This window comes from Nylanderia fulva, unplaced genomic scaffold (genome assembly GCF_048542155.1).
Source record: "Nylanderia fulva isolate GAGA-0341 unplaced genomic scaffold, ASM4854215v1 Scaffold393, whole genome shotgun sequence".
Lineage (NCBI taxonomy): Eukaryota > Metazoa > Arthropoda > Insecta > Hymenoptera > Formicidae > Nylanderia > Nylanderia fulva.
Genome location: NW_028190470.1, coordinates 1 through 100999, shown reverse-complemented (window position 1 = coordinate 100999; position 100999 = coordinate 1). Strand labels below are relative to the sequence as shown.

The following is a 100999-nucleotide window of genomic DNA, read 5'->3' as shown; positions in this document are numbered from 1 at the left end:
TGCCTAAAATTTCTATTAAATATTATAGACGCGCAAAAACCTGTTCAGATAATTCAATAAATTTAATTAAATCTAATGATTTTGCTCAATATTTAAATAAAAATAATGATATTAATAAAAAATTAATTACAACACCATGCATCGATGGTCACATTGAATTGGATAATGATTTCAATATTGAGATTCATAACATAGATAATAATATAGATAGCAATATAGCAGATAACAATATAGATAATATAGATATCAATAGAGATAATGTATAATAGATGATATAGAAAATTTTGACTCAGATAATGATGAATCTGATAACAACAATGATTCAAGTAACGAAAATACTTTGAATAACGATGAATTAATAAGTAATTATAAAAATTTCAATTATACAGCTAATGAATCTTCGTTAGCATCTCAACTTGCTACTTGGGCTCTAAAAAATAAAATTACACATATTGCTTTGAATGAATTATTAGATATTTTAAAGTCTAAACATAATGATTTGCCTTCGGATGCTCGCGTATTAATGACAACTCCTAGGAAAAAAGCTTTAAAAATTGTTGAACCAGGACATTATTTTCATTTCGGTTTAAGTAGCTGCATTCAGAAACTTTTTTCTTTATAACTCTAAAAAATTTACAACAAGTAGAAGTTTATATAAATATTGATGGGTTACCTCTTTTTAAAAGTTCAAATCAACAGTTGTGGCCAATATTATGCAGTTTAGTTGAAAATCGTAGTAAAGTAGGTATTGTAGGCATATATCACGGAAAAACAAAACCAAATGATGCAAATGTATTTCTAAAAGATTTTATCAATGAAGCTATTGATTTATCAACGCATGGTGTTACAATAAATGAAACTAACTATCCCTTTAAAATTAAAAATTTTATATGTGATACGCCTGCTAAGGCATTTATTGAATTTACTAAAGGTCATACTGGTTTTTATTCATGTTCAAAATGTCATATTGAGGGGGATTATATTAATGGTAGAGTTTGTTTTTCAAGTTTAAGAAAATTTCGCAATAGAACCGATTTTGAATTTAGATCAAAAGCTAAAGAAGAACATCATGTAAATTCAAAAACTTCAGATCTTGAATTAATTACAAATTTAAATATGATTAGTGATTTCCCTGTAGAGCCAATGCATTTAATTGATCTGAGCGTTACAAGAACTTTAGTACATTTGTGGTGTTTTGGTAAACCACCAACAAAATGTTCTCAAACACAAATCTCACAAATTTTTTATTTATTAATAAAACAAGTTAAAAATATTCCATTAGAATTTAACCGTAAACCGAGATCATTACAAGAAAGTAGAAGGTGGAAGGCAACAGAATTTAGGCAATTTTTACTATACACAGGGCCTGTTGTTTTAAAATCTATTCTTAGTCATGACTATTATCTCAATTTTATGTGTTTGAATGTTGCTGTAACTATTTTATCATTTTCTCATATTAATAAATATTTAGATTACGCTGATTCTCTTCTTAATTATTTTGTAAAATCTTTTATTATTTTGTATGGTAAACACAATTGTATAATTAATATACATAATTTGTTACATGTGTGACGACCCGTTTTGGTCGTCACTAGAAGCCGCGCAAGCGCGAGGCCGACCGTCCGCCCGCGCTCATATAAACGGCCCCTGTCGGGGCCACCACACGTCGAACACGTGGGAATTTGCCTTTTCGCCCCACCCGACCGAACCGCCCCACTCCAAGCTAGTTGGAGGGGGCTGACCGACGGGTATATAAAGCGGCGCAGCCGAGACTTCGGGACCAGTCCCGTCCTGGTCTCTTGAGCGTACTCAAGGACCACTCCTCACCTCCTAACCATCCCGGGCGACGAGCGTTCTCGTCGGGCAGGCCGAGCGTCCTCGGTCACCGGATCCTCTCCGAACATCACCCCGGTCGACGAGCGTTCTCGTCGGGCAGGCCGAGCATTCTCGGTCTCCGGATCCTCTCCGAACATCACCCCGGTCGACGAGCGTTCTCGTCGGGTAGGCCGAGCATTCTCGGTCTCCGGATCCTCTCCGAACATCACCCCGGTCGACGAGCGTTCTCGTCGGGAAGGCCGAGTTTCCTCGGTCACCGGATCCTCCGAGAGCCACCGACATCTTGCGGAGCTCGCCCTTCTCAGGGCGCCCGAATCCAAGGCGGTTTACGGAGCTCGCCCTTTTCAGGGCGCTCGTATCCACGCCGCGTTGGGTAAATTTCGTCCGCCGCGCTACTATCTTAGTTATAAGTCGTGTCCGCGTCCGTATGATTTGGTCGCGTTTCACCCGTCGCGTTATTATTTGTAAACCTTGGTTATAAGTCGTGCCCGCGTCCGTATGATTTGGTCGCGTTTTCGCCCGTTGCGTTATTATTTGTAAACCTTGGTTATAAGTCGTGTCCGCGTCCGTATGATTTGGTCGCGTTTCACCCGTCGCGTTATTATTTGTAAACCTTGGTTATAAGTCGTGCCCGCGTCCGTAGGATTTGGTCGCGTTTTCGTCCGTCGCGTTATTATTTGTAAACCTTAGTTATAAGTCGTGTCCATGTCCGTATGATTTGGTCACGCTTCGTCCGTTGCATTACTTGTATTCCTTAGTTATAAATCGCGTCCGCGTCCGTATAAGTTGGTCGCGGTCCGCACTTCCTGCGATTCCCCTCTGTACGCGTAGACTAGATAATAAGCCAACTCTTGAAGGGCGGCTTCAATAAACTCTGTTTTTACCAGAACGATTGGCGTGGTTATTGCGAACCTGAGTCTCCCCCTCTTCCCGAATCCTGGCACCGACGAGCCGATCCGTGGCGTCGGGAAAGGAGCCCCGTTACATGGCGCCCGAACAGGGACCTGACTCGACCGTCTGAGACTCCGGTTCGCAATCCATATGCTTGGATGGATTTACCACCTAGACAAAGAGAAAGCCGCCCGTTATCTCGCCGACCGCGACCTCGACCCGGAAGGGAGATTAGTCGACCTCCGCCGCCGCATCAGAAACCACGTGATGGCTACCCACGCCGACACCGGAGCGTCCGTAACACTCCAAGTACCCAGCCGCGAAGACCGTTACCGGAGTGCACGAGGAACCCCCGAACCACCCGAAGCCGACCCGGCGAAGGCCCTTAACCAGATACGCAAGTGGGGCTGCCATTTCGAGGGTAAAGACCCCCTCGCGTTCCTCGAGCATCTAGAGGAACTCAGTGTGGCCTATGGTCTGGAAGACCACCATCTCTTAATCGGGCTAGCCGAGCTGCTAAAAGGCGAGGCCCTCCTGTGGTGGAGGAACACCAGAGAACAGTGGTCCACCTGGACCGAATTCCGAAAAGATTTCCTCGCCCAATACCTGTCGCCCGGGTATAAGCGACAATTGCGGCGAGAAATACAAGGCCGGCGACAAAAGCCAGGGGAGGCTTTTACTCGATACGCCACCGCCGTGCAAACCATGATGCGTCGGGCCGGCGGTTACACCCGCAGGGACCAGCTCGAACAGCTGTACGAAAACGTTGACCCAGAGCTCCAGCTATACATTCGGCTAGACGAGCTGCACACCGTCTCCGAACTATGTAGCCGCGCCGCTGAGTGGGAGGAGATCCACCGGCGCCGTCAGGAACAACGTCGCGAGGTCTCCAGATCTACCGAGGCAAATCTCGCTGCAGCCACATATGACCGCTCGAACTGCTGCTGGCGGTGCAAGCAGCGAGGACACACCCGACTCGATTGCCGCCGCCCAGCACGAAAGTTCTGTTCACAGTGCGGGAAGTATGGCGTTCTAACACGGGACTGCCATCCTCCGGCGGGAAACGGCCAGCGGGTCGGAACCGAGGAGGCCACCGCCCGACCCGCGTCCAGTTAGAGTACACACCACGGCCGCACCTATTAGTCCGGATCCGCCGACTCACCGCCTGGGCGCTTCTCGATTCCGGATCGGAGGTGTCCTTCATAAACGCCACCATGGCCGACCGCCTGTCCGAACACGGCCTCCAGATCCAGCCATCCGAAGAACCGGTCAACCTGGCCGACGGCTCCAGGGCATCCACCTCCGGCTCAGTCCGACTCGCCCTCCGGATCGGCCCTCGCTCTGTCCGCCACCGTTTCCAGGTCTTGGATAACCTTAGCAGCGAGGTCCTCATCGGGGTCGACCTGTGGGCTCGATTACGCCTCACCCTGCCACCTCCGCCACCCGATCGGCCGAAAGAGACGGCCCCAATCTATTTGGCAACTATCCACGGCCGATTATCAGCCGGGATCTCTCCACGTTCGCCCGAAGAGGACCAGCGCTTCCGGCAGTTTCTGGACACCGAGCTTCGGTTATTCGAATCCGTGCGGGGACCCACCGACCGCGCCGAACACCGGATCAGACTACGACCCGGGGCCCCGATAAAACAGCGGTACCGACCGCGTAATCCAGCCATGCAAGCCGTCATCGATAGCGAGGTTAACAAGATGCTAGACGCCGGGGTGATCGAGCCCTCCGGCAGTGCCTGGAGTTCCCCCGTGGTCCTCGTAAAAAAGAAAGATGGGGGCCACCGGTTCTGCGTTGATTACGGGCAAGGCTTGGGCTCTAGCTCTAAATGTTCTGGGGGGGAGGATGAGACAATTATTCGATTGCTGCCTTAGGACGGGCCAGTTTCCAAAGATCTGGAAAAAAGCGAGGCTGGTCCTCCTAAGGAAAGAGGGGCGACCCACAGAATCACCCGCGGCGTACCGCCCCATATGTTTATTAGACGAGGCGGGCAAGCTATTCGAAAGAATAGTAGCTGCCCGCCTCAGGGACCACCTGTCGCTGGTGGGACCCGACCTGGCGGACAGCCAGTACGGATTCCGAGAGGGCAGATCGACAATAGACGCAATTATGCGCGTCAAGGCCCTCTCGGATGACGCAGTGGAGAAGGGCGGCGTGTTGTTCGCGACGAGTCTCGATATCTCGAACGCGTTCAACACGCTGCCTTGGCAGATCGTCCGCGAGGCACTCCAACACCATGGAGTGCCTCAATATCTACAAGACTTGGTCGGGGACTACCTGAGCGACAGGTGGATATCTTACACGGGGCAGTACCAAAGGCCGCATCGACAAAGAATGAGCAGGGGGGTTCCACAGGGGTCGGTCTTAGGACCACTCCTGTGGAACCTAGGATACGATCGGGTTTTGCGGGGCGCGCTTCTCTCGGGCATGCACCTTGTGTGTTACGCCGATGACACACTGGTGCTTGCCCGGGGGAATGATTGGGGGGATGCAAGGAACTTGTCTTCGGTGGGTGTGGCATTCGTCGTCGGTAGAATCTGCGCATTGGGTCTGGGTGTGGCCCTCCAAAAGACCGAAGTAATACACTTCAACGGTCCAAGGAGGAAGCCACCTCAGATCCAAATAGAGGTAGAAGGAGTCCAGATTGACGTGAAGCCCCATATGAAGTACTTGGGGCTCACACTCGACAGCTGGTGGAGCTGGCGGGAACATTTCCGTCGCTTGGCCCCCAGGATTAGGGCGGCGGTAAACAGCATTGGCTGTTTGCTGCCGAACATCGGGGGGCCCAAGGTGTGACCGAACCTGTGTGGGTAATCCCTCCGTCGGACTTACCGATCAACAGACGCCCCGCTTTCACCGAGATGGTCGCCAGTTCCTTTGACCTTTCCAAGGAACAAGGAATTGATGTACGCACTGCTTTCTTTGTCGCCGCTCGCCCTTTGTGACGTGCCGCGCCGCCTTTGAAGATGGCCGCCGCTGCGTCAGACGATGTCGCGTCAGATGATGCAATCTCAACACGAGACGGGTAAGACTAATGCGCAATCACTTTCTCTATTATTTTCAGGTTCTACGCGGGATTGTTAATTACTACACGAAGGCTGAAAGATAAAGAGAGGAACGCCGTGGGATGTGACACTAAGGGTAAGTAACGCACTCGCTATGTTTGCTCGGCACAAAGTTTTATTGTGTTAATCCAAATAGGAACACGCACTTAGTTTATCCGCGAAGTGTACACAGTTTTTTCCCTACGCGTATATCTCAATCGATACGATTGGTTTTAACGACACCGTACTTGCGGGTTTACGCCTTGCGAATCGGGTAACCGATCGCCTATGAATGCGCACGATGCCGGACCGTCAGTAATTACGTTATCCACGGGACAGGACCGGGTTACGGTTAAACCCCGCTTCAGACCGCAATCTCTTACGAGAATTGGCCGCGTTTCTTGCCACGGATCACAACACGAAGGAACGTAGGTTTGACTCGTCGTAAAGCGAGATCACTAGGTTTCTCGGTATAGTTTCACCTACGATTACTAATCAAACGGACGTAGTTTCGCGTTGAGAAAATTCCCGACTGACTGTGTCGATGAGCGTTCCGCGCCGTCTTATATAGGAAAGCTGCCGGGAGTCGCCCCACCAGAGAGCCGCGAGCCAATCAGCGCTCAGCGCCCCGCCACTGGATCTCCGGCCAATCTCTGCGCTACCGCGTAGACTCGACTCGGCACGAGTTCCACTTTTCTATAGTTTCGCGCTTCATGCTCGACTCATAAAGAGTTCCTATTTAATATAAAATTACGATTATTGTTTTAAATGCTACTTCGCCGCATTCTGGCTATGTTAGATGCTCAGTGAGCATGATTACATATAAAATAAACATTTTAATACGTTAAATAAAATTATCTGGCAGAATTGCCGATAGGAACTTTTTATGATGTCCGATTAATATGAAAGTTTCAGGATCGACTCGGAAGCTTGACTAAGTTATTAATCGAATCGATAAAAATAGATTCGTGTAGAACTGGATCTACATGATCGATCCGCATTAAATGAACATAAAATGTTTTTATCCGGGAGGATAAAATACGTTTAAACAAACATTACGCGAATCTATTTTTTCACACAACTAAAATGTATTGAAATCATTTAGATTCGTATCAAACATAAAATAATACTAAAAATAACTGTGAGACGACCCAACTGGCTTAAATTAATTCTTATTATTATTAGTTTGATGGCATATACAAGAAAAGACAACGTTTCGACCTTAGGTTTAGGTCCTTATCAAGTCTAAAATTAACATTAAAAAATACAATAGATGTACATACAAGAATTTCGATTTTTAAGAAAGCAAAAGCGCAAACCAAGATTGTAATAACAAATTAAAACGTACCTTACAAATTCTTTAGTGCAATATATACTTAATTTTTTTATTTTACATATTTCAATATAAATACTGTGTTACGTAAACGTTCAGTATGGATGGTAAAGACAACAAACTAAGTTAAACAGCTTTGATTATTCTATCATAGATCGGATTCAAATTCTCTGTGTCTTTCTGTAGGTTGATCGTGTTATTGAATTTTTTTATAAAAAACATTTCAGCAATCTCTCTTTTTCTAGTGTTTGTTTCTCGATGTAAGATATTTAAGTTTGTCCATTTAAAGTCATGCGAAAAATCATTTCTATGTTTACTTATAACATTTTGGTTGCTGACATGCATTTTTATATTATTCATGTGTTCTTTAATCCGAGTATTAAGGTGTCTTTTAGTTTGTCCAATGTATGTGGCGTCACAGTCGTTGCAGTCAACTTTATAAACTATCTCGGTCATATCGGCTTTAGGTAATTTGTCTTTTCGGGGTTTAATAAATGTATCTAGTTTTTTTGGAATCGTATAAATAACGCTTAAGCCTGTTTTCTTAATAGATCTCTCAATAGTCTCACTTAGGTTCTTTACATACGGCATTAAAATACAAACCAAAATATCAAAGTCAACTACGTTATGTGAATTTTCTAAAAAACATGTTCTTTTATACATATATCGCTCAATGATCGTCCTAGGGAAACAATTATTCAACAAGATTTTTTTAACTATCTGTAAGTTCTCATTATGAAATCGTTTATCCGATAACAAAATAGCGTGGTCGACTAAGTTATTAATGGTGTTAACTTTGTATTTAAACGGATGGTTAGAATGGTAGTTTAAATATCTACCAGAGAAGGTGGGTTTTTGGTACCAACTAGTCAATAGTTTACCATTGTTTCTAAAAACCAATGTATCCAGAAAGTTAATCTTGTTATTTATCTCTGTTTCATGCGTAAATTGCAAACGGTGATGGTATTTGTTAAACGTAGTCAAAATGTTATCAATTTTATTGCGTGGTACTATTGCAAAAATATCATCAACGTACCTATAATAAACTGAAATGTTAAATTGTAAAGAGCTTAAACATTCTGTCTCAAGATCAGCCATAACTAGGTCTGCTAAAAATAGTCGCCTGAACAAGTTTTTTTTAAAACCCCAGTCCAGTGTATGGTTATCAAGATTTTAATGTTAAATCAAAAAATTTATGCTTCCTTTACTTTCGTTTTTTAAACCAAAAGGGTGGTTTTGTGGAACTATTGAACTGTTAATAAATCATTTATTCTTTGGTGCCACCATAATAATGTCATCTACATATCTATGATACATTCCGATATCAAAATCCAACGTGTTAATTATCGATTCTTCTAGATTCTAGATCTTGCATAACAATATTAGCAATTATTGACGATAACGGGAAACCCATAGGCGTGCCATAAACTTGCTTGTAAACAATGTCATTAAATGTGAAATATGTTGACGACAATATAAATTTAACCATAGAAATGAATTCATTTTTTGGAATTAATGTATGTGTATTAATATCATTCCATCTATTGCTCACACTTTCAATTGCAAGATCTATCGGAATGTTAGTGAAGAGTGAAACTACGTCTAACGATATTAGAATATCTTCCGTACTAATTTTTTTACCCGATAGATACATATATACCCAGCTAGCCAAGAGTGATAAAATCACGTTTCGTTAAAGCTTTTCGGCAAAGTTTGCTTTAATTTTAATAACAATTTTCTGGCAAACATTTGCCTTGCTTCGTCTTGTCTAAATATTTCGAACAAATTAACGGCAAAACTTTTCGTTATATGATGCTGCAATTAACAGAGAAAAGTTTGTTCGTAAATTTTACTTATAGAAGAGAGCAAATGATGGTATCATGGTGAAATACAAACTATACGTCAATAATAGCAAATCTTGTGATACACGATATAAAGCAAATTTGTGACAAAAACAGAGCAAATCTTGCCATGCACGGTATAACAAACAATTTACGAAAAAAATAGAGCAAAGTTAACTCTGATACGATAAGACGCAATATTCATGCAAATAACAGAGCAAACCTTGCTGTGCATGGCGTGATAGCAAATTTGTGGCAAAAATAGAGCAAAGATTTGTTCTGGCATGATGAGACGCAAAATTTACGCAAATAACAGAGCAAACCTTGCCGTGCATGGCGTAGTCATGTGTCACATACGTTTGCGCGCTTTTAATGCGCGCTACTACGTTTGCGCGAATTTTTGTCCTGTAATTTCCAGCACTGTTCCCGCGTTCTTCTAAATTCAACCACCGTGAGTGCTACCATACGTGCCGCAAGGTTATCACAGAGGTTATAATTCTAGAAGCTTCCCACATTTTTGAGACGAGCTTCCAAGTTCTAAGTGCCGCAAGGTATCGCAGAGGATTAGAAGATTTTTCAGGCAAGTATGAAATCAGTTAAATATTCTGTTTCGCGTAAATCTTTCCACCGGTTGTCTGCGAGACAACGAAGGCGAATTACTTTGGAAATTAAAAATACTTTACATTCAAATGTTTCACAAGATCCTGTTACGCACAAACAGTTGGATAATGCTGCTTCCTTTAACGTTGCTGATTCTTTTCGGACAGACAATAAAGTTTCTTTTACGGACAATATAGTATTAGATATATTCGTACTATTGTATATATTGTATATTTCAGGTGTTGCTGTTATTATTAGTTGAGAACTCCCAAGACGAAATTAATGGTGTTCAACTTGGCTCAGCGTCCAATAACATCGTCAAGAAATAAAAATCGTTTCCGTTATTCAATAATTAGATATATCACCGTTAAGGCCTGAAAAACTCAATCAATCAGATGTCGCAGATGAACTGACAGAACATCTTTTTTTTCGCTATTAGACAATAATGCGTTACTTCACGCGTATTTAGGCGGCGGGAAAATTGATACTATTTATTGCAGAATTATAATGGCTTTAATATAATTAACATATATAGTTAATTTAAAATCTTGATACTACAGTCATTTGTCATGTTTAAATTTTTAATCTCTTTTCAAATATAATAATTATAGACAAATATATATCTACAGACAGTATATTTATATTTATATAGATAATATATTTATATTTGTCTATAATTATTATATTTGAAAAGAGATTAAAAATCTAAACATGTTACGAATAATTCTAAGGCTCAAGATTTTAAATTAACTATGTTGATTATATTAAGGTGCGTACAGACTTGCAACAGAACATCGTAACGTAACGCCGTTGCGTGACATCGACGCAATGTATGGACAGTACCTCGCACCAAACATTTAAGCGTTACGGGGTATTGTCCATGCATTTCGTCGGTGTTACGCGACGGTGTTACGTTACGATGTTCTGTTGTAAGTCTGTACGCACCTTTAAGGTCATTATATAATTCTGCAATAGATGGTGTCAATCTTCCCGCCGTCTAAATACGCGTGAAGCAAAGCACAATTGTCTAAGACCGATATTACATTCATACTACAAAATGATGGTGGTCGGACGTAACGATTGAATATTAGATAGAAACTTTAGAAATTCTCTATTCGTTAACCAATTGCTACGTTCGACAAACTCGTCGTACGATATATGTAATATCATTATAATAGCGAAAGAAAAGGTAGCTTCGGTCAGTTCCTTTCGTGACGCCGATTGATCGAGTTTTTCAGGATTGAGCAGTGATATATATATACTAATTAAATAGCGGTCTATATATACATATAAAACGCTTATGTCTTTATATATATGATTATAAATTATAGATATCCGATTTTTTAAAAATAAAAATTTGAAGATAAATATATGGAAATAAATATAAAACATTTTTGATAATAGAAACTTTAAAAAAATTGCTTAAGTATTATCCCTCTATTTAGAGAGATTAATATATAGTATTAATTAAATTTGATATAATCAAATATATAAGCAAATTTGTAGCAAGAACAGAGCAAAGGTTTTAACAGTGCGGATTGTAATTAATAATAAAATAATGAGCTCATTAGAAGGACTTTAATAGCATTAATTAAATTTTATATAAATAAATAAATATAAAAATAATTAAAATTCTATATATTTTTTATTAATATTAATAATAATAATAAAATATAAAGAAAATTTAATTATTTTTATCTATTTATATAAAATTTAATATACTATTAATTAAAATCTTTTTAATGAGCTCATTAATTCATTAAATTATTATATTAATTACAATCCGCACTGTTACGACAACCTTTGCTTTGTTCTTGCTATAATTTGCTATTAAAGTCATGCACAGCAAGGTTTGCTTTGTTATTTGCGTGAATTTTGCGTCTCATTGTGTCAGAACAAACTTTGCCCTGTTCTTGCCACAAATTTGCTATCACATCGTGCACGGCAAGGTTTGCTTTGTTATTTGCGTGAATTTTGCGTCTTATAGTGCCAGATCAAACCTTGCCCTATTCTTGCCACAAATTTGCTATCATGACGCGCACGGCAAAGCTTGCTCTGTTATTTACGTGAATTTTGCGTCACGCTGTTGTGACAAACCTTGCCAGCAAAAGCTCAGCTTAATGCGGACACACCTTGTTGCAATTTTGCTACAAAGGCCTGCTCGAGTTTGCCGCAATCTTTGTGCAAAGTTTGTATCATTTTGCTAGCTGGGATATATATATATATATATATATATATATATATCAGCCAGATAGCACAGTGAATTCAAAAAGAATTCATTTGTATGTCACCAATTTTGAATCCTTTTTCAACTACATATAGAATTCATTTTATAAAATATGACAGCTATGTTGCATGTCTCGGAAAAAGAACTTCAATCTTTGTCAAGGTCCGTAAATGAACGGCGAGAGGGGAAGTAAGATCATTGCATTCATATTTTTCATTTATGGGCCTCAAAATACCCATACAGCACACAAGTTTGCAGCAATATTGCAATGTTATTGCAATATTGCAACAACAACATTGCAATATTGCAATGTTGTTGCAATATTGCTGCAAACTTGTGTGCTGTATGGGTAACGCCGCCAATCCAGTCACCGGACGCTGTTCAACTACATTTTTTTTCACTAACACTTCTGTACGACACATAGACATACAACACACATAACTTTATGGCCCCAAAATGGCGGCTCATGCGCGGACCTTTCTTGACCTCTTATCAGTTCATCTACGGATTTTAATCTTTGCCGCTTCAAGTGGCATAACATTGTAGCAGGGACGTAACAAATATATATATATATATATATATATATATATAAATATATATATATAAATATATATATATATAAATATATATATATATATATATATTTGGTGATATTTTATAAAATTCATTCAAATTATGTCACATAAAAGTACAAAGTATCTTAATGATTGTGCGGAATTTTGCCGGTTAACTTTCGCTCATGAATTGAGCGCGAAGCGAGCTTAGATATACACTTGCGGAAAGGAGAAAAATGATTACTCTTATTAAAGGTCCACGTCACTATAATTGTATTTTCTCTTTTTCTTTTTTTAAAGCTGCCCGCTGGTTTTACAATAATACTGCTTCAAGTCGTTCCGTTGGATAAATCCGGTACTTCCCCGACACTGATTATGACCGTCGTTACTGCTCAACGATTAGAGCGATTCTGACTCGTCGCAAGTTTCGCAAAGTAGGCAGGATTCGAGCGATCACGTATATTGTCCTTAGGAATGCGCTCCCCCTTTCTTTTGTTTAGACTCGTCACTCCCCAGATAGCACAAGACGTCCTATGGACGTTCATTTTATATCCATTTTACGTATGTACGTTCATGGACATAAAATGAACGTTCATTGTACATCCGATTTCGGACATCCATCAGTGACTAATATTTGGACGTCCACAGGATGTCCATCAAATTCTCTTACAGCACGAAATATTGCTAAAATATTGCATAAATATTTTATTTCATTGTATCATAATAAATATTGAAGCAACATTGTGCAAATATTATAAATTTAATATTTCATTGGAGACATTGCAAAATATACTATGCAATATTATCTTGTAATAGTTCCTTCATTTGCCGCTATGCGACGCAAGATTCGCTGTCCATCTCGCTATTAAATTTAGTTAAAAGAATTATAAAGCGCATGCAAAAAGTGGCTATTACAGTTAAATATGTTATAATTATTTTGTTCAGTTTAACCTTTCTGATACTATCCCAACACAAAAAATTTAGATATTGAATTAATTGAAGAAATTGGACAAAGAAAAATTCAGATAAATAAAATGCGAAAATAAGAAATATTCTGCAATATTTTATGATTAGTATAAAAATGAATTAATTTTGCATGTCAAATTTATTATTGCTTATAAATTTCTTCTTTATGAATTTTAAATGTCATTTTCAACGATATACATGTATAATAAAGAACCAAAATATGTTTATTAAATATTTAAAATTTATTCATAAAAGATCCAAAATTCGTCCGTTAGATACATAATTTATCCATTTAAAATGCATAAATGACCAATAATGGACGATTTATGGACGTCCAGACCAGTTGCAAACGGACGTACAATGGACGTCCCTTGTACGTCCGCTGCAGGTAATCTGGACATCCGATGGATGTACACAATGTCCGACCGGACATCCGTTGTACGTACATAGGATGTACTTGTGCTTATTGGGTCGCTACCGTGTTGATCATGTGCGCGGGACGTGCGACGCGCTCCGAGACGAGTGATCATCGAATGATTCCATCGTTGTGCAAATTCTGCCGATACATCGCTCGACAGGGTGTCTAGCAACCGGGAATTTCGGGAATTCCGGGAAAAAAGCGGGAATTTGATTTGCTCGGGAAATTCCGGGAAATAAGCGGGAATTTTTCAATATTTCCGGGAATTTGTTTAAATCAGTTAGAAATTATATATTTAAGATTAAAAATGTAGGCATGAATCTCCAATAGGTTTGCAATCTTAGAATCTAAACTTTAAATCTTAGAAATTATTTCCCGCAAACCATTTGGTTGTTTTTCGGTGGATATTTTTTCTATGTTTAAAATGTTTTCTTGGAATCGCGCGGCCGGCAATGCCGCTATGCCGCTTAAACCCCCACCATCGCGCCGAGTATCATATAACGCAACGGCAACTCGCGATTCCTGGCTCGCGACTCGCGGTTCCGCTCTTCCCCTTCTCTTTCGGCATCGCGTGTTTTCGACAAGTATTGACAAGTACAGTCACGATTGTTTCTCTCATACTGAAATTATTATAATTATATTACGTGAAATAAAGTGTGTGAAAAAGGTTTTATATATCACTTCAGGTGAGTGTATTTATGTAATATTCATTTAGAGTAACTACATAAAGGGAGCATTTTTAAAAATATAATTTTAAATCAATTAATTCTTTCATTTTTGTTATATGTTATTAATATGTTATTATTTGTATAAATAGTAAAATAGTAAACTTGTGAACTTGTAAAAGATTATGAGATCTCTCGCTCTTCTCGGCATTCTTTATTTTCGTATTCTTCTCTCCTTTTTTATTCGCTTTTTCTCTTGAATTTGAAAACGATATTTTGTTATTTTTATCAAATAAAAAGACCGAGAGATGGCAAAATTTGTCTTTTTAAAACTAACAATTCTTGTAACTAATTTTGGTCAGTAGTGTGTTTTACTATATATTAAAATTGGTTTTATAATATTTAATTAATATTTAGTAATATATATTTGAATAATAGACTATGTTAATACTTGTTTAGCACTATGTTTTAAAATTTATTATTTTAATGATCGTATAGTTTGTTTGCCATGGGTCCATCTAAAACGCAGTTTCAAATACAATGGATATCTGACTTCCCATGGGTTTCGAAAGGAAAGAACCAATATGAAGCTTTCTGCAAACTTTGCAATAAATATTTTTCTTATGAGTCGATGGGTCGTACTGCCCTCGTAAGCCATTCCAAAGGAAAAAAACACAAAGATGCTGCTAAGACTAATGAGAAGACAGCTCCTGTCCATTCTTTCTTTTCTTCTCAAACATTACGCCAAACTATTTCATTATGTTCAGACGCAAATAAAGAAATGTTCATCAGTACATCTTCATCTGCATGCCCGTTAGTTGCATCAACCAAGCAATTATCATCAACTACGGTGACAGAATTAAATAATCGGCTCCCTCTTCAACAATTGAATCCTTCAACTTCTATCTTAACTTTTGATAAATATAAGATAAAAAATAGTGTGACTGAAGCGGAAATACTTTGGTGCTTGCACACCGTCATTAGGCACAATTCTTTGCGTGATGCCGAAAGTAGCGTACTACTTTTCTCTAGAATGTTTCCAGATAGCGCCATAGCCAAGGATATAAAATTGCACAAAGACAAAATTTGTTACAGCATCGTTTATGGGCTATGTCCATATTATCAAAAAATTCTGAAAAGTTCCGTGCAGGAATGTCGATATTTTGTTGTTGGATTCGACGAAAGTTTCAATAAGATAGCTGAGAAGTCGCAGATGGATTTAAGTATTCGATTTTGGAATGAAAACACTAATGAAGTCAAAGCACAATATTATAATTCAGCATTTTTGGAACATACAACAGCGACAGACCTGTACGAAGGATTCAAATATGGGTTGCATGGATTAGATTTTCGGAATGTTTTGCAAATTTCGATGGATAGACCTAATGTTAATTGGGCATTTTTGCGCCTTTTTTTGCAAGACGAGAGAGATACGCCTGATTCTCCACAATTACTGCAAATAGGATCATGCGGTTTACATGTTGTGCATGGTACATTTAAAACGGGCATGCAGAAAACCAAATGGGAAATAATTTCTTTTTTACGCGCATTGTTTAATTTATTTAAGCAGACACCAGCCCGCCGTGGAGATTTTACTACAATTACAGGTTCGTCTCAATTTCCTCTGAACTTCTGCCACGTTCGTTGGATAGAGAATGCTAAAGTCGCAGAGAGAGCTAAGAACATTTTACTTTTTATACAGATGTATGTGGAAAAAGTGAAGAACACAAAACAGGAACCTACTTGCAATAGTTTCAAGATAGTAGCAAAAGCATTACAAGATAAGCTTCTTTACGCAAAATTAACATTTTTTCAATCCCTCGCAGAAGAGTGTGAACCATTTCTTACTGAATTTCAGTCTGACGCACCATTAGCACCATTCTTGCACGGCGCGTTGATGCTTCTTTTAAAAAACTGCATGACTCGGTTTGTAAAAGACGATGTAATGGCAGCTGAAAAATTGCACACTATTGACGTCTATAAGAAAATTGATAATAAATACGTAAACCTTAAAAATGCCAAAGATGTCGATATTGGCTACGCTACTCGAGCTGCATTAAGAAAATGTAAAGGAGTTAATGATAAAGAAGTATTGTTTCTTCGCCAAGACATTAGAACATGCCTTCAATTTTTTGTTGGAAAACTCCTTGATAGAAGCCCTTTAAAATTTCCATTGACAGAAGCTTTAACATTTTTAAATCCAAGAAGTCTGTCTACTGGTGAGAAAACGGCATTTAAAAATTTGTCGGCAGCTTTGGACATCGCTGTAAAAGAAAATGTGCTCTCTGCATCGGTGGCTCAGAACGCGGAAAGAGAGTTTAAAACATTAGTGTCTGAAGAGTATGTCCTCGAGCAAATGAAGACATATTCTCGACAAAATTTAAGATTGGATCATTTCTGGATGGACATTCTTTCCAAGACTGATGCAGATGCAAATCAAAACCTGCGGACAGTAATTAAAATGTTTTTAATCTTGTCACATGGGAATGCATCCTTGGAAAGGGGATTTTCTATAAATAAAGACATTCTTGTAGAAAATTTGAAACATGAATCACTTATTGCTCAGCGTGTTATTTATGATGCTGTGACTGATGCTGGTGGACTAATTCCGACGTTCAATATTTCCAAATCGATGGTGCAGTCAATGAGAAGTGCCTACTCTAGATATAAGGAAGCTCTTGATGAGCAAAAGAAGAAAATTTCCGACCGAGACAAAGTTGTGGCTGAAAAAAAGAAAGCCAAAATTATGACTCAAGAACTGGAGGCGAAAAAGCGACGAATTCTAATTCAAACCTCTGAAGAGATAGCCGCCATAGATGAGGAAATGAAGAAATGGCAAAAATAAATTAATAATTATTACTCTTTAACGTTTATAATACTTTGTGATACTAAAACTGCTATAAAAAAGTTGAGTTTATTTAATTTACTTATTAGAGTAACTATATCTCAGTAATATAATATACATTTTGTTTAATAAATATAAGATATTTTTCAAATTATATTTTTATGTATTATATTTTTCTTCTTTTTTATCTCCGAATCAAATACAATTATCATACTGAGCGAGCCTATACCTTCCCAGAAAATCCGGGAATTCTTACCAAAACTCCGGGAAAATTCCGGGAAAAAGCCGGGAATTTTGCCGAGACAAATTGCTAGACACCCTGCTCGAATCCCGTACAATGATGTTATAAAAATTAATATTAATCATGCAGATAAATATTTTAAAAATTCAAGTTTTTAATAATAGCAAATTAAAATATAGAATATATGATTTAACCACAAAATACAGAAAAATTTTATCAAATAAAAGACAATCTGACTCTCAATACTGTGCAAACTTATTGAAAGGATGTAATCTGTTTATGCGTATAAGGAATAGAAATCTTATACTCGTTTCAAGTTATAAAGCCTTTAATCAAATTTTTGTTGTCTCTCTTGTCTTGAGGACGTACAATGAAAAACTGAGAAAGAAAAAAAAGAAACTGCTTTAGCTCTCTCTTGTTCGCTGCCAGCGCACTTTTCATAACGCCATCTATTTCCGTGTGCGCGCATTACGATCAGCCCGAGATCACAGATTAATAGACAGATCGCCAAAGGACTGTCTAAAGACACAGATTAATAGACAGATCGCCAAAGGACTGTCTAAAGACACAGATTAATAGACAGATCGCCAAAGGTCTGTCTAAAGAGGAGACCGTTATTTTTGCCCCTTACCGACACACTTTGCCCCTGGTTCGAGTCCAGGCTAATAAAATTCTTTAATTTTACCAACCACGTTTTTAAGTAAAACGTGCGATAAAGTTGAAATGTCTGTAGTTCGTAAAAAATACGTATACTCCTTTTCACACCACCGCGGGGGTAGAGTATTATATTTAGCTTTTAGTTTCTCTGTAGATACTTATAAAATCTTTTTCGGCAACAAAATATTTCTAATATAATTTTTCTGCACCTCTTACAATTAGTCACATATAATACTATAAGTGTGCACATTTTCTCTTTCAAACTTAATTCGCTCTATATCTTTGAAATGGTTAATTCCACGAAAAAAAGTATAATAATCCTTTTTTTAGGGAATTTTATGAGCTATAATTTTGATAATAACTATTTTTCTCTAAAAATTGATAGTTTTCGAGATAATGGCAAAAAAACTAAAATTTACCTCCATTTACCCCCCATAAAAAAAACGCCCTGGATAAAATTAAGGATACTTTTCAGGATTTTATTAGAATATCGAAATAAAGGTCTCCACAAAAATTCAGCTTGGTCATAATTTTTATGAAGTCAAAGTCTAATTTTCTGGACTAGAGATTATTGAAACGGTAGCGAACATCGGCAATTGCTCATTTTCGATGAAAATTGCACGGGATATTGGCCTGGCCGTCTTGGAGGGTATGGAAGACCTTGGGATCCTGGAAGGCAGGGCATTAAGAAAGGCCGTGGCATTCTGTGCATTGACATCGGTTCATCCATTCTATACATCGATTCAGGCATTCTGTAAGTCGACATCAATTCAGGCATTTTGTACATTGGTCTAGGTGTTCTGTACGGTATAGATTCAGGAAAACGCTGGAATAAATATTATTTTATATAAGCTTCGTGCTCTAAAGGGGCAATTTCACGTGCCGCTAAAACAAGTGATTGAAGCGACAGATTTATCGCTCGTAATCTAGCATCAACAATTTTGTATTATAGTTTGAATCAGTTCAATTACAAAGCATTTACTGCTTAAATGATCAACTTTCTATTCTGTCACGCTGCTATTTTTTTCATGGACAAAAATTATCGCTGTTTAATTCAGCGACAAAAGTTGGTACGTGATCATTTTGTCGCTCAAATCGGTTTCAGCAGCTCGTGAAAAGGCACCTAAAAGCATCTGAATTTGCTCAATATTATTCGAAGAATCAATTTTGATTTTTTTAACTCTGTAATTCTTTTTAATTTTAAGCGACATTTTAATCAATTTGTATATATTATCACCCATGTAGCAAACTGATATCATTAAACGTCCAAATGTCATTATTAGATGTCAAAATGACGTTAGTTATTCGATGTCAAAATGATGTACGCTTGCTACCTGGGCAGTTGTCTCAATATTAGCTAAACTTACCATGCAAGTATTATTGTAAGACCTATATGAAGGATACCAGTTTGCGCCTAATTCTGAACACGATGATGATACTTGAATATCTGATTCACATGATTGAGTTCTTCTAGATGAAAATGTATCTTCATCATAGTCTTGTTTTTCTTCTTTCAATTCTTTTCTTTCAATAGTTGACGGCAGATTATTGCTTTTCATAAAATAGAAAAAAAATTTATTCCTATTATATATCCAATAAAAATGTGTTTTAAAAAATACGTAAGTTATAATTTTATTATAATAGAACCAAAAAAATTCTGCTTAAAATAGCAGAAAAGTATAACAATAATTTTTAAAAAAAGTAAAACTCTTCTCTCGACCGTACTGGCAAATATTATTTATTAAATCACAACGTTTCGACCCTTCTTTCGGATTTAATGTTGTTCATAATATTCCTAAAAAACCAAATCATTTAATTACACTCGGCAAGGATAGACTGCCTACATATAAAAAGACTGAAGTAGTTTACAAAATTAATTGTAATGATTGCAACGTGTCATACATCGGACAAACAAAGAGACATCTATGTACACATGTAAAGGAACATTTCAGCAACATCAAAATGCATTCGAGTAATTTATCAGTTATCAACAAACATAAAATTGAATTCGATCACGATTTTGACTGGACTTCGCCGGTTATTTTGCACAGTGAAAAACACGTAAGAAAAAGAGAAATCGCTGAAATGTTTTTTATTAAGAAAAATAATAACGCTATTAACTTACAAAAGGATACCGACAATTTAAGTAATATCTACGACAAAATAATAAAGGTCGTTTAGTCTCTCATAACTCGTCTAAGAGTCTTGACGTGTTGTCAAACCGACACTATATTCGTTCTTGACATCTTAAAATTATAATTTTATTTTTATTTTCACAAGTATGTTTCGCTTCTTTTTATTGTTTTGTAATATTGTTAAGTGAAGTAATTTTTTTTTAATTGTATTAATCTCTGTACTGTATTTCTTCTCTATGTATATCTAAATCACTTGATAAGGACTCAAAGAAAGGTCGACACGTTGTCATTTAATAAATAATATTTGCCAGTACGTTCGAGAAAAGAGTTTTACTTTTTTAAATTCTGTCTGGCGATTCTCAAATATCTACGTTTTTAATAATTTTTTAGTTACACACAATTTTTAAATCAAATTAAAGATATGCTGGATGAGTGACGGCCAAATTCCGATAAGTTAGCACCACACATAACCGCACATATATGCACGTATACACATATACACACGCATATATACACACATATATGTAAAAATTTATTAACATATAACTTTTTTGTTAGACTTACAATCTTACTTGGAATTGTTCACTAATATATTTCTTATTCATGTTATCCCGATCGCGTGAGCTATATATCTTATACACAGACAAACTGCAGAGTTTTTTTATTAAATAATATTGTTACGAACTAATACAAGAAGCCGATAACAAAATTGTGATTTTTGATTTTTTATATGATTTATATATATAAAGTTATAGCTAACACAATCCGTTTTTAAGTATTTTAATCGTGGAAAAGGAATATTTATTGATTTGTATAGTCAATAAAAAGATAACTTTATAATTGACAATTACTTAATATTCGCATTCGGTCGTAAGCATATGCTTTAACAAATAAGAAATATATTAATAATAAAAAATAAAATATATAATAATAAATATATATATAATAATAAAAAGCATATAATAATGTTTGTGTATATACGAATAATTAATATTATTAACAAATTATTCTAGCCTGTGCGAATAACTGCGCGCCGCATATTTGTTGGTCTTGAAATACAGTTCTTACATGTGTTAATTAATTTAATTAACCATTTGTGTGTTAATTAAAAACTTATTCGTTCCAAATATAAATCAAATTAGAAACTCAGGTTGGTTAGATACTTATTATTAAATATTAATATAATTCATATATGTATGCGCCTAAACAAGTTAAATTTGATAGTAAGAACATATTTATAAAAATTTTGATGTATATTCAGAGCATATATGAATTTAATTATTTTTAAATTTGACATTTGGTTTTTATTTGAATTTAATTTAGTTCATATAAATAAGCAATCAAAACTATATTTAAATCATATTTAATTGTTTTTCGCAGGTTATTACTCTAGATTCAATATCTATAGATTCGAATAAATACCTGTATTGAACTTCTTGATTCATTGTGTCCAAAGGTATATTTTTCTTTGTGTCCGTGTTTTTTTCGTCTAGCAATTGTTCTTCTGGAATCGCTAATATAATCCAAATATATATTATTTTTAACATATTTGTAAAATGTTATCATATTTAATTATTCATATTCCATATTGTAATTTTTAAACATAAAACTTATAATTTGAAATATAATAAAATATATAAAATAAAAATATATATACATATATATATATATATATATATATATATATATATATATATACAATGTATATATTATATATATTGTATAACATATATTAAAATATTATATATTATAGTATCATAAAAAAGATATGATACAATAATACTTTACCTTTTTTTCTTGGAAAAATTACATTATTCGCATTATCAATATCTCGTCCAATTTCTTTTTTTATGTTTTCACTCGTCCGATATCTTTCATTAGAAATACGTACCTTTTCTTTACGCAGTTCTTTTTCATCAATGGTTGTATTTTTGTTTAAATTAGACACTTCTATTTTCAATCTAAAAGTATTTTAAAAATATTATATAAATTTCTTTTCAAGATATTCTTTAGAAAAATATAAGAAATTTTAAAAATTCAGCTCATATATATATCAGTTACATTTTTTATATAAAAAGTTTATATCTTATACTTTTATAGTATAAACTATACATTTATATTTGAAAATCGTAAGAAATATATTTTTATAAGAGAAAATAAATTGTTATATCAAATTTAATGTTGTCTGTTATTAATTCTAATATTAAATATTTAATTTATAACTAAATAATATTTTATATAGAGCAGGACCATTTTAATCAATGCACGCAAATATCTTATAAAGTAAGCAAAATAGAAAAATATGCATGTTTTATACAAAAGTTACAGGGTTCAGAGGGGGACACCTGACGGTGATTTTGGCTTTGACCTTAATGGCAAATTTGAAGGTTATTTGAAGGTAACTTGATTTTCTTAAATGAAACAACCAATTTTTCATATCATATATTCTGGTAGCTGATGTCGAGACCTTTCTAAAACACTATAATAAAACATTTTTCTATTAAGTACTTTTTGAGTTATAAAGGTTTAAAATTAACAATTTTTTGACATAAAATGTATGACATCAGCTACAAGAATATAATATGAAAAATTGGTGGTTTTATTTAAAACAAGTCTACCTTCAAATGACCTTTAAATTTGACATCAAGGTCAAAGTCAAGGTCACCATCAGGTGTCTTCCTCTAAACCCTGCAACTTTTGTATAAAACATATTTTTCTATTTTGCTTACTTTATAAGATATTTGCGTGGATTGATTAAAATGGTCCACCCTGTATATATTACTTTTCAAGGTCTTTCCGTAAGTTATCTGCAGTTCTTGACTGTGGGCTGTGACTTTTGCTTCGTGGAGATCTTTGCTTATTTTTTAATTGAACTAGTATTATGCTTATATTCAACACTTTTATATGTAACTCTTCCAGCTGTAACTTCATAGCTTCAAGCACTTCAAGCACTTTCTTAAACTCTGGTTGGATGTCCGATTTTTCTTTTGTTAATTCTTTTTTTTCCATTACTAATGTTAACTTATTCTCTTCTTCGTACGAATTGATTGGTAACGCTATGTAAAAAAAAAGCAAAATCTTATATTTATATATAATAATATAATTTTGATTACAGAAAAATAAATAGAATTTAAATAATTAATATAATACATTTTTTATAGATGCATTAATGTATTTCCTGCTACAATTGTCCATTTTTAAAAATAAACATGTGTAATTATTTTACATGATTTATTTTCTTCATTATCCTACACATACATACATGCACATACACATATACACACGCACATATACACACACACTCACACATCTCTCTTTCACTCATATATTTATATGTATGTATTTATAAACAACAATTATAATAATGTTTTTCTTTTTCTTATCATATCTATTAATTCTCTCTTTATTGTTAAATATGTCTTGTTCAAACTATTTAATCATATATATTCATTCGAGCGTTGTTTTGAATTTATTTTACATTATTATATTTTATATTACACTCGTCAAAAAAATTATCGCAACATCTATTTAATATCAAAATTTTGCGTAAATTCAAATAAGCGTATATCCATGACAAATTATCGTATTTGAAAATTCTTTTGTTTTAAAGGGTGAAGTTTCGTTCGATTTTTGATTTTGCATCCTCTCCTCTTCTCCCCCTTCCTTTAAAAAGTAAGGTGTTTTTTTTTAAATTGCAAAATTTGACGAACTCTACGGAGTGAAATACATTTTTTTTGCAAATCTTATCTAAATTTTCGTAAAATATGGACTTTTTCCTACAAATTAAAAAAAAAGCAAAGTTTATACGATTTTTTTTGCAGAGTTACGGCATATCAAAGTTATATCTATGTATTTTTGTGCATTTACCATCAACATTAGCGATACCTGAGTACTTATTACGGTTCTTTGGGTGAGTTTGCTCATGAGGTGATGAACGTGGTTTAAGATCGCAAGTTTTTCGACATTTTTCTCTCCAAGTATGGATTATACATTTTTTCCATACATTAGTGAAAATATTAAACTCGCGATCTTAAACTACGTTCGCATAAACTTTTTCTAATTGTTTGATCATTGATTCTGTGAGAGAGATCTTCCTAGCAATTTATCGTGTAATCATCGTTGGTGCGCGTCAGGTGTCGCTAATGCTGGTGGTAAATGGAAAAATGTATGAGTAACTTTCATATGTAATAACTGCGGGAAAAAAATTGTATGAACTTCGCCTTTTTTTTTAATTTGTAGGAAAAAGTTCATATTTTACGAAAATTTGGATAAGATTTGCGAAAAGAATTTATTGCATCCCATAGAATATTATATTGTTATTAACATTTTTTCATATGTGCACGAAAATGTATATAGGATTAGTTATTCTCGTTTACTAGGCTTCCAAATTGATATCTAAACATTCACTTATATTCCTTTATCTAATGCCAGATCTGGCCTGGTCTTATTTTGTATGTACAAGCTGCCAATAAAAAGAATAACTTATTTATACTTTATCTAACCACACATTTTGTCGATAAAACAGGAAAAACAACAAACTCACTCCGGCATCCCCTTAAACAATATTTCCTTTTGTTTTATTGTGTTTGATTGCGCACACGAGTGTAATAGAAGATTTGTTATATTTTTTCTTTACGAACAGTGAACATTGAACTTTATTTTAAATCTATACTATTATTCCAATTCTACACATCTTACTTTTTAAAGGAGGGAAGAGAAAGAGAGAGGATGAAATCAAAATTAAACGAAAGTTTCTTAAAGTACAGACTTCACCCTTTAAAATAATAGTATATTAGCTAACAAGCGCGGGGGATCATAAATCGGCCGAGAGTGCGGAAGTGTGGCGCACGAAGCGAAACCGAGTGTGACAATCTCGGCTTCGCCTTGTGCGCCAAATTTCGCATTCTCGGCCGATTTATGACCCGCACATGTTGGCTACGATATTTTGCGTGGAAAGGGAGCCCTTTCTAAAATTCTAGCATGTGCGGAAAGAGCGATTTTTCGCGCGCCGGTTGCACAAAAAATGTTTTTCAAATACGATAATTTTTCACGGAGATACGCTTATTTGAATTTACACGAAATTTTGATATTAATTGCGTGTTGCGATAATTTTTTTGACCAATGTATATATTGTTTTATCATATATAGGTTTTATTAAAAAAAATTATATATATATGTTTTTTTAATTTTTTTACATCCACTTATCAATTTTTTAGACAAAATTTTAAATTCTATTACTTATCATGTGCTTTCCTTACTTACACATTGTTGGATCTATCATTCTCTTCCAAATTTCCTTTTTATTTATTAAATTACCCTGTTATTCTTATTTTTCTTTTTTCTTGGATTAATTGGCAGATAGATATAACTTACACGGCCACAAAAATGAATTGATCAAATGCTATTTTTCTTCTTTAAATTAAATACGACTTTTGAACATGCGTTCATTCCCGAACGATATAACGAACTATAATAGCTCCTGCCCACAGGATACGAAACATGCAAGAAGACTAGAGACCAGGAGACCGAACTCCTTAAAATTTCAGTAGTGGGGGTAAGTCAAAATACGGTCTCATTTCATGGGCGCTGTTCGCAGTAAAATCGCCGGCCAATTCATGAACTATGGCGTGTTGGACTTCGAAGTTTCATGCAATATAATCAAGAACATAAGCTTGGCATCTTGGCAGAATGTAAATTTTGATGTCGTAAGTATTAATAAATAATATATGATACTTGGGAATGACGAAGTTCACATAGGAAACCTTTTTTTGATAAAACAAGCAAAGTCTAACACGTCGTAGTTCATGAATTGGCCGACGACCATACTGCAAACAGCGCCCAGGAAATGAGACCATATTTTGACCCACCCTGACCACTGGAGTTCAGTCTCATGGGTATCGATTCTGTAACTTTTTCTAAAGTGAAAATGTGAAAAGTGAAAAATTTCCGCCAATCACGCATTGATTTTAAAATGAAATTGATGTGCAATTGGCGGAAATTTTTTACTTTTCACGTTTTCACTTTAAAAAAAGTTACAGAATCGATACTCTGGGTACCTATTACGGTTATTTGACTGAGTTTGCTCACGAGATGAAAATCACAAAAATGAGAGATTCACTAGATTTTGACCAATAGAAGCATAGACAACCTAGTGAATCTCTCACTTTTGTGATTTTTACGTGGGTATCTATTACGGTTATTTGGGTGAGTTTGCTCACGAGATGAAAATCACAAAAATGAGAGATTCACTAGATTTTGACCAATAGAAGCGTAGACAACCTAGTGAATCTCTCACTTTTGTGATTTTCACCTCGTGAGCAAACTCACCCAAAGAACCGTAATAAGTACCCTCGTGAGCAAACTCACCCAAAGAACCGTAATAAGTACCCTGGAGGTCGATTGTGTATCTTGGGTGAGTTTGCTCACGAGATGAAAATTACAAAAGTGAAAAGATTTACTAGATATCGACAAATGAAACCGTGGGTACTCTAGTAAATTTCCTCACTTTTGTAATTTTCACCTCGTGAGCAACTCACCCAAGATACACAATCTACTCTCTGGGTACTTATTACGGTTCTTTGGGTGAGTTTGCTCACGAGGTGAAAATCACAAAAGTGAGAGATTCACTAGGTTGTCTACGCTTCTATTGATCAAGATCTAGTCAATCTCTCACTTTTGGGATTTTCATCTCGTGAGCAAACTCACCCAAATAACCGTAATAGGTACCCTGGTTTCTAGTCTTCTTGGAAACATGCTTGCCGCGTGACAAGTGCTATGTGCAGAAACACTGACGAAGTACTGTTAGGCCCGTATTCATAGTCCGATCTAAAGCCGGGTCTACATTGGTCGTAGAATCGTAGATCGTAAGAAAATTGATCCAATCATAGTTAAATGTGATGTAACATCCCGTCATTTTTCAAAACCGTATTTTTGTGCGCTACAAATCCTTCTAAATAATTACTTAAGGGTCGACAGGTCGGCCGGCCAAACTCCTATTGATGTTGGAGACCTCGCGCGGTGACAACGCGAAACTTCGATTTCAGTGTTGCCAACGCCGAGAAACCAATTCTCGGGTTTTATGTAGTGGTGCATGTCTGTACACGTACATACACCATTGCATTGCTCACGCGGACGCACGGTAGAGAGACAAGGACCGATAATCACGTGTTCTCCTTGTTCCTCTACCGTGCCGGTATACGCGAGATGCCGCCTGAAAATGCTTTCTGGCCTTCCGTAGCAGAAGGCAGTAGCGTAGCAAGGCTAATAAGTACCTACTTTTTGTAAATTTTATATATGCTTATGCACATATGTGCGTATATATATATATATATATATATATATATATATATTATATAAGGGATATGTTGATTATTCTTGATTTCTTTTTGATTATTGATGCTATTGTATCATTTTCTCCAAATACATTATAACGTGAAAGAACGTTGAGTAATGTATAATCAATGCAAGAATGTTCAGTATATCATCCAGTAAATTAGCGTTCAAACATATCAATATCAATTTTTTTATTATATATATATATATATATATGTATATATATATATATACATATATATTGGAATATAGAAAAATGATAAAAAAATATATTTCGGCGATTTAAAAATTTTTTAATATATTGAAAATATTTTTACTACATACACTATATATAAGTGTAAAATAATTCAGAAAATAAATTTAAAAATAAATTTAATAAAAATCTACATACCAGCTGTGTGCATGTGTGCAATTGATTCATTACTTGAAATTTATTTACGGAATTATTTTACATTTATATATTTATAGTGTGTGTAGTTGTAAAATGATTAAAATATTTTCAATATTAAAATTTTTAAGTTTATCGCCTATATAAAAAATATATTTCTATGATTTTCTATATTCCAGTATATTATAAAAAAATTGATATTGATATATTTGAACTCAAGTTTTTTTACGTAATTAAATATTCTTGCATTGAGCCATCATACGTTACTCGTAAATTCTTTCACGTCATAAGTATTTATGTAGCAGAGAGAAAGAAATGAGAGTTATATAATGTAACATCAATAATCGGAAAAAATCAAGATAACGGTTGTCATATCTGTATATATATATATATATATATATATATATATATATAAACTTATATATTATATATATATAATATTTCATTTATTTATAAAATACATTTTATAAATAAGTGAAATATTATACAATGTACAAGATGTTCAGTTTGTGCCATAACAAGCTTCAATCAATAATTATTACTCCAATGAGTATAATTCACAATAATTTTTATATAATATAATAAGTATTTGAATATATAAAAATATTTTTAAAAATTTGTTTTAAAAATTAATTAAAAAAAAATATTTAAAATATTTTTTTATAGACTAATATGTTATTGCTCCGACCTTGCGATACTGAAAAAAATTATTACATTAATTTTTTTTATGAATATAATAAATTATTTATTATATATATTTTTATTTAATTATTTATATAATAATTATATTTTAATATACAGGGTGTCCGGTAACTAACAGACCAATGATTAAGGGCGGATTCTCTGGCCAATTTGGAGACGATTTTTCCTTAGCAAAAAAGTTGAGAAGTCAATAATTTTCGAGTTATAAGCGATTGAAAAAATGGGTTTTTTGAAAATTAAACGTTTTGGAGTTAAAAGTCTAACATAATTACATTTTTCAGTTAATTTCAGGTAGAGTTTACTACAATAAAATTTTAATTTGAGACTTAGTTATAAAGATACATAATGACAAATATTGGAAAGTTGTAAAAAATGATGATCTTTTTCAACATTTTCGCTGAGGAAAAATCATTCCCAAATTGACCAAAGAATCCATTTGTAATCGTTGGTCCGTTAGTTATTAGACACCCTGTATATTACGCACACGGATAAGAAATATTTTACATTTGCTCATCATATATAAAAATATAAAAGTAATGGAAATTAAATTTTACATTAATTTATAATAGTATTATGATGTAGTTAATACATAAAAATCATATAAGATGAATGCTGTACATCGATTAGCATAATATGATTACAAGTCAATAAATGATTTTGCTAATATATTATTTTGAATAAAAATTAAAAAAATATAAAAACAAAAAAAATGAAATTAATAAATTTTCTTCATTCTTTGTTTTCTTCTTCTATTAATTATTTTTTCTATTATTTGAATAAAAGATGTATCGTGTGTAATAGATTAAATAGATAGATAATTTATATAAATTTATAATTACTGAAATTTATATATATATATACCCATACAGCACCGATAGATTGCAAAGACATTACAACAATCTTTCACCGCAATATTGCAATATTGCAAATTCACTGCAAAATGTTGCTACATCATTGCTGTTGAATTGCAGCAATGTTAAAATGTCCGCTTTTTGGAAGATTGCAACAAAATATTACAACAATATTGCAATATGTTATGAGTTTGCAATAATGCTTGTTATTGCAACCATAAACTAATGTTGCATATACAGGTATGTAAATGTAAATAAATCATTAATGAAAATACGTTGTAGTTCATTTATATATATTACAATATATAAATTATAGAATTTGGATTACATGCAATATTTCCGAAATATTAATGTCATGTTGCTACAAGTGTGCTGGAATTTTGTGCACTTATATCTCTGCAATGTCTTTATAATGTTGCATTGCAACTTGCAACATTGCAACGTTGCTGCAATATAATTGCAATAATCTGTGCTGTATGGGTATATATATATATATATATATATATATGTATATATATATATATTAATTTCAATATATACATATATATATATATATAAATTATTATTTATCTATTACATACGATACGCCTTTTATTCAAATAATAGAAAAAAACAAAGAATGAATAAAATTTATTCATTTCATTTTTATTTGTTTTTATAAAATTTTTATTCAAAATAATATATTAGCAAAATCATTTATTGCGACTTCTAATCATAATATTACGCTAATTGATGTACAGCATTCATCTTATAAGATTTCCATGTGTTACTATCTCACAATACTATTATAAATAAATGTGAAATTTAATTTGCATTACTTTTATATTTTCATATATAATGAACAGATGTAAAATATTTCTCATTCGTGTGCGTAATATATTGGTTTTTGTATTTACACATATCAAATGCAAGAGAGACAAAGATAGAATGATACTCTCTCCTTGTCAAGCTGTCAGTATGTTACCACGAAAATTTCCCCATGAGTATAGATCTAATGAGATTTGTTCATCCCAAATATTACATAAAAAGAAGTTACGTAGCTTCGTGAAATATTTTTTAATATATTCTTTATATAATAAAGCAAGGAGACAAAGAGTCGAATTTTGCATTATTGCTCTTAAAAATTTATAATAAATTAAATACGATCTCGTGGCTAACCCAACCTTACCCGCTGCTAGCTGCGCATCTCCCCAAGTTATATTATAAATTTTATATTCATCTTTTTTCCAAAAAATCAATCTTTGTCTCCCTGCGGGCAATCCTACTGATTAAGAATATCGTAAATTTAATAAGATTCATTAAGTATTTTAGCTAATATCTGGGATAAACGAATCCGTAATTCCCAGCTGGCCGATAGACGTCTCCACCATGTCGCCTGTCGACCCTTAATCCAATCATAATTGAATGTAAGGAAAATAATCAACTTAGCTTTAGATCGTCTTAAGTCCGAGCTTAAGGGTCGGCAGTACACCCAGGCAAACTCCGAATTGATATTGGAGACCTCGTGCGGTGACAACGCGAAACTCCGGTTTCAGTGTTGCCAACGCCGAGAAACCAATTCTCGGGTTTTATGTAGTGGTGTATGTCTGTACACGTACATACACCACTGCATCGCTCACGCGGACGCACGTAAGAGAGACAAGGACCGATAATCACGTGTTCTCCTTGTTCCTCTACCGTGCCGGTATACGCGAGATGCCGCCTAAAAATGCTTTCTGGCCTTCCGTAGCAGAAAGCAGTAACGTAGCAAGACTAATAAGCACCCATTTTTGTAAATTTTATATATGCTTATGCACATATGTGGATATATTATTTATATATAAATATATATATATATAAAATATACTAATTTACTCTCAATTATATATGCTACTGTTATTATTTATCATTAGACAATTATAAAACAGAGGTTAGAGATTTGGTCTGACTACACTGGCCTCAAATTAAATTTGTATATATATTTATTTTAACGTTTCGACCATACGGGATGTGGTCCTTTTCAAAAATACAGATTGGAATATCAGAGAGTTACAGCATTTTGTCTTTAAAGTTTAAGCGCAAATTATGATTCGGAGAGATTTAACTTGTCAAATAATAAAATATAAAATAAATTATAAAACATATACATATATAATTTGTAGTGCTATATATATATATGTTTTATAATTGTCTAATGATAAATAATAACAGTAGCATAATTGAAAGTAAATTAGTCTACAATGTTAGACACGGGTACTTATTAGATTTGATAATTTATTGCTTATACTTTTTCGAGAGACAAGAATAAGAGAACGAATATAAATTATTATTAGCTTGTATAGCAATCATAGATTGACGAATATGCGTTGGTTATTCTTGATTTCTTTTCTATTATTGATGTTATTGTATAATTTGCTCCATAAATACTTATAACATAAAAGAACTTATGTCGAGTAATATTGATCAATGCAAAGGATGTTCAGTATGTATCACCCAGTAAATTATTAGAGTTCAAATATATCAATATCAATTTTTTAATAATATATTGGAATACAGAGAAATGATAAAAAAATATATTTCGGCAATAAACATTTTATAAATATATTGAAAATATTTTTACTACACGCGCGCGTGCGCACACACACACACACACACACACACACCCACATACACACTATATAAATGCAAAATAATACAGAAAATAAATTTTTAATAAAAATCAACATACCAGCTATTTGTGTGTGTATATGTAGCTGCAAGCATGCAACGGATTTATTACTTGATAAATTTATTTACGGATTTATTTTGCATTTATATATATATATATATATATATATATATATATATAGTGTATGTAATTGTAAAAATGATTAAAATATTTTCAATATTTAAAAATTTTCAAGTTTATCGCCTTATATTTCTATAATTTTTCTATATTCTAATATATTATAAAAAAATTGATATTGATATATTTGAACTCAAGTTTTTTACGTGATTGAATATTATTGCATTGAGCCATCATACGTTACTCGTAAGTTCTTTTACGTTATAATAGTATTTATGTAGCAGAGAGAAAGAGATAAGAGAGAGATTATACAATATAACTTCAATAATCGAAAAAAATCACGATAACGCTATTGTCATATCTATGTGTGTGCATATATATAAACTTATATATTATATATTTTATAAATAAGTAAAATATTATGCAGACAATGTATACAATATAAAATGTTCAGTTTGTGCTATGCTTCAATCAATAACACTGGTCAACAAAAAATGACTTTTTTTAGGTTCGAAGATTTCCAAAGCGTATTTTTGTAGATTTTTTTCATGCCGATTACAAATTCGGCCGCAAAAATTGCGTATCACGTCACGTTTTTTAGATATCTTGATCTAAAGATGCAAAAAAGGGCATTTTAGATACTTTTCCGTAAAATATATAGCTTTAAATTGGGATGTGATAAAAAGTGCTACGACGGCTCAAAATAAAACTTCTTGTAGTTTATGTAAAAAATATATAAAAGGTCGAACCTATAAACAGTTTATTGAAAAAACTAAATTAAAAAATTGAAAATATTTTTCGCACATTTCCTTATACTACTAATACAAAGTCTTTAGAGGTTCGATAGAATGGTTCACTTTTTTCACAGATATTAATGTAAAAATTTCTTCACTAATAAATAATGAATGTAAAATCAGATTTTTAAAATTAAGAAAGGCGGATTACAATTTTAAAGATTAAAGATTAATTAATTTAAAGATTATAAATTGAAAAAGAATATTTAAAAAAATATTCTTTTTATCTATTAATCTTAAAAAAATATTTTTTAATATTTTTATATATTAAAATATACTACCTATATATATTATTATATACAAATAATTGTTGATTATTATATTGCATTATTAATTAACTGAAGTTAGAGCAACATGGCAGCAGCGTTTTTTTTTACGTGGGGGAAACCTTCAAAAGGCACCCCGGTTTTCTGGGGTAGTGTGAGATTCTTACTCACTAAAACCCCCACTATGCATACGTTACATGCTGCAATATGGCGTTGATTCAATGGTATCCACGCCTCTTTATTGAAAGTGATCCGCCCTTCAGACGTCTCCAAATCTATCTGCAACAAGCAACTCTATAGATAATATCAATATAATTATAGTAAAAGAAATAATTCATTATAAAATCTGAAAGGAAAACAATGTCAATTATATAATATTAAAATATCAATTACTTATAATAACATCATAATTTTTTGCGCTTATTGGAAACACAACAATAGAAGCGCTACAACATATTGTTACATATTCTTATCCCGAAAATCGTTATATATAAATATTTAATACAAAATATTGTAAAAAATATTTAATATAAATATAAAAAATAATATAAATAATAAGAAATGTTAATAAAAGAATAATATATGCAATTTTTTCCAATGCAATCAAACATCTATGAATTATATATTTGATTGTATTATTTTTGAGATCTTTTCTATTTTAAAGTTTTTAATGTAGTACAATTACTTTGGAATAAAGATATATAATAATATGTATACAATGTACAGTAAACAATAGCAAAGCAATGTACATATAAATATATATACATACATTTAAATATCTAATCTTTTCTATAATTTGAAGTTAATAAAAATTTTAATATATGTAATTGCTATTGTTTCTGAACATATTTAATAAACAACACGAATTAATAATTCGAGTGGATCGCAATTTAAACTAAGTTAAATAAATATCTTTTATTTTATCCATGTTTATTTATTTAATGTATATAAAATATAATAAATATAAATGTGTGTGTGTGTGTGTGTGTGTATACAAAAATGTTGATTATCTCACATTATGTGTTTCAAATTATTATGATTTATTAAATATTTGTAAATAAATCTATATAAATTTTTAATATAAATAATTAAATATTTATGTACAAATAAAATATTTATAAATATTATTTTATTTGTACATAAATATTTAATTATTTATATAGATTTATTTACAAATATATAAATCATAATAATTTGAAACACATTATGTGAAATAATCTACATTTTTGTAAACACACACACACACCCACACACACATATGTAAAAGAACAAGAATAGCAATAATTCTTGCCTAACATTATCTTTCAATTATCGTTTCGTGTACGCAATATATGTATTTCGCATTATGCATCTGTAACAAATTATATCGAATGATTTATTATTTGCATATTAATTTGCATATTATCTACCCAGACAGCACCAAGTCTAAAATTGACGCATAAGATAGCATTAAGAAATCTTTAAGACAACTATCTTATGATATGATATCAAAAAGACATCTTAAAGATATCTTACGCGCCAATTTTGGACTTGGTGTTGTTTGGGTATATACAATAAATAAAATATGTACACAAATAAAATAATATTTGCATAAATATTATTTTATTTGTACATATTTTATTTACATAGATTATATGCAAATATTGAAATAAATCATTCGATAATTTATTACACATTTATTTATTATATAGATTTATATAGATTATATGCAAATATTTAAATAAATCATTCGATTATTTGTTACAGATGCATAATGTGAAATATATATTGCGTACACGAAACGATAATTGGAAGATAATGTTAGGCAAGAATTATTGCTATTCTTATTGTTCTTTTACATATAATATACATATACAGAGAAACAATGATAATACGAAAACCGGTTCTTGCTGATATCTCCCAATAATCGCATTCGTTCAACGCATTAGTGTTTGTGTCTACATGGATGTTACTACATATGCGATGTAAGAGAGACAAAGACAGAATGATAGTCTCTCCTTGTCAAGCTGTTAGCTGTCAGTATGTTACCACGGAAATTTCCCCTGCTCCTTATGAATCTAGTGAGAATCTTATCGTCCAGATATTTCATAAAATAAGTGACAAAACTTTGGTTTTTTTTTTTTTAATATATTCTTGATATAATAAAGTAGTCCGCCAAAGAGTCGGATTTTGCATTTTTGCTCTGAAAAATTTATAATAAATAAAATACGGACTCCTTGCTAACCCAACCTTACCCGTTACTAGCTGCGCATTCCTCCAAGTTATATTATAAATTTTATTTTCATCTTTTTTTCAATAAATAACTCTTTGGCGGACTGCATTTGAGCTTACTGATTAAGAATATCATAAATTTAATAAGATTCATTCAGTAGTTTCGCTAATATCTGGAATATAAGAATCTCTAATTCCCGGCCGGCCGATAGGCGTCTCCACCATGTCGCCTGCCGACCCTTAATTCGCCACGCAGCTATTTGATTGGTTGAACGGGATCTTAAGTCAACCTTCGACTAGACTTAAGACGATCTTAAGCCGGATCTACATTGGTCGTAGAATCATAGATCATAAGAAAATTGATCCAAATACAGTCGATTATTCTCCTCACATTTAACTGTGATTGGATCAATTTTCTTACGATCTACAATTCTATGACCAATGTAGACCCGGCTTCAAAGATATAAGATCGGATTATGAATACGGGCCTTAAAGACGGTGGGTAAATTACTGTTTCTACCAAGTGGGCCCGGTGGGCCCGGCATCAATAATCATGACAATAAATAACTAATAAGAACATTTTATTCAATCTACTATATATTGTAAATTATAATTATATAGTTTATATTCAACATAATAATTAAATATATGTAAGTATTTATATATATAAAATAGGATTTTGATAGTTATACCACCGACGAGGTACTATTAAAGACTTGACAGCCTTACGGGAGTTTGTGTCACCTACTAAATAGGCTTGTCGGTACGGTGTCGGTAGCTATCAAATTCCTATTTTATATATATAAATACTTATATATATATTTAATTATTAATTATGTTGAATATAAACTATATAATTATAATTTGCAATATAGTAGAACGAACGAAATATTCTTATTAACTATATATTTATTGCTATAATTATCGACCGATGCCGGGTCCACCGGGCCCACTTGGTAGAGATAGAAATTTACCCAGGGTCGACGGTCTTTAACGGTACCTCGTCAATGGTTATACCGACATCGTACTGACAGGCCTATTTAATAGGCGACACAAACTCCCGTAAGGCCGTCGGTCTTTAATAGTACCTCGTCGATGGCAGAAGCCATAGCTTCGTTAACTTAGCTGGTCAACTTCGACTTTTTTCATTTTTTAAAAATTGTTTGTTGGTCGTTTATTAGCGATTGTTGGCCTAATTACAACCTTTGTTGGTTTATATATCTTTTTTAAATTAAAAAAGAAAAATTAGCGTTAAGTTAGCCGGAAAATCTCATTTTTAATTAAAAAACGGTCTAATCAATGCGTAATCGTTTGCTGATGATTGTTGGTCTAATTTTAGCGTTTGTTGGTTTATTATTAGTCTTAAAATAAAAAAATTTATCTGACATTGAGGCCGCATCTGTAGTAATCGAATGTGATTAGTTTATTGCTTACGACTTAAGGCTTATTTCTATAAATGTAAGGCTAACATCTATAAAACTGGCTATGAATACGGGCCTTAACATCGGCAGGAAATTGAAAATATTTATTTTCTTCTCTAATAGTAAGTTGAAATGATAAATTGCAAAATGTGAGATATTTATTAGACAAAGAATAAACTTGTATTTATATCTTTTTGTAATCTTAAAGTTTTTAGATCTATATATTATATATATCATCAATTCAATGCTAGTCAAAATATAAATTCAGCATAAATATAATTATATTTTGACAGATTTATACATAATAATTATACTTGGTAAGGATCCTTATCTGGTTATCTGGGTATTTTTACTAAATATCTTCGTAAATATCTTCTTGTAAGCATTACAAGACTTTGATTGGGGCTCAAAAATAGGCTTCAAATAGAAAACACACAAATAAAACGCGCTCGGGCATATCCGAACTCGTCGAAAGAGACTTTTTAGATAAAAAGATATTTTTTTACTAAATTAATATCTTTTCGTAAATATCTTTTTGTTGTCAAGCACTACGATACTTGATTGGGGCTTAAAAATAAGTTTTAAATAGAAAACACACGCAAAAACGCGCTCGGACGTGTCCAAACTCGTTCAAAAATTTTTTTAGATAAAACAATTATAAACCCAAGGAGAACAGAAGGTCAAAATGATGTTAATTTGACGTTATATTGACTAAATATTGACCAAAAAATGATATGAATTTAGTCAATATGACGTCAAATTGACATCATTTTGACTTTTAATTCTGTTCTTGGGAAGAGCTTTGGTATACATTTTTACTAAATGTCTTTTTGTAAATATCTATTCTTGTTGTCAAGCACTACAAAACTGTTATAATTGAGGCTCAAAATTAGGCTTTAAATAGAAAAAAACGCGCTTGGACATATCTGAACTTATCCAAGAACTGGACAACAGACTCCACCAGTTACGTTCGATTGCTACTTATTGGATCTCGTCCGCTGAACGTGGCCATTTAAAATGACGCTGTGTGTATGTGTGTGTATGTAAATGTACAATAATATCTACACACCTGAACGAGGAGGAGGAGAACGCTCGGACGACCGGATGTGCTGCCGCGCGAGACACGCACGGCAGATGGAAGAGGTGCATGACGCCATGTTCGCCATGTTTTGATGTCGTCATCCCGCTTTCCCCTCTCCCCCCCGCGGACGTGTTACGCCGTGCAGCCACCACAATAGCCCGTCGTGTTTTTTAGCGTGTGTTTTTCAAGCGTAGAGTTCCAAAACGTGCTCGTTTTCCCCGGGGTGATTTCCGGCGCTGTTCCTCGTACCTCGTCGACCCTATTCAAGCATCCTCCGCTCCGAACCCTGATGATCGTACGCCCGCCAGGCGAAGCTGGATAACCCTCGTGGAAGCCTCGTTGGGCAGCCACGGATGTCCTCGTCTTCATGTTCATAGAAGTAGTCGCGGGGGGAGGTTTGCGACGTTTATCGTCCACAGGGTGATCGGCCTCCTGGTGCGACGACCTTGGGGGATCGATCGAACCGTCTTGCGTTCACTTAGCACTGCCTCCTCAACGTCAGTCGCCTCTTTATCTTCGCGGTTGACGTCTCTTCGCTCGCTCACTTCCTCACCCGACGTCGACCCAGGTCACCCTCAAGGGGGGGGGAGCGGGTTCCGAGGATCCCAAGAGGAAGACGGCCGGAGCGCGCCCCGCGTGCGTGCGTGCGTACGTACGTACGTGCGTGCGTGCGTGCGTACGTGCGCGTCTACCTTCTCCCGGAAGAGAACTCTCCACGTGTTGAAAAATGGAGTTGCGTCTGCACTCGCCAGCGGGAGCGGAACCGATTGTCTATCAGTGGCCCCTCACCTCGGGTTCTGTAAGTAGGATTTGTTTCTTTATTACTGCCTCTGGTGAATTGGTGCAATTAATTTAAGTATATTTTTTTACTCTAACTTACTACTTCATCGATTTGTAACTAGAAGTCTTCCTAAGCCAAAAGGCAAGGATTAAATAAAATTAACGTACTATAGTTCATTGGTGCAGCAATAAAGAACAAACTAAATTATTCAACAGGAAAGAAGCTGCGTAATGTATTATTGATTGCATTATATCCCAAGCAGCAAACTTATGTTATTTTGACATTTAATGGCATTATTCTGATGTTTAATGACATCAGGTTGCTACTTTGAATTGATATGTAGCTGATCAAGGGTGAAAGAGACGAGATTGAGTTTATTATGAACAATCTTTAATCTTACTCCAAGTTTTAATTCTTGTTTATTGTTACATTTGGCCTTTTTAAGGACTTATCATGTTACTTTGACTATATATATATATATATGCTTTTATTGTATATTTTATGTATGTATTATAGGATCGTCACGATGGGGCATTGGATGTTATCGAAACTATGAGATGGGTCTGCGATGATTTGCCGGATTTAAAGTTACCCTTGGAGAATAATATCCTGTGTAACTATGATATGAGGAATTATGAAAGCATGAAGGGCTTATGTGACAGATTTAACAGAGCGATTGATAGTTTAGTACAACTGGTATGTGCATTCTCACCATACAATATTGTGCAAAAGTATATTAATATATTTGCAGCTGATGATCTTTTCATTTTTCTAAAACTGGAAACTGGATAGGATTACTTTTGACCTATAACTGATTGCTGCACAATTTTGTCTATTAAAATAAAAACAAAAATTAAAAGTTTTTATTTTAAAATATATTTATAATTACTTATTGTTTGAATTACTTATGAGAAAATTTATCTGTTATAAATATAGAGATAATGTCTAATGTCATAGTAGAGAAAAATATCAAATTACATATGTGATAAATGTTAAAATTTTTTAAATTTATCAAATTAATTGTACATTTGAACATAAAATTAAAATTTAATATTTCTTTTTGAAACACTGAAAAAGTGATAATTTTAATTTTTTCATATTTTACACTGAAAATCATTAAAAAATTCGTTTAATTTTCAAACTAAAACTCATTTTAATTAATTTTAACTTAAAATATGAAAAAATTACTATTGACTGCATCAGCAGCAACCAACTATAAATTTTATACATCAGTGGAGAGCTGCAAATGTGTTAAATATAATTGATATATACTGTATTATATAACATTTGGTATGAAAATATATTAAATATATCGATATCTATAGGAAAAAGGTACCAGTCTACCATCTCAGAGATTAAATAAAAGACCTAGCAGGGGTTTACTTCGTCATATACTTCAACAAACTTATAATCAGGCTGTTGTTGAACCAGATAAGTTGAACCAATATGAACCTTTCTCACCAGAAGTCTATGGCGAAACTAGCTACGAACTTGTATGCCAAATGATTGATCAAATCGATGTGACGGAGGATGATGTATTTGTTGACTTAGGTTCTGGAGTCGGTCAAGTAGTTCTTCAGATGGCAGCTGCAACTTTATGCAAAATTTGCATTGGTGTAGAAAGGGCTGATGTACCGTCAACATATGCGCAGGTACGATACAAATATAATTATGTTGATAATTATAACTTAATCATATTTATGTGAATATATTCATTATAAAACTCAGCGGATCCTGATGTTCATAATGGGAGAGTTTTTGGAACAAAATTATTTAGTTTGATATATTTTTATCAATTTCATATCTATTTCACCTGAAACATCTTCAAAAGATGACGTTAAATCAGTATAACTGATTTTTTTTATTTGGAAAGGAGTTTTGATCCAAAAATTCTCCCCCAGGATTCGCTGGTATTCACACGATTCATTTCAACACCGTATTGAATCATAACAAATGAATTATTATTCCAGAGCATGGAAGTAAACTTTCGAAAGTGGTTGAACTGGTATGGAAAACGATGCGGGGAGTATCGTTTGATAAAGGGAGATTTTTTAGCCGATGAACATCGTGAAAGCATCACCGGAGCCACAATAGTATTTGTTAATAATTTTGCGTTCGGACCGACGGTTGATCATCAATTAAAAGAGCGCTTCGCCGATTTACGCGATGGCGCACGTATAGTGTCCTCGAAGTCCTTTTGTCCGTTGAACTTTCGGATAACGGATAGGAATTTGAGTGGTAATATACTCTTTCTCTATATATGTATACAGGGTCTCTCATTTTAAATGACGACGTCAAATATTGATTTGACACGAAGCATTTTAAACAAAGAAAAATATTTCAAACAAAAATTGTATTTAAAGGGGATTATCTGATGATGACCTTGATCTTGACCTTGGGGTCAAATTTGAAGGCCATTTGAAGGTCAATATAAAAATTTTAAATTAAAATTTAAGCCATAGGAATTTTAATTAAAAATTTTTATACTGACCTTCAAATTTGACCCCAAGGTCAAATTCAAGATAATCATCAGATAATTGCCTCTAAACCCTACAATTTTTATTTGAAATATCAGATATTTGAAATTGTCACTTAAAATGAAATACCCTGTATAAAATTCGTCTTTATTAATACTTAATATTTCCTTCATAATTTTCTCTTGCAATTTTTATTTGCTCAACAGATATCGGCACGATAATGCACGTCTCAGAGATGTCACCGTTGAAGGGTTCCGTCTCTTGGACCGGTAAGCCGGTGTCGTATTATTTACACGTAATCGATCGAACTAAATTAGAACGTTATTTCCACCGCTTGAAAAACAATAAACAAGGTGGCTTAGATGAAAACTCTGATTCTGTGATAAGCAACACTGCCAGCAATAGTAGTAAGGTTTCTAATAGGAACGAAAGAGGCGACAGAGCCAAGAGAGATCTTTCAAGGCAATTGGACAGTCCGAATCATTCGGAGCAGCAAGGAACGAACAGCGACTCCGATCTGGACGAGAACTCCATCAAGAGTCGTCGACAACCAAATAAGATACGGAGGAAATTCAATAGAAAAACCACGAACGGCATCACGAAGGCTCCAGCCAGAGGTAGACAGAGAGGAAGAGGCGTCAAGAGAGCCAAGCCTAAGAAGACGATCAATATATCCGGATTGGACCTGTTGCACAGTCAAACCTTGCTCAGTACATCGCCTCAGGCTCTTGGGAAAAAACCACCGCCCGCTCCTGGTTGTGTAGATCAACAGTTGTCCTCATTATCGCTTTCTTTACAGTCGCATTCCACCTCGGTGCACGAGGAACTCAGTATACCATCCGCTCCGTCCGCGACTCCTTACGCTCTGCAAATACTTTTGGACTTGTATAGGTAATTGTTTTATATATATATATATATATATATGTACTAGTTTTTCGACTTCAAGGCCTATATCTAATCTTTTTTTTAATAATTAAAATATCATTAGTCAATTACTCAAAGGATCAGTTTCTAAATTAATCGAACAAACTAGCCAAAATTGTTTATTAATTACAATGTTTCGATCATATGGTTGTAGTCCTTTTCAAGTATGAAAATTCTTGATGAAACGATTTTAACTTTGCAATCAATTCAACATATCGAGTTAACAAATTCAATAGCATCTATGAAATCTATGAAATATCTCGTAAACTATTTTCTTTTTTGATTATTCTACCTCTATGACTTTTTATACAGAATATTACAAGGAATCGATTCATGTAAAAAAATTCCATTATAAAAAAACAATGACCTTGAAAATCTCCCTTTAAGAAAAAGTCAGTAGCGTCAATTTCTTTCCCCCTTGAAATTCTACAACTTTTATTTGAAATATCCTTGTCACAGTTAAAAAGAGAGAACGTTCTGTCAGTATGAGAAACTTTGTCAAAAAATGTTTTTTTTCGCGCAAGTTTAAAAGCTATCTATTTATAATTTCCTTCTTCTGTCTGTCTGACCGCGATTTATTTCCACATTTATGAATCGATTTTTGTGAAATCATTACCAAAATTTTTCTTATTTTTCGAGGTAAAAATATATTAAAATTTACAAAAATTAAAAAATGCATAATATTACAAATTAAAATTTTATAAAAAACAAGAAAATATTTCAAAAGATAAAAGTTTCTTGAAGAGGGAAAAGTTAATAATCTTGAATTTCAACTTAAGGTCATCTTTCAAGGTCGTTTAAAGGTCAGCCTAATTTTTTTATATAACTCGATTCCTCATAATATTTAACATAAAAAGGGTAAAATAGTCAAAAAGTGAATAGTTTAGAGATATTTCATACTTAAGTTACTTAAGTTTACCTAAATTTTACTTAAGTTTAACAAAATCTATGAAATATCTCGTAAACTATTTTCTTTTTTGATTATTCTACCTCTATGACTTTTTATACAGAATATTACAAGGAATCGATTCATGTAAAAAAATTCCATTATAAAAAAACAATGACCTTGAAAATCTCCCTTTAAGAAAAAGTCAGTAGCGTCAATTTCTTTCCCCCTTGAAATTCTACAACTTTTATTTGAAACATCTCTAAAAACAATATTTTTGGAGATAAAAATTCATAAATGCTTTAATTTGTCCACACCGTATGTATATATATACATATATATCTTCTTTTTTGTCAATTTTATAACAAAAACACGTATATTCGTCGCAGGGACCAATTCATGCTTATGTTAGAATCAATGAGAACACCCAGCTACAAGGTATCCGTGAACACGGATATCGCGAAGGAGAGAGAGAGAAACTCTAGGCTTCAGTCGAGGGCGGCGCAACTGGAGAAGCAGATTAAAGTTCTTATAGATGATAGCGTGGCTCTTTTGAAGGCGCGAATGACCGAGTTAGGTATCAATGCTACGTCACCTGGGGATCTGCTGGCGAAGGCCAAGGAAATAGTTCTGAGGCACAAACAGCTGCAGGCCAAGGCGAGCAAGTTGCAGACACAGGTGGCGAATATGGAAAACGAACAGAGCAAACTGGTGGCGCTCAGACATCAGGAGTTGCAGGAGAAATATAACGAGAGCGTGAACGGTATAACGAATCCATCGCAGTCGCTCACTCGTGATTGCATATTAAAAGAAATTTCCGCCACTCTCTCCCAGCGTAAACGATTACATACACAAGTGCGTATCTTGCAAAATATCGTGAATCAACTTGTAATCTATATGCAGGGGGTTGGGTAAGTTATTGATTTTTTTAAAACTTTTTTTTTAGTTATAAATTTTTTTAAGTTAAGTTAAAATTAGTTGCTTATAAAATTAATTTAATTAAGTTAAAAGTTGCATGAATAAAAAATTTACTCAGTTGAAGTTCAGATTAAATTAACTGAAGTTAAATCAAAAGTTAATTTTTAAAAACATGATTTATATTAAATTAGAATTTGTTTGTTAATTCTTTTAAAATTTATAATAACAAATTTTGATTTTTGCATGAACAAAAAATTAATTCGATTGTAGTTAAGATTAAATTAATTCAAGTTAAATCAAAAGTTAATTTTTAAAAAACTTTATTTATATTGAATTAGAATTTTGTTTGTTAATTCTTTTAAAATTTATAATAACAAATAAAGAAATTTTGATTTTTGCATGAACAGAAAATTAATTCGATTGTAGTTAAGATTAAATTAACTGAAATTAAATCAAAAGTTAATTTTTAAAAACATTATTTATATTAAATTAGAATTTTATTTGTTAATTCTTTTAAAATTTATAATAAAAAATTGTCATTTTTATATAGAAATATATTTTTTGATAATTACAATTGATAACAAATGAACATAAAACTTAATAATACGTTTGTAACTTATAAAAAAAACAAGTTAAAAGTTATTAACTTAATTTTGTAACTTTTAACTAATTAACTAGTTATTACCCAACCCTGTCTATACATATAATTTATTTTACATTTTCGAGTGTATTTTGTTATTTAAGCATTTTAATCGATTTCTGAATTAATCCAAATTTATTTTCTCCACACACACTAGGTTTCGAAATTAGAGCACGAATTAAATGTACTGGAGAGGACGAATAACGAGAAGCAAGTAGCCGCGATCGCTCAGCAACAGAGAGACATGGCAGGGAGCAAACACTCGCAAAATCTACATCAACAGCAGAGAGATAGCAAAAACGGGACACCGCGAAAGAGCAGGGAGGGCCGCTCGAGATCGCAGGAATGGCCTGACGTGCCGGATATAGGAAAGATCCAGGAGAATAATCCAGAAATATTGGCGCAAAAGATCTTGGAAACCGGAAGGCAGATAGAAGCGGGTCGTATCCCGCACAGGCAGAGTACAAACAGCGGCAGCAGCAACAGTTCTAGGACCAGATTACCGCAGGCCTCTCTGAGTTTTTCCAAGCGCACCATCCGCCAATCCCTCTGCGCAGTCGTCGCAGGCGGCCGCCAAAGACGCGTCGAGTAGGACCCAAGAACCACCCAGGGTAGCCAATTTCGAGGACAGGCTGAAAAGCATTATCACGAGCGTGTTGAACGAGGATCAACAGAACAGGACTAAGCAGCAGCAGATGCAGCTGCAGGTGCAACTGCAGAATCAATCCGAATCCGAGAATAGAAAACGCTCTGTGTTACCACCAAGTGTCTCCACTCCGGATTATACTCAGGTAAGTGTGTATCGATCAATTATACATTTTGTTTTTAGATTCGCAGCGATGTTTCTCATCACCAGGTGATGATTTTGCAGGTTTCACCTGCAAAACTAGCACTTCCGCCGGCATCTCTCGCAGGAACGCATCTCGTCGTCCCATTCGACGTCGTCCGACAGAACGACGCTCGATCCTAGACAATCATCCAGCCACAATAGTCGGCTGGTGACCGGCGGAAATGGACTACTCGTCTCCACGGTCGGCGAACTCATGAACGGGGAGATAGAGAGGACTCTGGAGATATCCAATCAGTCTATAATCAACGCCACCGTTGACATGAGCGCGATCAGACCGGAAACCGTGTACTCGCCCATCAGCAGACCGGCGAGCGCCGAAGGAGACGCCGGCCTGTCGACCTTGGCACATGTAGCTAGTTACGTGCCTACCTCTTCGGGACCCTCCACTTCCACGCCCACAACTAGTTCAAGATCGTCCGTACTTTTTACTCCGGTGACGCAGCCGCAAAGGTACTTGCACTTCAATTTCACGCAAGTACTTTATGCGATGTATACAGGGTGTAACAAAAAGGTCGGGACACTCGATTATTTTGGAAACGTGACGTTTTATATAAAATAAATATATATATATATATATATATATATATATATATTTTAGACAAAAATTGTATGGCTTCAAGAGAAACATAAGGTAGTGGCAAAGATTTGACCTTGGATAGTCGTTTGAAGGTCACATGAATGTCACCTTTAATTTCTTAAATGGAATCTACTACTTTTCAAAAGACCGTTTTTCGACATATATATATGTATATATATATATATGTATATATATATATATAAAATGTAAAATATTCAGTTTTCGGTAATCTTATCTTAATTCTTTTATGATTGATCTTCATGTGATCTTCAAACAACTATTTAAGGTCAAATCTTTGACCTATCTTATGTCTCTCTTAAAGCTATACAATTTTTTTGTAAAACGTCATGTTTCCGACATAATCGAGAGTTTTTTTGTTACACCCTGTATACTACTTTGCAAATGTATCTTCACTACCTTCTTCTCCATCCAGATATACACCGGTCCAGTTGCCGCGAGCAGACATTAAGCCTTATCACGAATCCTACTTTTCGGATAATCCCACTCAATCGCTCACACAGTCCCACTCGGCGCCACCTCTACACTCATCGTCCCAAAGCGCGTCAAACGGAGGGGAATTGTTACCCGTAGAAGGGCTCGCGGCATCGTTGCATGCTCGAATATTGAACAACCATAATAACACCGGCAAAGCTGAATCGAGCCTCTCTAGCAGTAGAAGGTAATAATAATAATAATAATAATAATAATAATAATAATTAAGGGGCAAAAGTTAATAATTTTAAATTTAAACTTAAGCGTCATCCTTCAAGGTCATTTGAAGGTCAACCCGATTTTTTTATATAACTCAATTCCTCGCAATATTTAGCATAAAAGTTAAGGGTGGGATAATTAAAAAATGAATAGTTTACAAGAGATCTCGTACTTTAAAGTTCCCGGATTCTCGCCGCATCTTTCAAGGTCATTTGACGATCAACCTAATTTTTTCATATAACTCGATTTCTCATAACATTTAGCATAAGAAGTTAAAAGTGGAATAACCAAAAAGTGAATACAGTCGGACCTCATCCTACATTTCCGGTTTGAGAAACCTCTGATCCTACAACAAAGGGATCCCTACTCTGCAGTCCATTCGGAAAGATTCGGGTTCCGAACATTTCCGAATCGTGCGAAGTGCGTATGAGGTCCTGAATTCTGCTCAAGGTTCGGAAATCCAATGAGCCGGCACTGTCGTGTATATTTGAGAAGTAGGGATACGGTTCTCCTTCCGCGGTCGTAGCATGAGAGGCTTAAAAGTTCGTTGGCGTTCGTTGACGTGTCGGACGTGTTTCGTCTAAAAAATTTTTTTCTTTGTACGACCATTTTGGCCGATACCTTACATTTACACCGACATTCTTACACACATTACACTTACATAAGCTCAAAACAAACAAATAAAGCTTAATACTAACTTAGAAGATAATCTGGCAGCCTAAAACCACGAACATAAAACTGTGTTTTATTGCCAGAAAGGAAGGAAGAAGAAGAAGAAGCATGAGAGGCTTTTTTGTCGCAGGATAAAAGGTTTCGTAGCATAAAAGGGTCATAGGATAAGAGGTCCGACTGTAGTTTACGAGAGATCTCGTACTTTAAAGCTCTCGGATCCTCGCCGCGGCCGTGTTAGATTATGACGTCACGATTCCAATATGATCGGCGAGAAGCCAGGAGCTTGAACTGAGGACGATTGCAATCGAGCATAATATGACAATATTCGCCGCGTTCGTAGATTTCAGCCGTATCCCGCGATATACCACGAGCAGCAACAGCGGCAACGCAAGCACGACGAGTCCGAGTACGGCGGTGACGGCAATCTGCCAGTCGCAGACGTCCATGTCCATAAAAACGGAGGCGGTTGTATCATCGGTAAGCACAAGCGGGGCGCCTCTGAGTCCCCTCGTGGAACCGCATTCTAACACGTCGACGCCGCTGGTCGATGAGCCCCAGATGACGACGCAGAGGCAACGAAATGTCGTTGGGGATGACGGTAAGCGGGAACGATCTAACGCTTTGGAAACGTCCCCTTTTCGATTATATAATATGATGACTAGTATATGCTTGCGAATGAATCTGTACTCCAATTGAGTGATGCTTCGGGGTACAATAAGCTATGGAAGATTTGTTGTAATACGTGAAGCGAGCTATATGAATCTCGTATAATTCTTTAATATATATCCATTTTAATTAATATAGTCGTAATTAATATTACTGAAATTATGGCTGTAACAAGAAAATATTTCAAAAGATAAAAATTTTTCAAGGTCATCTTTCAAATTCGTTTGAAGGTCAACCTAATTTTTTTATATAACTCGATTCCTCATAATATTTAGCATAAAAAATTACAAGAGTAGGATAGTAAAAAAGTGAATAGTTTACGAGATACTTTGTACTTTAATGTGATAGAATTTTACATAAGCTACACAGAGAGAATTTTCTCTTAAAATTTACCCTGAAAATCATAGTAATCGTGCGACAATATGATATTGGAAGAATTTTATAAGTTTTTCTAATTAATATTTACTACAATAAAAATATTAATATCTACCATAATAAGATATAAAATATACTCGATTAATTTTATAATACTATGTAATACACATAGTAAAATTTTACTATATGTAATATACATATATATTACATAGTTTACTATGTAATATACATAGTAAAATTTACTATGTACATATTAATATTTTTTATTGTGGTAAATACATATTAATCAGAGAAACTCATAAAATTCTTCTAACATCATATTATCCCACGATTATCATGATTTTCAGGGTAAATTCTAAGAGAAAATTTTCTCCGTATATGAAACATTTCGTAAAATGTTCTTACTTAAAATATTTTTATATACAAAATAATGAGAGGAATCAATTGGTGTAAAGAAAACATTAATTCGCTACTAGCAGCTACATATTTTATTTTTGTATTAAATATTTTCTCGTATAGTATCGACAATTCAACTGTATTAATTAAAATGGAACACTTTGTATATTGTAATATTGTAATTGTCAATTTGATCTGATTAGAGAGAATATGTCTCTTCTTACAGTTTTCTTAGCTGCAAGGATGTACAACTGTTCTTTCACTATCTTATTATTCTTATCAGCTATACATAAGAAACGTAGAATGGTATATGACACTTTATTGATGAAATATATAAAATTTTATTATGTGCTATATTTTTCTAGATACTATGATATATTAATTTTTGTTCCCTATGCATCTCCACGTATTTACACATTTTGCACTAATGGTTTAGCTTTTATCTTTTATGGAGCTGGTGACTTTTGACTTTTATTTATATTTATTTTTGTTGTTTGCTGTATTTGTTAGATGCACTGTAGCTGTTTATCGGTTAGTTCTCTCTGTCTTGCATACTCAATCTCAAAATCCCTGAGGCTTGTTTTATTAGAGATTGAGACACACGCACAGATCGCAGAGAAGGGAGAAATGAAAAAAATACGGCTGCCTGTGGGTTGGTTCGTCGGTACGTTATACGCCGGTGAGTTGTCCCACGGTGGTCAAAGTTCATTTTGTTCTATTCGAAATAACCTTTAATTATATCTCTATAAATTATACATATATAGGGTATCTGAGACCACCCGTAAATGCCGAATATTTGGAAAACTGAGCGCAACAGATAAAAATGTTATAGACAAAAGTTGTAGGATTTTAATAAATACATAAAATGGTGATACATATTTGACCTTGACAGCAGTTATGAAAGATCAACGTCTCAAGGTCAACTTTAAAATCTGAAATGGAAACACCCATTTTTTATAATATCATCTACCAATTAATTGGAACAACTTTTGTCTGAAACATTTTTTTCTGAAAATGCCTCCATTGACTTTGACACGTATTTAAAATGGAAACTGCTTTTTAAAATAGTTGACATTGAGACCTCTTTTATAACTGCTGTCAAAGTCAAATATGTATCACCATCTCCTGTATTTGTTAAAGCCCTACAACTTTTGTTTAAAACATTTTTATCTGTTTTTCAAATAAGTTTTCAAAATAGGGTGGTCTCAGACATCCTGTATACAAGGTGTCCCAGGATTTTACCGACAAATTGCGAAAGTATGTACTATAAGTGGAAATAAGAAAAAAATATTACATGAAGTTTGGCTAAAAATGCTTTATTACAAAGTTCTGAACAAATATTGAAGTAGAATATGAAATAGGCAACAATTTTTCATCCAATGAAACAATTTAGTAACGTATTTCAAAATATCGATAATTACAAGCTTGATTTGATGTAAAATAAAACTTGTGCAGTGCAAAAATTCCGTACTAATTCTATGTGAATTGGATTTGGTTAAATGTTTTTTATATGTTGTAACTTATGAGCCTATTATATTTTTTGTTCAGCGAGTTGTAAATTACAATACAGGTATGTATATAAGAAAACTTATCAAGATCTAATTTTATATAGGATTAGTGCAGGGTTTTTGAATTGAAACTTTGTAATAAAGCATTTTTAGTCAAACTTCATATAACATTTTTTTCTTATTTCCAATTGTAGAATTGGGACACCCTGTACATGTAACAGTTTATATTTATTTAGCTTCTCTCCTTGCCTTATACGTGCGTACAAGAGAGAGAGAGTCAGTGAATTTATATTCTTTCCATTTGGAACAGACACAAAAGGCAAATGACTAATTTAGAAATCAATTTCCATGAAAATAAGCCAGAAGATACAAATTTGGACTTCACGGATAAATTCATGTGTACACAAACGCATGTTGAAAGTTACAGTTTTGAACAAGAATATTTTAATCTAATGGACTGTTACTCTTAGTGCATGTAAAGATGTAAAGCCTCACATTGCATGCGAAGATTTTGAAATATTTCTATTTATCTTATGCTTTAGTATCGTGTTCAACTTTCAATATATACAACTATCTCAATTTGTTAAGCAATTAGTACAACTAATACATTTATTGCATATCTGTATTCGCGCATTTATACTTCACAGAAAGAAACATTTTTAAAAATTTGGAGAGGGAAAGAAAATTGATAATCTTGAATTTTAATTCAAGGACATTTTCAAGGTCAATCTCTCTCTCTCTCTCTCTCTCTCTCTCTTTTTTTTTTTTTTTTTTTTTTTTACGGTACATTCTACAAATCTTTATATAGTATACGCACATTCATGTTGTATATATTGCTTACTAATAAGTAATGTATATATAGATACAAACTTTTGATCTTTAGGTAACGTTTATCTTGTAGGATATATTTTTGTATAATAAAATTTTGTATAACATTTTGTATAACAAAATTTATCATGAGTCAAGGACAAAGTTATATAATGATAAAAAAACAATTACAATTTCTATCAGGATATTGGCTTATTTTTATGTAAATTTGATGACACCTAGGTCATTCGACGCTTCTTGTTGACGTGTTACAATCCAACTGATCGGGATTCATTTTGCAGACGGAGAGGCCGATTGGCAGGATCGCATTAACTCGGGCTTCGATCGCCTGGTCGCGTTCGCTTCCACGGAGCTGGACAAGCGTAGGCGATCGACGGAGGGGGTGAACACGAGCCCTGACAGTGGACTGGGCTCGGATAGCGCGGTGACCGGACCGCCTCCCATAGCACCGTCGCCCGACGAGGCGCTAGGACCGCCGAGGACTCCGTCCCCGACGAGTCCGCGTCCCGCGAATCCATCCAGCGGGAGTCTTCCAAGCGGCGCGTCGTCGTCCTCCTCCTCGGTACCCTTGAAGTATCAACGACAGCCAGACCCGGAGCGGCATCACTTCAAGAAGAAGTTCTTTCACCGCGACTGGAACAACTCCGCGAGCACCAGTAAGTTTCGTCCCAAAGGCAAGGATTGGGATTGGAACCATTCCGGACAGTGGCCCTCGAATGACGAGCAATCTTAAGGGGATCCTAAGCTAGCCTAAGTTTCAGTCCTGTTTTATCGACAAAATGTAAGGCTATATTCAGCTATAAATCTATTTATTGGCTATACGGATTGTTTTTCATTTGAAATTAGAGCGCTTTTATATTTGTTAATATTAACCAGTTCACTGGTGAATCCGAAATCAACGTTTTGTGCCAAAACTGGTAAGAGCAAATAATTACGTATTTTATATGAAAGTTTAACTTTAGAGTTTACGATCCCAAAAACATGGGTGTACCAAGTTTCATTCAAATTTGTTCAAAATTGGCAAAGTACTCATTTATGAGTCATTACCAAATGTGGCACTTTTTTCGTCCATATGTGAGTCATTACCAGTGAACTGGTTAATACTTTAATTTTTACAGATTGATAAATCTTTTTCTTGTAGAAATTAAAGTATTAATATTAACAAGTGTGGAAGCGTTCTAATTTCAGGTAATACAAACAATCCGTATAGCCAATAAATAAATTTATAGCTGAATCTAACCTCATATTTTATCGATAAAATAGGGCTGAAACTCAAGGACGTTTAGGATCACCTTAACTTCATCTGTAGGCGAAAATTGAAAAATTGTGTGATCGATGAAATAAAGTCTCTCTGTTGCTTCTTCGAAGATGTGCGAAATGAGAGAAACGTTGGTTTTTGTTTTCTTTTTTTTTTGCTTTTAAAATTTTTGTGTTAATTAGATTTCTCGTTTTGTTATTAATAGCTCGCTCTCTCTTTCTCTTGTATAGTAATAATAACAGCGTGTTTAATCGCGAAGTACAATATATGCAAAAAATATGTATCATTGTATCATTATATCATTTGTTTGTTTCATTCGATCGATGAAAGATTAGAGGAACAAAAATCACTGGGATGAAATCAATCTTGATGGACCACAATCCCCGTGGTTCACTTTTAGCATAAAGTACATTTATATTACAATGAATATAATTGTGAGACTAATTAAGATGACGGATTTATCGAGTTTATGCGGATTGAAATTGTGTATAAGGCTATTGTATTAGCAATTCCCTTAAAATATGCATATTGGGAGACAGAATTGACAGACTTTGAAAGAAGGTCGTTATCAAATATTACTCACTGAAGTGTAGCATTTTAACTTATTATCATTATTAGTAATCGACATCTTTTGTAAGGCTTTGCGAATAATTATTATCTCACCGATTTAATCTTTTTTAAACACGATTACGCAATGTTATATCGAGATTGGTAATGCCGTGTCTATAGAAAAAAATGCAAAATGTCTCGTAATCTACGCCTGTATACAATAACACAAATTCACGCATGCACACATACACACACGCACATACATAAATGCATATACATGGCATGATTAGGGCACGTTAGGTACTTTAGAGAAATATGTTATAGAAGCGATTATATACATTAATGTATTTATAATGTATGTATGTACCTGTCGCGCGCGCGCGTGTGCGTGTGCGCGTGTGTGTGCGTGTGCGTGTGCGTGTGCGTGCGTGTGTGTGTGTGTGTGTGTGTGTGTGTGTGTGTGTGTGTGTGTGTGTGTGTGTGTGTGTGTGTGTGTGTGTGTGTGTGTGTGTGTGTGTGTGTGTGTGTGTGTGTGTGTGTGTGTGTGTGTGTGTGTGTGTGTGTGTGTGTGTGTGTGTGTGTGTGTGTGTGTGTGTGTGTGTATGTATGTATGTATGTATGTATGTATGTATGTGTGTATGTATGTATGTTGGATGTACGATCACATATGTATCACAGGCGTTTTACAGTAGACTGATAGATAAAAAAGGAGCACGTGGCATTGGAAGGAAAGAAAGAAAGAAAACAAGCCAGCAAAAAAACCTTTGTGTGTTCGTAGCAAATATTTGCTGCAAATTTTTACATGCGGCTATATCTTCCGCCGTCTCTGGAAGATGTATACCTAAGTGTTCACTGTGGTTCATAGAGAATTGTGACAACGGACCGCAAAAAAAAGAAAAAAATAGTCCTTTGAGGGTCCTGGATTCTCGCCGCGGCTATGTTAGATTGTGATGTCAGCGGCGAGAAAGCGCACGCTGAAAATCCTTAGATGCCATTTTTAAATGAAAAGGTATTTTGATATACACTATTTCAGATTACTAGCACATTTTTAAAATGACAATTGATCAATGACATACTGGGCATATTACAGTTATTTTACAGCTATTGATTGATTATAAAGCTAGTTTCATCGAAATCAATATAAAATATTTATTTTGAAATGGCATCTGAGAATTTTTTTAGCGTTTTTTCTCACCTTAACGTTACAATTCCAGCATGGTCGGCGACGAGCCAGGAGTCGAAAAATCCAATTGTATTTTAAAACGGGAAGTTGAACGTGTGAATTTGTTTTTTTTTATTTTATTTTTTTTCGGTACACATCTATATTATACATATACATCATTGTACGGAATATCCAAAGAATTATGGCAGAGAGTCGGTTGGCGCAAAAAGTTTCAGGCGAGGCACCTCCGTATTGGGCTGAATTCGTGCTCAATATCTTTTTTTTGGTGCTCCAAAAACGAAAGATCGACGTAAACGTTATAAATAAACATCAAGTAGTAGTACTTCGAGAAACGCTTTAAAAATGCGATGCGACATTGTATGTATAAAGGTCCTTCTTTCTTGCGTTGCTATATAATCCTGATATATATATATATATATATATATATATATATATATATATATATATATATATTTATTTATATATACATATTTATACATATATATGTATATATAAATATATATGGAGGGGTTATCACACACGTGTTAGACTGTGAGAAATTATAGTTATTGTATTATTTAATATATATCCCCCCCCCCCTCTATATATGTCATTATACATTTGTAGTTATAACGAGCATTGCCAAGCATGCTAGACACACTGCCGAAACTTCTATGAATTAATTTTATTATTGATCACAATTATTATTTATTGTTTTTATTGAGATATTTTAATACTATTACTATTTGTAAAACAAAGTATGACGATTTTTCTCTTTCATTTCAACCTTCCCGCATTTTAACTGTTTTCTAGCGGTTTTCTTATTTATGGGATAACACGCACGTTATGTACAGGTGTCCCATAAGAAATTGCTGAAATCAGCTGTCATTTTTTTATACATGTAATTTGAGAAAACAAAAAAGATGAAAGTACAGTTTTTAATGGATATAAATAAAAATTATCAATTTATTTTATTGATAAAAAGTAATGAAAAAAGTGCTAATAATAAATATTTTTAACAGTGCTAGATTTAATAGCAGCTATTAAAAAGATCATCAATAACATTAAAAATGACATGTTAGAAAATGTTTTTACGAGTTTACGTAAAAGAACAGAATTTTGTACAAATTTAAATGGCGCGAAATTTTGAAAATATTTATCACTAGTTTATACATATATGTGATTATTAGCACTTTCATTACTTTTTTTCAATAAAATAAATTGGTATACATTTTATTTATATCCATTAAAAACCGTACACTTTCCTCTTCAACACAATTTTTGTTTTTGTTCAATAACTGCATGCGGTAAAAAATGACAGCTAATTAGTTCTAACAATTTTCTGTGGGACACCCTGTAAATGAAACGATATATCACTCTGTTTCTCTCTCTCTTCTCTCTCTCTCTCTCTCTCTCTCTCTCTCTCTCTCTCTCTCTCTCTCTCTCTCTTTCTGTCCCTCTCTCTATGTAATTATTAATATAATTATCGCTGTTTCCTTTATCAAGGCGAATTTTCGTGAAACGAAGTACATTGTTCAATCGATATGTACAATAAAACGACAAATTTTGGAGATTAATTGTAGAATCTAAGAAAAATCAAATTGTCAATTAAAGACAAAATGTGCGACTATTATTGTTGCTTGTGACACATCAATGATAAAGTATTGTTTTTCATTGAGAGTTAAATCGAAAATTATATTGCATAGATGAATCACAAATATTATATATAATTACTGTTCAATATTTATTTATTTATTTAAACGGGAATACTCCCTCTAGTACGAACGAGTTAAATACATAGTTAAAAGGTTTCAAAGGGTGAAAATTGATAACCATGAATTTTAACTAGGATCACTTTTTAAGGTCGCTTGAAGGTCAATCTAATTTTTTTAAATAGAACCTTAATTTTTTATATAAAAAAATTAAGCGCGAAAAACTTTAGAAGATGATTCTTTGTCGAAATTTAAGGAGGGTTTTTCTATATTTTTCTAAGGAGTTACATCAAAATTAGGTTTTTAATTTTTTTTCTCAAATTTTGGACAAGTTAAAGAAATGTTTGGTGGATATTTTCCACTAGTATAAAGGATATTTTTATTATATATTTTCTTAATTTTCCCATATTGTTAAAGGGGACATGAAATTAACAATAATTCCTATTCAATTTTTTATTAGAACTTTTTAACAGATCGGAATACGATTATCTAAAAATATGTGTTAGAAAGTTTGATTTTCCTACAAACTTTTTTATTTCTTCTATTTTTTTCGTTAAAATCAATAGTAAAAAAAATAATCTAATTTTCATCTCTTTTTTTAGAGGAGTGTTTATATGAAAAACTCCCCTTAATTTTTTTCGACAAAGAATCATCTAAAATTTTTCGCACCTAAATTTAGAAACACCCTGTATATTTTTACATAGCATAAAAAATATGTATATGTATATACAAAAATGTCAATGACCGCGGATATTTTTGAATACAGGTGCCAGCATAAATATTTACGTGAATTTCCGAAATGATAATATAGTCACCATCCGGTGACACGGGGAAAAAATAAAAGAATATGCGGGTTATATAATACAAATATATGTGTGAATATATGCATTCAAAAATATATATAAAGAGCTGTTGATATTATAATATCTTTTCGACTACTCTTGAACTTGAGGTAGCACACAGTAAAGAGAATGCTATCCTCCGTGTTAAGATTAGTGTTAGTGCATGTTTTATTAAACGAGGTATACGCCCATAATACGCGAGACATCGAGGTGATACTGCTACCGATATGGAACTCGAATAAAGGTGCATCGGAGGTACGTATAAATTTATTATTTTTTTATTATTTGATACTAGTGATTTTTATTTTTCAAAATCACTGAAAAAAATCCATATATGTATAGTATAATCAAACATAAAAATATTTATATAATAATTATATATATAATGTATCCATATATATATATATATATATATATATATATATATAATATATAAAAAATAATTAGAAAAAATATTTTTCACAAAGAACAAAAATTAAAATAAATAAAAATTGTCATACATATACATTAGAATATAATATTAGAATATAAACACGGCATATTGTAACAAGCAGTATAATTCACTCGAAGATTTTTTATGAGTAACTGACTAAATCGTAGGAGAAAGGCAGGAATTTAAACATAATAATTACGTTTTCGGTAAAAAATGTTTTGCCCTTTTTTGTCATTTTCTCGAAAATAAAGCAAAAACGAGCATATCTATATATGACTTTTTTTCTTAGTTTATCGATCCTCTACATGCTCCCAAAGTTTTGACATTTAATTTCAGGACACCCTGTATATAATATATACATATAAATAAGTGAGAAAAGCGTATATAAAAGTGAGAAGAAATTGCAATTATATATATATGTAATTTTTTTACGTTTTTAAATTTTACTTTGCAAAAGTTATTATAATTATTTCCAATTATATTTTTTTATTATTTGAAGAAAAATAATTTTCACATTTTTTTTTAGAAAAAATGAAATTTTTTGTTTCATATATTAAATTTTATATAAATTCATATAAGAGTTTTTCCTTAAAACATTTTACTTTTTCTTTTTAAATTCTTTTTTATTTTTTTAATTGTTTCTAATTATTTTTCTTATTATTTTACAAATATTTATATTAAAAGACATTTTTTTCTCATTTCTTGAAATTTTGCTTTTTTTAAGAAGTATATTATGTGCGAAATAAAAATTCTTCTAATTTTATATACATATATGTATCGAGAAAAAAGTTTTTAACATATGTATTATTGTAATATATATATATATATATATATATATGTTTTTAATACATATATATATATGCATATATCCAAAATTTGTACAGATTCCATTAACTTTTGAAGTGTTCGGGCAATTGATTCAATTAAGCCTACGTAGAAACGACAAAATTGTATCGCCCGAATTTCAAATATGGAAACATAATACTAAAGGCATTATCGAAGAGTTGTCGCAATTGAATGCACCAGAATCTTGCTATTACCTTCACGAAGATGACATCGCTTCCGCGGCCATAAGTTTCTGCCAAGAACATGGATTGGTTGGTAAATATACAATATATATATATATATATTTAAAAAATATCCCAGGTAGCAAGCATATACGCAAGGATGGATAAGTTAATAATTTTTTAAAACTAATTGTAAGTTAAATTATAAAGTTAGTTGTTTATATAAAATTAATTTAGTTAAGTTAACAGTTGCATGAATAAAAAATTAATTCAGTTAAAATTAATAAGATAAATTAAGATTAAATTAACTGAAGTTAAATCAAAAGTTGATTTTTAAAAACATTATTTATATTATATTAGAATTTTGTTTGTTAATTCTTTTAAAATTTATAATAACAAATAACAAAGAAAGGAGGATGTTAAAAAAGGTCCATTTCCCGGCTATCGATGGAACCTAAAATTCGAGTTCCATATATAGTTTCTCTCAATACTGATCCACCATATTGGATCCGCAATCTTGAATTTTGCGATTTCGATATTAAAACATTATTGATCTCAAAAACTATTTGATAAGTTTTAACTAGAAGTTGGTTTGATTGAAAATTCATCCATGTCGTCGACTTTAGTTTTCTTCAGATCGATCGAATGAAGCTATATATTTTCAATAGAGTTTTGATAGATTTTCAATACTTTTCCTAGGTCTCTAGGAAAAAAGGCCATCATATTTTTACTTATATAGTTCATAGATACCAGTAGATACCCATGGAACGAATTTTAGGTTTCATCGATAGACGGCGGGAAGTCGACTTTTTTTAACATACTATATCCTCGGAGGAGTTACGACAGTCTTAGGCGCCCCTACGCTGGAATTTGATTGTGCGCCCTCTTGACAAAGGCTCCATTATTTTGCAAAACTGCAATAAATAATTGACAATTAGACTATTAAAATTTTGCGCCCTACGCTGGAGCGTATATTGCGTATCCCCTTGTAACGCTTCCGTATATTCTCCTTTGATTTTTATATAGAAATAGATTTTTTTCCCAAAGAACACAACGCACGTTAAAATCTATTGATTAAGACTTTCGATTTAATTTGCACGTAATTGGAGGGTTAGTGTGAAATTGCCTTATCCCCCCAAATTTGTTTTTTTAATAACTTTTTTACTAGAAGTGTGCAAACGAAAGTTCCGAATGTGCATACATATGCAAACGATGAACAATCGAATGAACTAAAGAAAATTAATTTTATTTAATATTGGGGGCTAACTTCATACGGGTAAAGAAACATCCTATTGTAGTAATATATAGGAACCAAAGCGGTTTAACAGCCGAAGCACTTTTACATAATGCATAAGAGAATCAATTAATTAGAATCCTTCATTTCTATCTTCAGGATGATAATCTTGTATATGGAAAATCATGACTATATTTATCAAATCAAAATAAAGTCATTTTGACTTTTTCTTGACTTCAGTCTGTTCCATGGGTTGGTAATTACAATTGATGACAAAATAAACATAAAAATTAATAATACTTTAATTTAAAAACAATACGTTTATTACTTATAAAAAACAATAATGGTATTCAGAGATAACAAAATTTAACTTAGAAAAAAGTTAATAAGTTTAAGGTCAAAAATAACTATAGTTAAAGTTCAAAATTAATACATTTTAAATTAACTAAGTTAAATTAAAAATTATTAACTTTTTAACTATTTTTTAACTTTTAACTAATTAACTAGTTATTACCCAATGCAATTCTGCATATGTATCATTTTGACGTTTAATGATGTCATTCGACGTCAAAATGATATTCGACGTTTAATGACGTCATTCTCCGTTTATTGACGTCATTCTACGTTTAATGACGTTATTCGACGTCAAAATGACGTCAGTTTGCTACTTGGGATATCTCTCATCAGTATACATAGTATTAAAAATAATATATATGTATCTTTGTTGGAAGTAGCACGGGCTCATCTTTCTGGAGAACGTTACGTTGGAGATTACACCATTACGAAACGGCCTGAAGTCCTCGCCCTTGCTCGTTGACGATCGTTATATTAATAAAAAAGAAGCCGCCTCTATCGGCGAGCCTCATGTAGTCAAACGATCACTCAGTCTCCGAGTTCCAAGTCTCCAAGAGACTCATTCAAAGCGAGCCAGACTCGCGAAAGATGAGCGATTGACGTTGGAGCTGGCCGTCTTCTTCGACGAGGCGGCGTATCGTCTGTTTTCGCCCTTTCTAGACGAGGACGACGAGAAGATTCGCGACATGTTGCTGGCGTACGTGAACGGCGTTCAAGCGTTGTACCGTCATCCGAGTCTGGGAGTCCCGATCGACATCTCGCTGATACGCCTGGACGTTATTCAGAGACAGCCCTTCGATTTGCCGCACTTCGGTGGCGAACGAGGAGGTCTCTTGGATTCGTTTTGCCATTACGCGAGCGCGCGGAATCCCGCCGAGGATGACGATCCGCGTCATTGGGACATGGCTCTCTACGTGACCGGATTGGATCTTTACGCCCTCGAGGACGGGAAGAGGAACAGGGCCACCATGGGATTGGCCACCGTCGGTGGTCTTTGCATTCCGCTCTATTCCTGCGTGATTGCGGAATTGGGGGTCACCGATCAGCTCGGGAAACCATATCCATCCGCGGGATTTACGTCGGTTTTCATCGCTGCTCACGAAATCGGTCATAAGTAAGTTATTCTTTAAAAGAGAGTTAGAAAAACCAGGAAGAAAGAACTCCATATACATATGTGCCCCTAATAGCACAACATATCCGAAAGATATTCAGAGGATATCCAGAGGATATTCAAACATTCTTAGGATCAGATAAGAAATATATGTCGGCTCTCAATATTAATAATAATAATAATATATGAATTTTAAATCGGCCAATAGAGCCCAAGCACGAAAAATTAATTCTTCGGAACTGTATCTCTTGGTTTGAGATTACTAAGTTCCATATATAAATTAATCTCCAACTTACATATGGAGAAAAATATAGATCCGAAAAGTCGCTGAAGCGGGAATCGAACCCGCGTTTTTCACTTTCCGGGCGACTGCTCTTACCAACTAAGCTATTCAGACCCTTTTGATTCTATATTTTTCATTTTGCCTTTTAGTAGATGTTAGTAAATAACGCCATGATTAGGTTCAGGCGTAAATAAAATCAGATAAGAAATATGTTAATTCTCCATATGTAAGTTGGAGATTAATTTATATATGGAACTTAGTAATCTCAAACCAAGAGATACAGTTCCGAAGAATTAATTTTTCGCGCTTGAGCTCTATTGGCCGATTTAAAATTCATATATTATTATTCTTAGGATGTTCTCTAAACGTCTTCGGGATATGTGTACTATTAGGATGTGCATAGATAAAAGTAAGGATTATATAGCAGATAGCAAATTGACGTCATATTGAACGTCAAAATGACGTTATTTTGCATCACTTTGCTTTGCGCAGGATGGCTAAATAATTAATTTACAAAATATTTTATACTTTAAATGTAACATATGTTTTACATGTAAACTATTATATAATATCTCGTAAAATATTCATTTTTGATTATCTCATCTCAATATTTTTATGCACAAAATAAGAAGAGGAACAAATTAAAAAAAAAAACACATCTACAGGGTGTCTGGTCGTTCGCGTTTCACTTCTCGTGGGCAGGTAGAGTGGGTCAAACCGAGTAGAAAAGTTCTCTACTATTTTGCAAAATTCTCAATAATTAATTATAATTAATGAAAAATTAATTTATAAAAATCGGCCAATTTGCGTGCTCTATAATACACAAACGCAAAAGATAATAACCGACAAAAGATAATAAGCTGGACCTCCAAATGGGCTGTTTCTATTCGCCACGTGCGCTTGTAGGCGCGAATTGGCCGATGATTTTTCAATTAATTTCTCATTAACTATTGAGAATTTCGCAAAATGGTAAAGGACTTTTCTACTCGGTTTGACCTATTCTATCTGCCTACAAGAGGTGATATGAGAACGACCGGACACCCTGTATATAGTTGTTTAAAAAATAGAAGACACACTTTATGGACATATGTATTTTGTATATATAATTTTATATACATATTTATTTTAATTATGCAGGGTACAACAAACAGACACGGAGCACTAAGAATCAAATTCTCTGATCAATTTAAAGACGATTTTTCCTCATAAAAATGTTGAGGCACCAATAATTTTCAATTTATCAATGATATTGAAAAAGATATGAGCTTCTCACGAACTAAACTTTGTAGATTTTAAAATATTAACATAATTACATTCTTCAGTTAATTTTAGGTAGAGTTTACTTTAATGAAATTTATTAATTTAAGGTTTATTATAGTTAACAAAAGATAAGATATGCCAACAAAATTTAAGAACATAAAAAAATGACTTCCTTTGACATTTTCGCTGAAGCAGAAAAATCGTTTCCAAATTGGCCACAGAATCTGATGTATTGTGCTCCATATATGTTTTTCCAGTTACACCCTGTACGCATGGATGACTTTTTCCTCCTCCTAAGATATTCACCTCCCAAAAGAAACGAGAGATGACCTGATCCATATTTGAAAGTTTAGGAATGCATCACGACTCGAGTGGCAACGCCTGCCCGAAGGACGGATACATAATGTCTCCCAGTAGGGGTGTTCGAGGTGAGACGGTGTGGTCCGACTGTAGCCGGAAGATAGCCGAGACGCTCTCGCAAACGAAGCCTTGTCTCCTAGATTGGCCCGAGTCACGAAACACCTCGGACGCGCCTGCGCACGAGTACGACCATTATTCGCGGTATCGTGACCTACCCGGAAGAGAATGGACGGCCAAGAGGCAATGCGAGCTACTCCTACGCGACAAGGACGCGAATGTCGTCACATTGTACCAATCTTGTCAGTCTCTCCAATGCGAGACACCTCGAAGGAGCGGATATTACTTCGCGGGACCGGCTCTGGATGGTATTAGCATATCTTTCTTCCGCGTTAAATATATATATATATATATATATATATATATATATATATATATATATATATATATACAGACAGCAAGCGTACGTCATTTTGACGTCTCATAACGTCATAATGTCATTTTGACATTTAATAATGTCATTTTGCCGTTTAATGACGTCAGTTTACTTGGGATCAGAAATGGCTTCATATTCGGTGAAGCTGACTCATTTAAAAAATTTTTTTTTCTTCCAGGAACTCACTGCGCACCCGGCAGGGAATGTCGTGGCGGAGAATGCATGCCCGTTCTGGAACAATCGTCCAACAGCGAAAAGGGTAGCTGGAGCGAGTGGAAGGAAGATTCCTGCAGCAGTGGCTGCCTGGAACGGTCCAAAGGAGTTCGTGTTAGACGACGCTTTTGCGAAAATCGGGATCACAAGCCGGTAACGAGTTGCAAAGGGTCGTACTACAACGTACTTTTGTGCAACGACGAGAAGCTTTGCCGAAAGAAACGCAGAACAACCGTCATCGAATTTGCCACGCTGAAGTGCCGCCTCTTCAGCGAGAAACTGCCGGAACTGGACGGCTCGGCCAAGGGTTTGCAGGTCGATCATGAGGCTGATTTACCCTGGATAGCCTGCGCGATATTTTGCCGACGAAGAGACATCGCCGCTTATTACGCGCCGCGCGTAGAACTGAACGATCTCGGCCTCGACCCCTATCTACCCGATGGCACGTGGTGCTACGCCGAGGGGGGCCGAGATTACTTTTGCCGTCAGCATCACTGTCTGCCGGAGCACTTTGTGTTCGGCAAAAAAGCGAGACCGAGGATGGATTATTATCATCGGTACGAGGAGGAATTGGGGCCGCAAAATGCGGGAAATCAGTTAGGATTGATCGACCGACTCGTCAAGTATCTCAAGACACCAGGTCCGAATGGTTTGCCCTTGTTGACTTCCGTGTCACGTGGCACTCCTCCGCCTAGCGAAGATGAGTGGATCGACAAGGATTACATCGAATTACCCGCATTCGAAGCGGGCTTTTCCATGACTTCTTAATTTCTTCTTCTTTCTTGAATATGTGATTATTCTATTTCAAGAGAAGAGTTTCGCGAATCCAAAAATTTTGACATTTTTATTTATTCCCCTCCTCTATATACATGTGTGTAAAAGTAAAAACTCTGTACTATCTTATGTAAAAAGGATTTCGATGAAATCAGCTGGCTTTTTCAATATTGTAGCTTTTATAACCTGTTGAACAAAAGATGTAACAGCCTCAAAGCTATAAATAATGGATAGTCAAACAATTCACAGAATTTGAACTTTTCGTGATTGATATATTGACTGTAAATTAATATAACTTTTTTGTCTATTATATTATTTAGCTTTGAAGCTATTACAGTTTTTGTTCAACAGGTCATAAGCTTCAATGGGAAAACGAGTTGACTTTATATTAAGATTCAATTTTATAGGATTAGTGCAAAATTTGAATTTGCATGAAATTGAATTCCGATAAAATCAGCTGGCTTTTTCATGTTATAACTTATGATCTACTAAACAAAAAATGTAATAGGCTCAAAGCTAAATAATAAACAGTTATTGATTTACAATAAGTCAAACATGAAAAAATCGGGCTTTGCAAGCTGTTTGACTGATTGTAACTCAATTGTTCATTATTTAGCTTTGAGACTGTTTAGTAGGTCATAAGCTACAACATGGAAAAACCAGCTGATTTAACCGAAATCAGGTTGCTAAATTTCCTTGACAGACGGGCAAAATTGCTTACCAATAAACGAGGCGAAGGAAAAAGAGAATGAATCAGTAAAATTATCACTTGACATGTTTCCGGGGAGGGGAATATGACGTAGAATGTTACGCTCTCTCGGTTCCATATGGGACGGGAAAGTGTCGGAAGAGCAGGGGGGGGGGAGTGATGACGTCATTCCTCTCCTCTCCCACTTCATCATTTATTTTAAGACTGTCCCGAGGGTTATATATTCATATTTATATAGGAGCGAAACGAGAGCCGGATAACTCAGTTGATAGAGCAGTCGCCTCATAATTGGTAGATTTCGGGTTTAATCTCGATCCGTGTTATCTCTCACATAAAATAATGAGTATATTTAATACTCTTTATGAGGAAAAACTCGTTATTATACAAAATATATTATACTACGAAGAAAGTTTCGTGGTGTTTCGGGAGGAAGGAAATTGATTAAGAATTTTTTCTTAGGAACGAAACGGAAAATTGAAGGCAATAAAGAAAAAATACGTATATATAACTCTTAATAATTCTCATATTAATTTGTATACAAATAATTAATAAACTGTTAAACTTAGGAGCACGTTACATAACGGGACGATCGGGCCTTAATTATAATTTGCCTTAATACTTAATATAAACAAGTATGATTTTTCCTCTATTAGACAAAGTGTGTGTACGAACAAAAGAAAATGAAACAATGCATATTTACAAGACCACCCATCGCGCAATATTCAAAAACTTTTGTCTTTCATTATTTTACTCCTCGATTTTCGATTGACTCGACTTATATATGCTTCCGCATCACTCTGCATATGTATAGGTGTACATATAGACTCGCATCATCCATTATCATTGTATCTGTGTACGAGTCTGTAAATGCCTCTATTATTTGCCGCGAGTACACGAACCTTGATTAAATGAAACGCACAAGTTTCTGACATTGCAGTGCTCTTTTACATTGCCTTACAACCTTCGTACATACCTTCACACATGCATCTCTCTATCACACATACACCCATGCACACATACGTATATAATAGAGGAAACAAAGATCCAGACGCGATCACACAAATATATCAGCGACAATAATAATAATAATAATAATAATAATAATAATAATAATAATAATAATAATAATAATAATAATAATAATGATAATAATAATAATAATAATAATAATAATAATAATAATAATATAATAATAATAATAATAATAATAATAATAATAATAATATAATAATAATAATAATATTAATAATAATAAGTTCTCTCTATAATTCTATAATTTAATATATATATATATATATATATTTTAATATATATATATATAATCGTCTTTAGTCAATCAATTGGGCTATCGTTGGGCGCGTAGAGGCTGCTGTAGACAGAAAAACGCCAATTCGTCGAATCTCAATCCGAACTTGTCCAACATTGACGCAACGTCGAAGAGAAAATAAAACATTTATTTTTAATTTGGCCTCTACGAGCAAGATATACATTTAATTGTTCTTTCTTTCTCGATCGTTTTGTCGTATTTGTTATCGTCATCGTCGCTGGATATACCCCAGGTCTCTATGTACTAGAACGCACACGAGACGTACACACACACACACACACACACACACACACACACACACACACACACACACACACACACACACACACACACACGCACGCACACGCACACACACACACACACACACACACACACACACACACACACACGTGTGTGTGTGTGTGTGTGTATATATATGTATGTATGTGTATATATATATGTATGTGTATATATATATGTATATGTATATCATAATCTCGTCGATCGGGACGATTAAAGATGTCCAATTACTGATATTTTCTTACATCATACTGGTTTTTTTATCTTTTTAATCGTAATTTTATGTTCGAGCTCAATTGGGTAGCGTGTCATACAATATATCTTTAGCACTTTGCGTCAGATTTTCCGGGAACTTAATATCGAACGACACGAGCAAGTCACCCTTTCGCGACGGCTCCTTGGGGAAAGGTAGACCGTGGCCCTGGAACCTCTTGACTGTGTTCGGCTTGATGATCTCTCTCGTCAGATTCAAGGGTATCTTCTCGCCAGTCAACGTAGGAACTTCGACGATGGTGCCGCATAGAGCCTGCTTCAGGCTCAATTTACACGTGTACCTAATGTCACTGCCTTCTCTCCTGAACAACGGATGAGGTTTATCCCTGATGATGAAAACGATGTCCGCCGGTTCCCGCCTCGGCGACTGGTCGCCCTCCTTCTGAAACGTGATCTTGGTGCCGGCTTTCCAGCCTGGCTTCACGTTGATCGTCAGCAGTTTGTCCTCCTTCTTGGTGCTACCGTCTGGCTGTATCGCCCGTCTGCATATCTTCATCTTCTTCGTGCAGCCGCGCAGAATCTCTTCCAGACTGATGTACAGGTCGTGCTCGATCGCTGGATCCTGGGCGCGATCCTTGCCGGCAGCCTTGCCGGTGTTCGGGCTCGCGAAGTTGAACGAGTGCGATCTGAAGGCGCCACCCTGTCGCGGTGGTCCCATCCCGAGGCCGAAGGGGTCCATGTCGATGTCCATGTCGTCCTCATGGAAGCTGAAGCCTCCGCCGCGATTCCCGGCGAACTCGAACAGATTGTGAAATGGACTGGCCGAGCCAAAGAATTGAGCGAAGGTCGCCCTGGGATCCCCGTGGAAGGTGTATGTGGCACCTCCCCCGCCTCCGCCAGTAGAGGCACCACCCTTCAGACCCTCCTCGCCGAATTTGTCGTACACCTCCCTCTTTTTCGCGTCCGACAGCACCTCGTACGCCTCGGCGATCTCCTTGAACTTCTCCTCGGCACCGGGGCTCCTGTTCTTATCCGGATGATATCGTAAGGCCAGCTTCCTGTAAGCCTTCTTGATCTCCTCGTCGCTCGCTCCTTTGGCTATGCCAAGTATTTTGTAGTAATCCTTCCCCATTTTCCTTCTACTTCGCTTCTATGATTTCTGAAACAATATCAAAACGTATTTTTTATTATACGATTATATATAATTTTTTATATAATATTTTATTTAATTTCATATAATTATATATAATTTTATATACAATTCTCATCACAAATATTCATATTTCTTCTTAATTTTTATTATATATATATATATATAATTTTTTTTTTTAATTTTACTGAAATATTTTCTTTTTATATTTTGAAAGATCAGTATTAGAATAATTGTAGTCATTAATCGCTTTAATGTTAAAACATCAATATATTTTAGGATTTTACTTGTCTTTTAAAAAACTATTAATAAAAGAAGAAATATTGAACAAAACAAAGGAGAAGAGACCAATAAAAGGACTGCACAATCCTTATGGAAATTGGATTTTGGTGGAATTAGCTGATTTTTTTCATATGTTGTATATCGATATCATGTTGTATGTCGATATTTCAATTTCATCTAGGATTTCATATAAATTCAAAAATTCCTTATCTACAATTAATTCCATATAATATTGAATCTTAATATAAAATCAACTTGCTTTCTCATATGTTGTATCTGTTGAACAAAAATATAACAGACTCAAAGTTAAATAATAAATAGTTACTGATTTACATCTAGTTAAACATGAAAAATTTGGATGAGTTGTTTGATTGATTGTAACTCAACAATTTCCATTATTTAGCTCTGAAGCTATCACATCTTTCGTTTAGCAGCTCACAAGCTACAATACATAAAGAAATCAGTCAATTTCACTGAAATTCAGTCTCCATAAGGAGTGTGCAGAATCCTGTTGGTCTGATCTGATACAGGTATACAGGGTGTTCCAAAATTACCAGACATCCTATTAATAGGAAATTCCTAAAATTATTTCGAGATAATTTTTCCTCAGCAAAAACACGAGGAAAGTCATTTTCTTGCATATCCCAATTTTTGCCATCATGTATCTTTGTAATTAATTCTTAAATTATATAATTATATTAAAGTAAGCTCTACTTAAAATTAACTAAAGAATACAGTTTTGTTAGTATTTTATTTCCACAAGGCTTTGTTTATGAAGAACCCTTTATTTTCAATCACAACTTGAAAATTATTGGTGCCTGGTAATTTTGGAACACTTTGTATATGTATGTGTGTGTCATACAGTCTTTAAATACAAATGTTTGTCATTCATAGTCCGATCTTATATTTAAGATATTAAGTCTGAGGTTGACAGATCCCATTCAACTTAACTATTATTATAAAAACTATTATTATTATCATTATTATTATTATATTATTATGTTATTATTATCATCATTATTATTATTATTATATTTATTATTATTACTATTATTATTATTATTATTATTATTATTATTATTATTATTATTATTATTATTATATTTCTACGCGACAAAATCCTCGATATGTCAAAAAAGGGTATCGGTAAGGAAAATTAAAAAAAAATAAGGAAAAATAAAAAGAAACGTTATATATGCTTTCGAGTGTATGTCTCGTGGACACACAAGCACTCGTCTGTGTGTGTATGTGTGTGCTTATAATAGGAATGTACTAGAATCGTCGCGACGCGACGTATTTATGGTTAAATTTTCTGCCATTTTTTTTCTCTTCTCGTAGAATTTCGTCGAAAGGTGGAGAAGCACAGGGAGCCTCCAATATATACACCCACGTATATATATCACCGATATCTATTTCTGGCAATGATGACCGCGAATACACGACGAATGTTTCAAGCGATTCACGATTCGAGCTGCAACGCAAAAATAAATACCCCACCCGAACCAGGAGAGCTCTCCGAACGTGTCGTCTCCTTATATTTTTTCTGGATTGGATATTTCAGCACATAAATTATTTATAAAAATATTTGTTATATTTAATTCGAATTTTTTTGCGAAACCTAAGCAAGGTTACGCGGTATTAGGACTCCTTCCTTCCTCCTTCTTATACTTACTTTATATAAATTATTTCGTGATAGTAGAATTTTTAAAGCACGTTTCACGTGTATAGACACTTAAAAGTACAAAAGCCAGGCTCTTTCTTGTGTCCTCGCGAAACTTGACAAAGAACATTCACCGATTTCCCGATCTCTCTCGCCAAAGGACACTCGATACTACTGGGTCACGTACTGAACTGTCGCGTAACCCCGCAGTCCATATATATATAAACTTTCCATCTAGCAGCTTCCGGAACTTTCGAGAATGAATCGACGCCAGTTCCGCAGCGCGACGTAGCCGATGACGTCAAACAGCCGACATGTTTTGGCGCCAACGTCAAATCTCTGTCATCTTCCCTCCTTCAGGTCTTTAGGTCCTGCAAACAAAAAAAAATATTAGATATTAGGAATAGGAATTTTTTTTATAGAAATAAAAATTGAACGTAACACTTAATGAAAAAGAATAAAATATGAAAATATAAGAATTATGTCGTGCAATCGAAATATTTATATTTATATAAAATATATTAATAACTGCTTTCCTAAACATGTAATTGATCGTTGGGTTAATAAAAGGATTAATTTTTTAAAACACAGAAACATGAATGAATCGAGTAATGAGCGAAATATTGTTGATAAATCTCCTTTCATTTCACTACCTTATGTTAATAGCTTAGGCGATATCGATCGAATTTTTAAAAATATCGGATTTAATGTTGTTCATAATGTTCCTAAAAAACCGAATCATTTAATTACACTCGGCAAGGATAGACTCCCTACAGATAAAAAGACTGAAGTAGTTTACGAAATTAATTGTGATGATTGCAACGTGTCATACATCGGACAAACAAAGAGACATCTATGTACACGTGTAAAGGAACATTTCAGCAACATCAAAATGCATTCGAGTAATTTATCAGTTATCAGCAAACATAAAATTGAATTCGATCGCGATTTTGACTGGACTTCGCCTGTTATTTTGCACAGTGAAAAACACATAGAAAAAAGAGAAATCGCTGAAATGTTTTTTATTAAGAAAAATAATAACGCTATTAACTTACAAAAGGATACCGACAATTTAAATAATATCTACGACAAAATAATAAAGGTCGTTTAGTCTCTCATAACTCGTCTAAGAGTCTTGACGTGTTGTCAAACCGACACTATAATTCGTTCTTGACATCTTAAAATTATAATTTTATTTTTATTTTCACAAGTATGTTTCGCTTCTTTTTATTATTTTGTAATATTGTTAAGTAAAGTAATTTTTTTATTGTAAATATTAATCTCTGTACTGTATTTCTTCTCTATGTATATCTAGATCACTTGATAAGGACTCAAAGAAGGGTCGAAACGTTGTGATTTAATAAATAATATTTGCCAGTACGGTCGAGAGAAGAGTTTTACTTTTTTAAATTCTGTCTGGCGATTCTCAAATATCTACGTTTTTATAAAATATATTATTTATATATATTTAAAAAAAATATTATATTTAGATTATATTATATATATTAATATTATAAAAATATTTGTAATTTATATTCATAAAATTATTATATTTATATTATATTTATATAAAAATATAAATATTAGTATTTTAGCTTAGAAGTTTAAATTATCCCAAGTAGCAAACTGACGTCATTAAACGTTAAAATGACATCATTTTGATGTTTAATGATATCATTCAACGTTAAAATTATGTACATTTGCTACCTAGGATATAAACTTAAATATTATTAAATGCAGTACAAGAAAATTTCTAATTCTAGATTCTAGAGCAACATTTTTATTATCACTTACATTTTATATAATTAATAGGATTTTTACTTATATTAAACAGAAAAAGAAACAAATTTTGAAGAAATAAACACTGATAGATTCGTCCTATAAATTTACAAAAAGATAATCTAGATGAATTTTTAACTTTTGTGAGTTTAAAAATGATGCAGTTCTTTTTTTATTGCTTGAGAATGATATCAAAAACATATAATTTTTTAGAAAAATTTTTTAATTTCTAAATAAAAACAGTTTTAAAAACCCTTTTTAACTCCAGAATAACGTTAATTAATAACACTAAGAGATATTTATTTTAAAATAATTAAGAGATATTTATTTTTTTAATTTTATATTACAATAATCTCTACAAAAAAATAGAAAATATTTTTTAGACGTTTAAAAATTAAATTTTTAAAATAATTTTTGAAAACAATATTCTAAAGATTTTTTTCTTTGTAAACTGTATTTGTATTTAAACTGTATATGTAAAGTGTATTTTGTGATGATCGGCCGCCATGATTGAATGAGTTATATTTAATATTTAATTATTACGTCATTTTCGTTCCTAAAATTCTTATTTCAAATATTTAATATTAATTCCTATTTTTAATATTTTTCTTTATTGTACATAGGGATTTATTTTCGTTAATATTTGGAGAACACAAAAAGAGGGAGAATATCGAAAACAAATTAAATGAAAAGAATAAGGTGTATTTTATAAAAATAAAAGGAATTTTGGTGAATTAACAAGATTTTAGTCAGAGATTTATTAAAAATAAAATCTCGAATTGAGATTCATTAAATTACCTTGGTTTTTCGTACCGATGAAAATTTGCTTCTTGCATACAACTCAGTTTCGACGAAAATTAATTTTTCATTTAATTTTGCATCTTAAAGAGCCTCACTAAAGTCTCTTTTAGTTAATAAGATTTAAATCATTAATTATCTGTTTAAACGTAAGAACAGAGCGTGTCTACATTCTCGTGAATTCAGCGGCATATATTTGTCATAAAAATCTTGAATGAACTCTTCCACTTTGAAGCCAAACTTCTGGTACAGTATTAAGGCAGGATTGGTGACCGACACATGTAGAGTGACATCCTGTCCCATACAGGTTTGTATCAGATGGTACAACATAAATGTGCCGATGCCAGATTTCTGCCACTCCGGACGTGTCAGGATGAACGAGATATAGGACTCGTTGTAGCTTACGTAAGGTACTAATATCGCAAATCCTATGACCAACTTCTTGTACAAGACGACGCACGTAAAATCTGGGTATTGCAAACACTCTGTCACTAAAACAAAGTATAATATTTTAGATGTATACAGTCTCAGGATTAATCAATTAGGATTAAAAATGGGTGATTTATTTTAATCGCCTCAAGCAAATATTTCGAAAACTATAAGAGATACAAAAAAAGTTTTTAAATTGTTTGACTTTGAGGGGGACATAAGATGGTGTCATTTAATTTGACCTGGTATAATCATTTGACCGTCAATTTCTTAAATGAAACCTACTATTTTTCATTATATATTTTTGTAGCTTATCTCGAGAGCTTTCTAAAATACTAATACAATATTTTTTTCTTAAGTACTTTTTGAATTATTATGGTTTGAAGTTAACAATTTTTCAAAGTGCACACTGAAAATTCTTAGCTATTTTTAAATGAAAACAATTTTCTTATAAACTTCCTTATAACAGTTTCTTATAAAATTTATATTTTTCGATATATATCGGAGTCCCAACTTTTTTGCATCTTGTATACGACAATGTAAACAAGTAAAATATCTACTTACGATCTATATCGGGCCAAAAGAATTGATTACAAAGACTGTTGATCGCAGGAATGTGTTGCGGTCTGATGTAAGAATAATCGATGGAAGCTCTTGGCTGTGGTTTCCATTCTGGATTGTTTTTATTTGTTTTCATGAGCAGTTCTTCCATGATCCTTAACCACAATGGTCGACAAGAGGTATCTCGCCTTATAAATGGCTTCAAAAGTCTATTTGTGTACGGACTGTGTACAGATGTAGGCTGATTGTAACCTTGCAATCTTTGTTCGAAGACACATCCCAGATTATCGTTGAAAAAGCGATCCAACACTCGTCCATTATCTTTCAATATCACAGATGTAGACTTGGATCCAAAACGATCGATGTCCAACAAAGGGAGCCGGTATTCCCTTTTTATTTTTCGCACCGCCAATTTTCTATACAATCTTCTAACAGCGGCCGGAGCTCTCGAGAGATCGGTCTTATTAATTTTTTGCAGTAAATATGCCTCTTCCTGATAAGTTATGCGCGGTATTTTATCATCTGAAATATGCACAATATATAACTGTAGATTAAAATACTAAATTAATTACATAAAGCTTTTGTAATGATGAAGAAATAGAAAGAAAAAAGGCAGGTCTTGCTGTCCTTTTCCCCTTTATTTAATTATAAATATAGGATTTTGCACCACATACAGGGGATTCCATAGAAAATTGCTGAAACTAATAAACTGTCATTTTTAATGTTATCATATAATAATGCATGTCATTTTTAATATGTTATTTAATATATTATTGGCGATCCTTTTAATAACTGCTATTAAATCTGACACCGTTGAAAATATTTATCATCAGTTTGTGATTTTATGTGATTATTAGCACTTTTTTCATTACTTTTTATTTTTTATCGATAAAATAAACTAGTATACAAACATTTTATTTATATCCATTAAAAACTGTAGACTTTCTTCTTTTCAACACAATTTTTGTTTTCTCAATAACTGCATGCATTAAAAAATGACAGTGGATTAGTTTCAGCAATTTTCTATAGGACACCCTGTATATGCAGTTTGATGAAAAAATAATTACTAGGAGCGACGAACGACTTAGACCAAGGTCGTTGACGGCGTTTCGCTTCTTTAAACAAGGAAACTGGAGGCTGCTCTCGTATGGAGACCGGACTATCACTGCTGTCTTCATCGTATCCTTCTTCTATCGTTTTAACTTCATCACCGGTATATTTTGGCGACGAGAAACTTGTATTGTCCAACCAATCACAGTTATCCATCAGCTGTGCCAAGTGAAAATTGTTCCCGTATTGGCAATCGTTTATTAAATCGGAGATAGACGGAACCTCGCTCTCATCGTTTAACATTATGTCATCCTCGTTATCCATGTCTACAAAATATAATTCTGTACTCATTTTTTGTTACATACACTGAAGATGGTCCAAAAAAAGGACTGAAACGTACGACATTCTTTATAAATTAATTTTTACGAATTTATGATCTATGTACTTAATATTTTTATTCATGATCATTTGCGTTCTTCCTTCCTAGCTCTTCATAGCCTATTATTAATTATTGTTTAAAAATAATTCTCTTAAAAAAACAAAAAATAACATCCGCGGCATTTGTGCATTTCACTTGTTTATTATGTATACCATTTGGTTCGTCCTCTTCGAGTAGAAAATCAGACAATGTCTCTGTAGGTTGAACATATGCATGGGAATATATCGATGAACCTTTGTTCTTGAACAATTCCCCACTGCAATTGCTATCCTCCCCAACAGAGATGCTGGAATCTGACGGCGCAGGACTGTCCAATAATTTGGAAGGTAGTTTTGAACCCGGTTGCTTCTTTCTATCACTTAACATTTTGTTATCTGTGAAAATAAAGATTATATTGTTACTGATGCTCTCCACAAATTACATATGTACTATACAATTTCAGTATTATATTACTTTTAGCGATTAAAATTTCAGGTGGATCATTGTCCAATAATTTCCACCATCCAGACTCCCCTAATTCATTGGTCCCAGACTTGAAAACAATTCCACTGTAATGGGACAGTGTACCAGATATAGTACCAATCCAATTCTTCTTTCTTTTCCTAAAGTAAAATATTAAATTAAAATATTAAAATATTGAATTTATATTAATATAATCAAATCATTATCCAATTTTTGCTTCTTTTGCTATGAAAATAATAAATTAAAGAATTAAAATATGATTAAAATAAATAAAATTACATTAAAATATTAAATCTATTTTTAAAATATTAAATTTATTATTTTTAAATATTAAATTAAAATTATTTGTTAAAATATTACAGGACCCTGCACAATCCTTATGGAAATCGAATTTTAGTTGAACAGATTGATTTTTTTCATACTTTACAGCTTATGATCTGTTGAACAAAAGATGTAATAGCTTCAAAACTAAATAAATGAAGAGTTATTGAGTTACGGACACTCAAACAACTCGCAGAATCCAAATTTTTCATAACCTACAATATATGAAAAAACCAATCAATTCCATCGAAACTCGACTTTCATAAGAACTGTTTAGGGTCCTCTTAGGTTCCGCGAATTATTTGACTGATTGTAAATCAATAACTGTCTATTATTTAGCTTTGAAGCTATTACATCTTTTGTTCAACAGATCACAAATTACAATATATGAAAAAATCAGCCAATTCCATCAAAATTCAATTTCTATAAGGATTGCGCAGTCCTTTTGGGTTCTGCGTTAACTAATTGTAACTCAGTAACTGTCTATTATTTAGTTTTGAAGCTATCATATCTTTTGTTCAATAGGTCACAAACTATAATATATGAAAAAACCAGACAATTCCATCAAAATCTAATTTTCATAAGGATTGTGCAAGATTTTGGGCTCTGCGAGTTGTTTAACCGATATTAACTCAGTAACTATTATTTAGCTTTGAAACCATTACAACTTTTGTGCAATAGATCACAAATATATGAAGAAACCAGACAATTCCACCGAATCCAATTTCTATAAGGATTGTGCGAAGTCCTTTCATGTGCAAAATAAACTGATACGACAATGTGGAATACCTACACAGTCTTCTTGAACAAATAATCCCAGTTTCTGTCCACGAAAGTACTGACATCGGATTTCCAGTGAAAGTATCCTCTTTTACTGATGCCGCTTGACTTTTCACGGAGATTGTAAAGGGTCAGAATGATGGCACTGAGCCATGGCATTTTGTCGCGCACGACCGTTTCCTCGCCTGAGGGATTGCAAGAAGTGCAATTGAGCTCGAAGAAAACGTCTCCTACGAAAGACACCGGGACGCCGCCTCTCTTCAAACATTCTATGTGTATCCTCTTATCGCATCCGCCGCTGCAACGTAAGGACGGTTTATTATAAGGATCGCATGCTTGTCCACAGTTTTTGCAATTTTCCTCCTCAGCCTCGTTCAGTCCTTCTTCGACTTGATTCGTTTGGTTGACAGCTTTTGACATTTTGCTTATTAAAAAAGGAATCAGACTCGAGGAATCCAGCTAACCTCTACTTTTCGTTATCTTCTCATTTGAAATTAAGCGGAATTATTACGCCGATAAATTACGAAATGAAAATTTAAAGTCTGTGAAATTTTATTTAGTGGAGACTGAAACCCACTTAAGAGAGAGAAAGATCCCGAGTCTAATTTTAACGAAGTAGGATTTGAATTTAGACATTCCAACAGAGAGAAACCATGTGACATGTGATTTGAGATCCGACATCTGACGCCCGATCACTTTTTCGCGCATGCGCGTCAGATGTCAAAAAAAATGCGGTGGTCATTTTTAAAATAAATAAACCATATATGTTTTCTTTACTTTTATGTATAAAATATAAATAAAAAATGGAAGAAATTAATTGATGTAAAGAAAACATATATAGTTTTTGTTTATTTTATATATATATGAGGTGTGGCAATAAAGAAACCGAACTCATGCTCTAATCTTTTATTGAAAAAAAATCAGACAATTGAAATGTTGTTCCCTTCAATGTAGTCCCCTTCCCGATCCCTACACCGCTTCATGCGAATTTTTCATTTTTGGAAGCAGTAGTGTTGCAGGTCTTCTTGTGTTATGCTGTTCAAGAGTTGCGTCGCTTTTTTTTTCACTGCATCCACGGACTCGAATCTGGTTCATTTGAGCGCAGTTGACGACAAACAACATTCCAGTGATGGAACATCCACTGTACTCGCCGGATCTAGCACCGTGCGACTTTTTTCTCTTCCCGAAAGTCAAATCTGCGCTCAAATGAACCAGATTCGAGTCCGTGGATGGAGTGAAAAAAAAGCGACGCAACCCATACAGCACAGATTATTGCAATTATATTGCAGCAACGTTGCAATGTTGCAAGTTGCAATGCAACATTATAAAGACATTGCAGAGATATAGGCGCACAAAATTCCAGCACACTTGTAGCAACATGACATTAATATTTCGGAAATATTGCATGTAATCCAAATTCTATAATTTATATATTGTAATATATATATAAATTAATTACAACGTATTTTCATTAATGATTTATTTACATTTATATACCTGTATATGCAACATTAGTTTATGGTTGCAATAACAATGCATTATTGCAAATTCATAACATTGCAATATTGTTGTAATATTTTGTTGCAATCTTCCAAAAAGCGGACATTTTAACATTACTGCAATTCAACAGCAATGATGTAGCAACATTTTGCAGTGAATTTGCAATATTGCAATATTGCGGTGAAAGATTGTTGTAATGTTTTTGCAATCTATCGGTGCTGTATGGGAACTCTTGAACAGCATAACACAAGAAGACCTGCACCATTGCTTCCAAAAATGGAAAATTCGCATGGAGCGGTGTAGGGATCGGGAAAGGGACAACATTTCAATTGTCTGATTTTTTTTCAATAAAGGATTAGAGCATGAGTCCGGTTTCTTTATTGCCATACCTCGTATATACATATATCTGATATATACGTAATGTTATAACGTCAGGTGAAAACGTATCCTAAGGACTTATGCAAACAAAGGATGCTTTCCAAAAATATTAATCAATTATACATATATAAAATAAAGAATGTACTGATAATTATCGTATTCTGCACAATTGCACATTTGGCAGTATCAATTATATTTTTAATATTCCCATACAGCACCGATAGATTGCAAAAACATTACAACAATCTTTCACCGCAATATTGCAATATTGCAAATTCACTGCAAAATGTTGCTACATCATTGCTGTTGAACTGCAGCAATGTTAAAATGTCCGCTTTTTGGAAGATTGCAACAAAATATTACAACAATATTGCAATGTTATGAATTTGCAATAATGCATTGTTATTGCAACCATAAACTAATGTTGCATATACAGGTATATAAATGTAAATAAATCATTAATGAAAATACGTTGTAATTAATTTATATATATTACAATATATAAATTATAGAATTTGGATTACATGCAATATTTCCGAAATATTAATGTCATGTTGCTACAAGTGTGCTGGAATTTTGTGCACCTATATCTCTGCAATGTCTTTATAATGTTGCATTGCAACTTGCAACATTGCAACGTTGCTGCAATATAATTGCAATAATCTGTGCTGTATGGGTTTTATGAAAAAGCTTTCTACGTTTATACGGGGTTAATGTTGTCTGCTCAAACAGCACCAAATCCAAAATCGGCGCATAAGATATCTTTAAAATATGTTTAAGATGTCTTTCGGATATCATATCATAAGATTTCTTAAAGCTGTCTTAAAAATTTCTTAATGATATCTTATGCGCCAATTTTGGGCTTGGTGCTGTCTGGGTGTAAAATATTTTTTAAAACCCGCATTACTTTTTCTTTTCTGAATTTTTTACGTTTTTAAAATTTAAAAATTTTCAGGATTTTTAAGTTTTTAAATTTTTAAGTTTTTAATTTTAGTTTTTAAGTTTTTTAAATTAAATTTAAAAAATTTTTATTATATCAAATGTAAAATTTGGAGCTTTGAAAAATAATCTACAGACAATATATTAATCTTGCTATATAAACACACAGAAAGCTTTTTTATAAAATATTAAAAATATAATTGCAATACTGCCAAATGTGGAATTGTACGATAATTAGTTAATATTCCAGCACAGAAATGTCGTAGTAAAAAGAGAAAAAAGCATTTATAAAATTATAATTCATATTTTCATTTTTTAGAAGTAAATATATCAATAACTAATTATTTATTTGCAAAAATATAAATTTTGTTTATCTGACTTCAGATTCGGATTCAGCGGATTCAAATTACTTACATTAAAAATGACTTTTGTACTTTATTTGTAAGGAAATAGTCAAGATTTGAATAAGAAAATCGCATACCATTTTTTATAAAACTGACTAAAAATCAAGGTCATTATTTAACATTCTTCAAAATCGCCACACGGCATAAAAAACTAAATGCTTCAAGCTAAATTTTGATATTTTGGAAATTAAATTTACTTTAATAAAATTTTAGGCGGGGAGGGATGGCTAATTTGACATGGAATAACTCATATACATATTGTTTGTCCGTGTTACGCCCGTTTGACGATACGTCCCTGTATTTTGCGATCGTCAGGATTTTCTATCAGGGTCTTCTATCAGGATCTTCTATCGTCGCTAAGAAGTTATTTATGTTAATCGTCACGTTTGTTCTGGTCTGTCTGTCGTGCAGTGAGGACGTATCCTCCGACAGCTGATCGGCCGACATATTGCATTAGAATTAATGCACGTTATATTATATTGTATCGCTACGGTATATTGGCTTGTTATATTAAAGTTCATTGCTTTACTACGCGAGTGTATTCATTTCCGACGTGTGAGAGTTGAGTGCGCGCGACATTTCTGAGAGATAACCCGAAGAGTGCGCGCGGACGTAACAATATGTATACAGTACACACACACACACACACACGCACACACACACGCACACGCACACGCACGCACGCACACGCACGCACGCACGCACGCACGCACGCACGCACGCACGCACGCACGCACGCACGCACGCACGCACGCACGCACGCACGCACGCACGCACGCACGCACGCACGCACACGCGCACGCGCACGCACACGCACGCACGCACGCACGCACGTACGCACGCACGCACGCACGCACGCACGCACGCACGCACGCACGCACGCACGCACACGCACACGCGCACGCACACGCGCACGCACACGCACACAAATGTACATATATATACTTTACAAATCGTTCACATATATATTATATATTATGCGTACTTATATATGACAATTTTAATATATCAAAATATGATATAATAAAAAATTAATTTGTATAAATTTTTAATCATACTTTTCTGTGATATCACTCTAGGAGAAAAAATATAATATTAAATTAATTATAATATTAATGTAATATATAAATATTTTTATTCAATCTCTCACTCTGTCCCTTTGGGTACATTTCATAATTTTATTTTATAATTTAAAATCTTATGAATATATATGATAATATGAAAGACAATGCAAAACAAAAAAAGAAGTTGCCTTAAATAAAAAATATAAAATTTACTTAAATTAAATTGCACATTAATATCAATAAGTTTTAAACATAAACTTATAATAATTTTTATGTGTATGCAATCTTCCTTAGATTATTAAACTTTTTCAATATATACCAGCTTGGAAATTTTGTCCAACAAATGTGCCAGATGAGTTTTATAATTTAGTTGCGTAATCGATGTGCAAGTGTGTTTCATTCTCACTTCATCCTGAAAGAAAAATGTAAAAATGATTAGAAAATAATGTATACTAGTTTAAAATAATATTTTAAAAATTGATATAATGCTAAAAAAAGAAAACAGGACTAATAAAAAATAAAACTTGTAGAACTGCTTTTATGAATTTCATTATAATAAAACATTATATTATAAATTGATTACCTGAAAAATCTCTAGTTTATGTAATTTTATATGATTATTACACTTTTTTCATTACTTTTTATCAATAAAATAAACTAATATACAAACATTTTATTTATATCCCTTAAAAATTGCAGACTTTCCTCTTTCCAACACAATTTTTGTTTTTTTCAATAACTAAGAAATGACAGCTGGTTAGTTTCAAAAATTTCCTATGGGACACCCTATTTTTCCATCTCTTTAAAAATCTTTTTTTATTTAAATTTAAAATGTATGAAGCTAACTTTGACACATATAATGTAAAGAACAAATATAGTTTTCAAAGGTGCATTTAAGTTAAGTTATTTAGTCAATATGTATATGTAATATATATGTATGTATGTATGTATATATGCATATATATATATATATATATATATATATATATATGTCAAAAGGTTTATTCTGGGACACTTCCCGACATTTATTGACATATTCCGAGACATTTGCAGGGTTCCAGGCCTGACCTGGAAGAATTATATGTCAAATGGCAGTTTCCAAGACAGTCCTGGAAAACTTATGTATATACATATAGGAATTGCATATTTAAACGTATATACAAAAGAAACAGATGTATACAAATGTTAAACACCTGTATACAATTGAAGGATAAGAAATATATTATTTAATTTTGATAAGAACAATAATCAATATATACGTATATAATCGGTAATATTACAATATTTTGGATAAGGATTCCTTTGTGTCCTGGAAACAAACATTAGGCCACAAAATAATTTATTTTCATTTTTTCCATTATTTAATGCATTTAACGTAGATATATACGATCAAAGAAATGCAGTCAGACAATGTTAGTGTACATTATTGTGCATATATGTAGTTCGTAACACTGTTGACATGCAAATTCTTTACTAAAGTTTAATTGTATTCTGTAAAATTAGATGAAACATTTAAATAGAAAGGAGCACGCACAAATCATAGGGAAAAATGGATATTAGTCGATTTGGTTAAAAATTTAGTATGATGTAGTTTATGTCGTCCTGATCAAAAGTTCCAATGGGCACAAGGTTCGTGTAGCCAATTTTCGAGATATTGGGGGTCAAATGTTGGAAATATAGCCATTTTTTATCGAGTTAGACGCAATCGTTACGGATAGAATTTATGGATTAGAATGAAAATTAATCAAAGAGTGCTTTGGGACAGTACCCGATGAAAAAGATAAATAAATATGTGTATATACAGGATGTCTCCGAAATCTGACCGCCCCTAGATTTCAGAAACAACTGTAAATATGAAAAAACGTTTCAGACGAAAGTTGTAGGGTTCGAAGCGAGATATAAGAAAATACTATTGATCTTAGGCTGCGTTGTTAAGGTCACATAAAGGTCATAGTCATTTTTTCAAATGGAATTACAATTGTTTTAGGTAAATAGATTTCTTGTAACATTCTGCATAAAAAGTTAGTAAGGATAATATGGCCAAAAAGTGTATCGCTTACGTGATATTTAATATGTAAATCTGACATTTTAACATAAGATACCTTGTAAAATATTTGTTTCAATGTTCTTACCCCAATACTTTTATGCATAGAATAATGAGACGAATCAATTGGTGTAAAGAAAACGCATGGTTGTTTATAACAAAAAGTACATTGCAAATTACACATTTTTTGTTATAAACAATCATGCATTTTTTTTGCACCAATTGATTCGTTTCATTATTCTATACATAAAAGTATCAAAGTAAGATTATCGAAAAATAAATATTTCATGAGGTATCTTATATTTTGTCAAAATATGTCAGATTTACATATTAAATATCTCGTAAACGATGCAATTATTGACCATGTTATCCTTATAACTTTTTATGCAGAATGTTACAAGGAATTTACGTACATAAAACAATTATTGTAATTCCATTTAAAAAAATGGCGATGACCTTTATGTGACCTTAACAACGCAGCCTAAGAACAAACCAATAGTATCTTCTTATGTCTCGCTTCGAACCCTACAACTTTCGTCTAAAACGTTTTTTCATATTTACAGTCGTTTCTAAAATCCAGGGGCGGGGACAGATTTTAGAGACACCCTGTATATACACATATTTATTAATTTCTTTTATCGGGTACTGTCCCAAGGGACTCTTTGACTAATTTTCATTTTGATCCGTGAATTCTAACCGTAGCGATTGCGTCTAATTCAATAAATACCCAGCTAGCCAAGAGTGATAAAATCACGTTTCGTTAAAGCTTTTCGGCAAAGTTTGCTTTAATTTTAACAACAATTTTCTGGCAAACATTTGCCTTGCTTCGTCTTGTCTAAATATTTCGAACAAATTAACGGCAAAACTTTTCGTTATATGATGCTGCAATTAACAGAGAAAAGTTTGTTCGTAAATTTTACTTATAGAAGAGAGCAAATGATGGTATCATGGTGAAATACAAACTTTACGTCAATAATAGCAAATCTTGTGATACACGATATAAAGCAAATTTGTGACAAAAACAGAGCAAATCTTGCCATGCACGGTATAACAAACAATTTACGAAAAAAATAGAGCAAAGTTAACTCTGATACGATAAGACGCAATATTCATGCAAATAACAGAGCAAACCTTGCTGTGCATGGCGTGATAACAAATTTGTGGCAAAAATAGAGCAAAGATTTGTTCTGGCATGATGAGACGCAAAATTTACGCAAATAACAGAGCAAACCTTGCCGTGCATGGCGTAGTCATGTGTCACATACTTTTGCGCGCTTTTAATGCGTGTTACTACGTTTGCGCGAATTTTTGTCCTGTAACCTCCAGCACTGTTCCCGCGTTCTTCTAAATTCAACCACCGTGAGTGCTACCATACGTGCCGCAAGGTTATCACAGAGGTTATAATTCTAGAAGCTTCCCACATTTTTGAGACGAGCTTCCAAGTTCTAAGTGCCGCAAGGTATCGCAGAGGATTAGAAGATTTTTCAGGCAAGTATGAAATCAGTTAAATATTCTGTTTCGCGTAAATCTTTCCACCGGTTGTCTGCGAGACAACGAAGGCGAATTACTTTGGAAATTAAAAATACTTTACATTCAAATGTTTCACAAGATCCTGTTACGCACAAACAGTTGGATAATGCTGCTTCCTTTCACGTTGTTGATTCTTTTCGGACAGACAATAAAGTTTCTTTTACGGACAATATAGTATTAGATATATTCGTACTATTGTATATATATTTCAGGTGTTGCTGTTATTATTAGTTGAGAACTCCCAAGACGAAATTAATGGTGTTCAACTTGGCTCAGCGTCCAATAACATCGTCAAGAAATAAAAATCGTTTCCGTTATTCAATAATTAGATATATCACCGTTAAGGCCTGAAAAACTCAATCAATCAGATGTCGCAGATAAACTGACAGAACATCTTTTTTTTCGCTATTAGACAATAATGCGTTACTTCACGCGTATTTAGGCGGCGGGAAAATTGATGCTATTTATTGCAGAATTATAATGGCTTTAATATAATTAACATATATAGTTAAATTAAAATCTTGATACTACAGTCATTTGTCATGTTTAAATTTTTAATCTCTTTTCAAATATAATAATTATAGACAAATATATATCTACAGACAGTATATTTATATTTATATAGATAATATATTTATATTTGTCTATAATTATTATATTTGAAAAGAGATTAAAAATCTAAACATGTTACGAATAATTCTAAGGCTCAAGATTTTAAATTAACTATGTTGATTATATTAAGGTGCGTACAGGCTTGCAACAGAACATCGTAACGTAACGCCGTTGCGTGACATCGACGCAATGTATGGACAGTACCTCGCACCGAACATTTAAGCGTTACGGGGTATTGTCCATGCATTTCGTCGGTGTTACGTTACGATGTTCTGTTGTAAGTCTGTACGCACCTTTAAGGTCATTATATAATTCTGCAATAGATGGTGTCAATCTTCCCGCCGTCTAAATACGCGTGAAGCAAAGCACAATTGTCTAAGGCCGATATTACATTCATACTACAAAATGATGGTGGTCGGACGTAACGATTGAATATTAGATAGAAACTTTAGAAATTCTCTATTCGTTAACCAATTGCTACGTTCGACAAACTCGTCGTACGATATATGTAATATCATTATAATAGCGAAAGAAAAGGTAGCTTCGGTCAGTTCCTTTCGTGACGCCGATTGATCGAGTTTTTCAGGATTGAGCAGTGATATATATACTAATTAAATAGCGGTCTATATATATATATATATATATATACATATAAAACGCTTATGTCTTTATATATATGATTATAAATTATAGATATCCGATTTTTTAAAAATAAAAATTTGAAGATAAATATATGGAAATAAATATAAAACATTTTTGATAATAGAAACTTTAAAAAAATTGCTTAAGTATTATCCCTCTATTTAGAGAGATTAATATATAGTATTAATTAAATTTGATATAATCAAATATATAAGCAAATTTGTAGCAAGAACAGAGCAAAGGTTTTAACAGTGCGGATTGTAATTAATAATAAAATAATGAGCTCATTAAAAGGACTTTAATAGCATTATTTAAATTTTATATAAATAAATAAATATAAAAATAATTAAAATTCTATATATTTTTTATTAATATTAATAATAATAATAAAATATAAAGAAAATTTAATTATTTTTATCTATTTATATAAAATTTAATATACTATTAATTAAAATCTTTTTAATGAGCTCATTAATTCATTAAATTATTATATTAATTACAATCCGCACTGTTACGACAACCTTTGCTTTGTTCTTGCTATAATTTGCTATTAAAGTCATGCACAGCAAAGTTTGCTTTGTTATTCGCGTGAATTTTGCGTCTCATTGTGTCAGAGCAAACTTTGCCCTGTTCTTGCCACAAATTTGCTATCACATCGTGCACGGCAAGGTTTGCTTTGTTATTTGCGTGAATTTTGCGCCTTATAGTGCCAGATCAAACCTTGCCCTATTCTTGCCACAAATTTGCTATCATGACGCGCACGGCAAAGCTTGCTCTGTTATTTACGTGAATTTTGCGTCACGCTGTTGTGACAAACCTTGCCAGCAAAAGCTCAGCTTAATGCGGATACACCTTGTTGCAATTTTGCTACAAAGGCCTGCTCGAGTTTGCCGCAATCTTTGTGCAAAGTTTGTATCATTTTGCTAGCTGGGTAAATGACTATATTTCCAACATTTGACCCCCATATCTCGAAAACTGGTCACACAAACCTTGTGCCCATTGGAACTTTGAATCAGGACGTCATACACATCATACTAAATTTTCAACCAAATCGACTGATATCCATTTTTCCCTACGATTTGTGCGTGGTCCTTTAGATGCTATAATTATTCCCGGTTGCAACAACGTTATTTTGGTTTTAAGCGAGACTTTTTCATACCAATATTGAAAACAAATGACATAAAAACATATTTATTTATAAAAAATGTAACTTACTCATAACAAAACTGCAAAAAGTAAGATATGCTTCAATTTGTTTTTTGACTTGCACACCCGTTATACAGAGTATCCGATAATAAATAAGTTTATCTTACTGTGACGCAATCTCATAAAATATGCATTAGGAAGCGAATTTTTTATTTAAGTATTTAATATCATTATTTAATGTCACATTATTTGTAAGAATTTGGTTGTGCCCTGAAAACGAACACAGACTAAATAAAATGATATTTACCTTTTTTTAAGATTTAACTCGTACATATTAACATTTGAAAACGCGATCTGGCTATGTCAGTTAACTCTCTTCTGCGAAGCTGTGTAATTCTTAACAATATGAGTATATCAGCACACAGCGGGAAAATCTGCGCACTATGACGCAATACATATCACGCACATCAGGTAACGAAGAATTGGAGGAATGACTATAAGTAATATGTGTATATGTGTAATATTATTCCCGCTTCGTTGTATGCCTGGTATAATTGATAAAAATATATCAAAGTTTGTTTCCAGGACATTGAGTGAAAATTAGTTCACTATGACGCGATAAATATCACGTATATCAGGCAAAGAAGCATTGGAGGAATGGCTATAAATAATATGTGTATATGTATAAAATTATTTCTGCTTTATTGTATGCCTGGTAATTGATAAAAATATATCAGAGTTCGTTTCCAGGACATGGCGGGAAAATTACTTCACTATGACGCGATAAATATCACGTATACCTGGCAACAAAGCATTGGAAGAATGGCTGTAAGTAATATGTGTATATGTATAATATTATATCTGCTTTGTTGTATGCTTGGTAATTGAAAAAAATACAATCATTTTGTGACCTAGCGTTCGTTTCCAGGACACAATAAAATTTTTATAAATAATACAATATTAAATAGTTGAATGGAGCACTCTCAGCTCGGACATTTATTCTAGTGCGATGAGATCAGTCTATTGTAACATGATATGCATGACGCATATCGCGTCACAATAGACTGTCATCGCTCACTTATCTTCCCATCTAACGCTAATATTCGTGCAGCGAGATTTTATCGTTTTTATATATTATCGAACATCTGTATAATAGGAATAATGCAAGTCACTTTCAAATTAAATGGATGAATAATCTACATAAAAAATGAAATTCATTTGAGAGAGATTTAGAATAAATGTCCAAGCCGAGTGCTTCATTTATATATTTAATATTGTATTATTGATAAAAATTTTGTTGTGTCCTGGAAACAAACGCTAGGCCACAAAATAATTGTATTTTTTTCAATTACCAGACATATAACGAAATGGAAATAATATTATACATATACACTAATTACACATAGCCATTGCTCCAATGCTTCGTTGTCTGATATGCGTGATACTTATAGCGTCATAATGAACTAATTTTCCCGCTATGTCCTGGAAACAAACGCTAGGCCACAAATGGTTGTATATTTTTTTCAATTACCAGATATACAACGAAGCGAAAATAATGTTATACATATACACATATTACTTATATAACCATTCCTCCAATATGTCGTTGCCTGATATGCGTGACACGTGTATTGCGTAATAGTGGGGCTGATTTTCTCGCCGCGTGCTGATATACTCATATTGTTAAGAATGATTTGTATTGTTAAGAATTACACATATTCGCAGAAGGAAATTAATTAATTATCAGATCTGTTATTATCAGATCGTGTTTTTAAATGTTAATATGTACGTCCAATGAGTTAAATCTAAAAAAAGTGTACATATTTTCTGGGGGTAAATAACCTAACGTTCGTTTACAGGACACAACCAAATTCTCACAAATAATGTAATATTATATAATTACTTGAATAAATAATTTGCTTTGGAATACATTTATCCTGTAATATATAAGTATATTAATGGGTTTTTACATAATATGATTTTTTTATTTAAATTTTCCAGAAAACAATAAATATCTTTTGACTTGCAACCCGTTATACAGAATAATAAGCAAGATCATCTCATTGTGAGGCAATACTTACAGGATAATTTATATTTCGAGGCAAATTATTTAATATCATTATTTAATATCACATTATTTGTTATACTATATATTATATATTATATATATTATACTATATATATTTAATATCACATTATTTGTTATAATAGATAATAATCTATTATGCTCTTGAAACGAACATTAGGCCAGAAAATAATATTTACTTTTTTAGATTTAATTCATTGGACGTATAACTTTTGAAAACGTGATCTGACAACAACAGTTAACTTTCTTCAATAAACCTGAATAATTCTTAATAACAATATTTGTAATTCTTATCAATATGAATATCGGCACACGACGTGAAAATTAGCCCACTATAACACGATACACGCATCTCAGGCAACGAAGCATGGAAAGAATAGCTATAAGTAATATTTGTATATGTATAATATTATTTTCGCTTCGTTGTATGCCTATTAATTGAAAAAATATCCCATTTTGTGGCCTAGCGATCATTTCCAGGACAAAAACAAATTGTAAATAATATGACATTAAACATCCGAGAAACAACGTACCTTCGAGTACATTTATTCTAAGTTTTTTGTTAATGATTTAAAAAAAATTTTTTTTATTAATAATTATAAGAGAATAAAATTATTTATATTTGCGCTTACGACTAATGATTGTTTAAAGTCAATAGACAATAATCAATACAAAGGAGAACATTGTATATTAGCAGAAACTTAATTTTCGTCTAAGTATATTTAAGACAAATTTTTAATGAATACACTTTAATTTATAAGTAAAAAAATTTTGTTTCTAAGAAAATGTATTTTTTTTAATCTCAAGGAAATTAATGAAACACATGATTAAACGTGCATCATAAAATTTATTCTTTATTAATTATTATATTATACTATTTATATAATTATCCTGTTTTAATTCAGAAACAAATATTCGCAGAACCTACAAATTAAAAAAATCACAGAACTTACAAATTAAAAAAATATAAATCGAATTAAAAAGATATTCGATATCGCGGTCTGCGGGTGAAAAAGTATATATCTTTATATGAATTACAAATATTACATAAAAAATTAAAGCTACATATAAATATATAATGTTTTGCAGTACATTGTCTTAGTATAAAAGAAAATTATTTTTAAAAATATAGTTACTTATACGGAAAGAATAGTTACTTTAACATTTACCTCATTTCAAAATATTTAATGTAATTACAAATGTATGTAATTAAGCTGTGCGCTAAGATATAAAAGAGTTCCTAAAAAGTAATATTATAAAATATAAATATAATTACGTAAATGAAGATTAAAGATCTCTAAGTTTTAATGAACACAAAATGGCTTAACGCAATAAAAATAATTAAAAATAAAAGAAAATTTAAAGACTCTAACAATCAGTTTTATTGAACACAAAGTTTCTTAACGCAATAAAAATAATACAAAATAGAAGAAAGTTAAATGTCCCTAAGTTTTAATGAATACAAAGTGGCTTAACGCAATAAAAATAATTAAAAATAAAAGAAATTTAAAGTCTCTAAGTTTTAATAAACACAAAGTGCCTTACTATAATAAAAATAAATATGTAAATAAAAATAATTCTTTTACACTTTATCACGTTTATGACTATTCATACACTTTATTACTGTTATACTGATATTACATTTATATATAAATAAACAAAACTGAATAAATACTAAAAAGCGATACTAAAAAACATAGAAACAGATTATTTAGATGTAATATCAGTATAAGTGATAAAGTATAAAAGAAAATTAAAAGTTTTTAAGTCTTAATGAACATAAAGTAGCTTAACATAATAAAAATAATTGTGTAAATAAATATAATTCTGTAATTATATTTATTTATTGTACACAATTATTTTTATTATGTTAAGTTACTTTATGTTTATTAAGACTTAAAGACTTTTAATTTTCTTTTATTTAATGACATTTATATTTTATTGCGAAATTGATTGTGTATCCAAGTTTTTATTGCTGCTGGCTGTCGATTTTTCAAAATGTTTTTGCGCGTTTTGGATATTATTTCCTTTAACGAAGGTAAAGTAGAATTATTAATATTCGTTTCGAAGAGTAATAAAGCTGTTTGCTTTTCTTCAGAAGTCCAACGTATTCTTCTGGTCTTTCCGTAAGGAGGTGCTAAACATAAATTATAATTAAATCTATAAATATATCGTCACAAATTAAGAAAAGTAATTTTAATATTAAGAAAAAGGTATGCATTTCTTTAATGATTTTATATACACGTATAATTGTAATATTATTTGACTTACTGAATCGTTTCTTTTTTGGCGCACATTCTTCATCTGAATTATTTATATTTTCTATGGCGCGTTTTTTTACATTTTTTTGTTTTAGCAAAATTTTCTTTGGCAAATTATTCTCTGATGCTTCGTCTTCAACTATATTGTTAAAAATAAACTTTATGTAAAAAAATATATAATACAAATTTTCTTTTTTCATTTATATATATATGATAGATTATCATATGAAATTGTCGTTTTTGTGTCAAAATAAAAATGTTGTACTTTTAAGGAAATAGATTTTATACACTCAAAATATACATTATTAGCAATAATATTTTTCTGTCTACTTAATATTAAATTGTATATTCCTTTTTTTATTCGAGCTTTTTAAATCGAACGAAATAATCCAATTATCAAATATCAGCAATTCCATATGATACAATCTAATACAATTACTAACAATAAGTATAATATTATCCTAAAAAAATCATAAAAATGAAAAGGTCAGGCCATGTTCAAAAGAAGGTACTCAAAAATTTATACGATCTAATAATAAATTATCACGAAAAGTAACTGATATGTTATTCAAGGTGCCAGTTCAAAGTGAACATACGTAAAGTGTATATTATCTAAATTTAGTAATAATATATTACCATGAAAAGTAACTGTGATATTTTATTCAAGGTGCAAGTTCACATTGAATATACATACATATAAGTAAAACTGATTACAATTTGATTCTAGAAAATAAGTGCGATATGTTATTCTTAGTGCACAAAATATAATAGTCGTTTATAGAGATTTGATTTGAAATTCATACTAGCCCGTACAATGAAAAATAATTGCTCGTAATTCCAGAGTACCAATTTGTTAATGACTCAGAAAAATAACATGGCGGCCTGCTCTCAAAAAACTATGATGTTTCTCGATGTCCATTTAGAAATAATGTCAAAGCTCTTACAGAATAATTACTACAACATTTGAGATACGAAAAGTATTACATTAGAAGAAGATTAGATTAGAATAAGGATTCAACGTATTTTTAAAAGCTCTACACACAACAAAGTGAATATACAAAACTATATACAAATACCTTTTTCTTCTGTGTTTCTGAAGAAAATTGTAAGTCAAATGAAACCTTGCACTTTGAGAACCATGTCACTTACTTTTCAGAGTCAAATTGATAAATTTTTTTTGTATATTTTAATGATATTTATTTCTCACTTGTATCTTGAATAATTAATATGTAATTTTTTATTGTATATTACGACAAATAATCAGTAAACTTTTTAAGCGTATAACTTTATTGTAGTTGACCTGAGAACTGTACATTTATAAATTTTACTTAATATACACCCGTTTACTACCGTTTTACTTACCGTTTTACTAAAGAAAGATTGGAGGTTTTTAATTTATACAATTTTCACAACTCTTATTTCAATTATTTATTCTACCCATCGAAAGTTTTTTGAGAGCAGGCCGCCATGTTATTTTTCTGAGTCATTAACAAATTGGTACTCTGGAATTACGAGCAATTATTTTTCATTGTACGGGCTAGTATGAATTTCAAATCAAATCTCTATAAACGACTATTATATTTTGTGCACTAAGAATAACATATCGCACTTATTTTCTAGAATCAAATTGTAATCAGTTTTACTTATATGTATGTATATTCAATGTGAACTTGCACCTTGAATAAAATATCACAGTTACTTTTCATGGTAATATATTATTACTAAATTTAGATAATATACACTTTACGTATGTTCACTTTGAACTGGCACCTTGAATAACATATCAGTTACTTTTCGTGATAATTTATTATTAGATCGTTTAAATTTTTGAGTACCTTCTTTTGAACATGGCCTGACCTTTTCATTTTTATGATTTTTTTAGGATATCACTTACTTTTTAAAGTACAGATATATAGAGCAGCTTTTTAGTAATTCAAGTATTACAAATATATGTATTTTCGATTCTTATCACATAACTTTGTATAAGTAACAATTTATGCAATACAGTTCAAAATAATTGAAATATATGGTATATATGTACATATATAAAATATATAATTATATTATAGTATACATATATATTTTATTTAATCATATATGTAAATGTTTGTATAATTGTAATAACTTTTAACGATACATTGCACATTTATTTCAATTGCAACAGAATGAATTTATATTCTTGTATGAATATTGAAAATAAAGAATGGGCCCCTCCATCGCCCATTCTCGTGAGAACGCAACCATATATTTTTCTTCGTCTCTCCGATTTTAACACGACATACATATTTCTGTCTGATAATTTTTTTCTTGATGATACTTTTTGAAATGTCATGAAGCCTAGGTCAAATTAGAAACTTATTGCACTCGTTTTAATGCAGCGCTTACAGCAGCTTTTATAAAGCGCCAGAGCAGCCGATATTTTATTTTGGCGCTTACGGCAACTTTTATACAGCGCTAGAACAGTTGATGTTTTAATGTAGCGTTTACGGCAGCCTATATACAGCGCCATTATTTAATCTGTTCTAAGAACAATATGTATGCCCCTTGTGCTCCTTTGGGCCATTTTTTCTTGAACACTTCCATATCATTAGAATAATACCATTCCGATTTTGTGTCAGCTCTCAACATACACGTGTAGTGACCACGATTTATTTCTTCACCTTCGTGAAATATAGCGCTTATTAGCTTGTACTTTTTTTTATTAATCGTGATATTACTCGTCGGCACGGCGTTAATCCAATTGTTGATAATTTTTTTAGAAGCACCGTTTACAAAAGTATATAAATTGAGCTGTATTACTACGACGAATAAAGTTGATTCGATTACGGTTTTCTTTTTCAACACGGTGCCCTTACATTCGTTACAATTGCCGTTTATCGTTTCCCATTTAGAAAATTCTACATTAATCAAACTTTGTAGAGTGACACCTTTTTTCCTTTTTAATGTCGAATGTATAGGTAATATTAACAAACTACTGCTTTCCAGCTTAGTTACATTGTAATTACATTTGACATTCGAGCAACATGTTACGTGCTTTAATTCGAGTTTTAATACATCATTGATGTCGGAATACGTCGACATTAGAGCCGTAAAAAATTCCGAAACATCTTGTTGTGTTCGTTCTTCGAAGCGTTTTCCGACAGATCTTCTAACCGCTTGAATGTTGCAATATTTACGTTCACCATACGCGCAGATAGCATCAGTCAATGCATTCGATGCTTTATTTTTCAGTATTTGTTGCCTAATACGTACGCAATGAAACGCACATTGTAATATTACATTAGCGTAACACGAAACAGCATCGTTATTGCAAAGGCCATATATTTTCCACGTAACTATACTTTCTGGTTCCTCACAATCATAATTCTGCACATCATCAATGATATTAGGGATAGCCCATCGACGATCGTACATTTTCACAACCTTTTTCTCGGACGGATTGATTTGTGGCAGTTCAGATTTGAATATAGATCTCAGTCGATTATATTCTACAATGGCTCTCGAGTTTGCTTTAACTGATGCTGGATTGAAATTTATCAAATGTAGGCCTTCCAATTTACTTACTCGTGACAAACCTACATAGGCTTGACCATCACTGAATACAGTCGTTCCTAAATCCATCATTGCATTGTTACATGTAATTCCTTCGATTATAAATAATTCGACATTCTTTAATTTGTCTCTCAAAGTTTTCAAGACCATGTCTGACAATTGCGTATATTTTGGTGTAGATTCATGACTAACCGGTAGTTGAAACATTCTATGGATTGTCAAGCCATCGATATTGAATGCTGCGATACCCGTGGGAGCAGATATGGCAGTCGTTTTTTCCAAATTTATTCTGATCCAATGTTTAATCGTTTCAATTAGAAAACTTTTCCCTGTACCACCCTCGCCACTTACGTACAGTCGCAGAATCTGATTCTTATCTTGTAAAACTTGGCATACTCCATCAAAGACTCTTTTCTGGTCTTTGTTCAATTGCGACATCATTTGCGATAAATCAATCGGGTCGTCAATCTTACCAAAATCTTCCAGATCTTTCATCGCGTCGTCAGCTTCTATCGGATTACAATCCAGTTCATCGTCATCGGATTTGTCTCTGTCTGCTGTTTTCAGATCATTTTCGCGCTTCTCGATTAATTCAGCAACGTTCTCAAAAGCTTTCTGTATTTCTTCGAGCCTTTCGTGATATTTCATTACTTTCGTTAAAACAGACTCTGAATTCTTAAAGGCATCCGTGTAAGTCTCGAATGTACCTTTGAGTTTACTCAAATCTCTCCATGGTTTGAACAGAAGAAGCAGCGAGTAAAAGTATTTTTCGGGCTCACTTTTTATATTAAATCGATAATGGTTAATTAAATAACCCTTTTTTCGTTTTTTTTTAAAAATAAACCCGATGCCAGTTTGTAACACTTGACTTCGTCATTATTTGACATCTGTTTCGTAATTTCCCAGAATCTGGCAAAATCGTACAAATTCAATGATTCTAATTCCTGAGGTCTATTTGGATAGTAATCATCGATGAGTGACGAACAGTAAATATTTGTAGAATTTTCATCAAGAGCTTAAATTTCATTAAATGTTTTAACTTTTCTATTTCTCACCTCATTAACATCGATCCATTTGACCATGGTATCATTATCCGTACCGTACAAGGGATTCCCTAATAGTGTATCCGCAGCTTCTAAAGCACCGCATTCTCTGTTATTTAATGAACGCATTGCAAAATTCCACAGTTTCGATGCCAAGGACTTATTCGAATCTATCACTTCAAAGTCTGTATTGCATTTTTCCGACTTTGTCGTGTATTTTGTTAAATATGAGTTTAAAAACTCTGATTTTTCTCTAATAAATTGTATGTCCATATTTCCCTTCCAGGCTAATTTGATAGACGGATTATAATCATTTATAAACCTTTCCGACTCCTTGCGAGGAAGATCGTACAATCTGCTCTTACTGCGTAAATTTTTTCTACCGACTATCGAAGTGATAACGTCTCTTAAAACGAAATTCTCAGTAACTGGCCGAGGAAAATCGAACCGACACTTTCTGTATATATTAGTTTCCGTTTTTTTCGTACGCATGCAATACGAGTTATGTTTATGATTCTGATCACTTATTACCGTATCGTACAACGTTGGCGAAACATTTTCATCTGGAATTTCACACGTTACGTACTTTTGAATAAACGTAGCAACTTCTTCATCCGGCGATTTTCCTAATACTGGAGCATCTTTTATCCAAATTATACAATGCATGTGCTGGATACTTCTACGTTGATATTCCAGTCGCCAGAAGTAATGAATAACCTTTCCTATAGGATTATCGGACGAACAAATAAAATCAATCATGGCTTTGAATTTTATGCACATGAATCTAGAAGTACTTACAGGATCGTATGCGATTAGTTCGTTGATGCCTAACTTCTCTTTATCGGGATTCATATCTCGTAAATATTCACCCAAATCGGACCATTTCCATTCACTAGGACTCAAAGTCAAAAACCACGTCGCTGGACCGTAATGCAAAGTCATGCATTTTACATTATTGGACGGTTGTCGCCAAAATTGATCCGTATTTCTCAATTTTGCGAAAATACTCATTAAATTCGATTCTAATTCGTAACCTTTCAATTCGTTCAAGTATCTACCAGCAGTGTATCTCTCTCGTGGGTTAGTAACCATCATCGTATAATAGATACCACTTTTCAACTGTCGGTAGTTAGCATCATTGAGAAGGAAGAACAGATACTGCAGATTCAACCTGAATCTACTATGTTTCGACATCAATCGTGTTCTAATAAATAAATATTCCGGCAATGCAAAGTTTCTATCTTCTCGTTGTCCATTGACACCATCAGGATATAAATCAGGGAAACACATGACATCCAGATATTTATAACGATTATCCATTGGAAAATCTTCAATTTTCACCATTTGATAAAGCTTCAATGCAGATTCGTTATCGATTCTTTTCGCGTGTATTGGGTATATTGTATACTGATCGTTAATATCCGAATGTTCAGTGATTTGTGTGAGAAAAGCCGTACGTTTTAAAACGGTTTGATCATCATTATTTTTGTTTTGCTGTACATTGTACAAATTCAATGCTGGTAATTCCTCAACCACCTCATTTATTTCGTCATTGTCGCTTTCCTCATCGACAATCCTATATTCTGTTTCCTGCAACTTATCCTTTAATAGATCATCAGATGACGCTGGAAGACGAATTTTTGAGTAATGAGGATTATTTTCTTTCAACCATTGTAAAGCCTTATACATTTTATTAATATCTACTAAATTTTCCCAAACCACTTTAGATTTCTTGGGTATACCTCGAACGAGAATGTGCAACTCGTGATTCAAATTTATAGGATCTTCCGGAGGACATACCTTATCCAATGTTTCTTGTAAAGGCAGAGGCAAATGAAATGTTCTACCTTTTCCTAAACAGAGTTCGATTATATAAGTTTCTTGATTTAAAATGTGCTATATTTAAATCATTTAATTAATTTTTTTCGTTCAAGTACAATTAACAGCAAAAACTGCATATACTTAGGTATGTATTTGACTCTACTGCCATTACTTGAAACAAATACATTATTCGATATTAACAAATTGGAACTCTGGAATTACGAGTAATTATTTTTCATTGTACAGACTAGGTTTAAATTTTTGAGGACCTTCTTTTGAACATGGCTTGACCTTTTCATTTTTATGATTTTTTGAAGATAGGGTGAGAGAGGACGAATGAGGGTAAGAGAAGACGAGATAGGCGAAAGAGGGTGAAAGAGAACGAAAGAGGGTGAGAAAGGACGTACGAGGGTGAAAGAGGTGAGAGAGGGTGAGAGAGGACGAAAGAGGGTGAAAGAGGACGAAAGAGGTCGAAAGAGGGTGAGAGAGAACGAAAGAGGGTGAAAGAGGACGAAAGAGGGTGAGAGAGGACAAAAGAGTGTGAAAGAGGTCGAAAGAGGATGAGAGAGGGCAAAAGAGGGTGAGAAAGAATGAAAGAGGGTGAGAGAGGACGAAAGAGAGTGAAAAAGGTGAATGAAGAGGACGAAAGAGGGTAAAAGAGGGTGAGAAAGAATGAAAGAGGGTGAGAGAGGACGAAAGAGAGTGAAAGAGGACGAAAGAGGGTGAAAGAGGACGAAAGAGGGTGAGAGGGAATGAAAGAGGGTGAGAGGGAATGAAAGAGGGTGAAAGAGGGTGAGAGAGAATGAAAGAGGGTGAGGAGAGGACGAAAGAGGGTGAGAGAGAATGAAAGAGGGTAAAAGAGGACGAAAGAGGGTGAAAGAGAACGAAAGAGGGTGAGAGGGAATGAAAGAGGGTGAAAGAGGACGAAAGAGGGTGAAAGAGGGTGAGAGAGGACGAAAGAGGGTGAAGTAGGACGAAAGAGGGTGAAAGAGGACAAAAGAGGGTGAGAGGACGAAAGAGGGTGAAAGAGGACGAAAGAGGGTGAAAGAGGACGAAAGGGGGTGAGAGGGAATGAAAGAGGGTGAAAGAGGGTGAGAGAGAATGAAAGAGGGTGAGAGAGGACGAAAGAGGGTGATGAAAGAGGCGAAAGATGGTGAAAAAAGACAAAAAAGGGTGAAAGAGGGCGAAAGAGGACGAAAGAGGGCGAAAGAGGGTGAAAGAGGACGAAAGAGGGTGAGGTAGGACGAAAGAGGGTGAAAGAGGACGAGAGAGGGTGAAAGAGGACGAAAGAGGGTGAAAGAGGACGAAAGAGAGTGAAAGAGGACGAAAGGGGGTGAGAGGGAATGAAAGAGGGTGAAAGAGGGTGAGAGGGAATGAAAGAGGGTGAGAGAGGACGAAAGAGGGTGAAAGAGGCGAAAGATGGTGAAAGAGGACGAAAGAGGATGAAAGAGGGCGAAAGAGGGTGAAAGAGGGTGAAAGAGGACGAAGAGGGTGAGAGGGAATGAAAGAGGGTGAAAAAGGCGAAAGAGGGGTGGGGGTGGGGGTGGGAGTGGGGTGGGATGGGGTGGGGTGGGGTGGGGTGGGGCGGGATGTGGGAGGGAAAGGGGTGGGTGGAAGTTGAGGGAGGTGTGAGTGAAAGGTGAGAAGAGATTTATACGCGGACAGAGAAGAAGAAGAAGAAGAAGAAGAAGAAGAAGACGACGTTTCTTAATTTTTCATGAAAAACGTCACTTTTTGACCGCTTGTATCTCCGGAACGGCTTGACCGATTTTATTTTTTCTTGGCTCAAATTACTCGTGGCGATGCCGCCTTTCAGGTTATGTTACGTGCAATTCAAAATTTTTTATATTTTAGTAGTTCTACACCCCCAAAAAATGGACTTTGATGGTGCAGGATAAGGAGACTTGTAGTGTCTTTTAAGGTCTTTTAGGGTTTGAACATGGCCGGAGACACTACCGCGTCTCCTGATAAAAGTATTCTCTAAAATTATAAAAGAATTGAAGAACTTTTAAAATACCTAAGCTTTGAATTTTGTTAATACTATTCTCTGAAGTATTAGCATCTGTTGTACTGTTTGAATTAGTAGTATTAGTATTTGTATTATTAGTAGTGTCAATATCAGTGTTATGTGTAGGTATATCTTGAGTTTTCTCTAAAATTTTGGCCATATTTAAAATATCAGATTCTACTACAGGCTGTCTGTAAATATTTTTATGTTTATCCTTATGGTGACCCATAAAATCAGCAATGAGAGAAATTTCACTATCTGGTAAGTGTGAACATTTTGTTGCCATGTCTTTCCGTAAAATAGTCCCACGTAAGCTTTCTTTGTTCTCTGCTCCACATAGATTAGCAAATTCACGCATCAATTTACTCGCTCTTAAATATCTAAATCGTTTTTTATCTGCACCTGGCAATCCAAATATATATGGATTTTTTGAACTTACTCCTGCCAATTTCCGATATTTTAAAATTATGTCTAAAGCCTCTTTCATTTTAGCATTCAAAAGGACTGGGACGTTCCGAAAAAAGATGTCTTTAAAACCAAAATGGAATAGTTGACGGATACTTCATCAATCATTCTTCGAAACTGGAAGCGTAAAAGTTAAGAAAGCTAATATATAATCGAACCTGCATTGATTTAAAAAATCTCAGAATTGACCACAATTGACCGACGTGTTGGGTAATTACGGTCGCCTCTTGGGGTAATGCCAGCTGGTCGCTAGCAGGCAGGATTCGGTGATATATTTTGATTACGAGTTTAAAATCCATAAAACCAATAAACGCCAGAACACTATTTTTCTTTATTAAAATTATTGGGGATTTTGTGACGTTCAGCAAACTTAAATGCTGGGCCGCGCACTTAACGAGGTGTCTATTTTTATATATATATATATATATATATATATATATTTATATATTTATATATATATATAAGAGAATGAAGGAATTGCAGTCAGTGAAAAATTATTTTTTTATTTCTGAAAAAAAAAAAAAGGTTTTTAGAACTAAAATGGAATATTTGACGGATACTTCATCAATCATTCTTTGAAAGTGAAAGCATAAAAGTTAAGAGAGCTAATATATAATATATATATATATATACATATATATATATATATAGGGATGAATGGGGGAATTGCAGTTAGTAAGAATTATTTCTTATTTTCTGAAGAAAAAAATGTCTATAGAACCAAAATGGAATAGTTGACGGATACTTCATCAATCATTTTTTGAAAGTAGAAGCATAAAAGTTAAGAAAGCTAATATATAATTGAGCCTGCATTGATTAAAAAAATCTCTGAATTGACCACAATTGACCGACGTGTTGGGTAATTACGGTCGCCTTTTGAGGTAATGCCAGCTGGTCGCTAGCAGGCAGGATTCGGTGGTATATTTTGATTACGAGCTTGAAATCCATAGAACCAATCTAGGCCAGCACACTATTTTTCTTTATTAAAATTATTGGGGATTT

At 33.3% G+C, this 100999-nt stretch overlaps 5 protein-coding genes and 2 long non-coding RNA genes across 8 annotated transcripts; 4 read left to right on the top strand and 3 right to left on the bottom strand.

Annotated features, from left to right (window-relative positions):
- Window positions 1-9370: 9370 nt before the first annotated feature.
- LOC146721956 (uncharacterized) lies at window positions 9371-10016 on the top strand. The gene is made up of 2 exons (XR_014925427.1): window positions 9371-9531; window positions 9791-10016. It is a non-coding gene; the product is annotated as an uncharacterized LOC146721956 (long non-coding RNA).
- A 7761-nt stretch (window positions 10017-17777) lies between these two features.
- LOC114932917 (uncharacterized) lies at window positions 17778-38825 on the bottom strand. 2 transcript variants are annotated; one of them, XM_085485802.1, is made up of 6 exons: window positions 38058-38818; window positions 23042-23315; window positions 22048-22220; window positions 21682-21772; window positions 19492-19675; window positions 17778-18950 (listed from the first exon to the last, which is right to left on the bottom strand). In XM_085485802.1, the coding sequence occupies exons 1-6, from the start codon at window positions 38152-38154 to the stop codon at window positions 18693-18695; spliced, it is 1077 nt and encodes a 358-aa protein (XP_085341928.1). In that variant the 5' UTR covers window positions 38155-38818; the 3' UTR covers window positions 17778-18692. The 2 variants fall into 2 exon arrangements, with proteins under 2 accessions (XP_085341928.1, XP_085341929.1); XM_085485803.1 differs by having other exon boundaries at window positions 18816-18876; window positions 38058-38825.
- Window positions 38117-52665, top strand: gpp (DOT1 like histone lysine methyltransferase grappa). Its single transcript, XM_029317022.2, is given in 14 exon segments — window positions 38117-38868; window positions 39367-39546; window positions 40176-40502; window positions 40821-41088; window positions 41534-42218; window positions 43527-43992; window positions 44853-45221; window positions 45223-45486; window positions 45567-45590; window positions 45592-45995; window positions 46556-46801; window positions 47846-47858; window positions 47860-48103; window positions 51560-52665. Coding segments are annotated over 14 exon segments (4014 nt in total). The 5' UTR covers window positions 38117-38796; the 3' UTR covers window positions 52012-52665.
- Window positions 52666-53621: 956 nt separating this feature from the next.
- Window positions 53622-65557, top strand: stl (ADAMTS metallopeptidase stall). Its single transcript, XM_029305302.2, has 5 exons — window positions 53622-57056; window positions 58119-58331; window positions 60210-60943; window positions 62832-63208; window positions 63455-65557. The coding sequence occupies exons 1-5, from the start codon at window positions 56931-56933 to the stop codon at window positions 64255-64257; spliced, it is 2253 nt and encodes a 750-aa protein (XP_029161135.1). The 5' UTR covers window positions 53622-56930; the 3' UTR covers window positions 64258-65557.
- On the bottom strand, window positions 65478-69961 carry LOC114932890 (dnaJ protein homolog 1). The gene is made up of 2 exons (XM_029305304.2): window positions 69896-69961; window positions 65478-67950 (listed from the first exon to the last, which is right to left on the bottom strand). The coding sequence occupies exon 2, from the start codon at window positions 67921-67923 to the stop codon at window positions 66871-66873; it is 1053 nt and encodes a 350-aa protein (XP_029161137.1). The 5' UTR covers window positions 67924-67950; window positions 69896-69961; the 3' UTR covers window positions 65478-66870.
- A 2387-nt stretch (window positions 69962-72348) lies between these two features.
- On the bottom strand, window positions 72349-77187 carry Atac2 (Ada2a-containing complex component 2). The gene is made up of 6 exons (XM_029305305.2): window positions 76516-77187; window positions 75393-75541; window positions 75092-75313; window positions 74518-74826; window positions 73454-73972; window positions 72349-72951 (listed from the first exon to the last, which is right to left on the bottom strand). Exons 1-6 carry the CDS (start codon window positions 76920-76922, stop codon window positions 72596-72598), a joined length of 1962 nt encoding a protein of 653 aa, XP_029161138.2. The 5' UTR covers window positions 76923-77187; the 3' UTR covers window positions 72349-72595.
- A 6939-nt stretch (window positions 77188-84126) lies between these two features.
- On the top strand, window positions 84127-85703 carry LOC146721955 (uncharacterized). Its single transcript, XR_014925426.1, has 2 exons — window positions 84127-84319; window positions 84574-85703. It is a non-coding gene; the product is annotated as an uncharacterized LOC146721955 (long non-coding RNA).
- Window positions 85704-100999: the final 15296 nt, after the last annotated feature.

Coding starts and splice junctions, on each gene's coding strand:
- LOC114932890 (XM_029305304.2), bottom strand. CDS start 67,923: ATGGGGAAGGATTACTACAAAATACTTGGCATAGCCAAAGGAGCGAGC.
- LOC114932917 (XM_085485802.1), bottom strand. CDS start 38,154: ATGGCGAACATGGCGTCATGCACCTCTTCCATCTGCCGTGCGTGTCTC. Junction 21,773..22,047: donor AATTTTTCCAAGAAAAAAAG/GTAAAGTATTAT, acceptor GGATTATATTAG/CGATTCCAGAAGAACAATTG. Junction 18,951..19,491: donor CTTACAATAATACTTGCATG/GTAAGTTTAGCT, acceptor TATTTATTCCAG/CGTTTTCCTGAATCTATACC.
- Atac2 (XM_029305305.2), bottom strand. CDS start 76,922: ATGTCAAAAGCTGTCAACCAAACGAATCAAGTCGAAGAAGGACTGAAC. Junction 75,314..75,392: donor TGAAATTTTAATCGCTAAAA/GTAATATAATAC, acceptor TTATTTTCACAG/ATAACAAAATGTTAAGTGAT. Junction 72,952..73,453: donor CTTTTGGCCCGATATAGATC/GTAAGTAGATAT, acceptor ACTTTGTTTTAG/TGACAGAGTGTTTGCAATAC.
- stl (XM_029305302.2), top strand. CDS start 56,931: ATGCTATCCTCCGTGTTAAGATTAGTGTTAGTGCATGTTTTATTAAAC. Junction 58,332..60,209: donor TCTGCCAAGAACATGGATTG/GTTGGTAAATAT, acceptor TGTTGGAAGTAG/CACGGGCTCATCTTTCTGGA. Junction 60,944..62,831: donor GCTCACGAAATCGGTCATAA/GTAAGTTATTCT, acceptor CATATTTGAAAG/TTTAGGAATGCATCACGACT.